This window comes from Haemaphysalis longicornis, unplaced genomic scaffold (assembly GCF_048455015.1).
Source record: "Haemaphysalis longicornis isolate Haplotype H1 unplaced genomic scaffold, Haemaphysalis longicornis Haplotype H1 scaffold_1, whole genome shotgun sequence".
NCBI classification, from domain to species: Eukaryota; Metazoa; Arthropoda; class Arachnida; order Ixodida; family Ixodidae; genus Haemaphysalis; species Haemaphysalis longicornis.
In genome coordinates, this window is record NW_027526203.1 from 3025897 (window position 1) to 3170075 (window position 144179).

General features: G+C 47.4%; 2 protein-coding genes, 2 non-coding genes and 1 pseudogene across 4 annotated transcripts; 3 read left to right on the forward strand and 2 right to left on the reverse strand.

Annotated features, from left to right (window-relative positions):
* Positions 1-10734: 10734 nt before the first annotated feature.
* Positions 10735-11811, reverse strand: LOC144171312 (G2/mitotic-specific cyclin-B3-like). Its single transcript, XM_077703488.1, has one exon. It carries the CDS (start codon positions 11809-11811, stop codon positions 10735-10737), a length of 1077 nt encoding a protein of 358 aa, XP_077559614.1.
* An 11850-nt stretch (positions 11812-23661) lies between these two features.
* LOC144136798 (DNA topoisomerase 2-alpha-like) lies at positions 23662-54326 on the forward strand (annotated as a pseudogene).
* Positions 54327-65034: 10708 nt separating this feature from the next.
* On the forward strand, positions 65035-65106 carry Trnar-ucu (transfer RNA arginine (anticodon UCU)). Its single transcript has one exon. It is a non-coding gene; the product is annotated as a tRNA-Arg (tRNA).
* A 615-nt stretch (positions 65107-65721) lies between these two features.
* Trnar-ucu (transfer RNA arginine (anticodon UCU)) lies at positions 65722-65793 on the forward strand. Its single transcript has one exon. It is a non-coding gene; the product is annotated as a tRNA-Arg (tRNA).
* Positions 65794-79881: 14088 nt separating this feature from the next.
* LOC144146119 (uncharacterized) lies at positions 79882-88771 on the reverse strand. The gene is made up of 3 exons (XM_077680772.1): positions 88727-88771; positions 82409-82640; positions 79882-79985 (listed from the first exon to the last, which is right to left on the reverse strand). Exons 1-3 carry the CDS (start codon positions 88769-88771, stop codon positions 79882-79884), a joined length of 381 nt encoding a protein of 126 aa, XP_077536898.1.
* Between the last annotated feature and the right edge of the window lie 55408 nt (positions 88772-144179).

Below are 144179 nucleotides of genomic sequence, written 5' to 3' on the forward strand. Positions count from 1 at the left end.
AGCGCTTGAGCCCATGATTGTCGGTGACCCTCGTCGTGTGAGGGGCTCATATTTCTAAGCAAAGGGGGCATCTTTAGTTCTTGTCGCTAAGAGTGTGGGTACTCCCACCTTCTGTGCTGCCCAGACAATCTGGTGAAGGATGCGGCGACCCACCGCAGTTCTGCTCATTTGGAGCTTCTGGTTAGAAAATGGCTTTCTATCAGCTCTTACACCGTGTTGTTGAGTCTCGTGCGAAGCAGCCTCTCTGTGGAAACACTCAGGGGAAGACCAATGGCCTTCTCTACTGCCTTTCTAATCATTATATAAAGCATCTTTGTGTCCTCATTGCCGAGAAGAAGACAGGAGGTTGAAGTAAGTTATTCTCGAGAGTACAAAAGCTTGAAATAATTGAAAGGTATTATTGGTGGCAACTAGCCTGATCATGTGTATGATTTTATTGGTGCTGTGTTTGAGGCGCTGCAACGATGCATCACTCTTGGCGTTGGCCTGGAGATGTAGGCTCAGCATCTTGATGCTGGGGCTTGGTGTGATGGCCTGGCCATCAAGGAGTATTTGAATGTCTTCCTTGATGTGTCGTATGGCGTGAGTGTGGACGACAAGGAGCTGTGAATTTTTACGTGAACACTGGAGGACACAGTCTTTAGCTGCCTGATCATTCGCAGTCGTTTGCTCAGGGCTCGACTATCGCGTTGCCACGAAGAAGTCGGCTCTTTTCTTTCTACATTTCTGCTTGATAAACAAACGTTGACGCTGAAGCCGGGAATTTAAAAAAACGGAACACAATGGGGAACGTAGTGGCCAAAGCCAGTACTACTGGCCATGAGCCGGAAAGCTGGACATATACGCGGGAGTTACGAGCAAGATAGGTAGTTTTACTGCCGTCTAATCGTAGTTTTTATCTATTTACGTGGTCAGTGCTTCATCTAGTCAGTTCTACTATATTTGACCAGACGGTATGCCGTCTTTGCCTTTTCCTAATTAATCATTAGCGTCCACAATGAACGTGCGTAGTTTTTCGCTAGGCGTGGTTTTTGTTATTTGGTATTGTTCATACAAGGCAATACTCACACTCCAGATGAATATGGCGCTTGCTGCAGCACCAGTAGCTGGAGGCCGCCCGTTTCACTTTGGGTGCAGGCCTGCGTTAGCTTCGTAATTGACTTGGCTTGTAAGGTTTAATTAAGCCTAAAAACACATAAACGCAGCAAACATGCTGCTATAAGTGATGTGCACAGGTGGGAAATGAGAGCATGTTGTATAAGGGCGAAAGCGAAATAATGCTAATTTCATTCCTTCCCTCCCAACCCCCACCATCTTTCAGCCCCACTACAGTCAAACGCGTTCTACGCGACGGCCGCACCAAAACGCCTTGACGCATATGCGCACACTACAGACAAAAATGGGATTTTGTGCAGGATATGAACCTTCGGGCTAGCTGCAACTTGCAAGAGGCCCATAGACACGATGCATTCGGGGTGTCGATGCAGACATCCACGCGTGAAATGCAGAATGTCTCATCTCGCGCCTGCTGCAGCCGGAGCACCGCGACGAACGCCAGCTACGCCCGCAGTACCGACTCCCGAGGCGACGGAATGGAGAGCTGCACCTGCCTCGCCGTGCCGCGCTAGGGGGCCCCGAAGCACTACGCCTGCAGTAAGAACTGTTTTCGTCGTCATTTTAGAGTAGTTCCATAACAGTACTTAAAAGCTATATACACACGAGGAAAGACCTACACCGCAGTTAACGCAAGCTAACCGACGCGCAGTTCGGAATGGCGGACGAACTATCAGGGGTGTTGATATCGGCTCATGCGTTTTCTTGTATTCAGATAAATTTTACGGGCTGTTTTGACCACAAGCTAAAAATACCAGCGAAACGGCTAAAATGTGTTTTTGTTAGTATTGGCTGGCTTTGGCCATCAGAATCGCAGACGAATTGTAGACATAAGCGGCTCAAGTAGTCCTCCTGCTAAAAAAAGGAAAAAAATACGGATTAGTTTTTTACTTGTTTTTTTATTTCTTAATTAACTTATGTCAATAAACCCCTTTTAACGCACGTTATTGGCTCACTTTACGTTTTTAATCATCACTAAAATGTTACGAGCCAAGTAAGTTACGGAGCTAATGCAAATCTTTATGCACTCTTCCCGTACTTCCCACGAAGGCACGTGGTTGCAGCTCCAATTTTCTTTCTAGATATTTTTGTAGAAAAATTTTTTGTATTAGCCGGTGAGTAAGCATAACATAAATATTGATGCGGCTGGCATCAGTGTGGCGAACCCTGCGAAATGGAACATTATGGTTTTGCGAAACGTGCTTAGGGTTGATTTGATTTGATTTGATTGATTGATTGATTGATTGATTGATTGATTGATTGATTGATTGATTGATTGATTGATTGATTGATTGATTGATTGATTGATTGATTGATTGATTGATTGATTGATTGATTGATTGCAGTACTTAACGCGACGACGCAACTCAGGTGATTAGGCGCGCCGTAGTGGGGGGCTCCGTATTCATTTTGACCACTTGACTGTTAATCAGGTGCGGGTGCACGCCCAAATTCATGCAGACGAGCGTCGTATTTAGATGTCGTTCTCAAACTGACAGGTTAGTGTTCGAGGCTTTTGTGATTAAAAGGGAGGGCGAGAACTGCGTCAGAGCCCCATCTTTGGCACTTTCAACAAGAGAAATCCACTTTTTGGTGAGAAAAGGGGTGTCCCTTGATCATGCGCAATCGCCGACTGGTGTGCACACGTGTCTTTAAAGATCATGTCCTGCAGTGTGACCAGGCGTTGTTTGTGCTTCAATGTAAAAGTGATAAGAGCGAGTGCAAACATTGCGCCATTTCATTTCCGCGGAATAATGTGCCTGTTTGTTTGTTTTTTTTTCGAATCATGTACATATATGCTTGTTTTCCTGTTCTCTTTTGCATAAACCAAGTTGAATTCTAGCGTGTGTTGCATCTTATCTTTCTTCGTCCGGTGTTAAATTTCACAAGAAGTACGAGTTCATTATTCATTACAAAAAAAAGCAGTGTTGTACGGAACGGCGTTCCAAGGAATGGCGTTCCTGGAACTTATTTCTTTTTGGAGGAACGGATTGATTGATTGTAGGGTTTAACGCGCCGACGCAACGCAGGCAATGAGGTGCGCCGTAGTGGACAGCTCCGGGTTAATTTTGACCACCTGGTGATCATTAACGTGCGCCGAAATCTCGTACAGACGGGTGTTTTTTTTATTTTTGCCTCCATCAGAAAAGCAGCCGCCCCGGCAGGGAATCGAACCCGCGACCTCGTGCTCAGCAGCGCAACGCCTTAGCACCTGAGCCACCGCGGAGGGTGGAGGAACGGAGAAACGCCACCGTTCCATTTAGGGTCGGCGGAACTGTAACTCGTAAGGTTTATGAAGGAACGACAGGAACGGCGTTACTTCTGCAAATGTTACATCGCAAGGATTTGGCTGTTTTAGATGCAAAGCATCTCTTGCTCGGGGCTATGTCCGGCGTCCGTCCATTGTCCGCACCTGTGCCCCTACACTATAAAACAAAGAAATCGTTAGCGGCGCCCGGTTTCGATCCCACTACTCTTTCGCCGCAACGGGGTACGCGGCGCTCTTCCCACTGCGCTACAAAACCGAGACTGGAACAAGTGCTACGAACGCGCCTTATATCCTTGACTCATTGTCAAGAAACTACTGATACAACGAAGGCACGCGAAGCTGAACGTCAATAGAAACGACGAACTGAAAACTTTAGAGGAGGATGTTAGCGTCTCTTGCTCGGGGGGACGTCGCGCGTCCGTGCCCCGTCCGCAGCGCCTCTGATGATGATTGTGGCAGGATGCCCTTAGAGACTGGCCAACCAAAGAACCCATCACGAGACAGCTTCGCGTTCAACCACCGTCGTCATCTTCCCGTAGGGGAACCCCTGAAGACGAAAAAGGAGAAGAAGACCAAGCTGCGAACAGGAGGACATGTACGTTGCTCTCGCCCCGTCCGCAGCGCTTCTGATGATGATTTTGGCAGGATGCCCCTAGGGTTTGGCCAACCAAAGAATCCATCACGAGATAGCTTCGCGTTCAACCACCGTCGTCATCTTCCCGTAGGGGAACCGCCGAAGAAGAAGGCAAAGCTGCGAAGACGACAACGTGTACGTTGCTCTGAGCCAGTGCACCAACGTCAACAACCTTTACCTCACCAACGCTGACGGAGACTACCGATTCTAGCACAGAGACGACAACATCGACAAGAACATGATAGACGAGTTTCGGCGCCTCGAGCACCACCGCCTACTCACCGTAACACAACAGTACTTGCGTGCCTTTGCCACCGGTGTGGACCCGGACGTAGAATTCCCTCTGGCGCTACTAAACACCAGATCACTCAACATAATGGCAACACGCCAGCTGCGCGATAAGCGCGCATGCGCGTTTCCCCTCTAATCTCCTCCTCTCCACTCCATCTGCTATATATAATAAACCCGGTCCGCGCGGCGCTTCCTCAGTTGCTGCTTCGGTAGAGACACGCGCACCGTCCGACGAGCTGAATGGACGCCAACAATTCTGCTTTGCATCAACACATAGTTCCCTTCGGGCAGATGGTGTAATTTTTTTTTTTTGACGCCATGGATCGAGTACAAAAATCTACTAGCCGCTACTGTGTTTCTCTTCCTACAAGCTGGCCAATTTGCCCGCTCCCTTCAGGGGAACGTGCTTCCTCGAAAGTCAAACGCAGAAGAATAACCTCGCAGCAGGCCTCAGCTTGTGCCTTGATTTCATGCTAGTTGCGCTTACTGTAATGCGGAGGCCGTCCACGCAGGCCGTCTTTGGCGGGTGAATAGCACAGTTGCGAGAAGGTGTACGACGGTGATAAGCGACTCGCGGAGTGCGATCGTGAACTTTGCGACGGACAACGTGTCCCCGTGCGCGGCGAGGGTGTGCGGGGCCCTAGAGCGGTGCCGGTGACGGAGAAATGGTTTCCGGCACACATGGGCCCGGTGAGCACGGGCGAGAACCGCAACGAGGAGGCGGACCGGGCGGCGCGCGCGCTCACCAGCCGCGGCGCGATCCCGATCCCCCGACCTGCGGAGGACGACGACGAGGTGGTGCCGATCGCCTCGTACAAGGACGTGTTGGACTGGTACCGGGAGGGCAGGCGGACGTACCCGCCGCCCCACCGTAAGCTCACGAGACAGGAGGCGGTGACGCTGCGGCAGCTACAGACGCGAGCGGTGTGGACACCGGTGGTGGCGAAACATGTGTGCCCGGAGGTGTACGCGAGTGACGTGTGTGCGGTGTGTGGCGAAGACCGAGCCACCATGGCGCATATGCTGTGGAACTGCAAGGTGGAGGACGGTGTTACAGACGCGTTGCCGCCGCGCCTAGCGAGTGCGGTGGCGAGTGTGGACTACGACGCACAGCGCGAGGCCGTCCAGCAAGCGCTGGAGGCCCTCGAGCGCCAGCGGCCGAGAGCACTGTCTCCTCGGAGGCTGGGTGCGAGTAGGTAGCGAGCGCCGGGTAGCCGTCCAGCGTGACGTTTAGGCCGTGTCGTTTTGCCGCACAATAAAGATGTTGTTTCTCTCTCTCTCTCTTTCACGTTTCATCGCTTGTCTGGAGAGGCCAGGATGCGGGTCTGGTCGAAGGAATTGTTGCCTGCCAGGGAAGGGTTGTCTAAGTTCGAGCGGCGTTGCACGTTTCTTGTGAAACCACCGTATCTGTATTTTGTGAGGGGTAACTACCGAATTAGTGCGCGAGAGGCGCGGGTGCGTTGCTTTCGGGGGAGTTGCGCTGGCTAGGAGGTCATTTGAAGGGTCACCGGCTATCATTAGGGCTGGGCGCACCGCATTGCCTCGGGAAGCTGTACTGCTCGAAGTTACAGAGTATACCCGCAGTTCATCACGGCACGGTCTGCCGCTGATCTGGCAGGAATGTGTCGACGGGAGTGCCAGGTCCGTTTGTATTGCACGCGTCGTGTTTACAAAAGACGGAAATTTTGTCGTTGTCGAACATAATTTCGTCGCGTGCTATATAAACAAAACTTGAGAGAGGCCGCCCGAACGTGGACGGCCAGCGTTCAAGCGTTCAGAGTTGCTTTAGTGCGTCGGTTTCAACCTGTGCCTTGGTTTTTTATATGGGAGATGTTTCTTACGCACGTGATTAGGTTGCACGTTATTTCCTGTGCTTTTCTCTTATGCGTATTTCTAACCACAGCAACTGATTCGTGCGTCGCGTCGACATATTTTGGTATCTTTGGTGGTTTACTTTATCTACTACCCTGATTGTGTTCGGTATACTTTGTAATTCTTGCGCGTATATTTCATGTGTGACTACTCTGTTGACTTTTATTTTTTTCTTGTTATCGTCTTCCGACTTACGCTTGTACTGCGAACCTCGTAACGATTACTTGTTCTGCTGTATTTTGTTACTCGCAAATTTGTGCAGTATGATCCGCAAAGCTTCACTTTTGTAACCCCCTTACTAGATTCCCTGCAAAGGATGTATAAGGTATTTTAAATAAACTGTAATGTTGAATAACTATCCATTAAATGCCTATATACTGCTCCCTTAGACACAGTTTTTATCCAAGAAATTTAATTATGCGCCTGCATGTGAGTAAATTTTCGTCGGCGTGTTAAACCCCATAATCAATCAACTTTCTATTTGCACATCTGAAGCGCAGTAACCGTACTGCGCATTTGTAAGACCGAAGTGGAAAGTGCCATTTGTGTTGCACCCATAATAGACGACTACCAAAATTGCAGTTAAACATGTCTGGAGTATGTCTGGTGCTCCATGAAAAAATTCGTCTAGCAGCGTTTCTTTGGATTCTTTTGAAGCGTAAGGTACACTGGCTGAGGTTGAGGAGTTTCGCGTGGACCTTGAAGGGCCGTGCTGCGCAAGCGCGAGGAGCATTAGATTGTATTGTTTTGGATTCCGATTTGGATTGGATTGGATTAAATTGTATGTTATTGGATTGGAAATCCAGTCCAATTGGAGTACGGTTGGGTAGAGAATTGGGTCTGCACATTCGCCGGTCTCCGCATTCCAAAGGAGTGACGTGATACCCGCGGCAGACGCACTGGCGCCAGCGCGTGCCCAGCTGTGCGCTTCCGTTGCGCAGTAGCCCTGTCTGACGCTGCGCCGGAACCGCTTCATAGCCGTTTCGCGTGGCTCCTGGACAGCCGTGCTGCGCATGCGCGAGGAGCAGTGACTGGACTGGACTGGACTGGACCGGACCGGACCGGACCAGACCGGACCGGACTGGACTGGACTGGACTGGACTGGACTGGATTGGATTGGATTGGATTGGATTGGATTGGATTGAATTGGATTGGATTGGAGTGGACTGGACTGGTCTGGACTGGACTGGAAATCCTTTTAGCCGCACTTAGCATGATAATCACCTAATCCAAGACAACCAGGAAACCTAAGAATAACCAGCTGAACCTTAGCTCACGCTACGTATATGCTGACATAGCCGAGCAAAGTCACTGCTACTTTTTTATCTCCAGATAATCTGCTTCCGGCAGTGTTCCTATTCGTATAATATACGTAGTTCGGTGTTAGTTTTAAATTCCTCACTTTATATCGCATCAGGGTTATCCGACACCTAATGTTAATTTAAAAATGAAGTGTAACGTTAATGTAACGACACGTTCCAATGTTAGAATTGGAACTGGAACGCGTTCTTTTCGGGATAAAGGAACTGGTAACGGGAACTCGTTTCAAAATTGGGAAGGAACGAGGAACGAGCTTTCGTTCCTGTTTTAGAGGAACGTGTACAACACTGCAAACGGGACACCAAACCCTTCAGCGCTACAGAGAAAAAGAAATGCATCGCTGGCAACAGCTGGGGCATTGCTCTACCAATGCGTTATACAGCTAAACCTGGATGTAACGAACCTCTATGTAACGAATTCCTGGATTTAACAAAGTTTTTCGATTCCCTCTTGCCACCACCACTGAAGCCCATGTGTTTGCAACCTCTACGTAACGAAAGATTGAGGCGGTTAGTCTTGACGTAACGAAGTCAGAATGTTGAGTGGGGAAAAGAGAATCAAGTTCTCAAAAAGGCACCCTTGCCGTAAAAGTTTATTTCTTGAAACGCATTCAGGCGCCGAAAAGTGTCAAAAGGCAAAAGGAATACTTACGTTACGTTTGCTAATACGGGGGTAAGCTACCTTGCTTTTCTGGAGCGCCGTGTCATGCCGTGTTTTTCAAGCGCCTACGTGCGAGAGCAGCTGGCACAACTCATGCAGTTTTTCCCTGTGAAATTGCCCCATGAACGGTGTGTGGCGTCTAGCATTTTCGCTTCATTTCTGCTGCATTTCCGCAAGCCTTAACTCGAAACCTGCATGTAACGAAAACCTGCAGGTAACGAAAACCTGCAGGTAACGAAAAATTGCGAATTTTTGTCAACTTCGTTACATCCAGGTTTGTCTGTATACAGCTAAACCTGGATGTAACTAAACTCTATGTAACGAATTCCTGTATTTAACAAAGTTTTTCAATTTCCGATTGCCAGCCCTATTGAAACCCATGTTTTTGCGACCTGTATGTATCGATGCGGTGCGATGGCTAACCTTGATGTAACGAATTGACTACGGTGATGAGCCATTGTTTTTTGCACATTTCTGAAAAATCGGCGGGATGAATGCGAAATATAACGAATTTTGCTCGCACCGCTAACTACTATGAGTTTTCACGTGAGAGGGCAGTGTCGGTTAGGCTGTCAGCGTGTTGTCGCGCATGTCCACTATCTGTGGTGTTGGTTCGTCGGCGATTATTTCTGCTGACAGAAAACAAAAACTTTCGTCTTTCCAAGACAAGCTCGCTGTTTTAAATGCTGTCTCCGTGGGCTAGAAGGGCGTCGCCACCCGGTAGTGCACATGTATTCCAGCTAGCATTCTCTCAACAATTTCCAGTTCGGAAAAGAGCATAACGTTCGCGAAAAGGCGTTCTTCCAGCATACGGTTGGTCCTTGAAACGAGTTATGCACCCAAAAGGGGCAAAAGCAAAAGGGATACTTCAGTTACTTTTGTAAAAATGTGGGTGAGTAACCTTGCTTCTTTGGAGTGCCGTGTAATGACTAAGCTCACTGGAAAGCAGCCGGCGGAAATCGCGCAGATTTTCACAGGGAAATAAATCCTTGAAAGGTGAGTTCACCGTCACTGATGTCTAGCAGTCTCTTTCCGTTTTTGCCTCATTTATGCAACTTAATTTAGTATCTGCAGTTAAAAATACCAAGCAATTGCCGAGCGTGCGGACGTGAGTGAGGGCCTCGCGGTCACCACCCGGCAGTTAAAAAAACCAACAAAATGCTGAGCGCTCGTGTGTGCGTGTCTCGCGACGACCACCAAGCGTCCCCTGCGCACGTTCGTCAAGCCAAGCATACGCACTTAGGGAAATTGGCCAAGATTTCTGGGACCGCTCGGAAGTTAAAAAAAACGTGAAAATGCCACGCGCTCGTGTGTGCGTGCCTCGCGGCGACCGTCCAGCGTCCCCGAGGCACGTTTTTCAAGCCCCGCACACCCACTTAGGAAGATTGGCAGAGATCGACAAAGAAAAAAAAAGAACTCGAGCGTTCGCCGTAATCGTGGCGACACATGCTCGGAACGAGAAAGACGCTTCACAGCGTACGCCCCTCAAAGGTGATGGCCAGTATTTATCACTTCAAAAAAAAAATGTAACCAGCAAACTTATAGCGACAATGATGGAGTAGAGGTCGTTGCGGAAGCGCAGAAAAAGCAGATCGGCTGCAATCGTGGACTTAAACCGTCGTGATGGTCGTGAAGGTTGCGTACAGTTTCGCTACCTTCAAATCTTACGCGTTAGTTCGAGCTTCCGTCATTTTTTCTTTGGTGTGAAACGTCTTCCGTGACTAGAATTGAGCTCGGTCGGTTGTTTCAAAGTGAACAAAGTTCCATTTCGTCTTCGTGGCCCCTTAAAGTTAAACTGTTTAAGAAAGGTTGCGCATCCCCTGCGGCAATTTAGGGAAAATTTGTCCTCGGAGTATACCCCTGGCTCTCCGGCGGTCCGTAGAGTCATTCGACACCCTGCATCTGGCTCGTGCATCGGAAGCAAATAATAGGACGCTGAGTATGGGGCTCGCTCGACTCCTGCGGCTACTGTTTACGAATAAACTACGTTTCAACTTTCATGTGAAAATTACAGGTCCTCCTCCCCCTATAAGCATGCCAAGTGTATAGTTATCTGGTTTAGGCTGATTGCTTATGTCCTGTTACATTTGATGGGAGAACAGCGCGCTGAGGGTGGATGAGGTAACTGCCTGGGGAAGTGTTTGTGGAAAGTGAGTCGGAGAGACGGAAGAAATTTATTATGTTGGAAGAAAACTGACTTCGTTTATTTGAGTGCGAAAGGGGCGATGCAGTGGCGGCAAGAGGATGGGCTGAGGAAGATGTCTGCACCCACAGGCGTCCGTCCCACACACGGAGAGTTGGAAGAGCTGAAGTAGAGTTGGTGTCACACCCTATGTTGGTGAGATCCATTGTGAGAAGGTGTGTCGGGATAGACACTTCTGGCGTACTGTATAAGTTCTGAACCAATGGAGACGGCGAGGATGGGGGGTACACAAGAAAGGTCCACAAAAATCACGAAACGCACATCCGGTCACACCAACACGAAAGCTGCAAATGTCTGCGAGCACAAGCCGCATGCCGAGAGTGATTTTAGGGGAAGGTGTGACGTTGTGGTGTCAGCCCAGAAGCAATCACTTCAACTGCTTTCGTCCGCAAGCAGTGGGAGCAGCGCTACGCCGTAGAGCGATTCGTCCGAGTACTTCTCCCTCGTCGCCATCAGGCTACTCTCCCGCTGTTTCATCAGGAAGCTGTTTATTCTCTGCTGCAGTTCCCGGAGCTCCTCCTCCTCGTAGCCGCTGCGCTGCTCCAGCGTCGCATCCCAGGACAGCCCCTTCATACACAGGGCCTGCAGGAGGGCTGCGGCGGCCACCTTGGACTCCCTCTGGTCCACCAAGCTGTAGTCCAGCAGAGAGATCTCCAGAATGTAGCGGGCGAGCGTCAGTGTCTTCAGGCGCACCTGGCCGCCCCGAGCGTACCAATTGAGGTAATGGTACGACAGAGGCGCGCCGACCTCTCCTTTTAGCGTCTGTAACACTTTGATCTCCATGGCGACCACCTCTTTGGGGTTGTACGCCTCCTCGCAAATAGACCGGAAGTCCGCGAGAGAAGGCGCTGTGTCGTCGTCATACTTGGCGGCGATGGAGATCGCTGCAGCGCCCAGCAGCGGCAAGGTGGCCCTTGGGCAGTGTTCCACGGATAGGTACCGGTCCATGATTTTCACCGCCAGGTAAAGCGCCTCGGGGAAGAGGTAAAACTTTCCCTGGACTTTAACTATCCAGTTCACCATCTGCGCCCGTAACTCGGCGGACAGCTCCCGTTGGCGCTCTAGATACTTCTCCACAAGGAACCCTTTCTCGCGCTCCTTGCAAAACACAAAGTCGCCTTCCTCGTAGTCAGTTCTGTGGGATGGAGAGGGCTTGAATGACGAAGTTTCAAACTGTTCGATGAGGGCATCGATGTGAGCGAGCAGGGAATCAAGGCTAAGCGCCTGCCCATCTCGGATGTCCTGATGAGGTGGTACCACGAGGCTCGTCGTGCTTGCCAGGGCCTGAGATGGTATGTCATTCTCACGTGCTCCCTTTTCGTATCCTTCAGTCACATTAACGACGGCCAAACCCGCCACATCGTCGTTCTTGGTCATGATCGGACCGGAGACTCGCTTCGGGGATACTGCTCGCTCTATCTCCTCGGCCTGCTTCTTGCGCGCCGCCATGGCGTCAAGATGGTGTAGAGGCGAAGTAACTGAAACATTTAGGGTGAAATACGGGAAAAAATGCACCAATACTTTTCTCAAGCAGTTTGAATTGAAGTCAGAAAACTATACAATGATATCTAGAAGAACGCCAGAACCACTACCTCACAGATATTTTTACTTAACCTTATTAACCGGGGCAATACAGCCTTGAAGCCCTTCCCATACCACCAATGCACAAAGGGTAAAAAAGAAACACATTGAACATGAAGGGTTCAATTTCAAAATTGAAAAGCTATGCAAAACACTCGAGATTTTACCAACCGTTCCTAAATAGCCATGGTGTTTTGTCGACATGTGTCAATATACGCCGTCTACCATAAAAAAAATTAAATATTTCAAAAATCGGGACTAGCGGTATTAAATGGTTTGTGTATAGTACATAATTTTTTTTCTTTTGTTTCTGTCTTTTTTAGTACGTGACGCTCAAATGCCCCAATATGTCTTACTGTTCTGGAGAAAGCCAGTTAGCACACGTGATTTTCTCGTTTTTCTTGTGTAAATGGGCTTTTTTGAATGTATTTAGTTTTGCAAACAGTGTGTGCACAGTTGTAGTACCTTTGCCCTTGTAAAGAGAAGCGGTGTGGGACTACGCAACATTGCTCTAAAGTGTCTTTTGTCTGCGATTTCCTTATGCAGGAAACCATAAGACAAATTCAAATTCAGTAAAAAAGCGGGACTATGCGTACCCTTGCTTTGGCTACTTCGTTGAACCCCCCAATGCGTCGCATCGCACCAGGGTTCCCTCGCGGGAAGATGGGCGTAATTTTCTAAATAGTTTTTTGTGCGTCCGCTGTCGTTCAAAGTGTATCTAGCCGTAAATGCAAATAAAAGTTCCGAACTAAAAATGTTTTTTACCACCAACTTTGTTAGTTTACCATATAAACTCAAATGCAGTGATATGCAGCTTTTAAATGCAGAGCATTTCAGTAACTCACGATGTCACCCGCGTTGGCGTCCGTAGTCCGCGTCCGCATCGCTCCCCCTACACTATATAAAATAATAATACTTGCCGGCGCCAGGTTTCGATCCTACGACTCTGCGGGCGGAACGCAAGGTGCACGGTACTCTACCAACTGAGCCAAAAAGCCGACACAGAACGGAAGGTTACGAACGTGCCTTATATCCTTGACTCATTCAACCGTCGGCCAGAGGTGCGCCCTCTCCCCCGCGTCCTCCTCGCCTTTTCTCCGCTCGCAACGCCCTCTCTCGCCGCGTTCGGTTCGGGCGCACAACAGGTGGGGACGTGCGCAACACCCTCTCTCGCCGCATTAGGTTCGCGCGCAAGAACAGGTGGGGCGCTCGCATCGCGCTCTCTCGCCGCGGTCGGTTCGCGCTTAAACCACACATGTCGTTCGCGCGCGCTGCGGTCGCTAACATCTGTGGCGTGATCACGCGTTCAGTATCACGCGTTCGCGTGGTGGCGATTTCGGCGCTATTGGCGGTGAGCGCGAACACAGGCGGCGCTGCGAAGCGCGCCTCCGTGACGTCAGCTTAGGGATTCTCGCATTTGTCGTCTGCTTCACTCAGGATCGCTCTCCCTGCTGTTTCTTTGCGCTCGGTCAACGTCTGATGCTTGTCCGCACCAGAATTGGCGTGTGGGTAACTTTTTATCATAATAATAGGCTTAAAATGGCATACACTATAGCTCATGGTGTCAAAGTATAGTTTTGGATACCGCTACGGGAGAAACATTGCCGGCGCCACCCCATTCCTTGCGAAGCCGGTCCTGTGCGGAGCGCGAAGAGCTAGGCGTCAGCTTCTCATGTAAGCATTCGAACAAAAGGAACAGTCAGCTACTAATAACCGACAACAGCGAAAATGGAAGACCAAAACAAATTCTAGGCCTTCAGGGCTGTCGGCTTTGGCAGAAGGCATCACGATTCCCGGTAATCATATGTCAGGTAAAACAGTTTTTGCAACCTTGCCGAACGCTCGAACGCGTTTTGTCACATCACTTTACGTTGTCAAGGCATGAAAGTTTGCCGACATGCACTAAAGACTGCAAAAACTGCAGGTTGAGTTCCAAATAACCCACTGTGTATATACGCGCGTGCTGATTCTATACCAGGCATCTAACCAGTATGGAGGTTTATTGAGCAAAACGAGTAACGTCTTCGTTAAATTTATAGTAACACATATATGTTTGTTAAGACCTGGAGGGACATTTCGGAACATTTTACACAGCCATATCTTCCCGATATTCGGATATGCGTTATAGGAAAACTGCATTCAAGAGGAGGAGGAGGAGTAAGGGGAGGAGGAGAAAACTTTATTTAACAATTAAATCGATCTGGTTAGTGGGCTGAGTCCTCAGTCCAGGACAACAGAGTAAAAGTAATTTTCTTCAAATCATATAACGCCATCCCGAGTAGAATAGGATTTGTTCTTCGCGCCTTGAAGGGTTGAAAAGCAATAAAGAGCTACTTGGAATTCTTCTTCAGTTTCGAGTCTTGTAATATATGCAGGTATACTATTTATTACGTTAATTAGCGAGTATATCATGCCTTCAACACCGTAATCATGTCATCATTGTTCGAGTTGAGAGTCAGTTCGTTATGATAACGATATAATTACGATATAAATTCGGAGCCCAAAAGCCGCCTTCGAGTACTGTGGACCACGTTGTTGAGGGCGCGATCGCGGTGGCGTAGCACAAACCTTCTCATTGTATTTGCATGTGAATAAACAAAGCACGCTGCGGATATGCACCTTCTTGCACGCAGCCGTAATGAAAGCCAATTTGTGAAGCAGGGAATGTATGCCATACAAAATGAAGGAAATATCCACACGACCTTGTGAGGCTCCCAAACATCCCGAAACCTCCTAATAAGAAGTTGGTGACGACGCAGAAAAATAATACGTTGGGCAGAAAAAAAAAGCAAGAAATGTTAATCCGATACAAGACAACAACGAAATAAACAGAAGAAAGCCGCTTTATTTCCTGCTGTGCGATGAGCGTGTAGAGGCCGCTGTACGTAGTATTAGACTGTTGAATCTTCATAGGAGCATTTCAAAAATACTGCAGGGAAGCCTACGCATTTTGAATACTTATCGAGAAGCTCTGATCGCTGATCCTCGCGAATAAGGAAGAAAGGACGAGTTACACACGATCTTCTGACCGATACTCTGAAGAAAGTTGTTCTCTATCTCTTCGTGTGTTGCAAACTTGTGGGGGATACAGCTTCAAATTATTCAGATGCGTCAGAAGCTGGCAAAATAACTGAGTCGCTAGAAATACACTTTTTAACGCACTACAGCAACGAAGCGGGCGATTTCTAGCCCAGGCACTGTTGCCCCTCACAAGCGGAGTGTAGCAGACGACAGCGGCGCGAATCCCTAAGCCGACGTCAGAGCCAGGGGGCGCCACTCAAAGATCTCACCGCCAATAACACTCTCTCGCGAGGGGCATTGGATTGGATTCGATTGGATTGGCTTGGATTGGCTTGGATTTGGATTGGATTAGATTAAAGTGGATTGTGTTGCGTCATAGCCGCGCCACGTTGCGTCATAGCCGCGGAAGGGGGTTCACGGCACGTTTCACCATCGACTTCATCGACAATGTCTACGCTGGAAGACAACAATTACAACAACAACAACCAATACGTAATCCATACGACTTGCAGGCGCGCCCCCCCGCAGAAATGCTCTGCATTTGATCGTGCCCCTCGCGAGGGGGATGTTTTTCTGTCGTTCGTACGTTTACGAATAAACGAAGATAAAAGAGACGACCAGGACCGGAAAATAGGATCGCTGGGCCGATCCAATGGTACCAAAATGGCCATTCCCGGTGGCAGCGTTGCGGAGATACAGTGCTCCGAAAATGCCGTTTTTTTCTTTTTTTGCGCTGACGTTTTGTCACCGCGGCTGGCAAAAGTATTTCAATGTGCCCATTTGTCAAACGTTGCTTTGTTCTTTCTTGCTTATTTTGGTTCACCGACTGTGTATCCTGCGCATGTTTTCTTGTCTTCTTGTTTTCTTGTTAAAAAATAATTGCTCTTGTCATTCATTACTGTATGAAACCCCCTTATTTAATGCCGTCGAGGCCCTTAAGGTATAAATAAATAAATAAATAAATAAATAAATAAATAAATAAATAAATAAATAAATAAATAAATAAATAAATAAAACTACTATCGAAGCATGCAGTATAGGGCTAAAGACCCAAGGCATCTTCCACTTGCACGGAAAATTGTCCACAACTAACATCGGTCGAATCAACTGCTTCTCTTTCCCTCAGCAACACTGTCAAGCAGTGCCACACCTAGAGTGCCTGTTCGCTAAACTTTCCCCCGTATTTTATACTTTGCGCAATTCCGCGGTTTTCACGGAGGCTTAATACGCTGCAGCCGATCGGAGCAGCCTTAGGGGAAGGTGGACACCATGCCGCATCCAACATGAGCGAAACCATAAATGGAAGTTCGCGTTCTCGTTTTTTCAGGTGCCTGCGCAGGCGTTATAAATCTTTAGTAAACAATGCACCTAAACAAGTTTCAAGCGCGGCAGTCACTGCGAATGCATTCAGGTATTCGCTTCGCAAACTCCGCTCGCGTTTGCACCAAGCGGAAGCAAAAGAGATCGCCTTGTTGAACGTGTCGGAAGCCTGTACCTAAACCCATGTTACCACGGAGCCTTCCGTAGGAGCGCATGCTTCGCATTAACAATGCACAAGGAAAGGATAGGCAACGCGTGAGATTGCGCTGCAGAGCCACGTGGAAAGCGGAGAGCTCGCCAAGAATTAACAGCCGCGCTGGTCACGCGCGGCGCCTCATACACGAGCCAGCCAAGAATTCTCAACATTATCATTCCGGTCTACAGCCAGCATGCTAGCTACAAACTATAACCAGTAACCAGCGCCAATTTATTCGCAAAACTCGAAGAATTACTGAGCGGCGTTCAATTGGGCATTATTGCTTTCAAATTCTCATACGAAGTGCCGAGGGTGCGCTCGGATTTCTCTTCTTTTGCAGCGTTTCTGAGTGACAGTTAAATTTTGAGCAGCCTTCTGAGAACTACTAAACTTTCAGCAATACTCTTTTTGCTAAGAAGGTGCGCGAATTGCGAACAACGAAATTTCTGTCTCCAAATATGCGGCCACGAATGCTTCACGGTATAGTAGAACGACAAAGCTATGCCATCCACGCAAGAAAGGCGTGACCGAGTGGCGCCATACTGTGCTGGGAGTACTAGCTCGCTTGCAGTCGTCATTTACCTGGCCAAGCTTCACCCAAATGCTCTCAGGCGTCGTGTAGCGCTTCTTTAGGACGGGACACCATGGCGCACCTACAAATATAGGAAAGAAAATGGCTGGCAGGAACGCAAAACCGCGTTTAGCTGCACGAACTTCGTGCCATGACTCATCGTTCAAGAATACCCCAATCCCGCAGCAAGAGCATCCAAAAGAGGCCGCTTACCGTGCGCATTCCGGCAACTGGGTGCACCACCTTATACGCGTAGAGGGCCGGAGACACCAGCGAAGTGGGAGATGTTCAAGCACGCCGGCGACTGCGAAATTTGACCAACGCCCCGTTTCGTGCCCGCCCGGCGGCCAACCACGGAGTCGCAATTCGACTGGGTTACGTCTGGACCCCGGTAGGATGCCTATAATAAAGCCATTAATTGAGAACCGATGTCCAACTCTGGGGATGAGCTCAGTGCTTAAAATACACGCGCCAGCGTGAGCAGAAAAACGCGCTTCACGAGGGAATCTCTTCTTCTGCGTCTACTCTGGAAGTCTGTACCGATGCCTACTAAGACCGACAAAGTGTCTTGGTTGAACGCTTATACTTTCCTATTTTTTCACTTCAGGTTTTTGGGTGTACTTGCAGTCGTCGTCAGGGAACGATATGGAGAATGATCATCCATTAAACTAGAAATATGCCATGACGGGGGAAAACTTCCTTCACTTCTTTGAAACGGAAAATAGAAACAAAGGCGAAAAAGTGAGCTAAAAAAGTGGGCAATCGTATTGAGCTTAGGCGATGTGCACGTGTGGATGCTGATGTTTAAACGACATTCTTTTGGCAACATCCCCAACACATTACACACAGGACGAGTGAATTTCCGCTCCTACTCCTATACGGCGCATCCCTGCTCTGAATCGGCCCTGTGCAATAAAATACTAAGCCGAGGACAGCGATTGTTCACGTTCTGCAGCACGGTGTATTGATAAACACGTAAACCTTGGTGGAAATTTGAGCTCCCGCTTCTCACCGGCCCCTTGTATCTGATTAGAACTGGCGGAGAGATTGGCTTCCATCCTGCAGAAGATTGCGTGACACCAACTCTTGTAAAGAATTTCTGCTCTTCAGGCTGTTCATGGGATGGATTCCTCGTCTTCGCCTGCCTGGCGCATTTAGGTGGCAAGCTAAGGTCAGGCATCACGCGGGTGGTAGCGATAGTGCTTCTTGTTAGAATTGATGTTGGACTGGTTAAGAAAGTTGGCCCATCCACCGCGACATTTATGGGACATTTGTTCTCCACAAGGGCACTCTGGTCCTGCCGCTGTAGGTGGGCCCACTTGTTACCCATGCATCAGCCTCCTGAACTGAGACCGAGAATGTGAAGCTGAGAATGGGGAGCATTTGTCTGCTGCAGTTACTGGACATTGATAAACTACGTTTAACGTAAAACTTGAAGGTTCCGGTCTCTGCCAGCGTGCTAAGTGGAAATTTATCGATTGCTAGTTTACCGTTACAATTTACGGGACAATAGTTCGCTGAAGGAGCACAGCTGGTGCATGAGGAAGGGGCTCTGCTCCGGCAGTGCCCATGTAAAAGGAGCCGGAAAGACAGAAGAAATTCATTATACTGAAGGAAGACTGACACCTGCCAATTTGGGTGTGAAAGGGGCGATGCAGTGGGGACAAGGGAACCGTTTCAGGAAGATGCCTGTACCCATACACGTGCGTCCCTCACACGGACAGAGGTAAATTTAAGAGGGCTAAAGGAGAGTTCGTGTCACATCCTGCATTGATGAGGTCCATTGCGGAGAGGTGTAGGTGTGTTGGGATAGGCACTTCTGGCGGACTGTAGGAAGTTCTGGACATTACCAGAGCAAATAGTTGGCAGGGAAGTTGCGGATACGGGTGAAGTCCACCAGGCCCTCAGCCGGCTTAGAGTACTTTTCCCGCCCTTCTTTTTTTCGTATCGTTGGTACCAACACCAGCACTTTCGAACGCTGTGACCGCCTAATGAATGCTTTATTAAGTAGAATTTCAAGTCACTCTTTCACTTCAGTAAAAAAAATTGGCGCAGCTTGAACTAGCGTGGCCAGGCTTGAGAAACAGCAGAGCTGCGAGTCGACCTAAGTTTCTGCCCTCACTGACAGCGGATCCCAGGATGGAGGGGGCACCCGTACCCCAGAAGTGCAAAGCTGCTTTGAACGGCAATGTAAAACAAAGACCATTAAAGTATATAACAGTGTACGAGAGCTCCGTAAAACTCTCCCGTCCAACGAACTTCTGCTAGAAATCCTGGGCATAGTGGACACTTATCCATGTCGTGTGCGCGTCTCATGGCGCCAACGGAACAGCCACCCCGCAATGCAAGCTGCAGATGCCGGAACACACCCCGTGCGTGTGCAATATCCAGCTCCTCTTGCACCTTCGTCAAACGGTGTTCGCATTGCCAGTGAAAAAGAACGTCTACGCCGCACCGCGCGTGCTCTCATGCCCCCGCGCGGTACGGATCTCCCTGGCGAGTTGTCTCGCAAAGATGAGGTCCTGCTCAGACGTCTTCGCCTGGGAGTCGCCCTCACGCCAGCTGTGACGAGGTCCTGACCACCTCAATTTCATGCCCCATTCAACTCCACCTGCCCTTTTGCCCCGCTCCAGTTGACCAGGGTGTGGAGTTGCCCTGCTCTGTGAAGCTTACGCGCTGTGCACATCGCCACCTGCGGCCCGCATCCCGGACGTCCGCCACATTTCATGGCGTGGATACAAGGACCACATCATGGCCCCCTGCTCCGATTCATTTGGGAATCCGGAGTGTATATGTACATTTAATTTCCCCTTATGCTGAATAGCAAACTTCCGCAATAAAAAAATCGTCGTTATCTTTTTCGTCGTCGTCGTCTGACGGTACAGCCGCGTATAGCAAACCCTCTTGTAGTGTGCCCTCGCATCGGTAGACCTCGACTTCTTCGCAAGCCGTTTGGGTGGCGGACTCCAAGTTTGGATTGTGAATGGATGGCGTAATACATTCGTCGTAGTCGTATTCGGCGCGGCGGAGCCGTGACACGCCGGTCGCTACACTCTAAGCTGGGTAACCCCTAATAGAGATGCACATTTTCAAATTTTTGCAACCTCTAATTTATAAGGTACAAAAGTAACCTATATCTTAGTAACCTTTATATACGTATACACGTAAGGGTTGCTTAGTTTATAGGTTACTTTGCAGCTTTCAGCATGTATACCTTTATATAAGTGACATCTACCGCCGTCGAAGGCCACACACCTGGAAGGCGTCATGTTGGGTGCCACGAGCGCCTTAGTGGAAGTGGAAGACGATATGTGCGACCATGCTCTCCATTGCACCGTCTATAAACTCAGAAAGCCTAAGGTGTCTTTTGTTCGTCCCTTGAATAAACTGCCGGTCACACGGCTGTGGCTAAAAAAAGTTTCTTTTATAATTCTTAAAATTGCGGTGTCAGAAAGCTTGAAAATGTGCTCTTAATATGCATGCATTGCATTACCTGGTCGATAATTGTTACCCAGGTTGCCACTCAAAAATCTTCGCGAGTATCCGCAACGTTTAAGTCTTACGAACAGGCATAACTAAATTTGATGTTTGCATCAGATTTGTGCCGTGCAAGAAACGAGTATTAAACATGCATGATAGTTCTTTTAGTAAATTGTGGGCATGAATTTGAGCTTTAGTTAAACAACATTAAGCTTTAGTCAAACCAAGCTTTAGTGGAAACATGCACTTGATAGCATGCATCAAAAGGACGCCAAAATTGTGATAACATAGCCTTAAGCCAAAACTCTTGTGTGACAACTTAGGTCAGGATTATCGAAAAAGAGTTGCAGTACAGGCACACATGTTTGCACATTTAACAAAAGCACATTTCCAGAAGTTTGGCATAAGTGGCTTTGAACATTCCCATTGATTATTATGAAACACCTGTCGGTTATTTATTAAAAAGCAAAGCTGCGAACCACCCCAAAGTTATTATCGTACCTTAATGAGTATTAGACATTTCCTATATTGCTTTAGATTTTGAAGTAAAATTCGGTTTATTCATTTATCCTCATTAAATCTATTTAACAAATGTTTCATGAACAGCCTAACAACTATGGCCAAATATACAAACGGATGTATGCAAAGTGTTTCAAATTGCTTGGATATTGCCACTGAATAATTTAAGACGAATTCGAATTTGAGCTATATTTATGACATGGTTCTCAAATGTGCAGTTTCCCAGTACAGCGTTATTGTCATGGTTCCACACAAAAGAAAACGCAGAATGTGGGAAAGTAGAAAGAACATTTATTACAAAATCCCTGTTTTATACAAAGCAGTCTTTATGGCTTTCACTACATGCTTCGTGTCACTCAGTCTGTAATATTGTCACGTGGCCAAAGACAACGCAGTTGTCTTCAAGGAAAACAAGTTTATTGGAGCGAACTTCTGCTCCCCTAACAACTCAAAAGAATACAGAGGCGGCGAAGCAGCGGTCAACAAATTGACTTGCGCAGGCGAGTGTCGTCGAAAGGAATGCCGCGACGTCTGCTCTGCAGGCTTTTATCTTTCGGCGTGAGTGTTTCTGGAACCGTCGATTTACATCCAGAACATTGTAGATCAGAGAAGATTATTCTGGGCTAGTGACGTTACGACGAAAGTCTGCTTATCTGAATGAGATAGCCCTTGCGGCATAAAAATAAAGAATGAAAGACGCGCTTCGCTTGGGACACAGATAACAGAGACAAACAAACCCATACAAAATAAACAAACCCATACGTGGTTCGCGGCAATAATACACTCGGAATTCATTCGTGTTTACGAATCCATCTTTACACATCCCTCTTAGGTTCCTCTTTGCAATTCCACTTGAGTTGAGATTCCCACGCCAAGTTCTCTTTTTTATGCAGCCCTAACAAGTTTTTAGGCCGATTGCAATCCGTCTTTTGGACAAACTTGCAATGGGATATAACAATTGCTGCTGTGGGAATGCTCACTTATTCCCGCATTCCTCCAAAGCGGTCCCACTCTCGCGACGGGTGTCGCGGCGTGCATGAGCGGCGGGAGGCGAGACACGGCTGTTTCGCTTTCCCGTGCGCCGCGTAGCCGTCGGGGGTGCGCTGCTGTCCGTCGGGGGAGTGGAGGAAGGGGGGGGGGGGAGGAGGTCGACTTCTGTTTTTCCGCCAAAAAACCGAGGGGACGCTCTCTCGCGTTCGGACCACCGAAGGAGGCAGAAGTAGGCCACCCCTGCTCCGTCGACCAGTGTCCCTTTGTTCTTTGTTGGAGCACCCCCAGCCCGGGTAAGCCTGACCGGCCTTTCTATTTTTTATGTACGTGGAATCAGAGCTAGCCACTGTGTTTTTAGAAGCGAAGCTCCTCTTGCTCGGGCCCTGTCCCGTCCCTCGTTGCTGCTGTATACGGCACGGCCATAATGATGATTGTGGCAGGATCCCCCTAGGGATTGGCCAACCAAAGATTGGCCGAAGAGGACAAAACGTTCAACGCGTTCATTGCTACCCAACAAGGAGAAGAGGAAGAAGAAGAGGTTGTCGTTCGTCGCCTGCGAGCTCAAGACACGTACCGGGGGTACACGATACAAGACGCTCTGCAGAAGGCGACGGCCAAGGTGGCTAAAATGTCACGCACCGGATTCGCCAACTTACCCATGGAGATTCTCATCGTCCAAAACAACCCCTACATAAGCACCACAAACATCGACGTCGTCGACGGGCTTGTCAACGGAGCGGTGGAAAGCTTGACGTGTCGAGTCTTTATATGATGTGCGGGCGAATGTTTCACGGTTTTACCCATAAGGATTCTTGCTTCGCCCCTCTCATCATCATTCACTTCGTGGAGACGGCGGAATGTTTTTGTACGTTTTAGTGATTCATTAAATGTGTTTGGTAGAGTCTGGATCTCCGTTTTCGCCCGAACCCACCGTGGCCGCTATCGAGCGCGCCGCGGGTTGGGATCGCTATCTTTCTCGCGCGGGAGCCGCTAGGCGAAGCCCGCATGCCTGGCTGAGCAAGTAAGGCGACCCCATATCTTGGAGCCCGAAAGTGGGGAGCAATCGGCCGACCTGGACTCTGATTGTTAGAGCGTACGAACCCGGGCGCGAGAACAAAGGCCAATAGCGAGCGAGCCTGACCTCCAGGCCACGCGAGTGTTTACGGAGTTATCGGCTCAGCGTCGTTTTCTGGACGGCGCCAATTGGTCGGGCATTTCCGCGGTTTACACCGGCAACGGGTATTACAGAATTTTCCCGCCCGGTACGGAAGACGCTGCCGCGAACGTTTTGGCGGGAAATGGGTTGAGCCCGGAGGCAAGCCAGCGCCGGTTCTCAACGCCGCCCCTGACTCTACCGTTCCGGTTGGCGTTAGTCGGCCAACGACAGAGGCACTCCTGCAGGACGCGATGCGCCTGGTTGAGAATATGGCGTCCGTAGTGATGAATCCTCCACAGCCCAGCACAGGCGGAGAAGCCACGCTTAAAGGTGGTGGATATCCCCAAGTACAGTGGCTACCATGACAGTGCCAGCGCGAACGATTACCTGGACCGTTTGTAACACTACCAGCAGGCGACGAGGCTGACGGAGGCCGAAATTCTCAGCCGCATAGTCCCCGTTTCCATGACGGACCAGGCGGCTCGATGGTTCAAGCTGGTGGGAGAGCGTGAGCGCACAATGGAGGGCTTCCGAGCGAAATTCCGCGACGAGTTTCTCCCCGCTAACGACGAGTGGCGGCTGCGCCGGGAGTTTGAGCCGCGTACCCAGCATCCAATTGAACCCCTGCTGGAGTACGTGAGAGCGATGGAAGATCTCTATCGCCTTGCTGACCCCCGAGCGACAAACGCAGAGAAGGTCGATCGCGTGACGCGACAGGCGCACCCGACATTTATGGCCTACTTCGAGGAGGGAGGTTCAAGGATCTTGAAAAGCTCGCCGCCGGGGCGAAGCGCATTCAGTACGACATTCTCGCCGGCGTGCGTAGAAAGTTTTGTCTGTCTGTCTGTCTGTCTGTCTGTCTGTCTGTCTGTCTGTCTGTCTGTCTGTCTGTCTGTCTGTCTGTCTGCAAATCGATTCAGCCAACCGGCCAAAATTTGAAGGGACAGACAACCGATTTTTGTCTGTATCCCAAATGAAAGGGCATCACTTAAAGCACCTTAACGAGGAGCGGTTTTGCTGACACTGCCATAAAACGTTTTAAACCTAAATTTTTAGATCTACGACCCGTATGTGTCCTGCCAAAAACAATGCTGGCAATCATGACATACAGTAGCGAGGCAAAATTCTTTTGTCTGTATGCGAAATGAAAAGCGATATTTACAAACTTGTCCCGAGCTAAAATGTGTGAATCGCGGGCTTTCTTATTCGTTTGTGTGTTTTTTACTTCACCAGTCTATGATGACGACGATGATGATGATGATGATGATGTAGTGACTTGACCCTTTGTAGCGGGTGGACACCAGCTGGGACACCCCTCCGGTGTTTCAGCCGGTATTACAAAAAAGAAACGCACACACACACACACACACACACACACACGCACACACACACACACAGGGGTACATAAAAACACAAAAAAGTTAACGAAAAGTTTTTCACGGTGAGCGCGGGGTGCTCGCACACGCACACATCAGTTAGCGAGGGGAGCACAGAAACAGAAGAAAGTCATCGACGAAAGATGTTAGTCTATTTTAGAGTTCCTGTATATCGCGTAGCGCAAGAGTTGCCCGTCTGATTGCCACATGCCGCGAGTTCCAGTTCGACAGGGAAGCCCGCTTTCAGTGCTGCGCACAAGACCCCGTATTCAGTCAGTTCTGCTCAACTGAGCATCGGTGGTTGCGGAAGCGGCGGCCGCGGCAGCCGCTCAGCTGATAAGCCGCCGACCAGCCGACTATCGTGCTCCAGTTTTTGTCCGCGCAGCTCGTCACCACTCTTCCTCGCCGCTGCAGCGGGCGCGGCGGCCTGGCGGCAGCTCCTACATGCGAGACGGGTGGCTTTCCCGCACCACTTGGAACTCAAGATGGTGAATGGACGCGCAACTCTGCTCCCCTAGGGGAGCTATATACTGGAACTCTAATCTATTTTGCATGAAGGCGCCATCTGTTGGGATGGACGATAGGTAGAATTTGGCTTCACGCCTGCTTCACGTTCTGGAGGTCGGAAGATCGATGTTGGAAAATGTGATCTGGTTGAGAAGACGAAGACATCGAAGCCACCTCACAGGCAGCGAGGCTCGTGACACCATCTTCTTCCTCTACCGAATTACCCCCTCATTAAACCGCTGTCCTCTAACATACGTCTGCTTCCTGGTCTTCAACAATTTGGTGCCGTGACCAGGATCGAAGGATTACACCGTTGAAGACCCCTACCGATGAAGCAGGCCCATAGAAGAGGACGCGGCTACCAAGAACGACGCATCGCCCCAGCTCCTGCTAGAGCGGCACCTCCGCGTACCGCGTGTCATCATGGACCTGCTCAAACGAAAACGTGCTGCTCTACGCGCCACAACTACACGGATCATCAACGACATGAAGGCCACAATGGAGAGTACCCCGCTACCGATGGGTGAGCTGGCGGAACAGCTAAATATGCTGAAATTGAAAGAGACTTCTTTAAACGATATGGACAAAGAAATCTAGGGTCGCGTCCCCGGTAAGGAATTAGACGACGAGTTGACAGCCGTAGAACACTACCGTGATTCCATCGCACGCATGATTTTCCGCGCTGAAGGGCTTCTTGTAGACGCGTGCCTTTTCACGGCGGGTAATACAATACAGGCTGCCAGCTCACCTCCACAACGAGTTCAAGTTCGATTGCCCAAACTTGAGATACAACCTTTTCACGGAGAATTTGCTCAGTGGCCTGCATTTTGGGACCAGTTTGAATCTACGATCCATAAAAACCCATCACTAGCCAACGTTGACAAACTCAAGTATCTGCACAGTTATCTGAAGGGGAATGCGCAAGGCGTCATCAGGGGATTACCAACAACTAACGACAGCTACCCCATAGCCATCGAACTGCTGCAGCAACGATTTGGAGACAAGACCCTGATAATCAACGACCACATGAGAAAACTTCTAAACCTGCCAAAAGTAGCCTCCTGCGACGACTTGAGTGGCCTTCAGACGCTCCATGAACGTGTGCAGAGCCACGTCAGGTCGCTAAAGCATCTCGATGTTCACATTGATTCCTACGGAGTGATGTTAAAGGCTGCGCTATTGCAGAGTTTACCGTATGAGCTCGTGCTCAACTTTAACAAGTTAACGTTGACGGAAACATCAGCACGAGAACCGAGATGTGAAAGGCCCGATGAAGTATCGACGTTACTTGACCTGTTGAACCTAGAAGTAAGGAGTCGGGAGATTACTTCCGTTATGACTGGATCTGCAATCGACACACCACGGATGCAAGTGAAGGACAACACTCAAGGGTCTGCTTCAACATTAACCGTTAGGTTGTCCCACAACTGTTGCCTTTTCTGTGAATCGCACGACCACATCACAGAGAACTGCCAGGCTCAACTTACACTAGACGAAAAGAAAGCCAAATTGAAACAACACGGATGTTGCTTTCGCTGCGCTAGGCGTTTTCACCGCGCCAAGGAGTGCAGGAGTACGAGAAGGCTTTCATGTAAAAATTGCAATGGACGCCATATCACTTCCTTGTGTGACCCAGCGTGGAAACGCCGACCGCCGGAAAGATTGCCGGCGTCCAGCTCGTCAACGGAATCAAAGACCTCCGACAGAATTGTTCTGCTTCAGACAGCACAGGTCTGGATTACGGGCACTTCACGCAAACATCTGGTGAGACTCTTATTCGACGGAGGTAGCCAACGTAGTTTTATAACCGAAAGGCTGTCGAGGAAGCTACGATCCAATGTACTTGCAGAGGAGGAGATGACGATGTCCGGTTTTATAAATTCGTCCTTTCAACGCAGGCGATACAAAAGAGTACAACTCACCCTCTACAGCCAGTACGACTGTCGCGAATTTGAAATCGAGGCACCTGACGTACCTGAGATAAGCAAGGACCTGCCTCGGTTAACGGAACAGACGATTCTTCAGGAACTCGATGCCAAAGCGATGCCATTCGCCGACTTCTCCTTTGAAGCTCAGCTCGAACCAGGCATTAGCCTACTTATCGGAGCGGACTTTTACTGGAAACTTGTGACTGGGGACATTCGGCGCCTTAGTGAAAATCTCACCGCCGTGAAAACAGTCTTCGGGTGGACGGTGCACGGAGGTGCCACATCCATCTCTCCGATCGTCGACTTCAAAGAAATGAGAAGCATTCACGTGGCAACTAAAGCGCCTGCAAATGAGCAGAAGAAAGCAATTTCGGACCTTGACCACCTAGGAGTTACGGCCGAGCGAGAACTTTTCGAAGAAAGTACAGAGAACTTCAAAGCTTTCAAGCATGACGAAGATATTGACAACTCAGGCGGGGAAAGCGCCTCTACATCAGAAAACGCAAACCTTTGTTGCGGTAGTGCTGAAATCGACTTTTGCAGATCAAACATCCCTCTCGCACGATTTACCGCTTGGAAGAAGACGTTAACTGATTGCTGCAAGAAACCGAAGCCTAAACGCGATAGTTATCTCAAGACAAAAGCATCACGAATATGTGAAGGGAATTGGATCCCATGGACGCACGAAATGCATGGTTGTTTTCTAAACAACTCCGGAAGCTTAAACTTCATAGCTGCGCAGGTTCCCTGGTGGGGAGGCTCTTGGAAAAGATTGATTCGTCCAATGAAAGTGTGAATGGACACGTTCGCTAATGCGTGGTGCTTGCATTTACCGCAGACTTTGAGACGGACAATTCATTCAGCGACTTCAGCGCCTTAATGCTACAGACGTAATTGCACAGCCTACTGCCATTTTTAGAACTTAGCCATGTGAATCCAACCAGATCCATAATATTTGGCCGGCCGGAGCCTGTTGGAAAATGTGATCTGGTTGAGAAGACGAAGACATCGAAGCCACCTCACAGGCAGTGAGGCTCGTGACACCATCTTCTTCCTCTACCGAATTACCCCCTCATTAAACCGCTGTCCTCTAACATACGTCTGCTTCCTGGTCTTCAACAATCGATTCTCCCCGGGCGTGTCCTTTTTTTTCTTTAAGCTGCCGTTGGCGTATTTGAAAACTGAAATCTAATATTTTGGCAGAACAAACGCCCCTGAGTTAGACAGAATCGCCAAAGCTCCTTCACTGGGTCTGTTTACTTAACGCTGCCGTTGATTCTGGGCATGGAGGCTCAGGTAGCCACACTGAGAGCAACCCAGCGGCGGCGGTATAGTGCCTAGAATATACTGGCCCTATAGCGGCGGCCGGCGTGTCTTAAAAATTTTCAAAATAATATTTTAAATTACATATACAATTTGAACTTATACAATACTTTTGTTAAAAGGTTTTCAATAAGTGAATAAACGTTTCAGCAGTTACAGTAGCTGCCAGGTTTGCAGGTCCCGTGACCGGGACACATTGTAGTGTCAAGTGTCGACACTACGAACCGCCACCCTTCCAGTTTCAGAAAGTTTGCTGCCAAATTAAAATTATTTCTGACAATTTCTTTATAAATTGCTTGTGATTACCGGGCTTTGGGTCCCAGGTTGTGCACGCAAGCCTGACATGTATGGGCAATTCTGCCTTTTACGGCCCTGTACGCCTGGTTCCACCCACCATGAGTACAAATAAGTATTATTATTATTATTATTACTATTATTATTATTATTATTATTATTATTACATTACAAATTATTACATTGGGATTACATTGGCTTGTATAGCTTTTTTTCTTCGTTTGATTGGTCGGAAATTCAAGAACTTCCTGATTGCAATGCACAGGTCGAACGGTTCACCGAAATTGTCAAAAGCGGTATGGACCAATTTATTCCTAAGTATAAACCAAACCACTCCAAGCACCCACATTGGTTTTCGAAAGAACTTCGTACGACTCTTAAATTAAAAGACCGCTGCCACAGAAAGTATAAGAAAACCGGGAGTGACGAATGGAAACAGAACGTCTGCTCTTACCGTAAATTATGTAAAAACCTTTATGAGCGGGACCAGCGCTCCTATCTCGATTCTGTAGAGAGTAGTGCGAATTCTCAGCCTGAAACATTTTGGAGATACATCCGGTCCCGTAAAAACAACTCACATGATCTTATCAATCTTGTAGATTCCTCTGGGGAAGAAGTTCATAATGTCGCCAACCACTTTGCTCAGCACTTCAGTGCCACATGCGGCCAGCGTGACGTCTCTGAAATGAACATATTGTTAAATCGCGTACAAGGCTCCAGCTTAGTGCTTTTGGACGAGCAGTTGGTTTTGGAGAGCCTAAAGCGCATGAAACCGTCATTGTCGTGTGGAGCTGACGGAATACCTCCAGCTATTCTCAAAACATACGGCAGCATTTTTGTACCTGTTTTGACGGTGATATTTAACCAGTGTCTAAAAACAAACGTGTTCCCTCTCGCGTGGAAAATTTCTCGAGTCCGTCCTATTTTCAAGTCAGGCTCCAAATCGGATGCAACAAACTACAGAGCAGTTTCTCTCCTTTGTGCTTGTTCCAAGCTGTTTGAGACAGCGCTGTACAAATTACTGTCAAGTTCTGTACAGAATTTTCTTGTAAGTAACCAGCACGGCTTTATATCAGGAAGGTCGACAACAACTAATCTCTCCTGCTTTATGGAGCAGGCCTCGGCAGCCATTTCTGAGAGGGGCCAGCTCGACGTTGTCTACTGTGATCTGAGCAAAGCATTTGACGTTGTCTGCCACACGCTGTTACTTAAAAAGCTTTTACAGGTAGGAATTGATACACCACTCGTGGCATTGTTGGGTAGTTATCTAGATAACCGGTTCAGTTTCGTTAGCGTTAACGGGCAGACGTCTGCTCTGTACAGATCAACAAGCGGTGTGCCTCAAGGCTCCGTGTTGGGGCCTCTCTTGTTCTCCATTTTTGTTAATGATGTGTCAGCCGCAATTAAGATGTCTTCTTTCCTTCTTTACGCTGACGACATTAAAATATTCAGACGGATTGAGTCCATTAATGACTGCATTGCCCTGGAGCAAGATATATCCTCATTTTCCAAGTGGTGCTCAGACAATAGATTAAATCTTAACTCTACAAAAACAAAGGTCATGTCTTATAGCAGGAAAACGAACCGCACTTTATTTTGCTACAGTATTAACGGCGGTTACTTGTCTAGAGTTGAAGAGATCATAGACCTCGGCGTGCTTTTCGACAGTGCCTTAACTTTCTCACCTCATGTCACTCAACTTACTAGGCGGGCGCTACGCTCTCTTGGGGCTGTATGCAGGTTTTCTCGAGAATTCCGGTTTCCTTCTTCATTCCTAAAACTATTCAGAACGCTTTGTATTCCGCAACTAGAATATGCTTTTGTCGTTTGGAATGGAACCTGTAGTTCCAACTGTCAACGTATAGAGCGTGTACAAACCAAATTTTCATCAATATTTAGGCATCGTTTTCCTTCGGAGCCTATCCCTATAACTGTTTCTCTAAGTTCCCGGCGGACCCACTCAGACCTTCTTTTCATGTACAGATTGCTTCATGGTATTATTTTATGCCCAGCACTACTTGAATCAATCAGTTTTCGCGTTCCACAAAAAGCTACAAGGCTCGCCCACCCTTTTAAAGAAGCTGGAGCTCTCAGCACACGTTCTCCTCTTCAAAGGATGCAGCATCTGCATAATGTTCACTCCGAGAAGCTCGATATCTTTCAGCGTCCTCTTCGGGAGTTTTTGGCCGGGTTGTCAGCTCTGACACACTAGGTTCATCTTGGCAGTGCTCTTTTTCTTCACTTATCGTCCTGACGTGTGCATTGACTTCACCGAGCTTGTTCTTGTTCCTGGTTATTCATGTATTGTGCTGATACTGCGACTGTAATTATCGTAGAATTTTTCTTTTTCTGCCGTTTTTATCATTAAAAGTTGCCATATTCACTTCATGCGTCCATTTGAAACTGAAAATGTACGCTTCCAGAATCTTGTAAAAACTCTCTTCTTTTCACTCACCCTTCCGTATAGTTACTCTTATTGTAAGATGTCTTCTTGCAATTGACCAGACATTACAGTTTCTATTGATGGTGTAATGTTGCCTAAAATTACACTATGGCATTTTTATTCTTCTGTGAAGTTGTAGTTTCTTCTTATTTTTTGCTCACTCACTGTTCTTTTACCAGCTGTTGATGCATTTCATTGCTGTCTTATACCTTTTCTGTGCGCCAGCACGACTTGATTGTATAAAGTCGGTTGGATTGCACTATTTTATTTCTAATCTTCTTTGCCGTTTTTTGTAGGTCTTTCTTTCTTTTCTTTTTTTTGCTCACTGAGTGTTTATTAGCAAATTGTTGATGTACTACAGTGCTGCATTTTCCCCTCTGAGTGCTCCAGCACGAAGGCCTCCGCTGTTCCTGGGCACTATAATAAACCTTGATTGATTGATTGATTGATTGATTGATTGATTGATTGATTGATTGATTGATTGATTGATTGATTATTATTATTATTATTTTCACTACTTCAATTTGTGTGTATCTTGTCGATTGTTTGTTTCTTGCAATATGTTTCTTGTATTTTGTTTATATGTAACTATCCGTGCGCCAGCACTCAGGCCTCTGGCTGTTCCTGGGCACGTAAATAAACATGATTGATTGATTGATTGATTATTATTATTATTATTATTATTATTATTATTATTATTATTATCCCTTCAAGCCCTTCCGTGGTGAATTGCATGAAAAAATGATTCATGCAGAGCAGCAACGACTTGATGATGATGGCAGGTAATAGTAGCTTTGATTGCTTTTATCAGAACGTCCGTGGACTTCGCACAAAGTCAGCTGAATTCTTCTCAAGTGTCGTTTCTTCTTGCTGGCCTATAATTATTCTAACAGAAACTTGGTTGTGCCCGGACATAAGTTCCAATACCTTGTTCCCTCCGCATTACCAAGTTTTCCGGCATGACCGTGGCCCGTTGCACGATAAACAACGGGGCGGTGGTGTGCTTATTGCCCTACATGACTCCATCAAGTGTAAACGCCGCCTTGACCTTGAATTAGAGAGTGAGTGTATTTGCTTAGAGGTGTTTTGTGATCGGGGTGAACGGCTCTTAGTGTGTACATACTACATTTCCCCCGAGACACATGCCAGTGAGTTCAGAAATATCCTTAACACAATCGAAACTACAGTAATATCTCACAGTGATCACCATTTCCTTGTCACTGGGGACTTTAACGCACCGGGGATTTCTTGGGAGACTCAGCGGGTCAGTCAGGCGTCTCATCCAATATCTCCGAAGTGTGACTTTCTATTTGATTTTATTTCCTTTACTTCCTTGCAGCAGTGCAACCTCATTAGGAATTCATGTGGGAACGTCTTAGATTTGTGTCTGACCAGCTTGGAAGCTGTCGACGTCTCGCGCAGTCATACTAACCTTGTAAAACCGGACAAGTTTCATCCGTCATTACATATTTCATTGCATAACGTATCTCTCCTCCATTACAGTCCCCCTGTTTGCACACCAGGAAGCAGTAGTTACGACTTTGCTCGTGGTGACTACATTGGTTTATTTCACTTTCTTAGTAACACTGATTGGTCACCAATAGCTAACCTCAACGACGTTGATGAACAGACCGATTTTTTTACTGAAGTTGTTCACGATGGCTTGAGGAGCTTTGTTCCCCGAAAATTTGAAAAGAAAGGCAATTTTCCGCGTTGGTTTTCTGCTGAACTTAAACGAGCTTTGGGGAGGAAAAATCGAGCGCACAAGCAAGCTAAGAAAACGGGGCAGGAAAGGTGGCAGAATGGGTTTCGTCAACTCAGATCTCTTTGTAAATGTCTGGTTAGGCGCGATAGGTAGAATTACATATTGCCGCGGTTGAGGCTGATGCAACACGCAATGCAAAAGCTTTCTGGGGCCACGTCCGTTCTCGAACATGTAAAAATTCACCTGGGAACATTAACCTCATCGATGAACGAGGAGAGAGCATATCGGACGTTCCCAATGCCTTTGCGCGACAATTCCGTTCCACTTATGGCAACAACAGTGCAGCTTGCCCCCCTCCACAATCTCTAGGTTACTGTAAAAACTCAGAAGTGCTGGTTTCGGAAAGTCTCGTTTTGAAAGCTCTGAAACAATTGAAATCGTCATTTTCATGCGGCCCTGACGGCATTCCTTCTGCCGTACTTAAAGCGTTTGGTGATATCCTAGTTCCAGTATTGACGTGTATATTTCAAACTTCTCTCAAGTCTGGCAAGTTCCCCGCTCGATGGAAGAATGCAAGGGTTGTTCCTGTATTTAAGGCAGGTTCTAAATTGGACCCCACGAACTACCGACCGATATCTATTCTATGTGCTGCTTCTAAACTGTTTGAGTCAATACTGCATAAACTACTCACATTCAGTATAAATACCACATTAATACCTGAACAGCATGGTTTTTTCGCGGGCCGATCGACCACTACCAATCTCGTCAACTTCATGCTGCATGCTTCGGAAGCTGTGCAAGGGAGAGGTCAACTTGATGTAGTCTACTTTGATTTAAGCAAGGCTTTTGATGTCGTCTGCCACGAGCTCTTAGCCAAAAAACTATCTAAGCTTGATATACAACCATCCCTGATATCTCTTATATGCAATTATCTATGTGATAGGTCATGTTTCGTGCATGTAAATGGACAGTCTTCTCTTTCCTATGAGGTCACCAGTGGTGTCCCTCAGGGCTCAGTTCTCGGGCCACTTCTCTTCTCAATTTTTATAAATGACGTCGCGACAATATTTAATGATTGTAATTTTCTTTTATATGCCGATGATGTAAAAATATTTAAATCTGTTTCCAACTCTGCCTGCTGTTCCGCTCTCCAGAGAGCAATCTCGTCCTTCTCGCATTGGTGCTCATGCAACAAACTCCTCATTAATACATCTAAAACTAAGGCAATGACATACACAAGAAAGACTGACAACATCTTGTTTCCCTATAACATCAACGGTGAATTACTCCCACGTGTGGTAGAGGTTAATGACCTAGGCGTCACTTTCGACAGTAAACTGAGCTTCTCTCCACATATTCAGGTAATTACTCGTAGAGCTCTTCGATCGCTTGGCGTTGTCTGTCGCGTGTCCAAGGAGTTCAAGGAGCTGATTTCTCTTCTCAAGCTCTACACAACTATATGTCGTCCTCAGCTTGAATATGCATCTGTTGTCTGGAACAGCACGAGCAAAACAAACCGTAAGCTTGTAGAAAGGGTCCAAAATAAGTTCATATCTATCTTCAACCATCGCTTTGGCGATAGTAGTAATTATAACCCTGGATCGCCCTCTTCATTGACGCTATCATGCTTAACTTCCAGGCGGAACAAGGCTGATATTCTCTTCCTCTTTAAAATTATGCACGGCATAGTGTCTTGTGGTGAGCTGCTACAGCATGTTCGTCTTTATGTGCCGCAAAAGTGGACCAGGAAACATGATACCTTTTGCAACCCCAATTGTCTGCGTGTCTTGTGCCCTGGGTTCCGACTGCAATGCACGTACAATCGGTACTCAGATTACCTTGATATATTTAATGATTGCCCTACTCTGTTTCGCAAACATGTCTGTGAGTTTGTATTGGCGTAACTGCCAACTTTTCTTATTCTGCATTTGTCTTTTATCCTTGAGTTCATGCACTTAAATGACTTTCATTCCGTAACTTCAACATAAGCTATCCTTTCGTTTTTTTTTTTGTTTTTTTTGTATTTTGTATTTTATTTTGTATTTGAAAGATGTGTACATTATGTTTCGTGTGTTTCTGTTTCCGTGCGCCAGCACAAAGGCCCCCCCGGCTGTTCCTGGGCACGCAAATAAATGATTGATTGATTGATTGATTGATTGATTGATTGATTATTATTATTATTATTATTATTATTATTATTATTATTATTATTATTATTATTATTATTATTATTCTAGAGAGTTTAAAGGTCCGCTTCCTTTCTTAAAGTTGTATTCGGCTCTCTGCTTACCTCTTCTTGAATACGGGTCTGTTGTCTGGAATGGAACTTGCAAGTCCAATAGTGACCGTATCGAAAGGGTTCAAAATAAGTTCCTTTCTATCTTTAAGCACCGCTTCCGTCATGTGCAAGACGACGCAAACGGCATCATGTCTCTTCTGAAAAGCATTCCTTCCCTTCGGTGTCGACGAATGCGAGCTGATATTATCTTTCTCTATAAACTTCTTCATGGTAATATTTTGTGTGACGATTTGGTTACACTTATCAATGTCAATTTGCCAAATAAACTTTTCAGAAAATTTCCAGCTTTCAGACCAGTTGCTTTAAATAGCCGACGCTCGTCCATCTGCCGAATACAATGTGCATATAATGAATATTCCGTTCGGCTTGATATATTCCAGAGCTCCTTTACTTTGTTCTCTAATGAGTTGAAAACTGTTGTAGCTTAAGTCCTTTATGTCATTCCAAATTTATGTACCCTATGTATTATGTGCAAACTGTTCTTGCTTGCTTTTCACTTTTTCTTGTTTTGTGTTGCTTGAATATTTGTACGTTTTAGTGTCAGTGTTGATAATGCTGAAGCTTTTCCCCCTTTTTTTTTTTTGAACTTCCTAATATGTTGTTAGAAAAACCTTGGTTATATACGTATACTCTATGTCATGTTGATTCAATATTTGCTTGTATAGTTCCTATTTTTCACATCTACTGAACGTTTCGCTGGCCGAGTGGCATGGCTTGCAACACTAAGCCTGCCTTTTCTTTTTTGACTTTCTGTTCTTTTTTTTCCTTTTTTGCTTTCTAAGATTTCTGTAACTATTTTTACTTTATTGTTTATGTCATACATATAGTTTTTGTGTGTTGTCTTGTCTTAATTGTAGTGTTTTTTTTTTTGTATGGTGTACCAGTACCAAGACCCTAGGGTTGTTCCTGGGCACCGAAAATAAAGGTTGATTGATTGATTGATTGATTGATTGATTGATTGATTGATTGATTGATTGATTGATTGATTGATTGATTGATTGATTGATTGATTGATTGATTGATTGATTGATTGATTGATTGATTGATTGATTATTATTATATAGAACGCTGGCTTTCATATGAGCTAGAAAACATACACGCGACAAAAATAGGTTGTCCGTCCCTTTAATCTTCGTTCGATTGGCTGAATCGTGTTACAGACAGACAGACAGACAGACCCCCCCACCCGTCTACCCAAAAAAACATGTCGCATGGTGTCTAAAGTCGTCCCATCAACACTTGTACGCGTTGTAAAATGGAGTGCTTAGCGAGCGCAGCCCCGGGTGGGCGGCAAAATCGGGTGAAATGGGAATTACGGCAACAAAATTTGGATACCGGTGTACAACAAAAGCAGCGACAAGCAGCCATTGCCGCTGTTACAGCGAGTGAACTTTGCCACTGAGACGAGCAGAAAGCAAAGCTTAGTTTGCACAGCGTCCGAGGGGCGTTTGAAAAACACCGTGTTGCAAGCTTCGAAAACTGGAGCAAGAAAACTGGAGCAAGCCTAAAGTTCGCTAGGAGCTTGTCTGAGATGCTCACGCCGATAGACCAATAAATTTCCCGTTATATTTTTCACTTATCTCACCTTTTTTTACAATTTGCTTTCAGAAATTTTGGTGCAGTGGTTTCGCTCTTGTTTTCGTAACAATCAGTCTAATGAAACAGCGATAGTATAGGTTATGTTCATGTGTTTTGCCCTTAAATGTGCTCAATGTTTCCTTTTCGGTAAATGTTGCCATGTATGAAGGGAAAGTAGTTGGGAAAGTTATCATTTCCCATACTGAGAGAGGGAAGCAGGCCTAAGGTAGCGCAGTGTTTATTCTGGCAACAAGGGGAAAAAAGCAGGCAATAGAACCAACGACGATGATTACGATTGCGTGATGACAGACAGCGGTGCGTAGATGACGGCGCTGATGATAGAACTTCTGGCTAGTGAAAGCGGTGGAGAGAACGGCCACTTAAGAATGCAGTCTCAAGACAGGGCTCACACTACATACTTGTTCTTCATAGAGTTGTGCAGCAGCACTTTTTTGCAGCCCGTAGACTCCCGTAAACTGAAATTCACTTCAACAAAGCGGCGTCAAATGGACGCAAAACCTATCATCATCATCATCACCATCAACAGCCTACTCAGGCCCACTGCCATGGAGTAAGAAAGATGTTATGAGGGAGCATGACGTGTGGCGGCCCAGCTTCGGCGAGCCAACCTCCTCTGAAGCCGCTTTCTCCTCTCCTCGGGCTCCTCCCCCACAAGGCATCATGGAAGATCCACCACTTTCAGGCCCGAGGTAGCATTTCGTGGCTCCGGCTGGCTGCCGGTGGAGGTCGAGGCGAGCGCCGTCGCCGAAGGCGCCGTACAAGATTGTTCGCCAGCGCTGCGCTCCAAGCCTCGTATCGTGGAAGTGCTGCTGCTGTCACTGTTCAAAGCAAAGCGTGACTTCGGTCGCATTCTCACGAAGCAACCTCACGAGCTGCAAGCCGAATTTCACTTCTGGCGTTGGATCGCTCGAATGCGCCGCCGTAAACATTTACAAGCACGGAGCGGCTTACGGCTGCGCGGGGTTTGCCAGGTGTGCTGGGACGATTGTGTTTGGAATTCTGCTGACAGTTATCGCACTACCTTCCCTTTACATTATAGCGCTGTAACGAGTATACATCGTATTCGCTGAGAGGTGGTGAGACTAGATTTTGATTCACTCGCGCGCGCATTTGCATAAGTACTCCTTTTCGGTGCTCTGGCGTGGTGGCACGTTTGTGTCTCCTTTAGTGCATTGGAAAACAAAAGGTGCAGAACCCTTATGTTGGGTGTGACCATTTTCCTCCTCACGTCGCAAGCACTACGCCGGCTGTTTGTCCGAGGACCGCTCGATCGGTGCGATACGTACATGGGAAAAAAACGAATGCTAGATTACGCCTGCGAGGGACCTGGGTGAATTGTGGACTGACTGCGCCTTGGCAATAACCGGTTGATTCCCTAGAATGGGCTTGAGCGGCAAAGTTGAAAAGATTATCACCACTTCTCCACGGCGGCGGCACACAACTCTCCGAATGCGGCGTGAATTTCGACGGGTCCTAAAGCTCAATAAGCAAAGCTGTTTTCTGCCTCTCCCGTCCGACCACTTTGCCCGCACGAACAGCCCGCTGCGCGTTTCGGGCTGATCGAGCCCGAAACCCGAATACGCGGACGGTCCGGCAACCAAACGGATAGACGCACGCACGCAGCGTCGGCGAAGGGCCCCATGAGGCGCAAAGAACTACCGCTTGCCTGTCACGTGTTAGTGGAATTCCCATCAGTTTTTCCTTTTTTATTTTTTATCACTAGGGTTCACGATTGTCACGTGACGCTCCCTTCTAAACTTTTTTTCCTCGATGCCCACTGCAAGGCGAAGGCCTCCCCCATTGACTTCCAACCTTTCCTGTCCTGCGCCGCTCAAGTCCGGTGTTGGCCACCGAATTTCCGTATTTCAGCCCTCCATTGTGTTATTGGCCTTGCCCTTCTTTTAGACCCGTCTCTTGGTATACACTTTCTTACCCTAATTGTCCACCGGTGTTCGGTTCGTCGCATTACATGGCCAGCCCAAGTCCATTTTTTTTCTTTACTTGAACTATATCATCTACTCGAGCTTGTTCCCTGATCCAGGAAGCTCGTTTCCTTTCCCTCAGTGTTACTCCTATTATCCGTTCCATGTTTCGTTGGGCCGATATAAGTTTGCTTTCCAGTATTTTGGTAAGGCGTCAAGTTTCAGCTCCGTATGTCATCACTGGAAGTATGCATTGGCTGTATATTTTTCTTTTGAGTGACACAGGTAGCTTACTTTTCATTGTTTTGGAGAGCTTGCCGAGTGCTCCCCAGCCCATACCTATTCCGCGCGGGATTTCTTTCTCGGAGTTTGGGTCAAGGCTTCATAAATTAGCTTCGCATGTAAAAAAATCTTGTCCATCCTGCTTTTTATACGTACGCGTGTGGCCATTATGTTGGAATTGAGGTGTTTTGTGAAAACCCAGCTGTATTGCTGTGCTGTGGAAGCAGGTTCCACATACAAGGTATCAAAGTAAAGTTACCGAAATAGTGATAGCCTAGCTGTCCGTCTTGCCTTCATGCGTTATCTTGACGAGCTCCCCGCTCAGCTGGTGCAGCTGACAAGAACCTTTCTCTATCGCAGGTGTACCTAAACGGCAAGCGGCTGCCAGTGAAGGGTTTGAAAGAGTACGTGCAGCTGTTCCTGAAGTACCAAGAGTACGAGCTGGGCAACCCGTTGACTGTCACCCACGAGGTGGTGAGCAGTCGTTGGGAGGTGGCCGTCACACTCAGCGCCACTGCGGAGTTCAGGCAGATGAGTTTCGTCAACGGCATCGCCATGACCAAAGGAGGCAGCCACGTCGACTACGTTGCCGAGCAGATAGTCAAGAAGGTATTTGTCCCAAAAGCTTCCCGTTACACTAATCTTGCATTTTACTAATACTTCACCGTTCGACAGTAGACGTACTCCTGGTTTAGCATCGTTGTGAGCCTATTTCCCAAGCGTTCCTTCTACATTCCCCTTTTGTATACTCGGGGCTAGTGCGCAGCAATAGTAGCAATACTCCATTTTGTGGTGGCGTATATGTTCGAGGGGTTTCCATTTGTCGCCTAATGCAACCCACTTCGTAAAACCTACGTGGACTGCGTTTGGGCCGCGAACGGATCCTTTTGTGAGAATGCTGCATGGAGGAGCATATCTCGTATATGAGAAAGGCGGAAGCTGGGAAAACTGAGCCACGGAATAAAGCTATTTACTTACTAAGGTGTTAAGCTGTTGAGTCAAGGTAACGAAAGAGTTTCGTGGTACGGGCAGCTGTTTTCCTGGTGCAAGAGAAATACAAAGCACGCGTATGCACGTTCGCATGCTCGTTGAGGGACACCGGGTGGACAGAAGCAGCCCTCCGCCACTGCGCAACTGACAGCCCAGGAGTAGGTCCAGTATGAAAACCCCCTCCAAAAAAACGCGAACAACAAAATACCGGTTTATAAAAGTCAGGGCAAAAATAGCTAACTTCTCGAGACAGACGAAAGGCTGCAGCCGTGTCACTTGAAGATTCTGAAATCTACTACCCATGATCAACTTGAGGAGGATAGAAAAAAATTGGCTAGTCACCACTCGGAGTGAACCCCGTTCTTCGAGTTTCAAGCGACTGGAACTATAATAAAAAGCGACTAGGGTAACTTAACGTCGCGGCGGAAAGAAGCGGCGTTCACAAAAGTAAAAAGGCTTATACAAAAGGACGTGCAAAGGACAACGCGGGAATTATCTTTTTAGCTGGTCATTATGTAAAAATAAATGAGCGCCAGCATACGGAGGAGAAAAAAGGCGATAGTTGGTAGCGAAAGTTTCCTTGCCAAGAATGACGTTAAACTTGTTGCTTAAGCAGTATCTTTACAACAAAGAAATGATACACGGAAATATTGAATTAGTCCACTTGTCGGCGGCTGGAGGCTGTAGCTGCATTCAAGCATTCTCTTATTCATCTATGAAGCTGACGTCTACATCGTTCGTTATTTTGAAATATTTAAAGCAGAAGTGGGCTCTAATCTCACTAGCGTCGACCCTACTTTTGATATAACCTCAATCAAAATTGTTTTATCGACTTCGTCCAAACTTTAACTTCACCATTCAAGTTGAGGTTACACGGGTGTAGGCTAACCGCAAACATTGAGTCAACGGCTTTTCTTCAACTTAGCGTCGTTCTAAGCCTCTGCTCCAACAACAACATGCCTCGACCTCAAAAAACACACGCCAGTTTGCTTTGAGAATCTCAGGTCTATTCCAGCCCTTGTTCAAATCAAAGGACTAATTGTCTGTATGCATGCAGAACGGACACTAACAATTAAGCGGGAAGGTGCCCCAAGGACAACTAGCAATAACTCAGGCTAAGTGTGTTACATAAGAAAATGTGGCTAAATTTTCTTTGTGTCGTGCTAACCATTCCGAAAGTTTGACACTTTGAACAATATCTGCCGCAGCGATAAGTAGCAACTCTGACACAATATACAGAAGCGGGATTAGATTATTCAATACTTATCTGTGTGGTTATTACGCTGGGCCTTTTGTAGGGCCCCTGGAGCACTTCAACTTTCTTGAACATCAAAAACGCTTTAAATATGGTAAATAAATGCGTCTAGCACTCAGGGTAGATGGTTACTATTGTGCCCGATCTAAATGTTACTGTCACACGCTTATCAGAAAACTTTGGAACTCACTAACACAATTTTTCTCTTCCTTAATGTTGTTCAAAGGCCGGGCATTCTTTCTGCACTTATCTTACGTTAGAGAAGCAATATCCCTCCATTATACAGCATATCTTCACTTGCGTCTGTGTAAGCTTTCAATACTAGCTTTAAAAAATTGCGAAAAACACAGCGCAAACTAAAAAAAGTACCCCTTCGGCGAGCAAATCGCTCAGTCCTGTTATAAGTACAGCTTCCGCGGTGCTTTTGGTTCGTAAGAAAACAGTGAAAGCGTCTATCACCGCGGCGGTGCTCCTTTAATAATTCAGGGTGTATACAGTTGTTCATTTGGCCGCTGCGGCGGTTTCAAAGAGAAAAAGAACGCCGTTTGGTAGAATGGTTATAGGGACTCGTCTAGGTACCTTAAGTGCTATAAACAAGTTCACAGACATTCGAAACTAAAAGAAAGTTGAAGGGGGGGGGGGTTAAAAATTGGCTCCAATCCACGCTGTGAAAGTGGTTGGAAAGCAAAGCTTTAAACGACACCCACAATTGCCCACGCGGCGTCCCTTGAATTCACACACGTGGCTCTACAAAGAGTGAAACCAGTGATTCTGCCACCCGTTACCTGGCTGGGCTCGAGCGGCGGACGCCGCCGCTGTAGCCCTGTGCGCAAAAAGCAAACGCAGAGGAGCGTGTTTCAAAGGGTGAGTCAGCGGAACCTAGCCATCCTGATGGGCTAGCTCGGGACTACACCACCGCGCATCACAAGCGCACACACCGAAACGATTCCGTATGTGAGCCTAGTGATCCCCATTTATGCCGACTAAATCTAGTAAGTTTGTGAATGGAGAGAAAGCTGAGGGAACCTTTATAATGGCTATTTATCAGAACCAATTGCTCCTTTAGCCTTTAGCCTTTAGCCAAGGACATGTCCTCACCATTCAGTGGGTACCAGGCCATTGCGGGCTAGCTGATAACGACTGGGCTGACCAGGAGGCAAAGAAGGTTTCTGCAAATGCAGATGTTGTACGTCTGCCCTTCGCAAGGACGGGCACGACCGCCCTTCTGTCTACCATTCTCCGCCACGCCTCGGCGAGTCACTGGTCCCACCCTGACAATCGTCATAGAAGACTACACCGCCTGGACCCCGACTGCAAGTTTCGGTTACCTCCTGGTATTCAGCGAAACTACGCCACGCTGTTTCACCGACTACGGCTTGGCGTAGCCTTTACCCGTCGCTACAAGCACCTCATTGGCTTTACGAGTGACCCCGACTGTGAGACATGCCATGTACCAGAGACAATCTCGCAAGTTCTCTGCCACTGTCCACGCTATGCGCATCCTCGAGAACAATTAGCGAGAACATTGGCCCGTTTGGACTGCCGTGTGGTGTCGGAGGAAGTGCTGCTGGGACCTTGGCCAGACGCGAAGCGTTCCCACAAAGCATTTAAAGGAGCCATGAAGAGAAAACACAAGTTTGGTTCATTCGAAAGATTGCCTCGTTAGAACCACAACGACACCACTTATAACGCAAACTTCGCTCAAATAAGCTACATAATTAGGAAAAAAGGAAATGATCATGCGACCCACCAGCTCATTTTCCGCAACAGAACCTATGATGTCACTCGAGAATGCTCTGCGATTCGCGGATGCCGGCAAAAGCAAACGCATGTTAGGCTGGGCTTACAGTTTTCATAGCGAGCTAAACGCCCGTGAAACCTACTGCACATTCTTTTTATGACAAAGAACGGTGGAGTAAATGGTTGAAGTTCCGAACGAACACGCAAGCGTGTGCGCCAATGCATACGAAACTACCGCCGGCCGAGCTCGACATCTCGCCGTCGCGCAGACGAATTTTCGGGTTCGAGGCTCTTAGAAGCCAACGAACCGTTCCAGCACGTACAGCCGCGACCTTGATTGGTATCTTAATCCCTTGACAGGAGGTTGGCCGTCATATCGCCAACCAGCAAAGGTAAAAATAGAAACGAAGGGAGTAAGGAACAGCAAGAAGCGACGAGATAGTGCCAGTCGTCGCGTAAGTTTCGAATGGTGTTGGCTTGCTGCTGTCGTTACGAGCTCGTTTCCAGTTTACAACCACTGAAAACTTCAGTTTGTTCGAGTACTTTACAATGAAATTTCGTTGCTGCGTTTTGAAATGCCCATGTAGTACGGGCAAATCGTCGAGGGAGTGCGACATCCCCGCCGGTGAGGAGATCTCCTTTCATGTGCTGCCCAACGACGAACCTCGGCGAAGCAAGTGGCTACGTTTTGTGAACTTTGCAAACGGAGGAGAAAGAGAGCTAAAGGAAGTACGAGTGTGCTCGCTTCATTTCCGAGGAAGTGATTACGGCAGGGACCCTTACGTTAGCTCACTCCTAGGACATGCTGGCGCTCGCCGCCGACTTCGTCACATCGCCGTCAAAGCGCTCTGACCTTGGGGGAAAAAAATGCCGTAAACAACGCGCATTGACGCCCGTATCTTTCTGGTCGAAGCAGAGAGCTCGCGCGAACGGCTTTCCATACACGACACCGGCCAACTGGCATAAGCGATACTGCTACTGAAATTGAACTATTATTAACCGTAATAAAAATACGGCACATACGTACCAGTCTGTATACATCCGTCGCGACGGGGATGACGAGGCAGCGGTGCCGACGGCAGGGCGTTCGTCTGTTGTGGCTATCGCGGAATGGTCGCTTTCCCGTCCACCGCGTATCCCACAACTCTTGCCGCTCGTGCACTTAGAAGCATTGAGCGTTCAAGTGGTGTGAGGTTGTTAAATGCAAGCCCGAGCTCCTCGGCGAGAGTTTTGTTCTCCGGATCAGGCGATTCCATGATTAGGGCTGCGGATGCACTAGGTTTTACTAGTATTTTTAAAATGGCCGCCGTCTCGGTCGACTCCCGCGTGTGGGTGCTATATGGAGTCAACATACTAAGTATCTGTTTCATGGACCGGCTCGTATGACGCCATTGTTCACGTGACGAAATGTGCAATTTTAGCGGGAGATTTAAAATTTTGGCTTAAATTGCCTTATTTCTCAGTGAATAAAGCATCATTAGCTTTATTCTTTTCACTAGGCTACTTGCGGGTGTAGCAGATTGTCCCACAGTAATTAGTAGGCGTCACACGACTTCCAGACTTCGGCGCTGCCCTCTGTTTTCTTGGAAAAAGAGGAGGAGCAAAGGGCACGGGGGACCTAATAAAGCTCAAGTTTAAGTTTGAAATCCCCTTGTGAAGTTAAGGAGCTCTATTTTTTGCCTTGGTGCCCGCCCTAACATACTTTTTTGAGTATGTTTTACTTAACCGAAGAGGAAACCTGATATGTTCTTTCTGTTTTGTATTTCTGTATATGTTACATTTCACTTCATGAAACTGGGTGAACAAGTAATACATATGCTCAAAATGTAGATTAGGCCCGAGGAATGTTTTTCTGAACTATACGTCAAACTGAGAGGCACGAATCACGGCACACAGTTTATCACTTCGGCCTTGTATGATCTTGTGTCAACCGAGGCTGGAAAATTCCAGCTTCAGTCGGCTATAACGGTAGCTATCTAATTAATTCAACAGGATCCCTGCTGCTCTTCGTCTGAATTTATCGCTCGTATTGGTTTGACGTCCTTAGGTCCTCGACGCCGTGAAGAAGAAAAACAAGGCAGGCGGGAAGATACAGAGCAAGCAAGTCAAGGACTACTTGTGGATCTTCGTGAACTGCCTGATCGAAAATCCAACCTTTGATTCCCAAACCAAGGAGAACATGACGCTGCCGGCGAAGAAGTTCGGCTCCAAGTGCGAACTCAGCGACAAGTTCTGCTCCCAGGTTTGTGGCTGTATACAGGGGAGCACCGCCGCCAATGATAAGCGATAAAAGTTCCAAGCGGGATAAGGGAATGCGAGGGAGTGAAACACTCCATAAATGAGGCCCTGCATTTTAGTAGGGATGGGGCAGATAGGGCCAGGTCACAATTCCCACAATAGAAAGAATTCCAGTCTTAGGGTCCTATTCACAAAAGGCGCAGTTTAGTCAGTGAGTGGCACCAAAAGCGCTCAGTTCACAGTGTAGACATTGATCGTGGATAGCTATGGTCAGTCCGGGAGAGCAAGTTCGTAAAGACAGTTTTCGATGGCGTACTTGGTGATTACTTCTCGAGTAGCGGGATCGTCACGGACATGACTAATATACTCCAGTTCAGTCACGGGTGCGGGACCTACACTTAAAAGCTTATGACGGTTGCGGGCGAATACGGGACAAAGCCATATTAAGTAGAAGATATTCGGTATGTCATCCTGACTGCAGTGTGCGTGTGTAGGGGAGGATCATCGGCGCAATTCGGATCCTGCTGGAGCTGCCCACTTGCGTATAACGTAGGGGGTATAAGCTGCATTGGCATATACTTAACTGGTCAATACTTCCTCCATGCGGGAGAAGGGTTTGAGAGGGCAACGATTCCAACCGGAGTTTTATTTTGTAAGCGCTTGCTGTCTTCCTGTTTCAGGTGACGAAGCTGGAGTTTCCAATCTGCTTGGAGAGGTAGGACGGTCGCGGTGGGCACCGCGGGAGGTGATTTTAGCCTCTCCCTGGCAGCGTCATGACCCATGCGGTTGCCTTGTGCGCCTGTAGTATGTTCCAGAGTCCAAAAAGTGGAAATTTTAAAGTTTTCGGTTGTATGTCTCGTATAGTGGTCAGGATATTGGTTGCCGTATACAGTGTTCAGTGAAAATGGGCGATTCAACTCTTGGACGGCAAAGTAGGAATCCGTGATGATGCGAAATTTGTTCGTGGGGAGGCGGACGGGAAGATCATAATTTTTTTGGGCGGCTCCCAGAATAACTGAAAGTTCTACCTCTTGTACGAGGCCATATGTGCTAGAAATAAGCCGAGATCCATTCAATTCCGGCCGGTCTAAAGATGACCAGGCCGCCGCAATTCCATTCAAAGAAGCGTCAGGGTAGATGTCAGCTCCGTCCCCTGCTATCTGCGAGAATGTCAACGTAGTGTTTGCGTTCCGTTCGTTTCCCGCACCTGATCGGGGGCCGATGTGGAATTCCGATGCAGGGGCGCTCCCACGGAGGGATGGCTGGCGGCGAATGGGAGCTGTCAGTCACCATTACGTAGTCCCATTTCTGGAGTGTTTTTTCTTGTGGCGAATGGTCCTGATGGTATTGGAAGCGCCGCTTCATCTCTTTCATGAGGTTAGGGATAGGGGGAAGGGAAACTGCTTCGTGGAGAGTATCTACCCTTGTGAAGCACGGGAGGCCACTGATCGCGTGGAGAATGTGCCGATTCATCTTGTGGAGAGAATTACGTGTGACTGCCGTTGCTCATAAACCGGAAGCTGTAAGTGAAGCACCCATGTGCCACTGCACGGGCGAGCATTGTAAAGGCTGTTTGGTGCGAGACATCCGGGTAATTAGGTATATGGTGGCACTCCAGGTTTTCCTGGGCCGTAATATCCCTGTTGGGACACAACATCGCATGATGGTAACACCCAGCAGTCGAATCAATTGTGAGAATCAAGGCGCGTATCCCTCATCTGACGGGAGGAAATTTGTTCCTTATTTGTGCCACGTTCCATGTAAAGAGCTGTACCTTGGGTGACGCCAGTCTTGCCCTGAAACACTATTGCACTGAATCTGGCATCGACAGTCCATTCGTTCCGTACCAGTTGACTGTATGCAGATAACGAAGTACAATATCCAGCTACAAGAGTTTGCCTAGTTGCACATATTAAAGTGAAAATAGCGTGCTCCCGAATAGCGGAGTCGATTATTTATGCGTTTGAGATGTGCGGTGGTAAGCAAACTCTCCCACTTTACAGGTGGTTCCGCAAATAATTCCGTAGCCCTTGAGTACAGCGTGGCTCATAGCCCAGGCGCGGCTTCGGCCGTAAAAACCCCATTTAGAACTTTCGAAAATAAATTAATATCGCTTACTGTTACAACAATGGTAGGTAATAAGGACATAATTTTGAATTGTAAGTTACAGAAGTTTTCCGACAATCCTGTAAGGTGGTAATCTTCTACCCGTTAAGCACCGTATAGCAGGCGATTTATTGATGGCTCTTGCTGCACGCATTCCTTTAAATTGTCCAATAGCAACTTTCAAATTCTGTGAATTTAAGAATGTGCACAAAGTTAACCGCCAGCGCTCCGCGTCTTTCGAAAACACTCCCGAGCTCGACCCAGAAAAGCGGTACATGAAACGGTGGTATAGTATATCTGCAAGGCGTGACCGCCAGTGACTGCCAGTTCGTGGCAGTAAAAGGCTTCGCTGAATTTCCTGTTGCCACCCCGTGATGAGGATCTAAACTCTGTTGTCTTTTCTCTCTACTCCATCCTATCCTTTTATGGGAACGCGGCCCACTATTGCTCCCCGCCTGGGCCTCCCCTTCTCGGCAGGTCGGAGCCACTTTTGCATCTTGGCGTTTCAATTGCACATGCATGGGGCTTTCCTTTTGCCAACGGTGGTCAGCGAAATTATTACCTCCATAGTTGTGATTTCCTTTTCTCGGTAGATCTTTAGCGCATCTGGGAGAGCCGAGCTCTACTGCCAACCATTCGGGAAGTGCTGTTCAGTCTCCGCGCTGCAACATTGCTGGATGTAGGGGGCGGCGTACGGCTGCCACCTTGACCCAGTCTGGTTGCCTTTGCGCAGATGCTCAAGAGCGGCGTGGTGGAATCCGTCATGTCGTGGGTGACCTTCAAGGCCGAGAAGCAGCTGGGGCAGAAGTGCTCCGCCAAGAAGCACTCCAAGCTGCGAGGGATCCCTAAGCTGGAGGACGCGAACGACGCGGGCACGCGCGATTCCGTCGACTGCACGCTCATACTCACCGAGGGGGACTCGGCCATAAGTCTGGCGGTCTCTGGCCTCTCGGTGGTGGGCCGCGACAAGTTCCGTGTCTTCCCGCTCAAGGCCAAGATCCTGAACGTTCGTGAGGCAACGCACAAGCAGATCCTCGAGAACGCCTAAATCAACAACGTCATCAAGTTAATGTGGCTCCAGGTGAGAACCAAACTTTTCTTCTTGGTTTTATCGAATTGCTCGGCCATTTCCCAGTTCTCCCTCGACAGCAATGGCTGGTGTTACAGAACACCGTAATATGACTTTCTTGGCTATGCCATATCGCACACTGCGATTTGCAACCACAAGAACGTGAAACGAAGATTTTCCTTTTCGCACTTGCTTGAACTCAGGTTAGTGACGTGTGTAGCTGAGGTGTTTATTGTCTCTGCTGAGGTTCAGATCAATTGACACCCAATTTATCCAATAGAACTGATTTGTCTTCTTTCCGTTTCAGACAAAAAGTTGATGGTAGACTGTCTTTTTCTAATGTCAGTATGGGGTTAATTTAAGTCTAGTACGAAGCTACACACTGGGCCAATGTTCGAATGAGCAAAATTTGTGTTGACAGAAATAAGAGATGATGCGGGGTTAGAGGGTAGGGGTGAGAACGGACAACAAATTCGCCTAGACGCCACGAAAGCGGTTCACCGGAACAATGAAACTGGATAGATTTTAAGCGCGAGAAAATGTGTGCTTTGTAGGGCTCTTCAGGGCACGGAAATTCATGCAGGCCGTTATCCAGGCAAGGGCTGATTGAGCTGATATTTTTTTAGCGCTTGCTGATGCCGCTTGTCGGTGTTTAAGAAACATCTTGGGCAGGTAGAGTTCAGTTCGATCTGTAGTGTGCGCGCTAAACGCGTTTTATTGCATGAAGCGCTGAATGACGTCACCATTGGGCGTTAAAATCAGAGTCGAAGTAATCACAACCAGCGTCAACATCAAAGAACGATTCGTATGCTTGTTCGAGACTAGCAGACGATGAACAAAAAATTCAGGGTCATTCATTTCCAGTCATTTTCCGCTAGTAATGATGGTCACAATTGCTTTGTTGTCGCTGTGATGATTAAAACTTAGCGATAACAAAGCCATTGTGACCATCGATCGTTACTAGCGGAAAATGACTGACAATGAATGGCCCTAAATATTTTTGTTGTTCGTCGTCTGCTAGTCTCGAACAAGCATACGAATCGTTCTTTGTTGTTTACGCTGGTTGTCACTACTTTGACTCCGGTGATGAGATAAACTCATCGGTATACTCGCAAATGCAGACACATAATTCCGTACTGTAAATAGATGCGCGTACGCCGCTGGGTGGCCTATTGGGGAAAATCGGTGTGGCATCGCGAGCCTCTAACAAGAAATGCGTAAACCACTCTTTTCGGCGCCGACACATCCACGTTGGAATCGAACTGCGACCAAGGCGGTAGTGTCATATCAGCTAACGGACGGTCTGAGGACACCTAAGCAACTTCTTAACGGTTCTGAATGGGAGATACCTAATGTCCAATTGTACACCAGCCGCGCTTTCTTTCTGCAGCGCATTCTCGTAAGGCTTCGTTCTTTTGCCGCTTGACACGATCTGCTTCGCGGTCAGCTTCCGCCTCGCACTTTCCAATAGTTTCGATCTGTCTTCTACGCGTTGCGTCTCTGCTCGTTCCCTTTCGCTACTGCCAAGTTAATACGCGTGCAATAGAACGATCCGGACTCCTAGGTAGCTTTGATGCGGGGACAACGAAAATTGTATGGAAATATAGCCTAATACAGCTCCACTCTAAAAAAAGACATTGTGCTGCTGCCTCCGCAGCAGCAGGTGCTAAGAAACTGCACCATTATCATCATGTAGCTCTGTGTTCGATTCCTTTAAAGAGCTCGGTCGGATGTCTCAAGGCTTCGCTTCTCCGGCGACGTTGCCCTTACGAGTTGGGAGTTCCGCAACCGCATTAACGCTGATACCCACAAGGCATGATGCCCGATTTTTTTTTCAGTTGTTTGTTTTACGGCTACACTATTTTTAGTAGACCCTCTCTCCCTCCCCCCCCCCTCCCCCACCGCCGAGTACATTTTCTTTGCTTACATCAATTTGATTTAAGCGACAAATTCTATGATGTATATAATGGTACATTTTAGTACCGCTGCGTGCCTAACAGTCGGAAGTCGCTGTTTATGTGTTCCGGTACCTTTCAGTCCTAATCTAAAATTCGCAGCTGCGCTTGCAAACGAGTATCGAAGTGGTGTTGGGGCCGTGAATTCAAATACCGGACAGTCGGATGCATTCGCATACAGGTTAATCTTTGAATGGCGGTCGTTGAATAATTTCTGTCCGATAGCCATCCGCTGCCCCAGTGATGAAAAAATTGACTGTTGGGCCGACCTTTAATTCGGCGAGGCTTTGCTGTGTACAGCGTTTGCCAATCGGTGACTGCTATCACGCGTGCCATATTTCACTTGCACAGCGCAGTGAATATATACAAGGCTAAATAGAAGACTGAAATGGATTTGGAGATGCATTGTGAACTTCAACCCATGTAGTTATTGGACTATTCACCGCCAATCTAGAGTACTAATTTATTTTTCAAGCGGCAGAAAAGAAAAAAAAAACGCCAGGCGCAGCTTTAGAAGGCCGCACCAACGTAATACTGTTGGCAGCAGGTTTTTAGCTGCGTACACATTCTAAATTTCGACTTTGTCCCATTTGTCGGTTAATACTGGTTTTTCGTTTGTTAGCACGGCCAGTGCAGATTGAACACGCCAGCAATTTGTTAAATTTAGCTCTGTGGTCTTGCCAGCGAGTCGCATAACCGACGTCGGCAATGCTGCGGGTAAGAGGGCGCGAGGAAAACTGCACTTCTAAAGTAGCTTGTCTGGATGAAAATACGTGTAAGTGGACCGAAAAACCAAAGAAACTGCCTACGTATTATAGACTTCAACCTGGTAGGGCTTACAAACGGTGATCCCAACTCCTTCCAGTGTTCCTTTAATGTGAACGTTTTCAAGGGAATGGAAAATGCAGTAAGTTCAGTTCTTTTTCACAGTACAAAAAGTACGACAGCGTGGATGACCTGAAAAGTCGGCGTTACGGGCGGCTTATGATCATGACCGACCAGGACCAGGACGGCTCGCACATCAAGGGCCTGCTGGTGAACTTCATCCACCACAACTGGTCCTCTTTTCTCAGGCTTCCCTTCCTCGAGGAGTTCATCACGCCCATTGTGAAGGCCAGCCGAGGAAACAGCGAGCTCTCCTTCTACTCCCTGCCGGTGTTCGAAGAGTGGAAGGCCGACACCGAGAACTGGCAGAGCTGGAAGGTCAAGAACTACAAGGGTCTTGGCACCAGCACGGCCAAGGAGGCCAAGGAATACTTCACGGACATGCTTCGCCACCGCATCCTGTGCCGGTACCAAGACATCGACGACGACCACGCCATTCAGCTTGCCTTCAGCAAGAAGATGATCGAGCAACGGAAGGACTGGCTCAGGCGCGGCATGGAAGAGCGCAAACAGCGCCGCGAAATGGGACTCCCAGAGCTTTACCTATACGGGAAAGACACGCGGAACGTCACGTTCGAGGACTTCGTCAACAACGAGCTCATTCTGTTCAGCAATATGGACAATGAGCGCTCCATACCGTCTCTCGTAGACGGTCTGAAGCCGAGCCCACGCAAGGTCCTTTTCACCTGCTTCAAACGCAATGACAAGCGTGAAATCAAGGTCGCCCAGCTCGCCGGTTCTGTGGCCGAGCACTCGGCCTACCACCACGGCGAGGTTTCGCTCATGTCCACCATCATCAACTTGGCGCAGAACTTCGTCGGCAGCAATACCATCAACCTGCTGCAACCTATTGGCCAGTTCGGCACACGTCTCCAGGGCGGCAAGGACGCTGCCAGCCCTCGATACATTTTCACCATGCTGTCCCCGCTTGCACGGCTCGTCATGCGCGCATCCGACGATCCCTTGCTCGAGTACCTGTTCGACGACAACCAGCAGATCGAGCCCGAGTACTACGTCCCAGTGCTGCCCATGGTACTCGTGAACGGGGCCGAAGGGATCAGAACCGGCTGGAGCACCAAAAGTCAAAACTACAACCTGCCTGAGATCATTGCAAATCTCCCGCGCCGCTGAAGCCCTGGTTTAAGAACTTCTGTGGCTCAATCGATCAGGTGAGTCAAGGGTGTCCCAGCCATTGAATAGTTTGTACGTTGGTTACTTTGGGGCCCCTCAGGAGCTTGTGGCAAAGAGGCGTGGCAGGTGGGCGTTCCTTCAGCACGAAAGTCCTTCTTATACGCAATAATGTTTGCAAAGTACATTACACATATTTCGCGTTCAAATCAATGGTTAAATGCATCGGTGTTGCTATTGCAATAATACTTCATGGCTGCTCATTTATCTTTACCCCCTTTCCAACTTTTTATGGCGGCGGTTCTGAGGGAACAAAATGATCATCGCAACGCCGCTGGCTGAGACCAACAATCGGTCTACGAGTCAAGCCTCAATTGTCTCCGTACGGATGAGCACATAGACGATTGGGGCACGTTTTTTGTTGAACGAAGAGAAAACATAATCGGCAAACCTCTAAACCGTTAAACTGGTGATGCGATGAACCTCAGCGATTCATCATCAGCGGCGAAGTTTCCCTTGTGAACTCCACGACTATTGAAATCACCGAACTTCCCATTCGTTGTTGGACTCAGTCGTACAAAGAAGCAGTTCTGGAGACGATGCTGCATGGTACTGAGGTTCCTCCACTCATCGCGGATTACAAAGAGTACCACACGGACACCACTGTCCGATTTGTGGTCAGTATGTCCGAGGGAAATCTCTCCAAGGCGCTCAGCGACGGACTTCACAAGGTGTTCAAGCTGCAGACCTCGCTCACTACATCGTCTATGGTCCTTTTCGATGCAGACGGAGTCCTTAAAACGTATCGAACACCCGAAGACATTATGCGCGACTTCTTCACGACACGTCTGCAAAGGTAAGCATGAACCTTTTTGTCTTAAATGCTGGCACGTTGACACTCAGTGCGAAAGTTTCGTTCTTATTTCGCGGTAGGTTTGTTATTTCACATCAGGTACAAATATGCAATATTAGAAAGGAAACATGCTCTGCAGTTTGTTGTTAAGTCGCAGTTGCTTTAGCCCTGCATATTCACTGCAGACAAATTGCTCCTCGACCCGCGTCTACACTTGTCCCAGCATTCTGCCAACTGCTGAGCATAGTGTCGCGGGTTTGACTCCCGGTCATAATATACCACTTCGTTTTAAATTCGGGAATTTCAGGCTTACCGCTACAGCTTCCCGCTCTACCGCTACAGCTTAATTATCAACAGCTTACCGCTCTATTGTACAAAGGTCACTACGGGGCTTTGTAACACGAAATTGACATCAAAATTGCGAAAAATGGGCTGCAACCGTCGCCGTGTCTGACGGGATTATTTTTGCGCACAGTGGCATGCTTCGTTATAAAGCTTAGTATATATGGACATACGTACAAATGGTCTTATCTCTTGTTAACCGACTAACAATTCTCATGTTCCGAATTTTCAGTGATGTAACCTCTTGCCACATCAGCAGTGCTGCTTCGTACAGCTGCTTTATAACAAAACCCATGCGTTCTCTACCCATAACATATCTTCGTTTATGTCCTTAGGTACGTGAAGCGGAAAGCTTACAAGGTCGGTCTCCTGACGGCCGAAGCAAAGCGGCTAGAAAACCAGGCGCGCTTCATCCTGGAGAAGATTGACAACGTGACCAAGATCGAGAACCGGCGCCCCAATGAGATGATGGAGACCCTCCGATCACGAGGCTACGATCCAGACCCCCTGGTCATCTGGAAGCAGCAGCAACAACAGCCTAACTCACCGGACTCGCAGACAGGGTCGCAGGACGAGGGGGACGGGGACACGCCCCATGACGCCGACAAGGACGGCGGCAGCGTGCACTACAATTACCTTCTTGGCATGCCTCTGTGGAGCCTCACTCGTGCGCGCAAGGAGGACCTCTTGGCCAAAAGAGACAGTAAAAGACAGGAGCTTGAGATTTTGCAACAGAAAACTCCCCAGGACCCGTGGAAAGAGGACCTGGACGTATTTTAGGCTAAGCTGGACGTGGTTGAGCAGGCGGAGCGCGACGAAGAGAGTTCGAGCAAGTCAAAAGCGGGGAAAATTGGCAAGGCCGGTCGTGCGAAGGTACCTACCTCAATCTGACGCTGTTTCCTTTTGCCGCCCATGACGGTAACTGCACGAAATATGAGGTTAAAAAGACATAAAGGTGCATCAAACAACCAGGCAGTCCTATTTTTTCTGGTTTACACAATGAGTGAATGAGCCCTGCATGCTGTAGACCTGATGTTTAAAAAGCGGCTTCAAACAACCTTTACTGTTCTCTGTAAAATATTTTTTTTCTTTGCTGGTGTATTTACTGTTCCCTTTTTAATCTTTACTCTGTGTTGTCTGCAACATTCTTCTTGTGTGGCGTCGTTTTGCGCTGGTTATTTTAATTACATACCCACTCACCCAATTTTTGCTTTTATCAAGAACCTAAACAGACTAATGTTCTTGCGTACGTCACAAGGCCCACTTATGTCATGTGTCTAATACGCCAGTAAGCTTCAATACGTGATCAGATATTAACGATATATATAGCCGTCACTGGTCGTTTAACGTTATCGATACAGGGGTGTCAGTGTTTCAGTTTAAACGGTGACAGCTGCATGCAGCCATGTTTAACAAGCTATACAGTGCGGATTGTCTGCTTTGAACAGAGACCTGAAACGTAACGCGGGCGCCACCAATTGAAATCTTTATTTATTAGTGTCATACAATAGCAATAGCACAATACGCATAGGTCGAGAATGTATCCTCTCGCCAAAAGGGGGGGGGGGTGTATCTGTTATGACACGAATGAATATCCGGTGAAACACATTACCTCCCGTGTTGAGGGACACCCGCTTTATCACCAAGCGCATCTGTAATAACTGATAGGCTATCATCTTAAGTATATGGTAGGCAATCATGGTTGGAGATCCTCCGGGTAGACGAGCGATTAGCGCAATGCCCATCGATGTCATTGAGGTCGTTTGTGCGACGTAGGATCCAGTCTCCTCCCCATGATCTCTGCTCTCGCTTGTACTACTCGATTCATCTATTGACTGGTGTTGCCTCCTGCCTTCGTTTTGAGAAATTGTTCCTGTCTGGCGCCCCCGTTTCGTCCATGGAACTTTCGTTGAAGTGAACCAATGATTCTGCGGTGTATGCTTCTTTAAACGACTGTAGAGCGTCATCGTGTTCGCGGTCAACCGTGCTCATCGTCAAGCGTGGTTCGCGAGTAAGGGTTTCCAGCTTCTCATTGGTTTCATTCAGTCTGTCGGCGCTATGCTGGAGCCTGGCTAAGAAAACAGCGGCCTCGACGTCTGTGTATCTCTCAAGAGTGGGAGTTAATTCAGCGATAAGCTTCTGATTAAGATTAAAAAGGCTCTTCTGAGCAATGCGCAGCCGATACCTCTGCCTCGACATCTCCCGGTTTCGTGGTGAGCAATGCGGGCGAGTTGATTTCCGCTCCATGGCTCACTTCGTCATGTCGCTTGACGTCCCGGGTTTTCGGCATCATGTGGAAGAATCTCCAGGGAGGGGCAAGGGAGGACACCGTTGTCGATGAAACGCCAACATATTTACACTGTGAAAAGGTCTTTATCAAAAGTTTCAATAGTAGTACGGTCTCTATTTCCGTTTGTCCGTATCTCTTGAATGCACCGTGCGGTTAACACGCTGACATTTGTTTTTAGTACTGACCTCTATTACATCAATCCTTCCTATAACATGTCATGGGAGCACGAATTTTCAAAGTGTTTCAATATTTCCTTTGTTTTTTAAAGTTAAACAACTCATGGCAGGGGTGGAGATGAGTGAGTTAAGCCTTCAAATTGAACGAAGTTGTATTTTCAAAGTTGTATTGTATTCAAATTGAACGAAGGGGCCCTGAAGACAAAATACAAGTTTGTTTTATTCGAATGATTTCGTGTTCTATAGTGCCCCCAGCGCTTGTCCGGAAGCAAATGATGCTTTTTTCACTGCGAAATTAGTCAATTTAAACTAAAATTTTGAATATGGTGCCAAAACGTGCGTTTGAACGACGTTTGCAATGCCACGGCCGCTGGATGAAAGGCGCACTGACGTGCGGCCTGACGCGTGGCGCCAAAGCGGCGTGAGTGCGCCTAGAGCCAAATTCTGCCACCACGGCACCACCGTTCCGGGACTGGTTGCGGCGAGCGAGGCCCGCGGGACGCCGGCTTTCGGGACGCTTATTTCGAAGTGTGGGCTTATCACTGGCGTTCCACGCCCTATATACCAGCACTAATGTTACGCCTGTTAAAAGACAAAGACTATTAGCGGCGGCCGAGCTCCTTTTCGTCAAGATGGAAGTTAAATTCCGTTCGCAGCAGCAGCATTACGCGCTGATAGTGTGCCTTCTGCCTCGCATTGCTGTGTTGTGTCTCACATCACTCGGCATTCTCTTTGTGACCTCATGCCCGGCAGAGATTTACGTTTTGTGTGCAGGCTGCGACTGCAGAGAATATTTTAAAATTCCGGATGAACAGAAATATTGTTTTTGTGACGGCGCTTGTTATTTATGAGTGCCAACACTTGTCATTGTTTAAGACATAACCGAACTTTTATGTAGGTTTTTACTCGTGCGCTAAACGAAACACCATAATTCGTATTATTTCACGGCACGCATGACTCGATTACACGTTGTTTAGTTATGAAGATCATAGCTATGTCGGCCCATCTTTTTTCATTTCGACAATGTATATGTACAGTTAAATCAAAAGCGATTGCAGTTTCTACCTGATATTTAATCTTGTTTTCTATAGCCTCAAAAAAAAAAAAAACTAAGGAGAGCAGTTGTGATGTCCGGGTCGACAAAAAATTTAAAAAAAAAATATTTGGTGAGCTTCGAGCTTCGGCAAGCTAAATTTTTGCCCGCACACAAAATAAAAAAACGGCATTGTACAGAAATGCTAAAAGTTGCCCAAAAATGCGTAAGCATTCAGACGTGTGCACCGCTTTTTCATTTCACCTTTTTTTTATTTTCTTTGTTATTTAAAACCAACAATCTGCATCCAGAATATCATAATTATAAATGTTCCAACAGCGTGAATTACGCATTTTTTGTGCAGATACAAGGCATTACACTTCTTGCATTACGGAGAGATTATGCTTCGGTAATCAAAAAGAAAGCTGACGTAATAATAAAGTATGTGAAAATTTCTATACACTACGAGAATTAATTCGAATTGAAGCGCAGTATGTTCGCAGAGCAAAGCTACCGCAACGTCGTTAGAGCGCCCTAATTTCAGCACACACTGGTGGCGCTCCAGGAGCCTGGCCGTTCGCTTCAGGGATGAATGCATATGGGTTCAAATCGGCGATTAAATAACGCAGGAAATGTACCTAGCACTAGTTCTCATCGCAAAGTTTCAAAAATGCGTAACAGCTAGGAGAGTGGACCGTACGCACTGTCTCTTGAACACCGAACGGTGTAGTTATTTTTCTTGATATACAACCTCTGTAACCAAGTTTTCAGTAGAGTGTTCAAAGAATTGTCGTGCCTGCGAAAATGAAACAACCCAATTTCTTCTCTATGCGCGGCAAGACATGAGCCAGTATAAGAGTATCGAAGTCCTTTGGTGCGTAATATTCAGCCCGCCCAACATGTTTTTGCAATAACAGTGTCTTTAAGGCAAGCTTTAATCCGTCGCCGGCAAATATTCGTCGCTCTCCCGTTTGTTGACAACGCGTTTCCCGTGAAATGGTGACATTTTCGAAATTGCGGATGAATGAAGTCCCACCTAATACCTGCCGCTTGAACTGTAACTAATCAACTTGCGGCTTTAAACTGTGCAACCCAGTTTACGTGCTGTGTGTGAGACGTTTTCAGGCAATTGACCCGCCACGGTGGCTCAGTGGCTAAGGCGTTGCGCTGCTGAGCACGAGGTCGCGGGTTCGATTCCCGGCTAAGGCGCCCGCTTTTCTGATGGAGGCGAAAAGCAAAAACGCCCGTGTGTACGAGATTTCGGCGCACGTTAAAGATCCCCAGGTGGTCAAAATTAATCCGGAGCCCTCCACTACGGCGCGTCTCATCGCCTGCGTTGCGTCGGCGCGTTAAACCCTACAATCAATCAATCGTTTTAAGGCTAACCGGTGGTATTATCTTTTTGTTGAATATTATCTTTTTTAACAATGTTATCGAATATGGAGCATCTTTTTAGATTGGTTAGATTGAAAGTGTATTGCCTATATCTCACTCAAGAATGATTTTAACTTCTGGCTGCTTCAGTCACGGCCGGGCGGCTGAATCGAGGGACAGACTGAAAGATATACATACATACGGACAGACAGTTTTCGCGGTTGAGTAGCCCGGGAGGGACAACCATATCTTTAAAACCCGTGCGCTGCCTGTGTCTGAGTCGGCGCAAGCGCTCGCCTACGGGGACCGCCCCATCCGTCCAGAAACGAGTCCCCGAACGCTAGCGCCACGAGGGAGTCGAGCGGCGGCAAACGTAAACACCGCCACTAACGCCCTCGCCCGTTGAATTTCGGGTGATGCGGTAGGCCGCACCTTGCGTGCGCTCTCATCCAGCGGCCGTGGCAATGCCATCATCAGAACTGCTAAACTTCGGATAGAGCGGAGACTTGCTTACTGTTAGTCAACCTAGATGGCGCCACCAGACCGCGGCAAGGCGTTTTCTGCCTTTGGTTTGTTTGTGACCGTATTTAAACCTGGCTTGTTTTTGTTCATGGAGGAAATAATCGTTTCGTGAAACATGGTGCTCGCTCGACAAATATGGTCACGTAAGACACCATCACTTGCGTTAATCGGCCAGTGTTGTCTGAGACAACCCCAAAGCCCCGCAGTGCTGTGCATCTAAACGAAGCATAGTGCGCACAGTACCAACAGCACTACGCATCGGCACTTCTATGTTTACGTGTGCTTTCGTAACTTCCACTGTTTGTCCCACCATTCTTACTTATATAAAAAGAATGTGCCCTAAATTGAAGCGCTAATAACTCATTCGGCAAGCTTATAAGTTGTCACTAATTTGCTTTTGCTTTTTCCGGCCTCCGCCAATCGCAGAGCTGGCTGGTATGACATCATAGGTTCTGTTGCGGGAAATGAGCTAGTGGGTCGCATGGCCATTCGATTTTTTCTAATTATACAGCTTATTTGAGTGAAGTTTACGTTAAAAGTTGTCAGCATGATTCTAACGAGGCAATATTTGGAATGAACCAAACTTGCATTTTGTCTTCATGGCCCCTTTAAGCGCAGAGCAAATCCGTGTGCCTCAGTCACGACACGTCATTCTGTTGGATCCGCCGGACACCACAATGGTGCGGAAGCGGTGGCGTGCTAGTCTTCAACATAACGCGCAGTGGCATAAGCTGCCGGTTCCCGAGGGGTAGCCTGAGCAATAAAACTCCAGTGGATACGACGACCGCTAAGGCTAAAAATTGCTACAGTACGCGCGATCCACCTCCAATTACTTGGGACTACTATTATATACGTTTTTGATTACAAGAATGGCCTTGCTGTAGCGAACATCTAGATGCTGTAAATACCCCGTGGAATAGGGCAACTATAAGACGTTAAAAAAGTGCACGTTTCATCTTCGTCTTACCACGTTGCTCCCAGGGGACATCCAAGAGGACTGAAACTGAACCGTCAGTGACTGGCGGGCGTATAAAACCAAAGATCGAGTGGGAACCAAAGCCCACAAAAGGTACCAGACGAAGACCGGCAAAGAAGGCTACGCCCGATGCAGACAATCGGGACGCTAAGGCGGAGCTCGATCCAGACGATGGAGAAACAGCTCAGGCCCCACCAAAAAAGAGGGTTGCAGCCGCAACGAAGGCATCGACAAGGACGAAACCTTCCAAACGAAGGGATAGCAGCAGCTCCGGGAGTGACAGCTCTCCTGTAATCGTGGACTCTAGTGATGATGAGGTGGTGCGTACTGCTTTATGTTTCTTGGAAATATGTCCGGGTATACATGTCCGTTCGAGGGAGAACAGCCACCGTCTGTTTATCACAATGAGCGGACCCTTTTGAGGCTGTTTTCTGTGAGGGCTTACAAAGCAAGTATTGATCGTGCCAAAGTTAGTGAAAGAAACTGCTTTTGGAAGCTGAATTAGGTGCCAACTTCAGATCAGTCAGGTGGTTTAAATTCATGCATAACCCCTACCTAATAAAGCAGGTGTTGTTCAGTGCGAAAAACAGCAACTAGCACAAAAAAAAGGGGGAGATAAGTGAACTCCTCAAGAGCCGACTGATGGGCGACCATACTTACACGACTGCTTGTACTTTATTCATTTCTTTTTGGGCACGCGGCAGCTAATCGTGCCTTGCACGTGCCAGGCTACGCAGCATGCTATAAAATTTCAGCATTGGCTGTGTAGAGCTTGACAGGCAAAACACAATCGGGTGGAATAGGGTGTACACTGTGAACAGCCACACAGTATGTGGAAACGCCGTCTGGTAAGGAGCTAATGCGCTTTGTTTGTAACTCAGGGGGCTGAACCACATCCCACTCAGGGTATGTCCTAACGTTCGTATCTTGTTCTTTACGTTTATTTTTTAAGTGCTTAAACATTTCCCTGTGGACTCGTATAGGAAACCTGTCTGGCCATCCATCACCATTGATGTGCCGCAATTTCACCGCAAGCGAGCACGCTTTTTTAAAGGCTCTAGGGCCTTCATACTTTGATTCCAACCTCCTTATTGCTCCCGAAAAACTTCTTCCCTGCCATCCAATTGGGCATGGCAGTTCAGCTGTCTTTAAAGATAGTCGATGTATAGTGCCCCGGAGGGATACGTAGAGGCTTTTGTATGTATTTCATGATGCTTTATAGAGAGCAAGAAGTTTATTTAGCACAAAAAAAGTTGGGGGGGGGGGGGCGTCTTAAGATCAGGAAGCCACTTCTGCTGCTGCCCCCTGGATACCCCTTCGTAAATTATCCCTGAAATAGTCTCCCTCCTTAGCAGTTCATTTGTCTAGCAGTGAACTCGGCTTTAGGGGGCTTGATATGTGGCGTTTCTGAGGGACACACGGGGCCTTGAGATGTTTAATGAAGGTCCTAGGGCATTACAACTTTGGCATATGACTGCTTATATGACGCCCGGAGAAGTATTCCTAAAAATGCGCGCGTGGGAGTAGTGAAGCCGACTTTAAAGGCTGCATAGCTGAGTGGCTTCAGCATTCGACAATCCCCATTTGGGAGTTTCCGCAAAGTTTAGGACTTCCCCAAACTGTTTGCCGGGAGGTCGTTACAGGGGTGACGTACGGCACCAAAAACTGAAAATAACAATGTGCCTTATAAACAATGTACACAAATTACACAAAATATTTTCTTATTGAACCTATGTACAGTCATCAAAAATGTTAACAAAGAACGAGTTGCCAGCGTATGCCCAGAGCGGCCGTTTGCGATAGCGTCCTAGGCTGTGCGCATGCGCTGGAGCTTCCAAGTGCAGAAAGTTAGCCTGGAGAGCAACGGCTATCATCCGCGGAAGATGCGCCGGTGGCTATCGGAGTCGGCCGGTCCGTGCATAAGCAGGCACCCGCTTCTTCGTTATTGTTAACATTTTTCACGACTGTACATAGGACACATGATACATAGTAGCAACAATACCTACATAACGGCAACGTTAGTAATAATAAACATCTTCTGTAATGAAGCGAGTTTCGTTCTGCACACGATTCGCTTCAGCTTGTTTTCAAATTGTGTAACTGTCTTTGAATAACTGTTGTTGGTAATAAACTTCGTTGTTTTGTTCTTCTGGGAAAAAATTCTAATTTATGTGCCTTAACCTGTGCTTGAGACATTACGTTATTATCTCGATGTGTGTGTAGCTTGTAGTGCTCTGGTTTGTTTCAGCTCTTAATATCGCTGTTTTTGCGTTAGAAAGCAAGAAGCGGAACCGTCTGGCTAGGCGGCGCCGTTCGTGTAAGGAAGGTAAATTAAGCACATGCAACATTTTTGTTCCGGCCTCAGTTCACGAGTAACAAGACAGAGCTGATCTCTGTTACACTCCCAATATTTTAGGTTAATCAGTTTTCGTAAGAATACCATATCACACGCATATTTTTAAGTTAGCCTTATCAGATATATGTAGGCAGTTGACGTTTTTTAACGAAGCCTAAGCTTCCTACGCAAAATCCAGTTTTTCTACCGGAAAACAAATTTTCTCTAGATGTTCTTTCAAAAATAGGTACGATTAAATCGTTTGTCTAACTACGGCAAGTGTAGTAGGACCCAGCGTTTATTTAGTGAAGGGAGACACGAAAAACTACTGTTTTTAAGCTGCTTTGATTTTAATTTTTAACGTCGCACCCGAGTTTAACTTTTTACAGAGCATTGTGAATTTTTTTATTGCTTGGTCGTTTATTTCTTTACTAAAAAACTCCTCGCACGTTTATATCATTATTACACTCCGCAATATCATTAGCATTAATAATGGCTGACTCTAGCACAGACCTTTGCAGAACTCCCGAGAATTTGTACGTACTGTGTTCTTCCCGTCAGGAATGCACGATTTCATTGTTGTATCTTGTATACTTTGGTATGCACTAACTTTTTAATTAGCTCTAAATGAGGGACTCTATCGAAGAATTTCGACACGTTAAGACAAGTACGCACTGTCAATTTGATTTTCGTTCTTGCTAAGGGATTGGGCCGGACTAGTAATGCAGAGTATTGACAGAAGCGGACCACCACCCGAGTAACAGAACAACGGCCCAGGGACGGGTTGAGATAAAACTCGGTGGCTGGATCATTTGAGAAAATTTTGGGACGAAGAATTTATTTGGACGCAGCATGACAGGTACGGTTGCACGTTTATGGCAAAGGCCTTCGTCCTGAAGTATGCGCGTAAAGAGGCTGGCGATGATGATTCTACTCAAAACACATCAATGTCCCTTAAAACGACGGGGATCATAATCTCTAGTACAATAGCGTGTCGTTTTACTTTGTACTAATTTCGAACGTGGCTTCTCACCAACGTGAGAATCTGATGATCCGCCCCTGTTATAAAGCAATCCCTCTCGTCATCCATCTCTTCGTGATGCGGGTCCCAACCATACAGCATGAACTAGTGCGGGCAAGTGTTTGCTCGGGGCGGCGGCCTTGGTGGCCAGCGTAGTACGTGATAGTTGTAGCCAGCCGAGCCGAGAGGGCAGGCACGCTTCCGGACCACGCCGGCCTGCCGGACCAGCGACAGCCGCTCGCGTCATCGCGTGCACGCGCGCAGTTCGTGCGCTCACCACACGTACTACGTTCAGCGTGACTGCAGTCTCTCCGTTGTCGCCACGCGCTGCACCCCGATATCTCATTTGGACTCCAGGTCACCAGGGCTTACCAGGGAACGAGGCTGCCAACTCGGCCGCCCGCGCACTCAACTACCGGGCACCCGGCGTAAACCCAGAGGACCCAGAGCCAGATAGTTATCCACTATTATCATTTAAAGACATCTCCGCGCGCCCAATACAGGGAGAAACATCGTCTATACCCGTCCCCCCTCAGGGGGTTAGGCAAGGCCAACGAGCGAACACTTATCCGCTCTATACAAATACGCTGCTGTGCCCTGCTGTCATGAAACACTTCGAACCTTCTTTCACTGGCCTCTGTCAGTACTGTGGGGAGGTGGCCGACACCTACCACATGGTGGGCATGTCAGAGAAACCCTTCCCTTCCCCCTAATCCCCACCCCAAAAGAGAGGACTGGGAGGCGGCCCTGCTCGGCTGCCTGGACCTACCGGCTCAACAGGCCTTGGTTCAGCGTGCTCGGACAGCGGTCAGGACCAATGAGGTCCCCGAATAGGGACTCCACCTAGTTCTGTGAAGAGGGTGCTATCCAATAGGGACGGCTCTCTCCAAGCTACCTCTCTGTAATATATCAGTGCATAAATGTTCACATCCATCCATCCGCTGGGGTCGGTTCGTTCTAGCGCACTGGCTGCGTGGTCAGCAAGCTGACGTTGTCGGAAACGTCATATCCCGTCAGCGTGAGAGCAGGCTACAAGTCCGTCAGCGTGAGAGCAGGCTGGCCGCGTTGTCGGCGGCGCGACTGGCCTTGCCGCCCTTATGGGCGCTGCCTCCTCGGTCGACGACGTCGACGACCCCCCACCGTATTTTGGGCGCCTTTGTATACGGTGTGGGGCGAGGGACGCTTCGCGGGGATGCTGGCTGGAGGCCTTTCTTCCTGTTCACTTTCAGGTTGGCTGCCTCTTTTGCAGCGAACCCGGTTGAGCATAAGCGTACAACGTCCTTTAAATATTTTAAATGCAGAGCATTTCAGTAACTCACGATGTCACCCGCGTTGGCGTCCGTAGTCCGCACCGTCGTTGTCCCTACTATATAAAAAGAAAATACTATCCTACGCCAGGTTCCGATCCCCCGACCCTGCGGACGGAACGCTATGTACATTGTGCTGTAACCACTGCGCCACAAAGCCGACACAGAATCGGACCCTATATACGCGCCTTATATCGTTGACTCATTCAAAGGTCACTAACGGTAACAAATAGTCCAACCATTCCCCTATGCCTTCTTTGGCGTTGTAGACTGCCGGCATTTCTTTCTGTATTTCCTAATGAGCCCCTCATTTCTAAACCCTATTATCATGCGAAAGCTTAGGGAGGGCCTCGGTTCTGGCAGCCTTGATGCCAAGGTAGCATAAGAGGGTTTCGCGCCAGTTGCCCGCTTATGACAGGCTGTAGACGTTCGCGTCACGCCCCAGGGGTTGAAAAGAAGGTCCCCTTCTCCCCGTGTAGTCTGAGTGGCGCTGGCTACCACCCTCAAGCGTGAGATACAGTTGTAGTAAATATAAATAACCCAGAAAGCGAAGGAGAACACAGTCGCCCAGATAGCCGAGTTGGTAAGGCATTCGAGATCTAATCGAAAGGCGTGGGTTCGGTCCCCACTCTGGGCGCGTGTTTTTCTTTCTTTCTTTATCACGTAATTAATAAAATAATAATAATCAATCAATCAATCATGTTTATTTACGTGCCCAGGAACAGCCAGAGGCCTGAGTGCTGGCGCACGGATATATTTATATGAAAACAAAATACAAGAAACATATTGCAAGAAACAAACAAGCGACAAGACACACACATATTGAAGTAGCGAAAATTACAAAAATAAAGCACAGGCGGAGCCTGGGTACAGGTAAAAATAATAATAATAATGTAACGTCACTAACGGTAACAAATAGTCCAACCAATTCCCCTATGCTTTCTTTGGCGTTGTAGACTGCCGGCATTTCTTTCTGTATTTCCTAACGAGCCCCTCATTTCTAAACCCTATTATCGTGCGAAAGCTTAGCGAGGGCCTCGGTTCTGGCAGCCTTGATGCCAAGGTAGCATAAGAGGGTTTCGCGCCAGTTGCCCGCTTATGACAGGCTGTAGACGTTCGCGTCACGCCCCGGGGGTTGAAAAGAAGGTCCCCTTCTCCCCGTGTAGTCTGAGTGGCGCTGGCTACCACCCTCGAGCGTCAGATACAGTTGTAGTAAATATAAATAACCCAGAAAGCGAAGGAGAACACAGTCGCCCAGATAGCCGAGTTGGTAAGGCATTCGAGATCTAATCGAAAGGCGTGGGTTCGGTCCCCACTCTGGGCGCGTGGTTTTCTTTGTTTCTTTGTCACGTAATTAATAAAATAATAATAATCAATCAATCAATCAATCAATCAACCTTTATTTTTGGTGCCCAGGAACAACCCTAGGGTCTTGGTACTGGTACACCATATACAAGCATTCATAAAAACAAACTAAAAAAACTAAAATCAAGACAACCAACATAGAAAACCATATATATGAAAGAAACAATAAGATAAAAATAGTTACAGAGATCCCAGAAAGCAAAACAGCAAAAAAAAAAAAAGGAAGCCTAATGTTAGAAGCCATGACACCCGGCCAGCAAAACGTTGAAGGCACGTGAAAAATTGAAAATACACAAGCAAAAACTCAATGCACATGACGGAGATAGATTATACACATAAAACAAAGGTTTTGTAACAAAATGTTAGGAAGTTTCAAAATGGAAAAACGAAGTTCAGCGTTACAAGCACTGACACCTAAACCGACAGAAATTCAAGCAACACAAAATCAGGAAAAGTGAAAAACAAACAAGCAAGATGATGATTTGCATAAAATAAATACGGAACAGAAATACGGCACATAAATGACATAAAGGCACTTAAGCTACAACAGTTTTCAATTCATTAGAGAACAAAGACAAAGAGCTCTGGAATATATCAAGACGATCGGAATATTCATTATATGCACATTGTATTCGGCAGATGGACGAGCATCGTTTACTTAAAGCATCTAATAATAATAATAATGTAACGTCACTAACGGTAACAAATAGTCCAACCATTCCCCTATGCCTTCTTTGGCGTTGTAGACTGCCGGCATTTCTTTCTGTATATATATATATATATATATATATATATATATATATATATATATATATATATATATATATATATATATATATATATATATATATATATATATATATATATATATATATATATTCATATATATATATATATATATATATATATATATATATATATATATATATATATATATATATATATATATATATATATATATATATATATATATATATATATATATATATATATATATATATATATACATATATATATATATATATATATATATATATATATATAGAGAGAGAGAGAGAGAGAGAGAGAGAGAGAGAGACTTTATTGAAGGAGGCCTCTAAGCGACATGGGTGCCGGGCGGCCGGAGCCTAGCGGCTACCTTTGTAGCCCGACCTAAGGCGATCGTGTGTCTGTCCGGTCGGAACAGCTAAGCGCTGCCTACAAGAGCGCCGAGGAAGTGACTTGGGGTAGGGGATCGTATAGACAGGCCCACGTGTGTCGGTGTATCATGGCCTTGCCTCCGCATAGTGGGCAAAAAGGAGATGGATATATTGAGAAATGTATGGGATGAAGGAAAGCCCTTCTGGGGAGGTATTCAGTTGCGCGAGCCTCCACAGTCGCACTTCTGTAGGAAGACACTGAGGGGTTGGCCGGGAGTTATTTGAGGCGAGAGTGGCGATAATTTGCTGTAATTTCATCTTAGCTCAATAGGCTATATCCGCCTGATTTGGCTCTGCGAGAGGCCACAGAGGTGGGGCACGCTCGGGAGGTGAGGGCTCGGGCTGTCGTGTGTGCCGCCTCGTTACCCCCAAGACCAGTGTGGGCAGGAGTCTAAATCAGTTCAATTTGGTAGTAGGTCCTTTTGCAGGAGAAGCTTTACGAGCTGGGGTAAGGTTTCACCCGCAGCATAATTTCTAAGGGCCGTTTTCGAATGAAATATGATTGAAGGTGGTATAGTAGTTTTTCGCAGCTGTTTCACTTTTGTACGAGGGCGGCACCCAAGCATATATGTCAGTTGCTCCCGTGTGAAATTCTGTCTCAACTCTCGGCAGATTCGTTGACACGAGCAAGCAAAAACTGGCACTGTGGGCGATATTGAAGCCTGCAGAGTGATTTGTGCTGCCCTTTCTTCAACAGAAAGGCGCGCTGTCCTTCATCGTGTAAAGTTTTTGATCAAACATCGTACCCGGAGCCAGATGAACCTTCGCAGCTCATCTTATCCTTCGGCCTCGGGAAGCTGGCTAAAACACGTTTTCGCCGAGTCAGGTAGGACTCGGCTGCCTTTGAAGATGTGGCCAAAACCGCGAAACGTCACTTTTCAGGCTTCAGCGTTATCCCCGACGTCTGAATTGCCCCGAGTACCGACTCTAGCCTTTCAAAGCGCTCGTCGAAGCTTCGGGCGAATGCGAAAACCTCGTCGAGGCGGACGAGACAGGTGTGCCACTTTAAACCTGCTAGCACACTGTGCGTAGGGTTTTCTTTGGTGCCGAGAACAGCCCAAACAGGGTCACCTTCAACTCGTAGTCTCCCACTGTGCCTCCAGCGTTATAAACGCAACCTCCTCGCGGTCTCTTCCATTTTCCAACGCGCGATTTTCACGTCAATCTAAGAAATGTACTTCCACCACGCAGAGGTGGCCGAAAGCATCGTCGATTCAGGGCAGCGGGTACATGTCATTTTTGGTTTTTCTGTTACGTCGTCGTCAGCCAGCACGGAACCTTAATGTACCGTCTCTTTTTCTTCACAGGCACAACTTGTGCAACCCAGGGGCTTTTCGAGTGTTGTATAAAGTCGTCGCCGATTATGTCTTTAACTTGATTGCCGATAGCCTCACGCTCGTGGGAAGGCACGCGGAAAGGCAACTGTTGGGTGGGTCAGTGTCCATGCATCTTCGGGGATAATTCAGTGCTTCGCAAGGGGCGTCTGGCGTAACTTTGAAGTCGACAATACACCGTTGCTGTTAGGGTGTAGCAAAGTCCTCAATTTATTTTTTATTCAATCATCATTTTATCATCTTTTCATTTTAAGCATTTTATCGTCTCTAAATAAAGCTCAAAGTTATTACCGCTTGAACACCGGGAGTATCAGGGAAGTTCAGTTAGTGTTGACTGACAGTTGCTCGGAGAAAAGGACGGCCGTGGAGGCTCTACAGCTGTACACCCAGTTATAAATTCACCTGTGCTTGTGGTCAATACGTCAGTGGGCTCTGCAAAAAGGACACACACTCCATTCGTGTACGTTTCCCGCAAGAAAAAAAAAACGCATTGAAATTAGGCGGGAAGTTTGAACGTTCTGTGGGTGCCCTACATTTCGTTATTTGGCGGTACGTATACACCATTTTCCTGGCTAGAGGTGGGCGCCGCCATTTGCTTTTTCTGACCAGACGCTAGCGCCGTCTATGAAGCGACCGCCGAAACCTCCGCGCTGGGCTGTTAAGTGCGCCGTTCTTTGCGTGCGTCTGCTCGGTATCCCTGCATTACCGAGTGAACCGTAGTGGTTTGGCGTTAAGTTAGCGGGTGCAGTGCTTGTGTGTGTGTGTTCTGTTTTGTTTTCATCATCTGCAGACGAATTTTAGGTCCTAATTTGCTGCCAAAGCGGGAAATTCCTACCCCGGCTGTTGCGAGCAGCAGTAGCAGTGTGGTGGTGGTGCCGGTGGTGCTTCGCAGTTCCGCGATGCAAACGCACCGGTATGGCACCGACTGACATAGAAATCGATATCGGGGAGTAAATACGTGTTTTCAATGCCACCGTGCTTGTTATGTTCACCGATTAGTCATGTTTACGGAAGCGAGGATGTCGAATGCGGAGCGCGCACAGCATATGTGGGTCACGGTGATCCGTGCTCGCGATGAACTTTCGACGAGGCGATGGCTACGCTGTTGACATTGCAATGCAATATAATCTTCCTTTACTAGACTTATGACGGTTACTGACAAAACGAAATTACCTGGGCGGAAAGATAACACGACCGCACAACCAGTCAAATTACTATACGAAGGTTGAGCAAAAGGGTTGACGTTCGGGCGAGTTAATATTGGTTGATCATGATCGTGATCATGATTGACCTAACTCTGCGCAGCGCATGTGGCCTGTCGCTCGGAGCCCACCTTTGTGAAACCGCTGCTTGCACCACAAATTCTTTACGCGACCAGCAGTAACTGTTTTGTAATTGTAATACTTTAGATTCCGTGGCAACGCAAAAGGATTAGAAGCTTTTCCTTTGACCGCGTTGTGAACAGGTTGAGCTATTTTCCAAATGTAGCGTTCACGCGTATCTCGAGCTGCGTTTCCACATTTGGCTGCCTGCTGATCCTGCTATCGACCAGCAGTGTGCGATGGAGAAAGTTATCCTTTCATATCGTTTGGCAGTGTAATGCGTTGGCCTGAAAAAAAAAAAAAAAGTAAACAAAACGCCGTGATTTTAAAGGTTAGATTAGATGAAAAGGGGATTGTTTAATGCCAATCGGCTGTAATTACCAAACAATATATGGTATTTTAAATTGACTACAAGGAACCAGAAGTTATTGTAGTGTTGTATTGTATCGGCGCTCGTGAAAGATCCCCAAGTGGTCAAAATTAATCCGCAGCCCTCCACTACGGCGCGCCTCATCACCCATGAAGCGTCGGGGCGTTAAACACCATAATGAATGAATCAATCAATCAATCAATCAACAAACCAATCAATGCTGTATTGTAAAGGATAAAGTTGCTTCTAACATTTCAGGGGGTTCCGTTCCCTGTCGCAGCTTTGCGTGTGATAAATGGATTTTGCTCCGTCTGCTTGCCGTCCAAGTGCACCCAACAAACCCTGGAGTTGGTCGTTGATACAAAGTCGTTGCGATTTATCAACGGAATCCACCGATATCTCAACTCGGTGTGCGTTGGGAAGCGATGCCGCAAAAACACGCCGCAACCGCACTGCATTTTCTCCAGGGAGTGTCGCGCACATGCGTGCTGTCAGCGACTGTTTCTCGCTTTCTCTGGTTGTTCAATAACCCACCACCGCGCAGTGCTGACCAAGCGACGTTTGCGCCTTGAACGGCATCGCAGCATTGGCTAAAACAGTTAACAGTTCCGCAAAAACTAAACACACGGTGCGAAATACTCCTGAACTACGCAGCGGAGCACACCGCGCCGAGCTATGTTAGCAGCCTAGCGCGCTCGGGCAACGCTGGTCGGCCGCCGAGAGAACTGGTTTGAGAGTATTTTCCTCCTTTCCCGGCTGCTTATGGAAAATGGTGTATAGACTGCACTCGCTCCATCTTCAGCGTGCACGTGCTGTTCGGTGCCACTAGTTCTGGATTGGGATTATAAACCGCTCGGGAATGCTCAGCTCGGCAAGGCGGGCTAGAAGCAAAACGAGAACTGCGAGGAGACGTAAAAAAGAAAGGAACACAAATCACGGGGATATTTCAAACGAAACAAGAATAACGGGCAGACAGGCTATTATACGGGGCAGCCTTCGAAACAAGCGCTTACATACGGCGTACACAAAGGCATACGATACACACGCAGCGTACGCACAACACTATATAGATGGGCCCGATAGTTAGCGATATAGAAGGAACCGAAATAGATGCACTGAATACCGCCCGCCTCCACGTATAAAACAATCGAATCGCGCGTTCATTTACTGCTTTTCCTAAGCGCCAAGGGAGGCATTGTTTGCTTCGCAGTTTTCGGGGCGGCCGTTGGGGGATGCGCTGCCGGAGAAAAGATGGCAATCTCGCTTCACGCGCTCGGGAACTCGTACGCACATGCACTGGGCAACTGAGCGCGCAGTACGTGTATCCGGCTCGCCGGTCCCCCCCCCCCCCCCCCCCCCCCCGAGGCAACAGCAGGCCTCAGGGCCCGCCACACCGGCCTCGTTTCTGTCGCCAAAAGCTCACGCACGAGAGATATTTCTCGATCTATGCAAGGTTAGGCACATTCGTTGGATGTTCCATTTGTGGACGACGCATTCATGATGCCCCTCTGCAACGCCTTTACAACGGAGTGTTTGATGAAATCTGCTGCCTTAGTCGACGCTGCGAAGGACTTTAACGATAGCATTCGCGAGCTGTAGCGCAGATTATGTTTCTGGATGTGAACGAAGAAAGACGCATTCGTCCGATGTGGGATTCTATAGTGGCACCACGGCCGCACAACCTTATCTCACTGTGCACGATATCATCACGCACTCTCCCTGCCTACTTAGGTGAACACGCTCAACAGATGTTTCGCAGTCTTAGCATTTGTTTCTCTTATTCGCGTGCCTATCGCTGTTCCAGCGTTCGATTGAACCGCGCAGCGCGTGCAGCTATCCTATAGAGGCAGCTCTAACGAATACTGGGAGGAGGGAAGATGAATGAAAACAGGCACTCAAATGCAGAAATCGCGCTCCGTATAAGGACGAGAACGCAGATGCAGCGGTGATCTTCGCCGGCAAGCTTTTGGCACGACAGCAAGACAAGAATGCGAAGTAAAAGAAGAAATCGAATTCCGCTCGAGCCAACGTGATTTGCCCCCCGAAGGGGTGTGAGACGCTGGCGGGCGGGATACTGCGTTTAATAACGGAAAAGTTCTTTTATTTATCGAGCGGGATATACGCTGGCTGTCCTTTTCAATTTCCAACGAACGACTGCGCCCTTCGCTCTTCGGGCCGCGCGAGTGATCGGGCTCCGCCGTGAAAGGGAGCGTCGGCGCCTGTTACATCCTGCCTCCGCGATCGGGTCAAGAGATTTTTCGCCCAGTGGGCGGAATGAACGCGCCCCCGGCGAGGACATTAATGCAATTGTCGCCTTATCGCGGCCGCCTGTCTCCCATGAAGCACCTCTGGACGCTCAGATTGTCGCTCATTTCCCGAGCGCTGGGTCGGAGGATAAACTGCGGTGGATGCGCGGCCGCGTCTTTCTCGGTTTCTCCCTCCTTGGCATCTTGATTTCGCCCTCTCCCGCTGAGACAGCTGCCGAACGGCGCGGCAGTAGAGCAGCTGCGGGAAGAACGTTTATCTCGTGCCCAGCACAGCGGTCAACGGCCGCCCCAAGTGGCGTAAACTTTCATGGTCACCCTGTTTACTGCGACTTGCTTCGTCCAGGGTGTGTGCACGCGCGCTGTGTACATGTGAAGCGGGATGAGATGTTGCTTGGACCGATAAACCGTTGCCTCGGAAGCCGCGGAGTACTATACGATGTGTGAGGAAGAGCTAAGGAGGAATTCATCCGTGCTCGGTAAAACCGAGGGGTTTCTTTTTAAGGGCAGAGCACCTCGGGGGCTCGTCTTGTCGTCGTAGCTCGCTGTATCGCTCGATGTCAAGCAACTGCCGGAATCACGCGGCGCAGCGAGATGACGGACCCAAGCAGAGCCCGGCATACCCATCGTAGAGCGTCCCGCAGAGGCTTCGAAAACCAAGCGGTTTACATAGTGGTAACCGTTCGGAACTCGTGAACCGGTGGCGCTTGTCATACATCTAAGCGTTGTTTAGCCGAAAGAAAACTGCAGGCACGTTTGAGGCAAAATATACGTAATTAACCCGCAGCGCCCGCATTCATTTAGTTAGGAACGCTCGTTGGGTTGGTTTTTACAATAGTAAGCAAAAAAAAACAAAAAAAACGTGGCAGTGCAACGCCGTCACGTGCGGGAGGAAAAGCAAGCACAAAAAATTCAGAGCCCTTCCACCCCGTGAAGAGGGATGGCCAGCAAAGCTGCGGTGCCGAGCCGCAATGTGAGGTTTGACTGGGTCGTAGTCCAAGGGGTGCACGAAGCAAAACACGTTTGTTTGTAATTTGCGATTGAGCATTGTTCCTGGTTATAAACTGAAAGTCCACTCCTGTCCAGTCACTGCCCCTCGCGCATGCTCGCACGGCTCTTCACGAGCTACGTGAAACGGCTATCAAGCGGCTCCGACGCAGCGTCAAACTTATAGCTATCGCAATTGAGGTGCACACCTGGGACCGCCGGCGCCAGTGCGTCTGACGCGGCTATGACGCAACACAATCCAACACAATCCACTTATATCCAATCCAATCCAAATCCACTCCAAGCCAAGCCAATCGCACCGAATCAAGGGCCCTGGGCCCTATTCTCGACTGCACAAATTGCCGGCATTTCGCCCATGTTTTTTTGCGTAAGCACGACGTAAGCAATCAGTGACGTGCTGTACCTATAGCTATGACGACATGCAGTGTAATTTGACGAGTCACTCATAACGATCGCTACCAAGGTATCAAATATTGTGCAAGAAAGATATAAAAACACTTGGCATGTACTATAAAAATTAAGACGGTAGCTGTGGCTGACAAGAAAAACACATTTCTGGAGGTCAGACTTGGCGCCAACACCACAAGGCGATCGAGTAACGTTGATCCAAAAGCGAGCGAAAGGCGGATGTCGAGCTAAAGAACATCACACAATTTTTTTACCGTATCTATTTATTTCTTTCAATCGCTTTTATTAACATAGCTGGGCTCTCTGCTTCAATGCAAGCTTTGTTGCGTTATCACCTTCCCTGCCGCCACCGCCGCCACGCCATCGTCTGCTGCTATGTTACAAGTTTATGGCGTGATCACAGAAAAAGACGGCCGCGACTATCGCTTCTATGACACATAAGAGCAGCGAAGCGCTACGCCTGATAACCGCGGAGCACACCGATGTCACCGATTCACTCATTCGTCAAGCTCGACTGCAATCAGCGCTGTAATGAACTAAATAGTCACTTTTCATTGTTATTTTTCTCTTGAGTTCGATCATGTGACCCAACAGCTTACTAGGACAAGTATGGACAAATGCCATGCATTGGGTTCTCTTTGTCATGGAGAGGCTTGTACTGCCCTCTTATGTTGCGGTTACGCCAAACAACTAATTTTTATTTCATTGCCAACCATAAAAGCAAAATACTGCATGTTATTTGTATGTCGCATGATCGCTGACTTGGAAGCAGTTGAAACTATAATTTGTTTCGGTAGGAAACATGCTTTAAACAGCGCGCATGCGAAACTGCGCCTGCTGCAAATTGCCGCACATTTCGCGGGGCCGTAAGCGGGGGCAATATTGTGCCCTATTTTGCTTGTATTTTGCGACAAAAACAACCGCCATTTTCATGCTGTTACGTAGCATTACGTCACTTTTACGCAGGCTGAAGTTGCCAATGCATGACGTAATCGTTCCCGCCAACTGTTTAAATTACGTCACGCCTTCTCAGCCAATCACAGAGGGGGTGTGTATTACAAGCAGTATTGTTGTTGAATAGCAAAGACAGGCTTACGTTGTCATGTCCGCCGCATTTTGTCTGGTTTTTCATTGCCGGCCAAGAATTATGCGCCTTTAGTAACGAGAAATAAGGCAAACTTTAGAACTGGTGTCCGTTGACGACATGAAACGTCAAAATGACGACACCACACACAACCGCTTTGTCAGCCGGAAGCACGTGACCAAAATTGAAAGCCAATCAGAAAAGACTTCCGGAAAATTGCCTAAATTGCCGGCAATTCAGGCAATTTTCCGGAAGTCTTTTCTGATTGGCTTTCAATTTTGGTCACGTGCTTCCGGTTGACAAAGCGGTTGTGTGTGCTGTCGTCATTTTGACGTTTCATGTCGTCTACGGACACAAGTTTGCCTTATTTCGCGTTACTAAAGGCGCATAATTCTCGGCCGGCAATGAAAAACCAGACTAAATGCAGCGGACATGACAACGTAAGCCTGTATTTGCTATTCAACAACAATACTGCTTGTAATACACACCCCCTTTGTGATTGGCTGAGAAGGCGTGACGTAATTTAAACAGTTGGCGGGAACGATTACGTCATGCATTGGCAACTTCAGCCTGCGTAAAAGTGACGTAATGCTACGCAACAGCTTGAAAATGGTGGCTGTTTTTGTCGCAAAATACAAGCGAAATAGAGCACAATATTGCCCCGGCTTACGGCGCCGCGAAATGTGCGGCAATTTGCAGCAGGCGCAGTTTCGCATGCGCGCTGTTTAAAGCATGTTTCCTACCGAAACAATTTATAGTTTCAACTGCTTCCAAGTCAGCGATCATGGTACATACAAACAACATGCAGTATTTTGCTTTTATGTTGGGCAATGAAATAAAAATTATTTGTTTGGCGTAACCGCAACATAAGAGGGCAGTACAAGCCTCTCCGTGACAAAGAGAACCCAATGCATGGCAGTTGTCCATACTTGTCCTAGTAAGCTGTTGGGTCACATGATCGAACTCAAGAGAAAAATAACCAATAAACCCAACTTGTCTAATAAACCCAACTTGTATTTTGTCTTCATGGCTCCTTTAAGCGCGTAATGCGATAACGTTAGCAAGCCCCGTAGACATCCCACGAAAGCTCTCCGAAAGGTGGGAGCTTTCCGCTGCTCTCGCACGCCATCCGCTGGGGCAGCGCCTGGTCCCGGGATGTTTCAATGGGCACCGAAAAGTAGCGGTAAGGGATTTTTAGCTCGCGCGGATTTTTCGTTCAAGGTCAACACTGCCGACGACGCCAACTTTTCTGCTGATATCGCGTCATTTGCAACTTTGCACGTGTTTGGTGGTATATATAGCAGATATTTTACCCCTAAACGTTGGCATACACTGCAATGGAGTTCACCACGACAATCCGTGGAAAACCGAAGCCCTGCTTGGATGGCCACGCCTTACGTCAAGAAAGTTCAGCGCAAGTTTTAAATGCAGAGCATTTCAGTAACTCACGATGTCACCCGCGTTGGCGTCCGTAGTCCGCACCGCACCCCTCCCTACTATATAAAAATAAAATACCATCCGGCGCCCGGTTTCGATCCCTCGACCCTGCGGGCAGAACGCAATGTACATGGTGCGCTTCCCACTACACCACAAAGCCGACACGGAATCGGACACTACCAACGCGCCTTATATCGTTGACTCATTCAAATTACTGCTGACGAGCGCTTTCTCGTCAGCAGTTGCCACAAGTGCAACAACATTAACGTAACGCAAACTACTTAACGTCGTGCGCCCCCGTAAATGCTCTGCATTTGATCGTGCCCCTCGCGAGGGGGATGTTTATATAGGAACTCCTACTTCTAGCTAAGACCTTACTTCTAGCGGACTCCTGGCGCCCTCTTTCTGCCATTGTAGAGACTATGAGGCGGTCTTCGAAGGGCGCCAAATTTGAATTCTACAAAATCGATTTCTTCTTGCATGCGGTCGACAAAGTTTGATTGATTGATTGATTGATTGATTGATTGATTGATTGATTGATTGATTGATTGATTGATTGATTGATTGATTGATTGTAAGGTTTAACGTGTCGACGCAACGCAGGCGATGAGGCGCGCCGTAGTGGAGGGCTCTTTCTCTCGCGCTCCGCGCTAGGGGGGGGGGAGCCCTGTAGCGCCATCATCATCTTCACCAGCGTCACGATCATCATCAGCAGATCGGCCAGCTCGCGGCTAGTACAGATTCGCCACACCTCGGGAACGGCACCCTCGTTCTACGCGCCTCATCATGTTCATGGCATAGCCAACGCAACCGAAATATACGTGGGCTCGGCCGCACCGCCTCATCGGCCGCCTACAAGCTCAAGGTTTTTCTAGAAGTGCGGGCGTTACGGACCCTGCAGGGGATGCGTCTTAACTCTGTGTGCCGTGAACCTAGGCTGTTTTTTTTTTTTTCAATTATCTCAAAACGTGTTCAGGCGTGTTCAGAAGGTTGGCCTGCAGGCATTTTGGGCAAGTGGCGACGATTTCTCGATCTCTGTAAGGCAACTCTGCGCGCTTGCGTTCCTGCCACAAAGAATCCGCCGAGTAATGTACGGAGTATTTGTATTTGCTCTTTTTTTTTTCAGGCGTTCGGCGGCATAAAGAATGAGTTCCCCACAGCGCCGTCGCTGCTACTTTCGTGGTTTGAGAAGAATTACATCGTAAGAGGAAAGCACGTCAACTGCCGGGCGGCGTTGTGTTTCGGACGCCGCCACGATTCCTCCACAGTTGTGCTCTGCCTAGGGCAGCCACGGGGAAACAAGGCCGTGAAGAGCTGCAGTCGATTCTTCAAAGTTGTGGGCTAGTCACACCCCGGTTTCAGCCGTTGCCTCAGCTGCCTTCAGCAAGAACATCCAGCGACTGAAGGCAAAATAGAATCCTTGCTACGAAGCCAGAAGCCGCCAAACCAAAAAAGAGCAATCGCTGCACGAGAAGACAGCATCATGCGCATTTGCCTGAATCGCCGACAGATGCCAGTCAAAGGTTTCCTAAGGGTAGCTCGTAACCTGAAAGAGTGACTGAACGATTGAATGCTTGAGTGGGTTATCTGTCCAGTTTTCTCCCGTCCTGCGTCATTTTTTACACCGCTCATTTCGTTTTAAAAACAATTTATTGTATGCTCCTGTGTAATCTTTGTTAGTTTGCTGCGCCAAATACCCATACAAAAATTTTGTATGGTCGGCTATAGAAAATCCTTTTTACGGTCGGCTTTAGCTATTTGGCCCGATTATCTTTAGCCATTTCTACGGCTGTCTTTAGAATTTTTTATCGAAATTTCTACGGGTGTCTTTAGCCTTCTCTATGGTCCTATGAACAGTCACCCACCGAATTCTTTAGCTTTTTCTATGGTTTGCTAAAGACATTTTTATGGTATGTTGTATATCCTTCTTTAGACAATGTGCTATAGCCCCTTCAAATAGGTCCTGCATACGGTTTCTTTAGACGTCTAAAGGTTTTTCTATGGCTTTCTATTGACATCTTTTTCACCTATGCCAGAATTTTCTTTAACCAGGAAGCTATAGCAAGCCATAGCATTTTCTAAAGAAGCCTGTAGACTACTGCCGACTTCTCTATGGCTTATCCTATCTACACCTTTAGCCTGAATGCTATAGCCCCACCTATTGGTATCTGTGTCACTTATGCCACGATTTTCTTTAGCTAGGAAGCTATAGCCAACCATAGCATTTTCTAAAGAAGCCTGTAGACTACTGCTGACTTCTCTATGGCTTATCCTATCGACACGTTTAGCCTAAATGCTATAGCCCCACCTATTGGTACCTGTATCACTTACGCCACGATTTTCTTTAGCCGCGAAGCTATAGCCAACCATAGCATTTTCTAAAGAAGCCTGTAGACTACTGATGTCTTCTCTATGGCTTGTCCTATAGACACCTTTAGCCTGAATGCTATAGCCCCACCTATTGGTATCTGTATCACTTATGCCACGATTTTCTTTAGCTAGGAAGCTATAGCCAACCATAGCATTTTCTAAAGAAGCCTGTAGACTACTGCTGACTTCTCTATGGCTTATCCTATCGACACGTTTAGCCTAAATGCTATAGCCCCACCTATTGGTACCCGTATCACTTATGCCACGATTTTCTTTAGCTAGGAAGCTTTAGCCAACCATAGCATTTTCTAAAGAAGCCTGTAGACTACTGCTGATCTCTCTATGGTTTATCCTATGGACAACTTTAGCCTAAATGCTGTAGCTCCACGTATAGGTTTTAATTTCCAAGTGCTTTAGCTGCCTACAGTGTTTTGCACAGTTTTGTAAAGACACCTTCGCGACCACTCTTACGCCGCCTTTCAGCAGCCTTAGTCTTTTGTATGGTTTTCAAAATACAACCTCATGATTTCTCCTGCGGTGCTCTTAAGCAGCACGTAAGCCACAGCTGCCTAAAACATTTCTTCTGGTTTCCTATGTCCCCTCTGAACTTAGGGACAGCTAGAGACTTCTCAAAAGCTTATCCCACCACAACTGTTTTCTTTAGAGTAAAATGTGTGTCCAGCTTTCGTTGCTTTTTTTTTCTGCCCAAATGGTGACATAACAAAATATCAGTTCACTAGAGGCAGTTCTTTCGGGATATTTTTTTTGGTTGTTACTGATATTTCATTGTCTCCTGCCCAGCTGCCTAGGCTAAACTGTGTAGTATGCTTTTTGCCATGCCTTGCTTCTCGGCTGTTTTAACTAACCATAGGCCTAACATCTGATTAACACACCTACCCTGAAAATGCGTGGCCTTCATGCAATAGCCATGCACAGCTCCATATGCACAAGTGATCTGTAACTGCCATCACATCTCCAAAGGCTTCTCAAAGCATGGTATTCCTTAAAAAGTGCACCTAACGCATATTTCACCATTGAGAACTCTGCTGCATTGCACTACAGGGTATAACTAAGGAGTAGCCTACTGTTCCTTTAGAAAAGGAGTACAGTTGACCATTCCAAGCAAGACAGATCTTAAACAAAAGCAAGAGCTAGTTTATTGATGCTCAATTTAGCAAGGTTTTTCTTTTTTCACTTTACTTGTCCATGGGAGGAGCCGCCTTCTTGTTCAAGATTGATGACAGGGACACTTTACTTGTCCATGGGAGGAGCCGCCTTCTCCTTGTTCAACATGGATGACAGGGACGCCCGCACTGGTCCCTCTTTCAGCAAGCCAAACTTCTTGCATGTGTACTCTGAAAAATAAAACAAGACCAATCCCTAATATTTGCCTGTCCATCATGGGCAGAGCTAAGTTAAAACTAAAAAATATTTCTCCGAGTTAAGATCCCGTAATTTGTTTTGGGGTCTAAGAAATGTAGGCACATTTGTGCAATAAACCTGGAAGTCCCTGATAAGGAGAGGTGAATCACTTTTGAAACCAATCATTCTAACTTTTACAGCTTTTATTTAATTGCTTCAAATGGCTAATCGTGGTAAAGGAGGTGCACGAGGCAACTGACCGGTACAAATTACAACAGGCCAAGCCTACGCAGAACTGTTCATGCCAGCCTTTTTAAATTAGTGCTCCATTAGGTGCCTCTGATCTGTTGCCATGAAAAATTTTCCTTGAGACCAGATCAACTCAAATGCAACATCTGATCATGATCGTTCAGAGCAATCTGCTTGCGTAGCATGGCCACGTGGCAGCAGAGAACAATAGACCAAAAAATTGGCAGCATTTCTGCTTCCTTGAAAGATGAGTCTCCACCACCGTAACAATTCTCTTTTTTATGCCCTACTACTAATCATGCTCTTTCCCTTCCCTCTTGCTCCTCTTCCGAAAACGGAGGGGTTTTACTCAATTCAAGTAAGTTGTTACCCATTCACACCGCTCGCTTGCCATTTGTGGAGAGTGCCTGCCTATTGCTGTATCTAGTTTTTTTCTGCTTGGAGTAGCTCAACCAAGTTTTTGTTTTAATGTTTGTTTTTGTCTCACCTCTCCGACACTAGTTTTAATGCATCGTTTGTTTATTTGCAGTCATCAAAACCAATTCAATTTGTACTCAACTCTGGTCTTGTAGCAGGATTACACGCTGATGTTTGGGCTCAAATATGCCCGAGGTTTCCTTTGCACCAAGTACTTCGGCATGTGTAGGTTTATTTGAAATGGTTTTTCCTCTACATACAATGTCTTTTTCAAGCACTGATTTTTTTTTCAACTGTTTTTAGCCGGGCAGCAGAATTTTTGACACACAGACAGGCAGACAGACCAAAATTTTTGCATTCCGATAGTCCAAGAAAGACTCATCTTTAAAACTAAGATACCAAAATCTCACTGCAATGAGTCGTTTTGTCTAAGTAGGGTAGAGAGAGCAGCACACACTCCCGTCTGTTGCCGCAGTACATGCGTGTTAGGTAAATAAATGTCACCACCTAGTGCCAAAGCTACATGCAATCCACTTTGCTGCTTCAAGACAGAAAAAAAAGGCAGCGTATTGAGCATGGCAGGACGCAAAAGCGCACAGAGACGTCTGGACCCCAGAAGTGCATCGGATGGTGTGGTGATGTGCTTTGCTACCCACTAGCGCACCCCGGTTAATTTTGATGCCAGGTGTCCTTGCAGCAACTTCTTACTAATGTTCTTACACACCAACCTAAATTTGTTTAAACAAACAAAAGTGCAAATTTTTAAAACAAAAAATTCACTGCCATCCTCAATAGCATTGTGGAAGCTTTACACGAGCCACTTTCAAGCGAAAATGAATGCTCCAAATACAGTTTCAACTAATTAATATCTACTGACACCCCGCTTCCTCGCAATTTCGGATTCATGTGGGTACCATGAACAATGCACTGATAGGATCTTATATATCTTGAATCAATTTGGTTGTTTAATTTGCAATTTGTAACTGTTATTTGATTTTCCTTTTTCTTGTTATTGGCCGCTATTACGCAACTATGCCCACTCTAAAATAAAATGTGCATTACTGCTGCCTCACATGGCATCCAAATGCACTTCTCACATTCAGGCTTGTACGTACAAGTTAGCATATAGCTTGTTTTCAAGGCATGGCAGAGCCTAGGCACCACGCACCAAAAGGTAGAACTTCACCTATGTGCACTAACTGGAATCACAGCTAACAAAAACAAGGTACACAAAAACAAAGTACACGTGCCCACATGAGAACCACACAAAGCAAGCTCACAGCCGAGCAAGCAGGCACATGCTCACTTGAGTCTCTTCAGATTGACTTGCCCGAGATACACCAAAGAAAACGAACGCAAACCAAAGACGCAAAAATGAATGACTGGATGAGGCCATAAAGAGTGCAGTATTAGTGGAGGGAGGAAACCAGTACTGGTTTTTCCTACTCCACTGAGAATTTCCAGTTTCATGCAAGCTGTTGTATCCATCAGCACATGTGTTCCCATGCAAACTTTAAAAGCTTTCATGACCAGTGGGGCAGGAGTGCGCTGGTCAGCCGTAAAAAGCAGGTCGAATGGTTGGGCCCCTACTGCACCAATTCCAAAAGTTTTTTAATGGAAAGACATTATACAAGCTTCTCAAGGCCTTGATAATTACAGTGAAGATGGAAACCAATTGTAGCTCCTGACTTAAGTACACCAAGTAGATGCACTTCTTTACTAACCCAATGTGAAAACAGTATATACTCACTGACGACGGCGTTGACCCTGGTTGGGTCCAGCTGCGGTTTGGCCGCCTTTTCTCTATGGGCATTGGACTGTTTGCCTGTTATAGAGGTGCCGGCCAGCTCTCCTGGCTCGAAGAGTTGCCGAAGCAGTTCCCGTGCATACATAGTCGGGCTCTTCGAATGGCTGATCTCCAACATCTTCAGGAGCGAGTTCCGGACAAAAAAGCCCCCAATGTCCGTGTCGCCTTCAGGTTCCTGCAAATAAAATAAATTTAGTTATGTCACAAATAATATTTGGCTTAAAATTACATATTCCTGACATGAAACTTATTTAAAAATTTGATAATACTTCGTGAGGATTACACTTATGCATACCTGCCAGGTTTGCCGGGATGGCATTAGGGAGATCTGACCGGGGGGGGGTAGTAGCAACAACAGAATGGGTAATTTTACACACATTTTTGTGTTTACTTACAACATAGCAGGAAATGAACCATTTCTTTAAACTACCAACAGGCTATATACAATGTTCACCCATGTGACATTTCGCCAAAACAACGTCGCCAAGGGTTGTGTCAGACATGGATGCCCGGACCTGGGGGCGATTTTAAAGCAAAGCTTTCTACCTCTACCCCCGAAGGGTTCTTTCGCGACCGTTGGTGTCACCAGAAAACTCCAGCGAACAAATAAAAGAATTCACTGGCACCGCCGGGAATCGAACCTGGAACTAATAGACTCACAAAGCGAGAGCCCATTGTCTTACCGATTCAGCTACGAGCCCACGCGAACACGCGGTGACAAATGGTGTACTCACCAAACACATCTACGGGTTTACCCCCTGCCTTCTCGCTGAATACCACGTGAAAGCGTCACACGACCACTCACGCCCGTCTAGCGGCTCATGTACTAAGAGTTACAAAAATTAAAGGAAGCTCACACCAATGCCTGGTATCTCACTTCTAGTACGCCAATGTGCTAAGCAGGTGCTAAACCAGTGTTTAGCACCTGCTGACAATGTGCTAAACTGACAATGTGCTAAACCAGTGTTCACGTAAAAAATCACAGCTCCTTGTCCTCCGCCCTCACGCCAAATCAAGGAATACATTAAATACTCCTTGATGACCAGGCCATCACTCCAAACCCCAGCATCGAGATCCTGGTCCTACATTTCCAGGCCAACACCAAGAGTGACGCATCCTTGCAGCGCCTCAAAAACAGCATTAATCTAATCATACACATGATCAGGCGAGTTGCCACCAAGAAGCGAGGCCTAAAAGAATCCGGTACTTTTCGATTAATTGAAGCTTTTGTCCTCTCGAGAGTTACTTACGACAAACCCCTATCTTCTCGTCGAGGAAATCACAGAGATGCTTTATATAATGATTAGAAAGGCGGTTGAGCGGGCCATTGGTCTTCTCATGAGTGCGTCCACACTGAGGCTTCTTAGCACGGGCTCCACAACACGGTGGAAGAGCTGATAGAAGGCCATCTTTCTAACCAGACGGTCCGACTCAGAACTGCGGTGGGTAACCGCATGCTTCACCATATTGGCTGGGCAGCCCAGAATGTCACTCCGCTTGACGTACTCCCAGACTCTTGGCGACTAAAACTAAAGATGCTCCCCTTGCTTAGAAATATGAACCCCTCACACGACGAGGGTCAACGAAAAGCACGGGCTCAAGCGCTAAACACCACCCGCGGTGGGGCTCATGCAGTTATCTACGCAGACTTCTCCTAACATCGAGGGCAGCAACACGCCATCATCGTGGCTACCTCCAGAACCAACCTCCTTGCGTGTACCTCGCTTACGACCCAACAAATGACGCAGCAGAAGAGGCAGCCATCACCTTGGCTCTCACTCAACCAGGGGTTCGGAGGGTAGTCACCGATTCCCAGCAAGCCTACTGGAATTACCAGTCGGGTTGGGTGTCTTGACCTGCACTGTGCGTGCTAAAAAAACACTCCCGAAACCGTTCCATTTAGCTCATCTGGACACCACCTCACGCTTCAATGTAGGGCAACAAATACGCCCACCCAACAAGCCTGCGCTTTTACCTCACGTGCTATGGAGGTGCACGAGGACAGTCACCCGCTTGTCACGTCCAGAGAGATAATCCTGCATTATCGCATTCTGAGACAGACCGTACCTTCGCCTTACCCTGACCTTTCCAGAGAACAACAAACTACCCTACGGCTCATACAATCCGGGCTCCTTCCCACAGCCTACGCGTCTTCACATAATGCATCCGAATCGCTACGACGCTGAATGTAAATTTTTCTCAGAAGTAGGAATAATCCGCCCCGTAATCGGGGTGTGCGACTTTAGTCCTGAGCACCATCTTCTCTTTCCGTCAACTACCCAACAAGAGCAATGTGAGATGCTGCTGTCCAGGCCCTCTCTACCTACCCAGCTTCAGCGGGGGGACAGAACAGAGGCCCTCGCGGACTGCATATGGGCCCCACAGAAGAAGGAATCACTTCCCAAGGCTGCACTCTGGGCCGTTCCGAAATCTTAACAAAAGTATTTCTTCCTCCTCCTTCTCAGCCACAAGTCTCGTCGCCTCCGTCCACGGCGCAGAGACGGAGAAGTCAGATCGTCTAACACCGGGTTGGAGCTTACTTTGATTTTATAAAAGAAAGTTTCCACTCTTGCTACACCAATACAACTCAACCAAACACCGTTCATGCATCATGCATTGATTTAACCTTACCAAGAATATCTCTCTGAAGTAATAAATGGTGTGGTTAAGTGGATTTCACTTCTCTCTGGTTTTACTATTTGTAGAGCGATGTGAGTGATTTTAAGTGACGTCGCATGAGTAATCGTTATGCGTGCCGTTTACAGCTTTGCTTTCCAACCACATTCACGGGGTGGATTGGCGCGAGATTTTTTTTCTTTACCGTATTTACTCGCATAATCCTCGCACTTTTTTTCGGAAAAGTCAATGCAAAGTTAGGGGTGCGAGAATTATGCAGAAAAAAAAAATCCGGTGCACAGTGTTGCCAATTTGCCTTATGCCAATCCCACTAAATGTAGCGGTCGTTTTTTGTATAAGTAAGCTCAGTGTTGCCAACAGCAGCTATTTCTTTTTATTTTACTATTTACAACGTAAACAGTCTCCCGTCGATCAGCGATCATGAAATTGCCGCCTTTGCTTTCTGGAGCGCGCCCTATCTCGTCGTCGTATGTGCGTGCCCTACTCCAGTAACGCACGTTGAAGTCGGTGACGCCGAAGTGCCTGCCTGCGGCACGGTTGCCGTGTTCGATCGCGTACTCTTTCGCTTTCAATTTGAAAGCGGCAGTGTAGCTGGCGTTCCTCCCCATGGCGAAGTGGCACCAAGCACAAAACAATTAGATCAAAAAGTTCTCAAAACGGCAGCGAGCTATCCACCACTGACGCGAGTGACTCACTGACTGCTGCCGCTCAACGGCGGGACCACGACGGCGACACGACGACACGACAGCGGGCTGCGCGAACACCGCGAACCGGCTCAAGGACAGTGTGAGTAGCGTGTTGGGCGCCTGTTAGGGAGTAGCCATGCAGGTTGTTAGGGCGCCTGGATGGCCTTGGATACACAGCGCTCTCCGCCGAACGGAGAGGCGGCGGGGGAGGGCGCGCGTTGGAGAGCGCGTGCACCATGCGGGTTTCGCGAGCAGGCAACTTTCGCCCCTGCAAAGTTAGGGGTGCGAGGATTATGCGAGGAACCAAAAAATTCAAGTTTTGGTGGCTCACATTAGGGGTGCGAGGATTACGCGAGTAAATACGGTACTACGCCGAACTGCCTTTCGCATTCAATGTTGCTGTGTGGTATTGACAGGATTCCAAGCATTACTGCTGAGATATGGCCAAACTTCAGGGGTCCGTCTGCACATTTGATGTGGGAAATGGTGTTCCACTGGACATCAGCTTGCTCCTCTTAACCTCCAGAAAGCCACACAGACAAAATCATCTCAAACTATTTGTACCACATCCAGAAGTTATTTCAAGGGCTAAAGTTCACTCATGAGGTACAATTGAATGGAATCATAGATGTGAGGTGTGCACCTGCGGTGAAAGCCATGAGCACGTATGCTAAGCGTTTCAACCTAGGTATGAACAGAGAATTTAAAATTACAATTTGGTGTGCTGAAAGCTGGTCAAGCACAGTATAGTGATAATTGTCTGTGTGGCTTCCTCGTCAAGTCGTGTCTCTCAGGGCCCACGTGGCCCGCCTGTCATCTTTTGGGTTCCCTCAGGAACTGGTGGGGTCTGTCGCTGAAAGCCTTACCAAGGCAGTTAAGACCGGTAGCGGTACCGCAAGTACACCAGCTGATGCAGGCGTGCCCAGCTGTCAGCGAGAAGAACGGGCAAGATTGCTCAAAAAAACATGCCACCAGGTTCATCCCGAGCAAAGGAGTCATCGTTAAGAGCATTCCTTTGTGGCAAATGCTACGAGATCAGACGGGACAGCGCATAAATGACTAAGGGAGCTTCCAGCAGCAGTGGCGTCACTTTGCAGTGGGAGCCCACTTGGCAAGCGATGTGTACACGCCGCAGCATTTGATGCCACTCGTGTTTGAGAAGGCATGCATGACCAAGCTAACATAGATCTGTAAGGCTTTTCACAGGAAGGCAGGCATTTGTGTGAGCGTGCCATCTATTAGCCTCGTCCTGATAATGCTACCACCATGCGTTACATGTCGTGAATGTCCTGTGTGCATCTTTCCTCGTCCATGCCTCATTTCTGCTGGTGATATGTATTCAACTCCAGAAACTGGCCAACATAGCCGCCTAGAGCCAAATCTGTAAGGCATCCGACATGTCATCACAATGCAGGGGTTCAGTCCCCACTCTGGATGAGCGTTTTTCTCCACTTTCTTTCCTGACATAGTTTTAAAATTTGCTAACTCCACTAACCTTAATGCAAAAAAGAAAGTCAACCTGTTCCCCCGTATTGTAGATGGCCTTGCTTGCATATGCTTACAACAGAAGTGACAGAACTTGATGCTATGCAGCAAACCAAAAGCAATCAAATAGTGAATTTCACTCTTCAATCTGGAGGGGCAGCTAAATTCCATCAAAACTAACAGAATTCAGTACAGAGCAAGTAAATCCAAATGAACCAGCAGCAGGCGACTGATTACAGCCAAACATGGACCACCTGCAGTGGGATGAGCTGCTTTGGAAAGACCAGTACAGCAAATAACCTGCCGCCAAAAAATACACCTCTAGATTGCCAAGTGGAACTTCCCATGAAAAGCGTATAACTGGCAGCTGTTTTTCACAATGCCCGTAACCCTTGTATGGTACACGAGTATGCTGGTAAGGAGCACATGGGACCACCACCTGGGGTTCAAGATGCATAAATAGCTCCTATAAATGTTGGAAATTTGATTTGAAATATTAAACACATGCTCCCTGAGAACAAAAAAATTATTAAAATTTAGCTTAATGCTTTTTCCTTATTTCCCCTTCATTAGGCAGTGCTAACCCCAACTGCAAGCATTCAAACACTTCCCACTCATCAAACCCACTCGCACAACAAATTCCGTTTGCAGCCATAACGTTTTGTTGCTGTAGCTCTAAAACTGACAACACAACTACACCCCATTCATCCAGCTCAGTAGCATGTGGAGCATCAGCATCATGACATGCAAGTTTGGAAACAAGCATTGGCTCTCAAAATTTACAGCAAAACAGGTATTTTGAGAAAAATAAACAGCGAAAATTTAACGAAGACATGAGGCAAAGAAAGGAGAACACAACTTGCATCTCTGGTAGATTTATGCCGAGGCTTTTTTTTTCATATTAGAATGTACCAACTGGACCAGCAAGCTATACTACTAGAGGTGTTTTGCTTTCCATGTTAGTTCATTGGCCATCAGATGGCTATCATGAGGAAAATTTATGTAATGTGCCTAAATTTAAAGTAGAAACACCATAGTTATGCAAGCCATAGACTGAACCATATGTAATCTATATTGGTCATACCCAGATACACTAAATGACCTGTACAAATCTGCATGCATCCCCTATTATATAACATGACTGCTAGTCTAAGAACATTAAATAGCTTTAAAAAAGTTTTGGCTGTAGTTTTATTTTCTTGGCCACACCTTCAAGACAGATGGACCTATGTGAAGTGTTTACTTTGATGAATTTTAGTTGTCAAGGCAGCTTTCTGACGGCTTTCTTAATAGCATAGCTTAAAATTCAGAGGGTTTCAAGAGCGGTAGTTACACTTTGGCTAAAAGGGGCACCATAGTTTTCTGAAAAGGCAACATGTGCTCAGAACTAATCCTCATCACATGGGGATTTTTAAAACTCGGTAACGTGAGTACGTTGGTTTGAAGTACATACCTTTGCCTGGCTGTTGGTAGTGGAGGCAACGGACCTTGCCTCCATTTCCGCACACACCACTCGCAGGTCTCTTACGGCACTTGCGAGGTCTAGAAAACAAGATCAATAAATTACCTTTCAAGCTATAACATGGGTTCTTATAAAAAAACATGTACAGTCATTAAAAAAATTAAAAGCAAAAACAAAAATAGGAACTAGAATGCACTAATGGGACATAGTGGTTCTTCAGGATTAAATAGTTGTGACCGATTGATTGTGGTGTTCAATGTGCTGAAGCTACATTTGGCCTATGAGGAATGCTGCAGTAGAGGGCTCCAGAACAATTTTGACCTCTAGGGCAGTGGTTCTCAAATGGGGGCACTTCAGGGGTCTGCAAAGCCTCCCTCATAACTCCCCCCCCCCCTTCTTTTCTTGATTTTGCCAGCACTTGATTGCAATGAAAAAAGGTTTCGCCACATTACATGCACATTTAGTTGCTTCACGTAGCACATATTTTAACATCTGCTTTGTGCACAACACGCCAGCTATGAGAAGAAAAAACAGACGCAGAGAAGGCAGCTAACAGGTGTTTAAAAAGGCTTTTAGATTCAACAGCAAATTGTTTAACACTATGATGAGCATCATCATTAATGCCACGCAGACAAGGCGGGTGGATAAGTGTGTAGGTGACGCAAGCAGCAAATGCAAATAGTTATTATAACACCGATCAACTTATGTTCTGTCTTGGGGTCACCCATCACTTTCGCAAGGCCAAAAGGGGTCCCTGGGGCAGTCATGGCTGAGAACCAATTCTCTAGGGGATCTTTAACAAAGTCTAAGTATAGACACACAAGCATTTTCACTTTTTGCCTCCATCAGAAAAGCAGCCACTACAGCAGGAATTGAACTCGTGTCCTTGAGCTCAAATGGTTGTGCCATCAGAGTTTATTTCAAATGTTATCACCCTACATTATAGTAATTGAGTCATGCATTAACTGGATCTTCACAGAAAGAAATGAAACAATTGTGCACTTGTGTTCATACAGCAAATTCGACGAGACCATGAAAATTTGTTCATATTATCAGAAGTTCGTCTTAAGCTGATGTTTTGTACTGTGCATGCCACAAGCAATCAGAAGGGCTACTCACTTTAACCATGAAATTCGTTATAACGAAGTTTGTCTTAATGGGAGTTGACAGACATAATTTCAGTATTATATACCATTTTCGAATGACTATGCTCAATGTAATGCTGTTTGCCAACTTCACTTTTTTCAGAATCGCTGCTGTTAAAAAGAACAGCAGCGATTCTAAAGAAAGTCAAAAAGCGTTCTCCACCATTTCTGCTTTTACTATAACAAAAGGTGGTTTAGCGTATTTATCAGAGCACCAATATGGGCTAGTTGGTCACAGCAATTGTTAAACATAATTACTGCACACACAACAGAATGGGCCTGGAGGAGCCCGCAGGTGAAGAGCTCGGCAACAACTAATCTTTTCCTGCAGATGAAATAGCACCACTAGCGTCACTAAATAAGCTACGCTTAAGAGTACCGCCACTTCGTGCATAAGGAAGCATCTGGGGGCCATTTTGTTTCTGGCTTGCACTGTTGCCATCTCTCCCAACGAAACCGCCGCTGGTTGTGATGGGCAGGGTGTGACTAGCCGCTCTGGCGTCCGCGCAGCAGAGAGAGAGAGAGAGAGGCGCCCAGAAACAAAATGGCTGCGCCCATATGTAAACAAATATCAACCAATGAAAATCCTAGCAGCACACAACAATGACAGAAAAGAGTTCGATACTCTAAAAGCCTTTATTTAGTGAAGCTAAGCACCACCACCCGCCGCGGTGGCTCAGTGGCTAAAGCGTTTCGCTGCCGAGCACGAGGTCGCGGCGGCCACTTTTCTGAAGGAGGCGAAAAGCAAAAACGCCCGTGTGTACGAGATTTTGGCGCACGTTAAAGACCCCCAGGTGGTCAAAATTAATTTGGAGCCCTCCACTACGGCGCGCCTCATCGCCTGCGTTGCGTCGGTGCATTAAACCCTACAATCAATCAATTTACTTGAAAAAAAAAAAATACAGCCTGTGAACAATCCATGCCAACGCATGCGCCAACAAGCACACGTTTTGATCAAACCGCCAGCGACCTACTTAACTTTTTTTCCCTTTACCTTAAGCTCAGCCTTGTAGGAAGGCGATCTCTCTATCACTGAGGAAGATAGTAGGCACCCTGATGCATTTTCCTTCCTACCGTTGGCCGATGTAGAACGGTTTTAAGTGTTTTGGTACGGCAAGATTGTTGACGTCACGGGATATCTCCTGTCATGGCGGCCGCTCGGCATTCGTTTTTTCGAAACCAAAACTACACGAATAAATGACGCCATAAATGAATGTTTACACTGTGCTAGACCGTCTAAGGTGGCGTTCTATGATTAGTGGGCTCGTAGGCACCATTAGCAGCGAAAAAAACATAACACGAAAATTTTGTGTCGGTACTCCTTTAAGGCTCAACCTCATAGGTGCATTAGCTTCTCTGATACATCCTGTTTTTGACAAAATGAGCATTGAATCATCTACACAATGTTTGATGAAGTGCGTGTCTACCTTGAAAAATAATCTTATGAGAGTAATTGCTGGTGGGGCTTCATTAACAATGCAGGCAGTTTGCAGATGCTTACTAGTCGTGCAATTTGGATGGGAATGATGGTTTATGATGGTTTGCTGAGAAAGACCATTTCAGCATGTAGGTCAAATGAAACTGAAGGTAACGTTAATAAGTTCACACTTCATGCATCATACACTTAGATGCCGAATTCTGCTCGATCTCTGGAAATTCTCGCATGAAAAGGGAAACTCAAGAAATATTGGAGCCAACAGAGTTATCCACTAATTGCAAAAAAATGTCCCCTTTTGTTTCAGGCCCAACCTCTTTTTCCTGGGGCTCAAGTGACGCATGAGGAGAGCCTGCTGCTCATCATGGCACATTCACTGCGTCACCACAGTTCCAAAGAAGCAACAGAGGACCTGTTGAGATTGCTGCAACACCACCTACCGAAAGGCAACAACCTTCCTGCTACAAAATACCTTTTTGAAAAGTACTTCAAGCACCGGGAGCAGCCATTGGAAAGCCACTTTTACTGTCCTACAACTCAGCAATACATTGGTGTGCAGCTGAAAGGGGACGAACTTACCTGTAGATGTGGTAAGACACATTCTGCAAAAACATTGCTGCAAAAAGGCTCGTACTTTCTCTGTTTAGATTGGGTGCAAGAGCTGACAAACTTGCTGGAAAAAAAAGGCCCTTTGCCTGAAAAGCCAGGGTTACAGTTTGATGTTTGTGACATCACTGAGAGCCCAGCTTACAATCAGCTACCACTGGGCCCAGATGATGTCACACTGACATGGAACACTGATGGAGTGCCGATTTTTCACTCATCAGAGTACAGTGTGTGGCCACTGGAAATCGCAGTAAATGAGTTGCCTCTTAAAGAGAGGATAAACAATGTCCTTCTCGCAGGCTTATGGTTTGGCCCCAAAAAGCCAGACATGCAGTGCTTTTTGGTGCCATTTGTTCAAAAAATGAACGAGCTCAGCACCGTTGGCTTTTCTTGGACAGATGACAATGGCATTACTCACGTCACTAAAGCGTACCCTGGCCCATGCACAGTTGACTCAGTTGCTAGGTGCATGCTGCACAACCAAACTCAATTTAATGGGGAGCATGGGTGTTGCTGGTGCTTTCACCCAGGCCGCGTGGTTAAAAAAGGGAAGGGCCATGCCCGGGTGTATGAAGTGAGAAAAGTGACAAAGAGGACCGATGGTGACTTTGAAAAAGATGCTAAGTCAGCATCGCATGGTGTACTCGGGACCACAGTGTTGTCACTGATGCTATTTTTTAGCATCACCAACAACACTGTGGTGGATTACATGCACGCAGTTTGTTTAGGTGTGGTACGGAGAACCACAAACCTTTGGCTCACACGTGCACGTCCAGGCTTTTCTTTGAAGAAAAAAGTTGCTCAGATAAACATGCGCCTGAAAAAAATGTCCCCACCGTATGAGTTTTCTCGTCTGCCGCGCTCAGTTTGCCAGCGGAAGTTTTGGAAAGCAACCGAGTGGAGGGCATGGCTGTTGTATTATTCCCCTTTTGTTTTAAATGGCCTCTTGCCTCTCCGCTACTATAAGAACTGCTGCAGGCTTAGCAGTATAATGCACTCACTGCTGGCTGACGAAGTTGCGATGGATAGGCTTGCCATCGTTGAAGCAGAGATAGCCTTGTTTTTGAAGGAGTACCAAAAGTTGTATGGCCGGGCACAGATGACCTTTAATGTACATTTGCTGTCTCATTTATGTGATAGCGTGCGGCAGTGGGGTCCGCTGTGGGGCTTCTCAACATTCCCTTTCGAAAACATGAATGGAATCATAAAAAGGAGTTTTAACGGGACTCAGTACGTGCCACAGCAGATCTGTCGCAAGCTGCTCCTAGTGCAGTTTTTGCCAACATTAGCAAATGCCAGTAATTGCTTTGTTGGCAAAGCAAAGATGCTTGAACACTTTGAAAGCCTCACAAGGGGTTACAGAATAATCTTTAATGTCCAAAAACATGGTAGTGTCATTACTGTTGGTACTGGGTCACGAGCGCTTACTTCAATCGAGGCAAGCTTTGTGGAAAGCATGGGCATTCCCACATGTGCAGTGGTGAAATACAAGAAAGTGATTGTGGATGGAACGAAGTTTATTGCACATGCCCTGAACAAAAGCACTCGCATAAACTCAGTTGTATATTTCAAGGACGGCACTTTTGGTTTAATTGAATGTGTCCTTGCCATGTGCCATCACCATGCCTCCTGCTGTAGCTGTGGAAAGGATGTTTATTTCTTTGTGCAGAAAACAAAGCCAAAAGTAGTAAAGTTTACCTCTACTTTTGCACACATGCACATTCTTGATACAGAGCCTGATTACAAGGTTGTTCATGTTACATCAGTGAGCAAGAAATGTGTTGCGTTCATCGTCAATGGTAAGCTCTATGCATCCCCTCTTTCAAAAAACATTGACTATTGAGTCTGCCATGCTGCACCATGTAGGTCAAAAACACCAAGAGGCCTTCCAGGTGATTCCTCACAAAATTTGTACATTGAATGTTTTGTTAAAAAATCACATTTTTAGTGTTTTACGGCATGAACCTGGACTCGTGACACTCATGAAACACGCCATATCATATTTAGGACATGAGCATCTGAACTTTATTAATGGTTTAGCAGTGCACCTTAGTAGAGGGCTGCGGATTAATTTATTAGACCACTTGATTATCTTTAACTTGCCCTGAAAGCTTGACACAGGCATTTTCATTCTTTGCCTTCATCAGAAAAATCACTGCTGCGGCAAGGATCTGCTGTGGCACAAATCTGTTGACATACTGAGCCCGGTGTCCTCGCGCTGAGCAGCACAATGCCTTAGCCACTGCAGTGGGTTGAATATTGTTGAAAATGATGCTTTGCTAATGGTTTGCTCACGTTTTGTTGCCTATATGCCTATCTTATTCTATGTTATTTTCCTTCTAGTGTTAGGCTGTGCCTGGCTCTTTTGTTTGATAGGAAAGAGTATAACCTGTTCCTCACTCATTTAACCTGTTCCCTTTTGATCGGCAATGTTGGAAATGTGGTTGGATGTTGCTGGATCAATGCATGGATCGGCTAGCTGGCCTGGTTTTATCAACGATGTACTCAATCTACTTGGGTGCTTTTGAAAATGAATTCGCTTTGAAATGCTGACCAAATGCCACAGCATTCAGTTGGCCAACTCCCAACTTACAGCGTCAATTTGTTTCAGTGCTTCTTTTTTAACGGGCTTTTCTGTGTCCATTTTTGTCTTCCTAGAAAAACATTTTCGTGTTCTTTATGTACTTTATTTATGTTGTCTTAAAGGGACACTGAAGTGATCCTGTCAACCTTCTTGCATTGCATTTCTTGCTTACATTTTGCTTATGTTGCATAGACTGGCTCAAATAAACACACTTTCAATAGTTTTTTCGGTAGATAAGGCATTATGTAGCCCATAAAGCCTAAAACAAGGAAAAATATTCAACATTTGCGGCGGCAGCAAAAACTAGTGCAGATGACGCACATTCCTCCTGCGATGTGATTGGATAATGTCTAGGATGGAGTTCAAACTAGTTTCGGTTTCAGTTCCATGCAACAACATGTTTGGCATCTGACACTATCTTTCGTCGGCCATTCTTGGTATCTCAGGAATTATCATACCACGCTTTTGCCATTTTGTCGGCTGCAGAATGGGTCAGATCATCACCGCCTGTATAAACACTGCCTAACACGTCACCCAGTTTCCAATGGGAGCAGTAGGGACACTTAGTTCAGGCACTCAGGCACGTCACTGCTTGCGAGTCGCGAATGCTGCACCCACTTCTACGACGTATGTCTGTCAGCTTGCCTGTTGGGTTTCAAGAGCTGTTTTGCTTGCTGAGGTGTTAGCCATGACGGGGCGCTAGTTCTGGGGCGCACTGGGGACCTTGTCATGGCTCAGTTTCAACTGAGCGACTGAATAATGACGACCCGCAGGTGGCTGACTGGCTCTGTCGGAGGGCTGGCAAGCTGTGAAGTCAAGCCAAGTCTGCTGGAGTGACTGTCACACGAAACGTAATAGGGCACGGAAATAGGAAATTGACAAGGAGGATACGGAGAGGAGGACAGCACTTTCAAATTGATTGAGTCATGTAAATGCACCCAGCGTGGTCGAAACAATGCCTGGGGACTGCAGATTTCAGTTTGCGCAATCCCAAAATGACTACAAATCACGCCAGTGTCCCTTTAACTGCATATATCTATATGCTATGTTCTAGTTAGTGTATTTTTCCGTATAGAAGATTGACTTGTTACTTTTGATTGTGTTTTGACATGCTCACTTGAATAAAGGTGAAAAACAATGCCAGTTTAAGGCTACCACATACTTTTGTCCTTGGTTGACTTGCTACACAAACATTGGGTGCTGTATAAATATACAAACGGTGGTGGGTGGTTAGTTATTGTGTAAATTAGTCCATTTGCTAATTTGTTTGTAGTTGACTGAGAAGGTTCTCAAAGTAGGGGAACGTTAGATACTTTGATTGTATGTAGTATTACAGATATATCATTTCAGCTTATTCCCGCAATGGTGTAATTGTTTGCAACACCACTTCAGGTTTATCACAGCAAACTTCCTGCCCGTTTCTATACTTGGAGGGTCATCGGCTTGGGTTTCACCCAAGGAGCATTTTTTTCTTTTCTGTTGTTCTTTCATTAAAATATGGACTTCACAAAAAATTGGTGAACTCCTTTTATGCATCCCTGGGGCCTTCTTATTATCAACTGCTGGCTTTTGTTTTGCATATTCATGTGCGTATATGTGCGCTTGTAATCATTAAGACAGTGAAACTGCGTATGATTAATGATCAAGCAATCATTTTCTTTCATTACAATTTGTGCCGTAAAAATTTGTCCTTTATAATTTTAAACCATACAGCGACCTAGCTAGGCATATTTCAACCATGCTAGGCAGTTTCTTATAAAACAAAGCAACAAGAATGCTGGTCTTGGAGATCTGTTATGCAGCTAAATGAGCATTACATTGAACAAGGTATGAGACCATCTCACAACAAATCTAGCTTAGAGCACACTATACTTTAAAACTTACTGGTTTCACAAAAGGCGCTGCTAAAGCTATATTTCTTTCAAATGGCACTTCGTGAGTGTAGATGTAGCTCGCATTCATCGAATACATGGTGTAAGAGCTAAATATTAAATATTTGTAACCAGATATGTTATGTCAAAGGAATGGCTGTTTATTTTGTTTTTGCAATTGTATCAGTGATTCAATTTCGTGCAATGTGTTGAATTTCAAATACATAATGCTGCAGCATTTTTAGAAGAATTTTCAGAAGCTTAGTATTTATTTTAGGAGTCCAGCTCGTGTATCGCAATACTACAGTGAATCTAAGCCTCTTGTTGGTGAGAAAAAAATTGTGTCATTCTTAGCTTACAACTCCAAGCTAAGAATTGGAGGCAACGGCATAGTTTCTTTGCAATCAGGCATAGAGCATAGAGGCCAGTGCTCGTTAAAAACAAAAACAAAAAAGCTTGTTTGAACTGTATGATGGATAATAAAGTGCCTGTGAACAATGCGACCCCCCCCCCTTCTCCAACATGTTCCTGGTAAAGATTAGGTTTCAGCTGCTCTTGAAAAGGTTTGATGTCATTCAAAGTCCATGTGTGAAGTGCCACTGGCAACTAATTTTAGTTCATTCCAAAACTGCCATGGGTATACCGAGTAAAGTAAAGACTTCCAAAAAACAGCGCGAATACAGTGAGCGACAAAGGGAGCAGAATCGTCTTGCTGAGCAGTTACGTATGCAAAACCTAGCAGCTTTCAACCAAAATGCTGGGCGCATGCATCAGGCTTTTGACAGAGCCCAGCAGTTCTCATCCAAGACGCTGGGCATATGCGTTAGGCTGCAGCATGTGCAGTGGTTTACAGCAGCTTCACTGGCCAAATTCACTTTCGCAGGGCGGGACGAAAGGCATTTTTTGTGTTACAGAATACTTTTTGATGTATCTTTCTAAAAACAATTCTCTCCTCCTTTGTCACTGGAGAAAGAAATGAGCATGTTGTCAGTGTCTGCAGGGGCAGGCAAACCTTATAAGTTTTTATATAGCCTGCTAATATAGAGAAATGACCTGGATTCTGTTGCTGCAGACATGGTACGCATTGGCCATCTAGAAAAGTTTTTTGTAGCTGTGAGTTGAAAGGTTCAAGGACACTTGTCGATAACCGGGAAATGGTCAAGAGTATATGCCCAAAGCCGTACATCACTCCTTAGCCAGTTAAAGAACTTTTATTGCTGTTGTACATATTTAGGGCCAAATATGTTTCATGACAGCTAAAGTTAACATGCCTAAATGATAACAGGTTATAGACTAAGAGCCCATAGACGGCTTTATAACCGGTTTAAAGAGCTTTTATGGCTGTGTTTCTAGACCTTTTGGGCCAGACAATTCACTATAGCTGGCTAAAGGAAGTAAAACGTGCAGGACTATATAGATTTAGGTCTTTAAGTGGCTTTATAGCCAGCTTAAAAACCTTCTATGGCCATGGTTCTATAGCTTTTGGGCCGAACACTTCGCTATAGCTAGCTAAAGAAAGCGAAACATACAGGAGTCTATAGATTCACAGCCATAGATGGCTCTATAGCCAGCTTAAATAGCTTTTATGGCTGTGTTTCTATAGCTTTCGGGACGAACACTCTTCTATAGCTGGCTAAAGACAGCTAAACATACAGGTGTCTATAGGATCACAGCCATAGATGGCTCTATAGCCAGCTGAAATAGCTTTTATGGCTATGTTTCTATAGCTTTAGGGACAAACACTTCTCTATAGCTGGCTAAAGAGAGCTGATTGATCTGGGGTCTATAGATTCCCAGCCATATACTGTTCTATAGACAGCTAAAGGAGCTTTTGTGGCTGCTGGTCTATAGAACTGAGGACATACACGTTTCTTTAGCCGGCTAAAGCAACCTGAATAGCTGAGATTCTATAGCTTAAACACAATAGCATGTTCTACAGCCGTCTAAAGAGTATTCTGTGGTCTAGATTCTTTAGCCTGCAGTACATCAAAAATTCAATAGGTGGCTATAGCCTGTTTTATGTAATCTTATGGGCGGCCATAGAGATCCATAGGCAGTGATAGCAGACCATAAATTTTTCCATAGGCACCCATAGACCATTTTTGTATGGGTAGTTTTGGCAGGACACGACGTGTACTGGTTATCATTGAGGACTCATTACCAAAATGCTCTGAACTGGGTAAGGGTGACGAGGGATGAAGTCATCATATGGTCTGAAAGCAGCCGCAAGATGGCCGAAAAAGTGTCAAACGTTTTCATGCACCGCTGGCAGTGCGTGCTTTCCGATGAAACGGTTTGATGATTGATTGTAGGGTTTAACGCACCGACGCAACGCGGGAGATGAGGCGCGCCGTAGTGGAGGGCTCCGGATTAATTTTGACCACGTGGGTATCTTTGACGTGCGCCGATATCGCGTACACACGGGCGTTTTTGCTTTTCGCCTCACCAGAAAAGCAACCGCCGCGGCCGGGAATCGAACCCGCGACCTCGTGCACAGCAGCGCAAAGCCTTAGCCCCTGAGCCACCACGGCGGGTTCGATGAAGGGGGCATGCCTTCGATAAAATGGCGTTCGACAAAACGGCGTTCGTTGAAGTGTCCCGGTCCCGGCGTGAACATATGCAATATATAGGGTCGCGAAATCTTTGCGGTTCGCTTTGGGAGCCTACTGTCTTCTTAACTAGCTCTGGCGAGCCTACAAAGTGGGCCACCCTACCCACCATCTCAATGTGTGAAAACAACCCCCCCCCCCCCTTTCGCCCCCCAGAGGCCTCTCAGTATTCTCACCTGGGCTAGATGCCAATTTTTCCCGACCAAACGAAAACCACGAACATACACATCGTTCGCTTCACATGTCGATTACTGCGAACTTGCCTAGTAAGATATAAACTAAGTTTTGTTTTATTTTACAGAATCAATCCTTGCGAAGTTCGAAGATGGCAGCGCGGAGAAAAATGTGGCTGACGATTACGATACTCCCTAATGCGAAATTTGTGCGCCGGACAAACTGCAGTCTTCTGAGTGACGGCGCATACCTTCTGCTTTTCACGAAGTGATTGCCTCATCAGCGAACGCACGAAGGCGCGTGATATACTCTGGCGTTGCCTCGTAGCGCGTCGCCGCGGGGCACTGTGACGCCCCCGATAAGAGGATAGCGTTACGCTACCAACTAGGTAGGTCCACACGGAGCAGAGGGTCAAAGAAGCAACACAGGTTGGGCTAAAGAAACAATTTAATTTACGATGAAGTTGGGCTGGTGCCAACGCGCTCACCCGGCGAGATTATGCGATTCGTATACGAGCGGGTCAGGAAGGCGGCTGGCGCGGGACCTCGGAGACTCTCGCTCTGTGCCGGGATGCACGGGGTGCGCAATTGCTCTGTTGGCCCCGGAAGCTCGGGACTCGTTCTAGGGCACGATGATGTTCACGCACGCTGCAGGGCTGTGGGGGCGAACTCAAAGTGCTGCTGCGGGCTCGCTGGTCGGCGTGGATGGTTACAAGGGTAGTCTCGATTTCGGCCGGGATTCGGGAGCGCTTTGGATGTCTCCTACGGCGTCTCCGACGACTGCGGGTGACGAGAGCGCGATCGAGGGGCGTGCGGGCCTTCTTTGCCCTCCGCCGGTGCGTGGAGGGAAGGCAGAGCTGGGTGCGGGTTCGGGGAACTGGCGGCTGGCCGGTCGTTGCGCGCTCAGCGTGCATAGGCGACGCCTCCACCGGGCACCGTGGCCAGTTAAACAAAACAACCCTGAAAATTACAATGAAAGCCGCAAAACCCCACGTTCGATAAAACATATGCACTATTTTTCCCTCCCCCCAAAATAAATTTCTGGCTACGCCGCTGGGCACACAAGAACATGAAACTCGTAATCAAGTGTACATATCATTTGTAGGTACACATGTAAGTTTCTCAGTGCGTCCGGAATGACTTTCAAGTGGGTTTCATACATTGTCAAAAGGTGGTGTTCAGTTGCGAATGCCACAGGCTATATGTGGGATGTACCTTATGCGTCATCTCGTCCCGAATACACACTTAATAACATCATGTCTAGTGTAACGCTCAAACTGCATTGAAGCGTTAATACATTAAACTCATGCACTGCAGAGTTTTCATTACTACGTTTTATTGAAAATGTGCGTGATTACGAGGTGTCCATTGCGGAAAACCCTTGTTCTGCATGATTGAAGCGTGTAGGGGGGGGGGGTCGCAAAACGCATCAAATTGTTCACGCGTGCCTCACTAGTCATGCAAAAACGAGTCGCCTCGCCGATCGTGAGAGCGGTCGTAGTCAGGGGCGCTGAGGCTGTCTTAGTTATTCCTTTTGTGTCGGCTTTTTTTTGTATTTTGGCTTAGGTTCAGGGGCGCGGGACTCTTTTTGTTGTAGATGCTTCTTACGGAAGCACGCTCCCCCGACTGTCTTCGCGTTGAAAGAGTGTGGTAAGCAAATGGAATTTTTTGTAGCTAAAAATTTGTTACTGGAATGTTTGTACCTACAGACGTGTTCGGCGTACCGTGGAGTCGCTCCGGCCGGCTTTGCACGTCAAATAAGTTGGGGCACCTCCTTGGTGCACGTGAGTTGGGATATCATGGTGACTAAATTTATACTCTTCGCTTCCCACTAGCCCAATCCACACTAGCCATGTGTCACGACCAGTTATAAGCTTTATTTAACAAAGAGTTGTTAAACTCTTTCGCTACCGCCGGAAAATTGACTAATTTTAGGGGTCCAAGAAAACATTTTTTTCCTGCTAAAAAATTGGTTAGGCACTAATTGCAGGAACACAAAATGCAGATTATTTAACGGCCGTTCCAATAACACCAGTTTTTTAAAGGTTTTTATATATCATAGTTGTAAAAAAAAATATTAAAATCAAAATTTTTGTCACGTTGTCGAAAAAAAATGATAAAAAAGGACTTGTGTTTATCAAACCACCGGTAGTAGAAAAAAATTAGAATATACATTTTGCAGGGAAACATTTCAAAAACACGCCATAGGAAAAATGTCGACTTGCGGGGAACAGTTTGTCAGATATAAAAAAAAAAAATGTTAGCATGCACGGTGCTCGTGTCCTGCGGTGAAGCCCAACCTCTAATTCAAAATGTGCAATTTCGGGTGGTTTTCTGGAATAAACCTGGCAGTTTGTCATTATCAGAGGTACCAATTTGCCCCCATATAACGTTTAAACATCATGTCAATGGCTGACTTTTCATTTAGAGTGAGCACAATATTTGGGACTAGCACGCGATGCGGAAAAAACATGCATGAAGTTGAAACGGAACGCCGTGGCTGATGCTTGTTGTCGTTCACGGTCAGTTATCTCTCAAAACATTAAGCTGAGCTTTATTATCATCCTCTTACTCCCAATTGTAGCCTTGCTCGCAAAAATGAGGTACGATGAGCTAGAATCGTGCCCTGCGATCTTTGGCCGAGTAGCAAAAGATCAGCACAACGAGCCTTCTCTATTGCAGCGCCACCTAACATTTTTTAAATGAAACAGTACAAAAACTTATCGGAGACTCCGTCCGAATAGACAGTTCAACTAAGCAGCAACATTAGACACCCGGATATACCCACGCATGGAAACGAAACTGGAAGTCGAACAGCTGGCAGTGTAAGGCCGGTTTGAAGCGCTGTCCTCGGCGGAACAAATATCTGGCGACTGGGTGTGATCTTTTGACTTTCATCTGCAGTTCTTATCGCAAAAATCGGGTTAGGGTGGGGGAAATCATTAGCGCCGTGCTTTGTTCGAGGATCAGTCGCGGACGCTCCCGGCGCCACGGTAGGTAGCCTTGAAGTTGGGTAACTGCGTAGTAGAGCTAAATATGAATTTCGCGATGCAGAAACGAAACCGAAACTGTTGTAAACTGTTTACGAATGGTCCTGGGGTAAGTAGAACTACCACAGTACTTAGAAAAACGTGCGCAAAGGCAATAAAACTGCCTAAAATCATAAAGTAGTTTTGCAACCATGGCACTGCTTGACATTTTCAGCCGATTTCTGGTATTATTACTGTCAGAGCGCGAACCTGATGATTGAAAATCGTTTGCTAGTTCCCCATTCATGCCCTGATAGCAAAAAACAAGCGCTGGTGCAGAGTAATTACGAGTTTCATGCATTCTTTGTTGGTAGCAGTGACGCACGATGACCACGCCCCTTTTCCACACCCAGGTGATTCAAAAGCGTGTCAAAAATCCCGTTTCCGTAGCAAAAATGAAAACAAAACTGATTTTAAAGGATATTTTCTGATCTAACTCCGAACACCTTTACTTGTTCGAGAAACGCCTGGAACGCTATGAAAAGGCGCTCCCAAAAGTATCGATCAAATTGATCGATTTTGATAGGCGTGGTAGCGAAAGAGTTAAGCTTTTAGTTTTGCCGTATACTGTTAGCACAAAAAAAAATACCAAGAAAAAAGAAAGGCGCCTCGTGAGGAGAGCCCGGCGTCATCCGGGCTTGCGCATGGGCTTGCGCCACGTGAGGAACTCGCAAAAGAAATCCCAAGAAAAATACCAAGCACACGTGAGCGCGCGCCTCGTGAGGAGCGCCCGGCGTCGGCCAGCTCGACCTTCGAGAAAACTCTGCCCAGCGTTCGTGGCGCGCGTTCTGTTCTCCTCGCCAGTTCACGTACGTTCACGCCTGAAGTGGGGAGCACAGACGCCGAGTTCGCGCTACAGACGCCGAGTTCGCGAAGCCGCTGGCCGCGGGTTCTCGCGCGCGCTAACGCGGTGCACTTCGGGAGAGATATGAAAGGCTGCTGACAAAACCATCCGGGCCTGCCAGTCATGGAGAACTTTCAGCGGCAAGTTCGGAAACCCATGTGAGGTGCAACAGCCGGGTCGCCGACGAAGGGTGAGAGACCGCCAGCTCTGCACTCTTAGTCGCGTCCCGGATGGCGTCCTAGTTGTATGCGGTGGGCAGTCTCAATACCGTGATATAAGAGGCCCTGACAGGTTTCTTTTCCGTGACAAAACCTCAGGTGGTTGCATCACGCTTATATGCTGCACCAACGGCCAGTGTCACGGCTATAAACTAGCAGACAGCCTGACGCCAGAAATAAAATAAAAAAGGGGGGCAATCGTGAAGCTCCGAGCGATATGTGTGGCTTGCGGCGCATGCGCGTATTCCTCCTCACACAATCGCCCACGAGCTACTTTTGCGGTGGCCGACGACGCGCGCCCGACGACGCGGCGAAAGCCGAAAAACCTTCAAAAATGTCTCGCGCGCACATGCGCAGTAGGAGTGGAAAAAAGTTCGCGCGCGGCGAGTTGTCGTACGGTGATTTGTCTCTATCGCGCACGTGCGAGGAATTTGACCGCGGAGCAAGTTGGGGTCCCGCGCTTTGACTCCTGCTCTGTGTAGTTCATACTTAGTTCCGAGCGTTTCCTTGACCACGTTCGCTTCCGCTGACATCGAATGTGTGCTTCGAGGTTCGTGCAACAGTGGAAACAACTGCAAATGCGATGGGAATATTAGGGCCACCGGTCACGCAAGCCGAACAGCGACGACATTTCAAGCCGGCTCGTGTGTGTATTGCGGCCATAGCCCGGTTGAACACGAAAGGATAGATCCCTGGGCTTCTTGTTTTTTTTTCTGAGGGGTGGGGGGGCGCAGACTGTAAAAAATAGGTGTTTGCAGACAATTAGTAAAGGCCATGAAATTATGCCTTTTTCGTCGTCGTAAGAAGCCCGCGCCAAAACCGTTCTCCGATACCCGGGGCTGTACGGTAAATTTGAAGGGCTTTATAGAGATGATTTGGTTTCCCTGTGCGACGGCCGTTTTGGGATCCAGGCGAAAAATGAAAACGCTTGCACATGTGATGCACTTCCATTGCCGTAAAGAGTACCGTGGTGTCGTAAAGAAATTGCATTTTTCCATGCGTTTCATTGTCCAGGTCAAGGAACATAAAACCCAGTTTGAATTTTGTATTTTTCAATATTCCATGGCCACTGCTTGCCATTTTCGGTAGGCGTAGCAAAAAGTTATGTAACGTTTTTTTATAACTAGGTTTTCGCGTCATCGTTTCGGCTCGTGACTTTTCTGGCGCGTTGAGTAGTCTGGCTTCTGCGGCGATTTGTAAAGTTCATTACGGTGCGTTTAAGTGGTAAAGTTTTCACATGAAGCAACATGTATGAGTAACACCAGCACCGATCTTGTTGTGTTCGCCACAGCTGTCGTCTGTCTGGAGTGTCAACTCGCGGTTTGCAGAAACATGATAGCATTGGCATCGCACACGCGGCGCGTCGCCGGCGTGGAGGTCGCTCGAAGTTGTGGCTTCTAATGTTGTTACAGATGAGCTGGCTGTTGCTCGGTGCGCGCAGTTTACCTATGCTGTATCAAAAGATATTGCTAGCAATTTTCTTCCATCTTTAATAAAATGTTTTGCGCCATACTATTGGTGGCAATTGTTTCATAAAAATAAACTAGGGCACATTACCCTCCGTATGTAACAGCGAACAGACTTTCTTCTCGACGTGCAATTGACGTGTCTCCGTCATATAAAATTATGGCAACGTTTTCTCGCACGCCTTTGCACTGAAAAAGCGCTCGGCCTTCCTATGTATATGAAGAAAACATCCTTTTGGAGTGCGTTTGAATCTACAAGCAGTAAGAAAGAAATAATTGCCTAAACTACAGCGATGCACTTACCTGATTTATATTTTCGCATATCTGCTAACGCGTTGGTAATACTTCTGCTGCGCCCCTTCAGGCTATACTGTTTTACCACCGATAAATAACGCCACCCTTTTGTACCTGGTCACTTATTCACCTGCCGTTTCTTCACGCAGTGCCAACACAACAAATTGCTACCCGTGACTCAACGTTTTTGAGATGTTTACAACGCTGTTTCGATTCCAGTGGTGCGAAATTCCAGAAGCAGCAGCTCCCGGCCCAAAGATTGCTTGGGGCGATTCTACAAAGGCCATCTACATCATCGGAAGTGGTGTACCTGGACCATAATTGAAGCCCAGAGAATGTACTTTTTATTTGTTTGGTATTATATTGCATGAAGGACATGAGATACCCGTCAGCTTTAGGCCAAACGTTGGGCGTTATACAGTCAGTAGCCAGCAAAAAAGACGAGTTGCCTCCCTGTTTTGTAAACAGCAAGCTGCTGAAAATTCTATAAATAAAAACAAAAATTTTATCTTGACAGGCCGTTATTTGCTCTTGCACAAAAATATTTTCATTTGTGTGTTCCATAAGGGCAATCTGCTAATATTTGTATTTGTTATTTCAGTATAAGCCGTTTGTGTTCATATTTGTATTTTGGATATCAAATAAAAAGAAAACATCGCTACTTCGACATGGTGTCATTTTGTAATTTTCATCTCACACTTGTGCATGCTCATGAATTCGAGAATGACAAAATACTTAACATTTACCTACCCAACTCAGTTCTTTGTTCGTGTCCCAAGCTTGTATGAATATAAACTATCAGTTCAAGATCCGGATAGGTTTTAGGTATACAGATACTTGCTTTGCAGCTTTGCTTGTAACATGGCATTATAAATAAAGGGAGTTTTTTTTCGTGGTATGCGCATTGAGGCCTGATAAATCAGGTTGCAATATACTGAGATTATGAAGGTAAAACCTCATTTCATAAAAACAGGTCATGAAGATGTTCCAGAAGGGCACAAATTAAAAATGATTTAGGGAAATTGCAGCCATTGCAACCCATTTATTTGTGGCATTGTTTTATACGGCTTAAACTTTCGATGCTCTAGGGTGCGTTCATCCCCAAGTGCTATGGTTTTGGTGAACTGCCTTGAAAGTATTGAAAATGCTGAACCGCGACCTTGCGCTTCGGCGTACAATAATATAACTCGTTAATAACGGAAGCGCGAATGAAACGAGGCCACTTAAAAAAATTGCACGAATTCCGAGAATTGTCTGCTAATGCGCCGCATTTTTATGCCGCTTCTCTTGAGTGTAAGTCTGTTAGAGCCAATTTTATTGGTTTTTCAAAGCCCGGTCCGTCCAATTATCTCCATTTACCCTATCAATCACTTACTTGCGCCAAATCTGCATTTTTTGTAAATGAAGGGCGTAACAAGGCTCAGCATTTCCGTATTTTTTACTGTCCTTGTTCTTTAGTTTTTCGTAATTCTGTTCGACCAATTATCTCCATCTACGCTATGATAACGATTAAAAGCGTAATTTCAGCTAAATCTGCATTATTGTGGAAATGCAAATCGTTTTACAGGTCGCCATTTTTCGTCATTGTTTTATATTTTTCCTAATTTTTAGTTTCTCAAAATTTTGTTTGACCAATGATCTTCATTTACGATATTATAATGAATAAAGGTGAAACTTCCGCGAAACCAGCATTTGTCTGGAAATGCAGGACGTTACAAGTTACACGGCCGGGCGCTTATCTGGCCTGCGCGAGAAAACGCTAAGATATTTGTTGTGTGCTCACGATCCATAAAAGAAAACGCAGTATCTGGCCTCCCAACGGCTCTTTACCTGGGCGTCGACGCAGCAATTCTGCAGGCGTCGCGACACAATGTTAGGTAGAGTGGGTGATTTAATATTGCTTCATTAAATTACCACATGCGTATTTTACTACCGCACCCCTATTACAAAAACAAAGGTCAAAGCATGTAACCGCACCATCAGAAGAGCTACGACGAGCAGAAAAAATTTAGTACACCTGTTCATGCTTGGTATAATTGCCACTCGTGACGAGACAGCTCTTATTTGCAGTACAACAGTGCGCCTTACGTGTTAGTTATTTGCAAGCATTGTCATATGGGACACTTTCCACCAATGGCCAAGAATACTTTCGGTAACCAGGCAGAACACCTGTTATCAATTCCGTTTGCATCGATTGAATAAATCCCCGCACGGCGCATCATACTGTTGGAACGGGCACACAGCATGACAAAAGGTTTCCGCTCGTACCAGTGTACTTAAATTCCCGCAAACCATATAGTATTATGCCTCTTTGGTAGAGCGATTCAAAAACGGTGGTCTAAAGAAAGCCACCCGCCGCCGAATGTGTTATTTAAGACTCATGCTTGACGCGCAACAGCATGCAGAATACATATAAGCCCACGCTTGCACTACCCAGCAGCCGGTGGGTCGTGGCGCAGTGGTTATGATGTCTGCCTCTTGATCGCCCCTTGATGTGTTGTTGTAGACCCAGGTTCGATTCCCCGTAGGGTTACGTGAATGTGGTTATGAATACTTTGTGTGTCTTGTATAACGTAGCGTATGTTAGAGCATTCACCACGGGGTGCTGGCGTTGGCCTGTCAATGCGGACGAAAAAAAAAAACGGATAGAACCGATCCTGGCTGAGTGCATTGATTGTTTTTCTTTTTTTTGATGAAAAGCAGCAAGGCTGCTTATTTGAGGGGCCGTATGATTTGGGGGCCGCTCGTAAGCGGGAATATATTAGCCTAACGGGCTAATAGAAAAATTACGGCTACGGTAGAAAAATTACGGCTAGCGGCCCGCCGAACACATGGCCCGGGATTTAGGTGGCCCTCTAGTTAGGCGGCCCTCAATATGGCCGCTTAAACGCTGGGCCGCGTGTTCGGTGGGCCGCGTGTTTTGCGGGCCGCTTGTGCTCGAGGCCGCCTGAACTGCCGCTTTATAAGCGGCTTTAAATTGACGCGGCGGCCCGCCTGCATGCGGATCGTATAACCAGGAAATGACTAAGAGTGTGCTATTTCTCCAGCCTTACTTCACTAGTACAAGCTGCGCCAATTTCTTTTCAGCTCAGCTGTAAATTTCTTGGTTCCACATACTGTTTACTGGGACATATAAGCGTAGAGCGGACATTTTTTGACACCCAAGAGCCAGTGTTTTGTGTTTCCTGCTTGAAGGGCTCGCGGAGTGACGTCTAAGAACGCACACGTCTCCGGATGCCCCTTTATGCGTGCACAGGTGGTGGTGGGTGGAGGGGGGGGGGGTGCACCTGCAGTCAGGCTTCAAGCGCTCACCGATGACATGCCGGTTGTGCTGATGCGAGATTTCAACGTAGGGACTAGGGATCTCACTGCCAGATGCGACCTGGCTGGGATCCTCCATGGTCGAGTGTTTTGGGTTGGTGCGTTACACAGCAGTAAGATGGCAACGACGCGGGAGGCAAACAGAGCCTTGTCTGCCCGTTATAATGCAACTCTACTCATTCAAAGTGTCATCTAGCTAATTAGCCAGAAAGTGGGCTCAGTTGCAAATTACAAACAAGCGTGTTTTGTTTCGTGCAGTCCTTTGACTGCGCCCAGCTGCGGTGGTCATACTTCTTCACAGAGTGGAAGGGCACTGACTTATCAAAAGATAGTTAGAAATTGCAGCTAAGAGTGATATTCCACCTCCATAGCTTTCCAGATTATGAAGGGGTTAAAAAAAACCTTGAGCTTGTAGGCGGCCGATGAGGCGGTGCGGCCGAGCCCACGTTTATTTCGGTTGCGTTGGCTATGCCATGAACATGATGAGGCGCGCAGAACGAGGGTGCCGTTCCCGAGGTGTGGCGAATCTGTACTAGCCGCGAGCTGGCCGATCTGCTGATGATGATCGTGACGCTGGTGAAGATGATGATGGCGCTACAGGGCTCCCCCCCCCTAGCGCGGAGCGCGAGAGAAAGAGCCCTCCACTACGGCGCGCCTCATCGCCTGCGTTGCGTCGACACGTTAAACCTTACAATCAATCAATCAATCAATCAATCAATCAATCAATCAATCAATCAATCAATCAATCAATCAATCAATCAATCAAACTTTGTCGACCGCATGCAAGAAGAAATCGATTTTGTAGAATTCAAATTTGGCGCCCTTCGAAGACCGCCTCATAGTCTCTACAATGGCAGAAAGAGGGCGCCAGGAGTCCGCTAGAAGTAAGGTCTTAGCTAGAAGTAGGAGTTCCTATATAAACATCCCCCTCGCGAGGGGCACGATCAAATGCAGAGCATTTACGGGGGCGCACGACGTTAAGTAGTTTGCGTTACGTTAATGTTGTTGCACTTGTGGCAACTGCTGACGAGAAAGCGCTCGTCAGCAGTAATTTGAATGAGTCAACGATATAAGGCGCGTTGGTAGTGTCCGATTCCGTGTCGGCTTTGTGGTGTAGTGGGAAGCGCACCATGTACTTTGCGTTCTGCCCGCAGGGTCGAGGGATCGAAACCGGGCGCCGGATGGTATTTTATTTTTATATAGTAGGGAGGGGTGCGGTGCGGACTACGGACGCCAACGCGGGTGACATCGTGAGTTACTGAAATGCTCTGCATTTAAAACTTGCGCTGAACTTTCTTGACGTAAGGCGTGGCCATCTAAGCAGGGCTTCGGTTTTCCACGGATTGTCGTGGTGAACTCCATTGCAGTGTATGCCAACGTTTAGGGGTAAAATATCTGCTATATATACCACCAAACACGTGCAAAGTTGCAAATGACGCGATATCAGCAGAAAAGTTGGCGTCGTCGGCAGTGTTGACCTTGAACGAAAAATCCGCGCGAGCTAAAAATCCCTTACCGCTACTTTTCGGTGCCCATTGAAACATCCCGGGACCAGGCGCTGCCCCAGCGGATGGCGTGCGAGAGCAGCGGAAAGCTCCCACCTTTCGGAGAGCTTTCGTGGGATGTCTACGGGGCTTTTATTTTTATATAGTAGGGAGGGGTGCGGTGCGGACTACGGACGCCAACGCGGGTGACATCGTGAGTTACTGAAATGCTCTGCATTTAAAATTCGAGTATTGCAGAGTATTGCCTTACAACTCGCTTAAAAGTGAGTTGTAATGCAGATTTGCCAGAGCTACCTAGGTGCCGTTTGCCTGCTAAGATAAAACAGCAGCTCTACGATCCATTTATTACAGTGAGTAACTCGTCAGTGGATTACAAAAACGATTTTAAAACAATAGTGATTTTGTCTATCGCACTCTATCTATCCCGACCAGGCCGTTGTTCCAGCTTTTCTTGAATGTACATGGTACTTAACTGAGTGCACCCTGTCATATATGCGGGTCTAGGAGAACTCGTCACAAGTGAGCTCGTCACAGCCAACTCATCTTAGGTGAACTCGTCAAATAGGGCAAGTCGTCATAGGCAATCTCGCACTAGGGAAACTCGTAACCTGGGGCAACTGAGCACTTGCACATCTCGTCGCCATTTCCGTTTTTCGTCAGTTTTGTTCAAATGAAAAGAATACAGGAATTCATTTAATTCTTGACTTGAGTGTAAACATTCTTACACCCTTTTTTACCTTACCCCGATGGCCTTGGAGGAACATGCCAGACCAGACAGCGCATTTTGTTGGCTTTTTGTGTGCTTCGTTCAGGTAGTCGCATGAGGACAGTATGTATATTAGATTTCGTGAGCTTTTTTCCGTTTTTTTTAATTTCACACTATTACTTCTAGGTAATCAGGTGACGGAGCTGTATTGCGTAGACCTTGGTGATTTGGTTCTGTACTTTTGGTTTTTAATATTTTGATCTTTTTGTTTTCTGTCTTCTCAGCAACGATGATTGTCAGGTTTTGCCAAGAGTAGCTCAACTGTGGAACTTTCGTTTCCTTATTCTTGTTACAGTGCTGTATATGTACACCGATCCCACAGATTCCACCATGTTTTGGTCGTGCGCGTGCCCTCCGAAACATGAAAACCTCACTTCGTCTAGCTCCACCAACTAGTGGTTCAACAACAAAAGCACAGAAATTGAAGATAGGACAAAAAAGACGATCCTTGACTACCCCCCCCCCTCCAAAAAAACAGTGGGACGATGTCTTTAGAAGGAGAAGAAAAATAAAAGGGAAAGCAGAACTTGAGTTAAAACCAAAAACCAAATTTCAACCACTACCTGCAAACAAACGAACAGAGAGACAACCCACGAACTACGAATAGGGCAAGCTGGGACCAGTTATGAGGGTTGAAACCACTAGCCCCCCTACCCCCCCCCCCCCTTTCCCCTCGCGCTTTTCCTCGACATCCGCCAAAAATGGGACTGCGAGACGAAATCTACAAGAACGAGAAAGTCTGTGCTACCAGTTTCCCTAGTACGGGATCACCTAGAACCAGATGGGCGCTTTGACCAGTTCACCCAGGAACAGTTTTCATAGTACGAGTGGGCTGCGACGAGTGGGCCTGTTCCCCATATATACGAGCCCGCGGCTGCTGCAGGGCTACGTCTCCGACTTGAGGCGTGGTAAAAGGGTAAAGGTATACACTCTGAGGGCTGAGTGTTGTACCAACGACTTCGCTATTGCCCACGAGGAACGAGCGGCAGCTGCACAGCCTTGCCATGACACTTGCCGTCGCCCATGGCTGCGCTGAAATTTAACCACTCGTGCCACCGCGTGCTAGCCGGAGGCGAGAGCTCCCGGGCATACAATCGGCGACGTCGACACGGCGTCGCAGATGCATGCGTGCAATCGTGATCTTACTTTGGATTTCTTAGGAGGTTTGTGTAGCCATGCCAAACACGCCAGATATACGCCAGATAAATGCGTCAGGAAGGCCCGAGGTGGGATTCGAGTACAATGTTACAATCCGTATGCCCACAGGGCGCTTCTATTCCAGTGCCCCCACGTCCGACAGATTCGATGGTGAGCGCGCGATGTCCGCAAAACACACGAACGTCCCGGTGTGTTTTCTGGCGGAAGCCACGTGCACGCCGCGTTCCTTTCCAGAGAGAGAGAGAGAAACAACTTTATTTTTTTTCCAGAAAGCCAGAAGGGGAAGGAGTGGGAGTTCCCTGCCCTTCTTTTCAGTCGTCGGCCAGGAGTCCTTGACCCCTGGCGGCTTCTTCAGCTTCTTGGATCAGTAGTTGCGGTAGTAGTTCTTCGGAGCTGAGCAGCGCCGTCTCCCATTGCTCCTCATTAAAGATGTTTATTCTTTGTGTGTGTTTTTGCTTTTCTCTGCATGCCCATATTATGTGTTTGAGGTCTGCCCGTTGGCCGCATGCTTTGCAAAGGTCGCTGACTGTCCCGGGGTAGTAGTAGCTATACAGAAGTGGGTTAGGGAAAGTTCCTGTCTGTATTTGTCGCCAAGCGATGGCCTGGGATCTATTCAGATTGCTGTGTGCCTCTGGGTACTTTTTCCTGCTGCATCTATAGTGGTACAGGATTTCTCTGTATGTTGTGAGTGGGTCTCTGTCATCCGCTGTTTCATCTGGCAGTGTGTCCGCAAGGGGTTGGGGGGCTCGGTAGACTAGATCTCGAGCAGCCTCATGTGCGACTTCATTGCCAGGCATTCCGGAGTGCGCTGGAGTCCATATTAGTGTGGTTTTGGCTTCGGGGTCTCGTTTTATGTCTTTAATAATACTGTATGCTGTTGTCGAGATGTAGCCTCGTGAGAAGTTTAGGATTGCTGTCTTCGAATCGCTAATTATTCTTTTTGCCTTTCCGGTAGCCATGGCGAGGGCTATTGCCGCCTCCTCTCCGATCTGCGGGTATTTGGTCATAACCGTGCAGGCTGTCACAATAGATCCCGTATTGTCCACGACTACACATAGCATAGATTTTCTTTTAGGTCCTTGTTGTAAGGCCGTATCTGTGTATAGGGTACCTTCTAGTTCACCATATTTCTTGTGGAGCGCCTTCGCTCTCTCCTGTCTTCTTTCTTGGTTGTAATTTGGGTGCATGTTCCTTGGGATGCTGGCTATGATGAACGTTTCTCTGATTCTTGTGTCCATTTCTTGTTTGGGTCCCTCCTGCTGTGTTCTGGTTCTGATGTTTAGTTTGTCTAGGATGTATCTGCCTGTTTTGCTCCTTGAGAGTCTCTCGTGCTGTGCTAGTTGTTGGGCTTCGATTATCTCATCCAGCGTGTTGTGTAGTCCAAGGGCCTCCAGCTTCTCATTTGAGGTGCTGATCGGTATTCCTATTGCCCTTTTGTACGCTCTTTTAATCAGGCTGTTTAGCTTGGTCTTTTCTTCTGTTTTCAATTTCCGGAAGGGAGTCGTGTACGCAATTCTTGATATTATGTATGCTTGTATGAGTCTTATTATATTGCTTTCTTTGAGGCCGTGGTGTCGATTAGTTACCCTGGATATGAGCCTGATGGTCTGGTTTACGTTTCTCTCCAGGACGTTGACCGCTTCGGTGTTTGAGCCGTTTTCTTGTATTCTGAGGCCTAATATTTTGATAGCGTTCACCGTCGGAATGGGTCTGTTTTGTAGGGTGAGCGTGATCATCTCATGTTCCCTTGGCGTTTCTTTGGTCGATTTTCGGTACTTCTTAACCAGTAGCTCCGATTTCTCGGGGGAGCATTCCAGGCCTCTCGACGATAAGAACTCCACAACCTTGTTTATAGCTTCTTGTAATGTGCTCTGTATGTTGCCATCGCTGCCTCCTGCCACCCATAATGTGAGGTCATCTGCATAGATGGTGGGGTTGAGGTTCTCAATTTTATTAAGTTCCTCAGGGAGGCCTATCATCGCCATGTTGAAAAGAAAAGGTGATAACACCGAGCCTTGCGGTGTTCCTCTATTAATCATGTCAAATTCCTTCGATTTGATTTCTCCAATCTTTATCTTGGCAGTTCTGTTCTTGAGAAAATTTTCTACGTAGTTGAAGGCCTTTTCTCCGAGTCCGACTTTGTCGATGGAATTTAGTATCGCATCGTGGCTGACCCTGTCGAATGCTTTGGTGATGTCTAGTCCTAAAAGGGCTCTCGTGTCCAAGATAGCTGCTCCTTCTCCGTCTATGATTGCTTGTTTTATTTGTAGGAGTATGTCCTGCGTCGATAGGTTTGCTCTAAAGCCAATCATCGTGTCTGGGTAGAGGCCGTTTGACTCCATGTGTTTGTTGAGTCTGTTTAGGATTATATGCTCGAGGAGCTTTCCCAGACATGATGTCAGTGAGATTGGCCTAAGATTGTTAAAATGTAACTTTTTTCCAGGTTTTGGAATCATTACTATGTTGGCTGTCTTCCATGTTTCAGGGAGTTGGCCCTTGTTCCAAACTTGATTGAAGAATTTGGTGAGTGCTTCTATGGAGGCGTCATCCATGTTTCTTATGATCTTATTTGTGATGCCGTCTGGACCCGGCGCCGACTTCGGCTTGAGTTCCTGGATAGCCGCCCTGACCTCACTCTCCGAAATCGGTCTGTCGAGTGTGGGGTTCGGGGCACCTTGGTATTTTCCGTTGTGGCTCTTCAGTTGATGCGTTCCTCCAAAATATTTCTCTCGGATGTCTTTGATTAGGTCATCTTCTGTGCCTTCGTACAGGTGAATAATCTTCTTTAGGTTTACTCCTTGGGCCGTTTTGCTGCCTTCTGGATTAATTAGGTGCCTGAAGATGTTCCAGGTTTTCGCTAAGCTTATCTGCGAGTCCATTCTGTTGCACATGTCGTGCCAATTTTGTCTGGACAGTTTGTTTGTATGTTCTTCTATTTGCTTGTTTATCATTGCTATTTTCTTTCTGAGGGTTCTGTTGTGTTTTTGAGAGCCCAGTCTTTTGTGTAGGCTGTTCTTTGCCTCCCACATGTGTAAGAGTCGGGAGTCTGCTTGCTGCAGGTCGGCTTCTTGTGGTATTGTTTTCGTGGCTGTCCCAGCATCCTCTTGTAGTTGATTGATCCATTCATGGATACCCTTTATTTCAGCGCAGTGTTCTCCTTCTGCCTCTTTTCTTGCATATCTAATCTCTCTGAACTTATCCCATTCCGTTATGCGGATTTCTTTGCCTTTACGCTTTTGAGGAGGTCCTGTTTCTAGTGTACTTTGTACTATGTAGTGGTCGCTTCCGAGATTTTCGTGTAGGTTAGCCCAGACGAATTTCTCTCTCAAGTTTTTGGTGAACGTTAGGTCGGGTGTCGTGTCTTTGCTGACGCTGTTGCCCGTTCTTGTCGGAAAGCTCGAGTCGGTTTGGAGAGTGAGGCCGAGGTTTTGGGCTTCCATCCATAAGGTACGGCCTCTTTTGGTTTCTCTGTCGTATCCCCATTCCGCGTGGTGAGCATTGAAATCGCCTACTATTACCAAAGGATATTTGTCCGCAATCTTCGTGACCCTCTTCAGTAGGTTAGTGAACCCATTCTTTTCTTTTGGACTACTGTAGAGGTTAAGTACGAAGAGGCTGCTTTGTTTTCCCTTTCTTCCAGGTATAACTTCGATGAATGCGTGCTCTATAGTTTCTATTCCGGTGTCGTGTTGGAGGGTTGGGATATTTCTTCTAACCAGCGTCGTGACCGTTTCCTTCCGGTGCTTCTTGATCCCGTTCAGTGGCCCAAAACCTTTGTAAAAGGTCATCTTCGCTATCCCTCCGGTTTCCTGTAGGCATATTATGTCCGGTCTATTTTCCACTTCTTTGTTGTTTGCTCCACGTTACCTCTCTTGTTTTTGTACCCCCTGCAGTTCCATTGCCAGATGATGTACTTGTTGTTCTTACCAGCCATGGCGTTAGTTCACTTTCTGGTTTCTCATCGATTCTATCATTGACAGTCTAGCGTACGGTTTCGTAGTCTTTACGGGCCCTATTAGACCTCCCATACCTTCTTGGGTTCTAGCGTTTTCTAGTGCACTTAGCCGTGCGTGGAGATTGTTGACGTGTTTAGCTATTGACGCGTCGAGTCTATCGTAGAGCTGTGCGCATTGCGCTTCTATTTTGCTATCTAGTTCTTGGCTGCATTGTTTGAACTTCTCGGCCAAGTATATTTCGGTGTCGTACAGTGACTGCGGCTGACTATTTTTCATCTCATCTTCGTGCGGTACGGCCCTTCTTTTTGCTGGGGGAGATTTATTATCGATGCCACTTGGGGTTGCTGTTTCTTTTTCATTTTGGGATACATCCATTTTTGTTTCTTCGTTACTGTGCGAGTCTTTTGCCTTCAGTTTGGCAATTTCTTCTTTAAGTTGTCTGTTTTCTTCAACTACAATTTGTAGCATCTTTCGGATTTTGGCTATCTCTGACTGGCTATTTTCTTCGGCTGTGGGGTGTAGTTTCTGTACCTGTGTGCCCCCCTGGGAGACGGCGGTTGCCCAGCTCACCGTGTTGGTCGAGTGCGTCTCCTGTCGGCCGTCCCTCGTCGCCGCGTTGGTCCCGTTCCTTGATTGGGACTTGGACCTGGACCTGGACCTGGACCTGGACCTCGCCTTGGAGTCGCCCCTCTTTCTCGAAGCCGACCTGGAGTTCCTCATGTGGGAGGGAGTGGAGTCTCTGCTCGTCCTACCCCTCTTCTGGTGCTGATTTCCGCCACTGCCCGCCGGCGGGAGTGCAGGGAAGAGCGACGTCTGTGTCTTTCCGGGTTTCAGGATTCCGCCGGCACCTTCTCCAGGCGTTCCTTGGTCCTTGTCGCGATCTTGCCTTTCTAGGGCTCTTTTCTTCTTCTCCCAGCTTCTCTTCTTGAGTATGAAGGGTGTCTGGTAGCGTCTGCTGCATTTCTTGTCCCCTGTTTGGTGATCGCCGCCGCAGAGTGCGCATTTCGGCACGCAAGTGTGATCCGATGGGGGATTCTTCGTTCCGCAGCCAGTGCATATCTTGTTTTCTGGGGCCGGGCAGACATCGGCCCTGTGTCCCAGTCTTCCGCATGTATTGCAAATTTTGTGTCTTTTCCTGTGGAGGTAGCACCTGTACTCGGTACCTCTATAGTACACAAAGTAAGGAGCTTTTTCTCCCTCGAAGACGATTACCACGGAGTTTGTCTTTCCCATTCGACGTGCTTGTAGAATGGTGGGGTTCCGCTTGTTAACTAGGCTGCGTGAGATCATTTCTTAGCTTTCTTCACTTGTGATGTTGTGGATGACTCCTTTTGTGCACTCCTCTGGAGGAGTTGCATAAGCCACAATCTGGTGTTCGTGCTCCTTTATCTTCAGAGTGGTGATGTTGTTGTAGGCTTTTGCCCGTTCGATGCTCGATGAACTTATAACTATTATATTCTTGTCATTATTGGTGCGCACCGTGTCTTCTTCGGCTTCTGTTGGGTCGATGTTTGCAGCGGCCATTATGCAGTCTCTCAGGAGAACTTGGCTTGTTCTGGCTACATCTAGCCCATGCCTTGGTCGTAATATTATCTTTATGTCTTCCTTCGGCAAATCGGGTTGTCGTGGCTTTCTTGCTGGCTTTCGTTGCCTTAGCTTCTCACGTAGGCCGACACCGGCCCGGGCGCCATCCTCTGTTCGGCTTCTCTCTGCTGTTAGGCTTAGCGCTTTCAGCGCTTTCTGGTTCTTCTGCCTGTGGCTGTCGAGCCACCCCGCTTGTGCGCAGAATTCTTCTGGTGAAATATCCTCACCTTCTACGGCGACCTCCATGTTAGATTGCGGCCGTTACTTCATTTGATTGTCACTGCTTCACCATTGAGGCGGTGCCGTTTCGCTCCGAGTTCGCCGCCCGCGGTCGGGGAGGCCGATGTCCACGTTAGGCCTAGCTGGACCGGCGTGGCTTCGAAGTGGAAGAAGGCAGTAGAAACTCGACCAATGGTCCGATTTTCTTGAGAGAGGTGTCCACACGTCCGCGAAGACTTCGTGGAACCAACGATGTAGCTCGCTGATCCGGGCGTCGAAAAATTCAGCACCAGAAAGAGTTAATTGCACAGCCCATTCAGAGAGCACCCGATCGCCTCGGCCCCCTAGTGGCAGAACCGCGTTCCTTTCCAGCACCTGCTCGATCAGAAGGGCGTCCGCGTGGTTCCCAGAAATAAGTTTTTGAGACGACAGTTTTTCCTTGGCTACATAAACGCGAAAATTGTGGTCTGCCTCTCTATCCCTGGAATCATCGAGAAATGTTAGTGGTTAGCGGGTCCACAACTGCGTTATTTACCTTGGGGGGGATGGAGGTTAAGTGGCTGGTGAGAGTAAAGGGAGTGTAGAGGGGGGGGGCGGATAAGATGAGGGAAAGTGGGATATAGAGAGGCAGAAGAGATAGGCCGACATTTTATTGTGCTGTGGGCGGGAGGATGTTGTCAGGGCCTCTCCCTCGAGGGAGGCATCCTAGTCCAAGGTGTCTTGGTGCTGGATGGCCGTCCGGGCCCCCTCCATCAGTCGTCGCTGGTCCGAGTTCTCGGAGCTCGTCAGCTAGCTGCGCCGCCCACTGCTCATACATAGGGTTGGGATTGGTGGTAAGAGAAGGGGTGCGTTGGCGCGCTTATTCAAGGTGGTATAGTGAATTAGTTTGCAGTTTGTAGAATTGGTAAATATGAATTAGTTTGTAGGTGCCGGAAAGTGGTTGCTCATGTCATAGCGTGTTGCGAATGAGGGGGTGGAAAGCGGGGGTGGTCGTTTTCTAATGTGCAAGTATTCTGGTATACATCTGAGGAGTGGCGGACGTCTCACGGCCCTACGCGACCTGACTGCTGCATTCCGTGGCCGCGTAGCTTGGATTGGTATGTTACACAGACCATAGAGTTCAGTTATTATAGTATGAAACTCTATGACACAGCTAGTAAGATGCCTACGACGCGAGAGGTCAACGGACGGCATCATGTTTGTCCGCTAGGATAAAACTCCCGTCCAAGTTTCATTCCGCTAATAGCTAGGGAGTATGCTCAATCGCAAATTACAAGCAAACGTGATTTGCTTCGTGCGCTCCTTGCCCTGCGCGCAGCTTCACTGGTGATCGTTCTTCACAGAGTAACAGAGTAGAAGGGTCCTAAATTTGTTAAGTCATCTTTTCTGCCGCGACAGCTCTTCATTATGTTTCTGTTTACCTCGGTAGGCGTAAGGGCACTGAAGTAAAAAATGAATTGTATGCGAACTAACGATTTATGATTATGATTGTAGGGTTTAACGCGCCGACGCAATGCAGGCGATGAGGTGCGCCGTAGTGGAGGGCTCCGGATTGATTTTTCGGAAACTGACGATTTCCCTTTTACGCACTCTCAACGTTTTCCCTGCGAAAAGATGCAACAATGGTGCCACCTATTGAAGTCTATGCATTTCACACTCGTCCTAAGTTTACCACGTGAACGCTGTAGCCTGTAAACGTATGTAAAGTCATGGACACATAAGAAGCGACAGCGAAAATATGAATCAGAGCACACAAATAGCGCGATTTCTTTCGGTACAAGTCAAATTGACGCGTGGCTTAATTACAGTAGCAATGGTGCAAAATGTGGCTTTTCATATAAAATGAACTCCCGCTAAGACAAACATGTTAAGGCGAATTCTCGCTTATGTCGAACAACGTGGGAAAGTTTGTTTGACTTTCCATAGACCCAATGCAAAAAAAAAATCCACTTAAGACGAACAACCTTGCACGTACTCTTCCGTTAAGACGAACAACTTTCGGGGTGAACACGACTGCTGGCGATTCTTGGTATCGAACATGGTAGTCTTGGCGGGGTGCGGCGGGGCATTCACACTACCACAGGGAAAGAAAAGTTAAAGAAAACCACAGCGCGAAGCGAATTCACGCCACGGAGGAGTGTAGGGAGCGAGAAAAAAGACGCAGATTAAGCCAACGTTACTACAATAAATTAGTAACGTTGGATGAAGCTAACACTTCTCCCACTCCTCAACCCGTCGAGCTAGCTGGATGGCCCGTTACAGCGCCAACGCACCCCTTCTCTTACCACCAATCCCAACCCTATGTATGAGCAGTGGGCGGCGCAGCTGACGAGCTCCGAGAACTCGGACCAGCGACGACTGATTGAGGGGGCCCGGACGGCCATCCAGCACCAAGACACCTTGGACTAGGATGCCTCCCACGAGGGAGAGGCCCTGACAACATCCTCCCGCCCACAAAAAAAAAAGAAAAAAGCAAGGGCAAGTTTTGTGGCCGTTCTCCCCAGGAAGAGAGGGGCACAAAACTAGGAGGATAAAAAAAGCAAAAAAAAAAGCTAAAAACACTTCCTCTTCGCGAACGTAGCAGCTATCCTGACCAATGCCGTTTCTCAGCAGGAGCATGCGAGGTCATATCGGTTCGCGTCGCGATACCCACCGCGTCACCGCCGAGGAAGCATGAATGCCTGTGGTTGCAGACTGTTAGTGCCAAATCAGGTATTGCCATGCATGCGGTGGGCTGAATCGCATCCTATGTATCTATGTGCGCTTGTACTCTCTGTCTGTCCATCGCGAGGCCCTTGGTGGATGTATTTTCAAGTTTAGACGTGCTTACTTGTGGCGTTCTCGCACGCTCACTTTTTATTCGGTGGCTTTGCTGGGCTGCGCGTATCCGCTTCGCAGTTGCCGCCGTACCCAAATTTACACTCCCTACCCTCTATCCTCATTAAATCTTTCTCTTAGTTTTTCCCACTATCCACTCCTTTTACATCCCCCTCCCCTCCCCCTCGGGCCTGATAAGGTGTCGGCACCCCACGCCAGACAGTTTCGGGCCCTTTTCCCTACCTCTCCCCCCCCCCCTTCCCTTCAAAAACCTCATCGCATCGCATCGCTGGGCTGAGGATTGGGCGGGGGGCACCTACAGTTGCCCACTACGATTGCGGCTTATTGTCATCGTTCGCCTTTCCGTCCTTTCTCTGTTTCAGGAAATTCTGAATTAAAAGTCAACCCGCCGTGGTGGCTCAGTGGCTAAGGCCTTGTGCTGCTGAGCACGAGGACGCGGGTTCAATTCCCGGCCGCGGTGGCTGCCTTTCAGATGGAGGCGAAAAGCGAAAAACGCCCGTGTGTCGAGATTTCGGCGCACGTTAAAGATCCCCAGATTGCCGAAATTAATCCGGAGCCCTCCACTACGGCGCTCCTCATCGCCTGCGCTGCGTCGGTGCGTTACACCGTAAAATCAATCAATCAATAAATCAACCAATCAATCAATCAATCAATCAATCAATCAATCAATCAATCAATCAATCAATCAAAGTTCAAATTCAAATTTTAGGGTTTAATGCGCCGAAGCTACACCTATGAGGCGAGCCGTAGTTGAGGGCTGCGGATTAATTTCGGCAATATGGGGATCTTTAACGTGCGCCGAAATCTCGACACACGGGTGTTTTTCGCTTTTCGCCTCCATCTGAAAGGCAGCACCGTATTCGCCCCAAGATCTAACAGAGTCGGCCCCCGGCGGCAGAAGGACGAACCGCTCTAACTGTGGATGCGCTCCCGTGTCGGCTGCTCGTTCACGTTGCGCACGATGGAAGACACGCTCTAAAAACGATAGAAAGACGAATATGTGCAATTGTCGGCAGTAAGCAATGGCATACTAGTTACCTCTGATTGTGGACTTCATCTAGGAACGCAAAGGTCAGCGGTTGTCGCGGGATAACGCGCTATAGTTCAGTTCCCCAAAATATCGCCACCATGGTCTTCGCTTTAGTGTGAAACGTAATAATCACATTGTCTCGACAGTTTGCACTTTTCTTGCCGATGAGTGCAGTCGCCTGCCGTATTCGGAACGTCATAGAGGGCTTTGTTGAAGGGCGCGGTGGTAGTTCAAGACAAAGGTTAACTCAACGAAACGGGAAAGAGACGGCGATACCCGTGCATACGCGTAAATTTGCCACACCATTGTGAAATTGATTTTTTCCCTTTAAAAAAATAGCAACAAACAAAGGAAATTACTCCGCACAGGACCCGGGAGTTATCACCCATACATTACCCGGGGCGTATTTTACACTCGGTATATAAAGAGCCTATGTAAAGGAACTCTCCATGCTCCTTTCAAAAATACACAGCCTAAACAATCGTTGCTGATACTATGCGTCATCGCTGCTAATTTTTACGTATATTTAATGCACCTTTTCGTGGATAAGTTTCCGAGAATTTCAGGCAATTTTTCGGTGGAATTAAGCTGTTGCGAGTTTCCGTCTGACCTGTTGTGTTTCATGTCTCATTTTCGTGTATCCCATTTTGAAACACGAATCACCTTGCTGCAAAACGTATTGTGCTGCTCAGCATAACCGAACGTTTACAACATTGGTGTCTAAATTTAAAGAAGAAGAAAGATCACGTACTTGAACATTACCCGTACAGCTGGACAAATCACGAATGTTTTCTACAGCATCGTTGTTGCACGCGTGCGGACGGGACGGGTCCCGCGACTCGCTGGATTTTTAAAGACGATAGTCCTTCTTGCGCTACTTAAACACAGAAATTTTGGTCTGTCTGTCTGTCTGTCACTCGATTCAGCCACCCGGCCAAAGTAAAACAGAAGCTGCGCAATAGTCGTATATACTTACAGCCAAATTTAAACGCCTAAGTCCGGTGTCAATGTTCATACTTGTCAACATTGCTGAACAAGAACAAGACATTACGCAATTATAAGGCACAAAATCAATACATAAGTGATGTTTGCAGTGTTCCTTTATTAAAAATTCATGGATGTCTGGTTTTTGCGATAGTAAATGAAATACTACAGCAACTGCAGAAAACCGTCGCCTGCTGTTGCCGGTGCTACTGTAGCTCCTGGCGGCCTTTAAGAAATCAAACGACAACAGCAACGAAAGGTTCTACTAGATAGGTTCCACGTTCCGCTTTGAACGCTCGTAGAGTAGGGAACGTGGTTCTATAAACGTTATAGTTGGGTGCCTTGATTCATGCGCGTTTCCGTAGTACTGCAGCGCTGGCATCGAGGTACCCGACTTGGGGCAGTGGAACGCGGTAAATAGCAGATACGCGGCCATTTTCCCCCTACACTGCCGGGCCTAAGAATCAATTTGAAAGAAAAAGAGTCGACCCATGAGTCCTAGACAACCTCGTGCCAAAACAGGGCTGATACTGATGTTTATTGCTTGATGATGTTGTTTTCACCGTTGCGGAACACGACGCTGAGGAGACTACTTGTCACCAATATTTGGACTTTCGAGATACATGCGTTCTCTTGGCGCTGTGACTTAAACGACGGCAGGAACTCAAAGAAAAATACACATGACGTTTGTCCGTGCCTTTTCTTACCAACCTCAGAAACTGAACGCCAATACAAACGCGAAGTCCAGTGGGCATCACAGAGCAGTTATCGGGAACCCGTTATGTTATTTTGTAACGAGAAAAGTAGGGTAGATCGTTTTACTATAACTGTAACTGGCAAGTTCATTTGCTCTCTCCATGGTTTTATGATTGGCTGTTGTTTAACTGTCTTTGTAAGCGACATTTTGCAAGATTGCAAACAGATCTCGCTGTCCAGGTACCTGTTAGATTTTAAGAGGAACACAAATGGTCAACAGCGCTTGCAGCCATAATCTAAAATTTCTGCGCACTGTAAGGTAAGCGTCCAAGAAGCTTTGTTTAGAACACAGTAACCATGCTAGTCACGTTGAAAAAAATCTAGCTAAGCGAGATTTTGACTGTACTGAGCACGTTAACAATTTAATTCGCAACCTCACTTGTGACGACAGCCTTAAATAACTGACACAAGAGCGTTATCAGCCAAATCTTCCTTCAATTTGACGTAACTAAAACTGCGCGTGAAAGATCCATTTGAATGTTTGCATTATATCTCTGCGCTGGTTAAAATTCAGAAAATATATATTGCCTACCGAATAAAAAAAAAGTAGGGGTGTACGAATATTCGAAAATTTCGAATATTACTCGAATATTAAATATGTTATATTCGTATTCGCTTCGAAAACTATGTATTCGAAACATTCCGAATATTCGAAAGGGTTAGAATAGTCGGCTGTTATCGAATATTTGAATTGATTAGTTTAGGGGGTGCGGGGCGGCTTTAAACTTCGGAATAATGACCAAGACACCGTTTTTTTTTTAAAGCCACACTTTTGGCTTCTATGTTTTTTATCCTGTGCGTTTGCAAAGTTTTTCCGCCGAAAACCGTCGCAAAGTGGCATAAAAATACTTTTGCCAGCCGCGGTGACAAAACGTCAGCGCAAAAAAAGAAAAAAACGGCATTTTCGGAGCACTGTATCTCCGCAACGCTGCCACCGGGAATGGCCATTTTGGTACCATTGGATCGGCCCAGCGATCCTCTTTCCCGGTCCTGGTCGTCTCTTTTATCTTCGTTTATTCGTAAACGTAGGAACGACAGAAAAACATCCCCCTCGCGAGGGGCACGATCAAATGCAGAGCATTTCTGCGGGGGGGCGCGCCTGCAAGTCGTATGGATTGCGTATTGGTTGTTGTTGTAATTGTTGTCTTCCAGCGTAGACATTGTCGATGAAGTCGATGGTGAAACGTGCCGTGAACCCCCTGCCGCGGCTATGACGCAACGTGGAGCGGCTATGACGCAACGTGGCGCGGCTATGACGCAACACAATCCAACACAATCCACTTTAATCCAATCCAATCCAAATCCAAGCCAAGCCAAGCCAATCCAATCGAATCCAATCCAATGCCCCTCGCGAGAGAGTGTTATAACGCCGAAATCGCCACCACGCGAACGCGTGATGCTGACGTCACGATCACGCAACAGATGTTAGCGACCGCAGCGCGCGCGAACGACATATGTGGTTTAAGCGCGAACCGACCGCGGCGAGAGAGCGCGATGCGAGCGCCCCACCTGTTCTTGCGCGCGAACCTAACGTGGCGAGAGAGGGTGTTGCGCACGTCCCCACCTGTTGTGCGCCCGAACCGAACGCGGCGAGAGAGGGCGTTGCGAGCGGAGAGAAGGCGAGGAGGACGCGGGGGAGAGGGCGCACCTCTGGCCGACGGTTGAATGAGTCAAGGATATAAGGCACGTTCGTAACCACGCGTTCTGTGTCGGCTTTTTGGCTCAGTTGGTAGAGTACCGTGCACCTTGCGTTCCGCCCGCAGAGTCGTAGGATCGAAACCTGGCGCCGGCAAGTAATATTATTTTATATAGTGTAGGGGGAGCGATGCGGACGCGGACTACGGACGCCAACGCGGGTGACATCGTGAGTTACTGAAATGCTCTGCATTTAAAAAGAAAGACGCACAACCGAAGCCAGAAATAGATGCCGAAACGCGGTTGGCCTTCCGGTCGGCGCGCGTTGCAGCCCTCGGATTGGGCGTCGCTGCGGCAATGCAATGTGGCGGCCGCATGAACTGTGTAGTGCGCGCTTCTGAGTTCATTTGCGCTGCTTCGATCGGCCAAGTTTCTGTTCACTCATTTTATCTGCTGTGGTATTCAACCAGGACGTTTTCGCGATGGGAATGTCTGAGATCACGAGCCTGATTACGGGAAGTTGCGTGGCTCGAAAGGCGGAGGTGACCGAACGCTTCGTGGTGCGCGTGGTTTACCGCGGAGTGTGAAACGCGGCGTCCGCGCTTGTGATAGCGGCTCGCGAAGAGAACTTTTTGTCTGATTTGCGATGCTTACACGATTAGTTGTTGCTAAGCTTGGCAGTAGGCTCACTATACTTGGGAAAGAAACGGCCGATGCGTCAAAAGTTGTGACGCGCACGGCGTAGCCGCAGTGCATTGGAGCATCGACTGTCTGCGCAACCGGGTACGATTGAACGCCGGTAGTTGTAATTAATGCCTGCTACGTTAGATTTAATCGTAAGAGCGACGTGATGGGCCATGCAGGGATAAATAAAGTATGACATGTTGCGGTATACGAGCACCACGATGTTGGCGAGCCATATCGCTGTCTTGCACAACGTTTCCCGCGCACTTCGAGTAATCATGCAAACAGGTCTGAGTTCGGAATAAAAACGTCTTGACGGCGTTAAAAGTGTACTTTACTGTCGTAAAATTTAACAAATTGATTTTTGTAGGGAAATTATTATTACCATAGTCTGGTGCATCTTGGCTGTACTGCGAAGAATATTGGATGCCCTGAATTTCAAGAGTACTAAAAAGTATGTATGTATTGAAGTTGGACTTATTCAGAATACTATACCAATGTTCAAAGCAGCTCATTTTTTCCTTGTTGCACGTAAACTTTTGGCAATGAACACCTGCACGTAAGCTGCTGCTCCAAGCAAGGTTATAAAGCATAAAAGAAGTCAAAACTCCGTGTTCAAATTTAAGTAAAATAAAAAGAGTGCTCAACTTGTTATGATTGTCACAACACAGGGGAGGAAAGTTGGCCAGCACAATACAAGCAACCAGCTAACCTACTTTGCATTGAAAGTCATCTACTCCCCCCCGCCCTCCCCCCATTTGGTCCGCAAAGTGCTGCGCCATGGGCTATGTACTCTTCACAGAGGAGCTAAAAATGATGTTTTATGGGAAGAAAAAGGCTGCGAAAGGCCCTCCAATTTCAAGGCAAGGCATTCCAGAAGCCCCGTGTTCAAAAGGACACGAGAGGCTTTGGCGACTTCTGATGAATAAAATCTATGTTGTAACTTCGCAAGCCGTTTTCTCAAAAGTTTTTTTTTTTTTTTTTTTGCCACCTACGTCGCTTGTTCCAGTGACTTCTTCGTGAGCGCTAGGTCTATCTTGATTCCGTTCTTTGCGTTACATTCATTGATGAACAGTTCAGGTCGTGACAGTCTTGGTTTTTCAGGTGTGCTTTTTGTGATTTTTTTATTCAAATAGTTCATGGTCTATATGCCTGTTGTACATTGACCTCTAAAAAAATTTAAAACTGAAAAACGTTGTGTTCTAATAAAAAAAATGTAAGACTGTCACGACCGCGTTCGTTCATTTGGGAATGCAAAGCACTTCGAACAAGTTTTCTGTCATGTTTTATAAACACACTCGGACGGGCTAGTTGGTCTGACATATTGGAAATAAAATTGCGCTAAAAGGCTGCAGGACGAACAGAAAAAGACGCGCTGCGCTGTGTGGTGTGTCTTCTGTTCGTCCTGTGCTTTTAGCGTAATTTTATTTCCATTATGTTTTATAGGCCGCTCAAGCTCGGTACAAGGTGAACAGAAAGAAAATTTTATAAATAGAAAAATTCCCAAAATATTACTTTGATATTTTATGGTATTATCAAAGAAGCCTTCCCAGTTGCTGTGTTAATTTTCATCAAAATGCACAAAGAAATAAAAAAGTTGATAGCAAAATCCACGTCCCCCCTTAATTATTCGGTGTTCGATTCGTTATTCGAAGCTAGGTATTCGTATTCGATTCGTATTCGAAAAATTTGATATTCGCACACCCCTAAAAATATGAATATCGCAAGCTTTTATAAAACACGCGGGAGCCTTGAAGTGCTGTTACGATTTTCAGGGCAATCCCGCAAATGCATTTGAGATGTTTTTTTTTTTTTTCGAAATTAGCTAAGGTGAATATGAGAAGCAAGCGGAAGTGAGTTACCGGATCTAAATGCAACGCTATCAAAGCTATCACATTACATATTTTACATGTCAGCTAAGGGAAGTTTATGGTCACAAGCAATTAAAAATTATGAGGTTAATTTCAGCAATATTGGCGTGATAAGTTTGGATTTGACTCAGGATTTGACTCAGTTAGTACAGGACCGGGATAATTGAAGATTAATGGGAGAGGCCTTTGCCTTTCAGTGGGCGTAGATAGGCTGGTGGTGACGATGATGATGAATTGAAAAACTCAAGTGGATGAGGTATTCGTATGAAAACTTTATTTAAACTGACTTTCAAGAATGGCGCGATTGAGTTTTGGCGGAAAAGGCATTAAGCATATGCAACAGGACTTCAAGAACGGCAGAACTATACATGGAGAGCAGGTGAGTCATCTCGGCACCATTAGCAGCTCTTTTCGAATTCTTCCCTAGGATAATTTTCTTCGGCACGCCTGAAGGCACTCACAAAGTAAGCAAGCTCTTCATTGCCTTGCCATGAATTTCCTAAACGCTTCACAAGAAGGCTGCTCATATACTCGTCTTCACCTTAATGAAGTGGTTCGTACTCTCAGAGTTGGGGGGAGGGGGGATTTGCCAGGGTTTGTTAGTGGTGTGTATTTAGTTAAGTGCTAAAATGGTAAATATGGTAGTAAAAAACCCCATAGTTATCCGTAGGGGCGGAAGAGACGAGATGAATTCATTGTTTCACAACATCAAGATCCCAAGTTTATGCGGAACATTTTTCGGGTATTGGTGCTAATTGTATGCATCAGTTTCATTTCGTTCATATCTACTTCCGTTCATTTCGTCGTTGACATCCAGGAACAAATCTTTCGCCGATCTCTTATAATTGCCGTCTGAATTCATAAGCCAGCTCCTCAAAGCAAAAAAAAAAAAATTCTGACAACACCCACGGAACAGTCTGAACAGTCAAGCCGAGTGTAAACTCCCATTGGGCAAATTGATTTGGCTCATTTTGGTCCGTGAAGAAGCAGGATCTGGCTCATTTTCGATACGAACTGCCATCTGCGTAAACGTTTGCAGGCCATTATTTCACCTATTTTCTTGCAACCCCTTTTTTAGGGGATAGTTGCTGAGTTTTTCTTGTCAGTGCAATTTTATCTGAATTAGTTTCAGTTTCTGGATCTGGCTCATTTTGAAAAAAAAAAAAAAAAAACGCTTCATTTATGAGTCATGTTACCAATGAAAGCGAGTGACACTGCTTTCGTGAACCGGATTCCCTAATACCTGGCGGTACAGGGTGCTGGGCGTGTGTGGGGCAAACATTGCGAAGGAAGTGATATTCAGTGGGGTAGGTGGCATGGAGGGGTGTACTGTGGGGATAAACATTCGTCTCTAGTCTTCTGAGAGGGATGGCTTCTATTCTGGGTAATCGAGGATGAGGTGACGGGAATTTTCCTCGTCAATGTCGGTAGTGGGCCAGGATGTCGGCGCAGTTGAGAGGAAATCGGTAGAAATGGGAACGATGGGCCCATGCCGCACTAAAGGGAGGTAAGTATTTCACCGAAAGACGTAGGTGCTAGTTGTCCAGACAGTCACACTCTAAACATTTGCAGCGTCCGCATACTACCCGAACACGCCTGATGATACGAGCACGAGCATTCCAGCCACACATTCGAGCCACTGTAAGGAAAAAAAAAAAGATTCGGCTTTGCTAACGACATAGTTTAGAAACAAAGACAGAAATAAAATATTCGAGCAAAGAGGCCTGCACGATCGTGTCCCGAAAAACAAATGTCAGCGCCGTCCAGGCAAAACCAAAACATGCAAAAAAAAAAGAGAGAGACCGAGACAAAAGAACCAAAAGGCGAAACTCAGCGCCCTCGCTGCGACCGCTCTCACGATCGGCGAAGCCATTCGGCTGTGTGTGAGGAGCGGCGCGCGTGAAAATTTAGGCGCGTGTTTCACGATCCGCACGCTTGCTGTCTCGTATCACTTCGATAGAGGAATTTGCGCAATACGCACTGGGACCTCAACGCTTCGATTGCTCGTGGCCACGCACACCGACAACAAAACGTAAACACACAAAAATGTCCCCGGAACTTGCGCAATCCATTAGGTGAAACACGGTCACAGCTGAGGTGTGACGTCGGAGCCGTTAGGCTGTCATTGCGGAGCAGATGGATTGAACGCATGGTAAAGGTACTAGCGCGCGCCACAGAGTCCAAGTGTGGCGGAGGCCGGGCGCACGATTTCAGCCCGCATCGTCGGGGTCGCGTGACTGGTGAACTGCTTCCAGACGAGAGTTGCCTCCATTCGGACCCCGAGTAGCTAGGCCAAACTGTTTTATCCATGGCGAGAAGAGAAACACGATGCTACGAGATTGTCATGCTGTCGCACTATTCGCACTTTCCAGCGAATATAGGTGGCGCGACGGGGTATCCAAAATGGAGGACGGGACGATGATCGGGACATCGTGTAAGCGCGCGCATATTGGGGAAAAAGCCGATACGGGCCCATTAGTGTCTCTTCTTTTCCCTTGCCGATGAGACACGAAGGTGCTTCGTCGAAGGCGAAGCAGTTTACAACGCCAGTCACACAGTGTTTTGCGGCATCAGGGAGGGCACGGATGACATGCTCAGCATCGAGGGATTGTGCCTGCAACCGAATGGCGTCACCAGCCAACCGTGCTGCGTGAACGTTTGTTGGCACTTCAGTTTCTATAAAAAACTGTTCAAGCACACTTTACGAATATTAGATGCGACTGCATCTCATTCACTCGCCTTGTCCCTCCATACGGCGTTGTGCGCACCTCCCCCTACACTATAAAAAAAAATAATAGTTAGCGGCGCCTGGTTTCGATCCCACGACCCTGGGGGCGGAACGCGAGGTACATGGTGCTCTTCCCACTGCGCCACAAAACCGATACAGAATCAAATGCTACGAACGCGCCTTTTATCCTTGACTCATTCAAACTACGTCAAGATGCTACTGATACAACGCATGATGGGGCAATGATTAACACTTGGAATAAAAGAAAAGAAGCTCCCACTTACAGCAACAATGATGGAGTAAAGGTCGTTGCGACAGCGAAGCCCCAAGCATACCACTTAGAGAGATTGACCAAGATTGGCCAATAAAACAATAATAATCATAAAACATAATAATCATACGCGTTCCCGACACGTTTCACGCGATTTCAGAATCAATCCAACGGAAACACCAAGTGAACCCCACGATGCGTCGCATCTACACAGGGTTCCCCTCGCGGGGAGGTGGGCGCATTTTTATTAGGCGCCAAGCTGAGCACGGTAGACGCAACCGAGCACAGCGTTTTGTTATAGGCCTCCTGCGCTGCCCAGGGGGCGCTGCGCAAGCGGCTTCCGGGCAGTACTTCCGGGTAGTACAAAGCTGCGCGGGTCCCATAGGATCCCGTGTTGACAGAAGCAAAATGAGCTCGACGCTCCCGATTATTTTGCGACGTGGTCACCAGCTCATTCCCGACGCGTCCGATCTATTTCAGCGATCAACTTGGCATTAGGGGAAAACGCTTTGCAGCGCTAAACACGTTTACAGCGCCGACGAAAGTGCCGGGACCGTGACGGCGTCTGCTACTCGCAGGTTCACCGATCGATGATCGTACGAATTGAAATTTGAAGTGAAATTTCTTGTTTAAACTAATACTCTAGGTGAAAAAGGTTTCTCAAAAACAGCCGACCAAAAAATAAGAGTGACGCAATCGGCGATGATCGCGCTTTAAAAAGCCAGCGAGTCCGGCGGACCGCAGGCTCGCCTGCTGCGGTGCGCCGCTCTTTTGCGTACCTGCACACTATGCGTGCACTTTCATTAAACAGTGCTCGTTTGCGTCGCCGTTACGAATACATGGTGCAGCGTTAGCTTGCCGTTTTGTTGCGTGTCTCAGTGACAAAATGCCGCGACCGTCAGAAGCGCGAAATCTGTTTTGCGATTCCGAAATTAGTGGCCGTAAAACAAAGTGGTCGGGCGAACTGCCGCTCGCTTTCCTTGTTTGCTCTCACTTTACTTAATTACGCTCTTGCAGCATACATTCCCAGTTCGCACTTATTAACCTAGAATGATGGTCAGCAACGGCCGAGTTTCATGCAGCCGACACGGCGGAGGGCTGGACGGCAAATCGGGTGGGAGGAGGAGGGGGGCTTTGAATGCAAAGAGGAAAAATTCAGCGAATTTCTAATAATATTTGACAATAATCTGGCGAAGTGTGAAGATGGGGGGGGGGGCAATTCAACTGGAGGACGCCAATTCTCTGTTCTTGTCTCGCTGTCTAACTCCATTTGAAGTCAAAACTGGCGTGTCGGCTTTCAGATTCGACGACCCCTGCACTAGAAAACCAACACAGTAAGTGATGATCGTGTGTAAATATTCGGGGCCCCGCGCCGTGTATGCGGCTGTGTTATGTGATGTTATAGAAGTACACATCTCTGCAGGCAGCGGGCGTGTGATTAGGTGCATGTTTTGCGTCCTTTAATAGCGCTTAATTTGTTTATTTGGCGCTATTGCCCCACCTACTCGCTAGTATACATGTACCCTGCCGTTCGTAAATCGTGCGGCGTAACACGTTACGCAAGAATCATTTAGTTTGTGAAAATACGAAACAAGATTTTCACTCGTTTCAAAGGCGGTGCCAGGCCAGCAGTGTCAGCTGAGTCGGCTGCGCAATTCTTGCGTTCGCTTGAATGCTCCCGCTGAAGCAACTTTTTGAAGTTACCACAGGATATAGGATGAGCAGCGTTCCGTGTTTATGCTACTCGTGAACTTTCCTTTGTCGACCGCACACAAGAAGAAAAAACTGTAACTGTCGTCAAACAGTTAAACCACCCGACCTGGCGATACTGTCCCACATCGCGCCCACCGCGAAGCTCGCTCAAAAGAAAGCCGACAAATCGGCTTCTTTAAGCGGATATTATTTTGTTTAGCCTCTGCAACTACTTTAAGGGCTATTCCATACAGTATGCAGTCATTTAAACACGCCACAAAGGGCCACAACCGACTTTCACTCTGGCTTGTAATTGAAAACACATGGAGGACGGCGAGGGTCGTCTGCTTTTGTACTACCCAGAGGCGTCGGCCGCTAGGGGCGCTGCATGGCGCCAAAACTCCAGCGCAGGAGGCCTATTGCCACTTGCGCAATTGTGTCGAGTTACAGTTACAAGTGCGAATAACCCGAGTAAATTATAATTTTGTGAGCTGTTTTTACAAGGAAATATCCGACGGCGTTTATGCAGGTTACAGGTAATAATAAAAATACCGAAACTAAATATCAAACGCTGGCGCCTCTATTGCAGGGCCTGTTACATCAGCTGTGCTGTACTTTCAGCGCGCTGTCGGAAACGACGATGCCACAGTAACAAGTTTATTTTTTATTACACATACCTACATCGCCCATTTCTTTGGGGGGTTTGAGAATTTTTAAAAAAGCAGCAAGTTCAAAACACTAGTAATCACACATGCTAAAAAGAGAACGAAGCACAAACAACTCAACAAAGCACAAAATGCAACTGGAATTCAGCATTTATTAACAGAAACCAGCTCGTTAAAGAGCAATGACGTTCTCCTGTTGGTTCTTGGCTTCACCTTCCCCTCGTGTGTGCGCATAGGAATGTTATGTCGCGGCACGGTGCCTTTCTTCAACCGCGTTTTCAGTGGCTGCAGACCAACTATTAATAAACGATACACTCAACTTGCACGAAAAACACACCATCAATAACGAGATAGCGAACTAAACTTAGGGATATTGCTCAAGAAGAAGTCAGCTTGCGTGAATACTGCAAACCCCATTGTGTTGCTGACACATTTTCCAATGCGCAGCATAGTTATCCAAACCTTTCGGGCTTTTTTATCGCTGGGAAAGGTATGAACGCTGGGTTTTCCCGGCACTAAGCGATTTTACACTGCGGTACACAGCACATTCCATTGGTTTTTGGTTTTGCGTTCTCAATCCCCACGTTTACGAACGCTCCGGGTGCCTTCGCCCGGGACGCCGATCATCTACAAACAGCTTCGGAAAAAAGGCGCGCGGCGGCGCCACCGTTGCTGTAAAGTGCGAATAGTGCGCCACTATGGCAACTCATACCGGCAGAATATCGTTCTCGAGGCCTTTCCGCAATCGCACTGGCACTGCTTGTCGAGAAATGAGCATTTACCCGCAAATCAAACGATCAAACATGCGTCAAACGTGTTACGCACGACGAGGGCCTTCCAAACCGTAGTCAAGTGCAAATACACAAAACAACTCCCACAGTGCGGGGAGGTGACGACTGAGAAATCGCGAGTAGCCGCGGTGGGCCAGTGCGCATGCGCAGTATGATGTTTCGTCCGCCCCGCAGCATTTGTCAACGCGGCGCCGACTCGTTCTGACACACAGCGTCCTGTCGCTTAAGGGCTGCGCCGCAGTACACCTGCTTTTCCGGCTGTCTTTCTTCCCGCGACGCCTCCGCTTCACTTGCCGGCTTGGAGAGACAGAGACAGCGGCGCAGGTAGCGACAATTTTTTTTCCCCGCTCCAATTTTCTCGGGGATCGGCTGTCGGCGGCTTCTCACAGTGCCGCTTCCGTGCAAGAGCACGTAGAGTCGTGAACATCGGTCCCGCCGTACCTCAGACATAAGCGACAGAACACAAGTATTAAAGGGACACTGAAGTGAATTTGTCAAGCTCCCGTTTTTGCTTGCACTGCGTAGACTGGCTCAAATTAGCACACTTTTCATCGTTTATCCGGTTGATAAATCGGTAATTACTTTACAAAGCGCGAAAAAAGAAAAACTACCATGCGCGGTTTGCGGCGGCCGCACCAACTAAGGCTGTGACGTTGGGAGGAGGGGCGCCGTGATTGGAAGATGCCCAAGGTTAGCAATCACACAAGTTTCGGTTTCGGTTCTGTAAAACATAACCAATGGCTTTGTTGGATGGGCATTCTCAATATCTCAGTAACCATCGTACCGCGCTTCTGCCATGTTGTCGGCTGTAAAATGCACAAGATAAGCCTCCCAGGACGGCTTGTAGTCGTAGCATTCACTAGCCGAGACCTACGCAGTGCATGAACGCCCTCCGCGTACCCGCAGACGCCCAAATGTCATGCGCTTTTCCCCCATATTTGGAGCTTGCCTCCCTCATGCCTGTATCGTAAAAAGCGTGTTCTCACCAGGCCAAGGGTCTGTTCATTCTGGCCTGTGCCCACTGCCTGCAAGCAGTCGGTGCTTATGGCAACAGCACGCCAACGAGAACTCGCTAGCGCGCCAGTGCCAGCCTGCGCGCGTTTTGTGAACTAGTTCGTGTAGCCATGAACGTTGCGGCCCCAAAAAAGGTGAACTCAATATAGAAAACATCGGCGGAAAACAAAAAAGTTAACTTACAAAAAACAAAAGCACGTACCCGTGGGGATTCGAACTCGTCACTCGCAAAACATTTGCGGTGCATTCCTAGCGCCCCAGACTGCTAGGCCACGAAGCGGAACGCGAACGTCTTGCTAATATAGGGTATATGTTGTACAACCGGTTTACACTTTTATTTAGTTTTGGCATTTCAAGCCGCTTAGGTGACTATTTGTTGTACTGCGATCGTGCAGTAAGCGTCGCCCAAGTTTCCACAGTAGCTCACGTCTAGCAATTGCATTTCGTAGACGGAAAAGCGTTCGCAGATGCGTAGTCGTGCTGCTGACCGCTGTGCTTGTTCGCCCAGCGCAAAAAAGTGCTTCCCGCGCCCTAGTTTTACGCTGTACGGTAAAAATATCAGTTGATTTTATTTGCTTAGTACCTATATTGACTTCGCTGACTCTTCTCCCGCCTTCAAGAGGCCTTATATATTTTCCTACTGGCGTACCAGTCAGCGAAGCGTCGCATGTGCAGCGCTTGTGTGAAGCGACCTTGACTTGGAGCTAGATACAGTGTACAAACAAACCAAGTAAAGAAAGGCACATTCTTCCATTCACAAACGTGTTCTGGCTTCGTTTCAACTAAGCGAACGAATTGCGACCAAGCAATTTTTTTTAACCTCCTTGATTGCGACGACCCGCCGGCGGCCGGCGGAAGAAACGCTGGGCCGACTGACTCTGTCGGCCGGGGAGCCGTGCAGTAGCGCAGCCGTGGCACAGCCAATTGCCAGCTCATCCCCTCCTGACGTCACACGAAAACGCCACAGAAAATGGGCGAGCGTAAAGAGAGGAGGACAGCGTTTCGAATTAGTTTTCCTACTAAATAAAATCGCGTAAACGCGCCTAGAGTGGTCGAAACATGGCCTGGGGACTCCGGACTACAATTTGCGCGAGTAATCCCGCAATGTTTACATATCACTTCAGTGTCCCTTTAGGTGACACGCATATTCCTCTCAAGGGGCCTGTTTCATAACGCTTATACAGGAAAGAAAGCTCTTTTTATTTCATTAGTGATACCCGTATCGGAAGACATCCTTCTTTAAGCGCTTCCCTATAGTTAATGCGGAGAGCGGGGTGGTTGGAGGGATAGGGGGGAAGAATGGAAAGAGCGTTACCATGGCCCTCCACCTCCTTGGGAATATATATATATGCAGGCTGAGAAGCGCCATCAGTAAATCAGGGTGCAGGTTGAAGCGGACTGCTTGTTCTTTTTCTTTGGAAAGACGGGAAAAATTCAGCGCTTCTATTCACTCCCAAATTTATTAGTTTGATATTATAAGATTTATAAATTGGCACGGGCGGTGCCTGGCCAGGCAAGCACTTGTCCATTCGCACGTATGTTCATTTCTCACTCACATCATTGTCATCGTCATCACCATCATCATACCGAAGAGCCGGGAGCAATCCTCGTTCTAAAGTATAGCTTTGGAGGTAAAGGATCAGTCAGTGTTTTTAAGCACCACTCAATCGAACATCTGTTCACTCGCGCCTTTAGCATCTTGCCACTTTATATAGTAGACTCCCGTTGCGACAAACTCGGTTAAGACAAAACCGATGCTTAAGGCGAACAACACTTTTGCTCTCTTGTAACTCCCACAATGCAAGAAACCTCCGCTTATTGCGAATCCCTGATAATACGAACACATTTTCATGGTCGCTCCGAGTTCTTCTTTACAGGAGTCTACTGTATACGTAGCGGATATGGAGCCAAGACCACGACCCTTGACTCGACGTTGAATTAAAACAAAAATATTTTCAATATATGTACTCGTATACGGGGGTCCAGAGTCCTTCGAAGGAAATTAGGCAGCGCACGCCGCTGCCCGCGCTCATACACACCGGTCCGTTTTTCAAGAAGGCGGAGACACGTAGTCTCTTCGCACACCTAAGCCCACTCTTCTCACATCGTACATGGACATCCTAGCCCAATGCCACCACGAACAACGATAGATCCCGCCGCCACAACATCCCCTTCTATCCAGAACCGGGGCGACCGCCTTTCGCCGGCTTCAGACAAACTACTGTCCCTACGGCACTCTCCTCCATGCCATGTACCCCATCCTCTACTACGCTACCTGTAATTTCTGTTCCCAACCTGTACCACATGGTATGGGACTGTCAGGAAACCCCATCCCTTGCCTCCAATCCTCACCCAACCAACGTACGAGAAGTCGATCGATCGATCGCTCGATCGATTGGTTTATTGATTGATTGATTGTAGGATTTTAACGCGCCGACGCAGGGGAGGCGATGAGGAGCGCCGTATAGTGGAGGGCTCCGGATTAATTTAATTAATTAATCTGGAGGGCTCCGGACCTGGGGATCTTTAACGTGCGCCGAAATCTCGTACACACGGGCGTTTTTGCTTTTCGCCTCCATCAGAAAAGCGGCCGCCGCGGCCGGGAATCGAACCCGCGACCTCGTGCTCAGCAGTGCAACGCCTTAGCCACTGAGCCACCGCGACGGGTAAAAACTTGAATTAGTTTGGGTTCCGGCCCACTCCTCAGTTGAGGGCAACGAATATGCTCATCAACACACCCGAGCGCTCAACTTCCGGGTCACCAAGGAGGAGGGAAGGGGATGGCAACCCATCACCAGCTACACAGATATAATCAAGTATTACAGGGGCGGCAGGAGGACGTTCCCACGCCCCCACCACGCCTTGACTAGGGCAGAACAAGCGATATATAGGCAAATCCAGGCAGGCTCCTCTGGATCCCCACCCCTGTCTCCAAAATAGAGTGTACCCAGAAATATACAAGAACAGATGCCCTCCCTGCAATGCAGTAGGCACCCTCCAGCACGTCATAGGAGAGTGCAATTCCTTCGAATTTCTTCACCTATACCCACAAGTAATCTCCCTATTATCCTCACCCTTGACGAGCGATGGGAGATCTTGCTATCCGGCCCCACCATGGAAGACCAGCTCCGAACAGGGGCCAGGCCAGTGGCGGTCCCAAGGGGCGGGGGGGGGGGGGGGGGGGGCGAAGGGAGCAAAGGGGCGATCGCCCCCCCCCCCCCCCCCCCCCATTCACACCCCGCCCTCCTGAAGCGGTGCTTAGCTTTTTCCTTTTTTGTTTTTTAAGCATCCCGTTTGTGCGAGGTCGCAAACGTGTTGCGACCGTCAGAAATGCGGGCTGGAGCCAGCCGCTGTACCGCCTAAGGGGGGCCAAAAACCGCTGTGCCGCTAAGTGATTGTGCGTAAGCGGGTTACTCCGCATACGTGCGCACGCCGGCATGGTTATCACCTCCTCCGAAAAGCTGGGGCAAAGCGGGGAGCAGTTCTTTATCCTCCCAAGCTCCCCCTCCCCCCCCCCCCCCCCACACAAAAAAAAAAAAAAATCGCCCCATCCCTTCCCCCAAAATTCGCCCCCTCCAAAACCAATCTCTGGGACCGCAACTGGGCCAGGCGGCCCTGCAACCATATGGAACCGTGGAGGGAGCCACCGCATCGGGCGCTTAGCGCGCTCTATTTGACAATAAAAAGTTGTTTCCTGATTCTCCCTGGTGGGAGTGTTCCAACTTCTTTGAATAGTTCTTGTCCGTTACAATACGGCCGAAGGTTTCTTCGAATAACGATACCTCAACTAATTTCTCTAAGCAGTATCAATTATGAGTACGTGAAGCAAATCTGATATGTCTGTAACTGGTATAAACTTGCCTAAGTCTACTTCGCCACACATCTGCACACCTGTGCTAGGAGGCGACGGCTCCCGCGCCTACAATCGACGACGTCGACAACGTCGCAGATGCATGACTGTAATCGCGATCTTACTTTGAATTTCTCAGGGGGTTAGTGTAGCCATCCCAGATACGCCAGGTATACGCCAGATAAATGCGTCAGGTATGCCCGAGGTGGGATTCAAGCACAATGTTACAATCCGTATGACCACTGGGCGCTTCCATTTCAGTGCTTCCACGTACGACAGATTCGATGGTGAGCGCCGGCCGTCTGCAGAACACACATACGTCCCGGTGTTTTCTGGCGCAAGCCGCGTGCAAGCCACGTTCCTTGCCGACACCTGCTCGATAAGAAGGGCGCCCGCCCGATTCCCAGAAGAAAACTTTCGAATGAATGAATGAATTTGAATTTTATTGGCGCAGAAGCCAAATTTGGCTATAATGCGCCAGACACAAGGTAATATATTTTGAACACACTACGGTAGAAGGCTCATGTAAAAATCATGTAAAGTGGTAAAATCAGAGTTTCTGTTAAAGCTTGAGTGCAGTCAAAAATTTAAAAACCGCTCATGTAAAAATGACGTAACATGGTAAAATGAAAGTTTGTCTAAAAGCTTGATGGCACTCAAAAATTTGAAAATCTTTTCATCACCTAGCAGTTAATCACCTAGCAGTAAAACAGGGTGCAATGGAATGTGAAATGTATAAAAGTGGGAAAAAAATTCACGACGCTTGTTTTCGTAACTAGGACACTCGATAAGTATGTGTATTACTGTAAGGCGCTTTCCACATTGCTCACATTTTGGAGGGTCTTCTCCCAGCAATAGGAAGTTGTGGGTCAAGCGCGTGTGTCCAATTCTTAGGCGACATAACACCACCTCTACAAATCTTTCTTTATGTCTGCAGCTCTGCCACTCTCTCAGGTGCGGCTTCACAAGGTGGAGCTTGTTTTCATTGAGTTCTGTTCATTCAGACTGCCACTTTTTCGTTATTGATAATTTTAGTCTCCGTCTGTAGTCCTGGTAGGGTCATAGGTCGGCAAAACAGAAAGAACTCACTCAAACTTAATCACAATTTTTTTCATTCACGCTGTACTCAATCAAACTCAGACTCAAAAAGCTCGTCTGTTCACAAAATCACTCGTACTCACTCATCAAATACGCATTTGTAATCATACTCACTTGTACTCAAACTCATTTGTCCTCACGAGTATTCGTACTCAATCTTCTGTACTCATGAGTACTACTCATTCTGCACTCATGAGTACTACTCATTCTGCACTCATGAGTACTCAATCTGTACTCATGAGTACTCAATTTGTATTACTCACGAATAATCAACTTATCTGCACTGTTAGCTAGGTCGTATCTCGAATGGAAGAATAAATAGAAATAAATAAAATGTTTAATTGATTAGAAAAACACAGGTTACATATATATCAGGACAGAGGAAGAAAACGTCTGACGCGGTGCCCTGTCGTAGGGCGACTTACTGCGCGAAGGCACGTACATGTGACTCGAAACGGAACGTAAGCACTCGCGTTGCGTCTGGCGTCTCCTCTTGTTCTCGGGAATAAAAGAACGAAGTCTGGGCCGGGTCGGGCTCAGGGGAGCTCGGGGGCTTGTCGGTGCGGCCGTGGTCGTAAACTGCGGTTTTCTGCGTGTCTTCGCGTGGCAGCTTTTGCCGTCCGTTTTCGTTTCCGGGCGCGCTGATACTCTCCTAATCGTGCTCCGTATCCAGATCACTGTCCGCTTATTCACAGATGCTCGATACTGGCGTTTGTTTTTTGTTGTTCCGGATATTAGAAACTTCGTTAAGAGGGTGTTCGTCTCGTTGAGTTTCGGTGAATTTCAAATCTGCTTGATTTTATTGTGTGTGTGCTGTAGGATTCAATTCGTCAGACCTGATCTTGACTTCCGTCGGCGATTGTGTTCGTGTGTTCGTATAGCTCGTCGCGTGCATGTGGGGGCGTAGTCGTCCGGTTTGTCCGGTGGCGAGCTGCGCTGTGTATACGGATGGCATAGTTCGGCGCGTTGAAGACGTTGCTTGAATTGACGTGTGTGTCGCGTATGGTGCGGGAGCCGTTTGGCTTTTCGTTTAGTGTGCGGTAGCGTGGCGTTTTCGTAGGGTGGCATGGCTGATCGGTCAAAGTCGTTGCGGCTCCGTGCTCGCAGTCGCCGTGGTTGTTTCGGAAGTGAAACCGTTGTGGTGGGGAAGCGGGCATAGTTCGTGCCGTCCGTTCGGTCCCACATTCCTTGGCGTCACAAGCGTGACTTCATCGTTAGGGCATTCGATACCTTCGTCTGGATCGGGTTCATTCGTTGCCGTTCTTGCCGTGACCGTGTCGTCGCTCAAGCCCTCGTCTTTTGCCCGTTGTTTCGAGAATGCTATAATCGCTATCTCTCCCATACAAACAGGCTCCGTTCGTCCTGAGTCCGCTTGCTCGTGGTTGCGTCCTCTTATAGGAAATGGTGTTGGTCGTGTGAGTCTCGGTCGGAGCGCGGGTGCCGGGGATCTTGTTCGTTCTGGCTCGGACATGCCGCATGCGCTGGCCGTGTCGTTGCTCGTTGACGGACCTACGTCCACGAGTGTTATGTCGTTCGTCCACTGGACATCGGGCTGGAGCAGCGGGTGTCGGAGAGCTCGTACGTTCCGGTAGGGTTGAACCGCGTGCGCTGGGTCTTCTGTTGCTTGTGGCCAGGTGATTTCTGCGGTTGTAACATTCGCTGGCCAAGTCCGGATAGCAGCAGTGGGAGCGAAGGATGTGGGGAATAGCAGTTTTCTCCGTGTGTGCTGGCTTGGGGGCGTTCCGGGCGCTGTGCATTTTGTTCGCCGTGGTCAGCTCCACTGGTTCAAGTTGGATGTCGTTCGTCGCCTCTGGCGCGTTTCGTGCGCTGTGCGTCTCGTTTTATCTAGGAAACTCCCCTGTAATTGGTGTGCGGTCGTTCGCCACGTATGGTGCATTTCGGCCGCCGTGCGTCTTGCTCGCTTGACGTGGCCATATCCACCAATCCGGATGTGATGTCTTTGGTTGCGTGGACCGGCGCCGGGACAGGACGTGCGAAAAATGTACGTACTGGCTCCGTTGCGTTGCGTGCTCTCAGCGTTCCGTTTATGTACGTCTGTACCGGAAGAGCGGGTGCCAGGAACGTGGTGCCTTCTGGCTCATGCACGCTGCGTACGTTGCGCGTCTCGTTGCTCGTTGCTGGAATGACCTGCGCGTGGGCGATGTAGCTCGTGGGCGATGTAGCAGAGCAACGTGTGTTCGTGATCTCGTCAGAAATGCACTGACCTTCGATGCGTTTCCGTAATTGTGGCGATTACCTGGGAGAGGTCCGGTGTGCACGCAATCACAATTTTGCATGCGTCGTCTCGTTCGTGTGCGTGCCGTCGTGCATTCTGCCTGTGTCCGGATCTCGTGCAGTCCAGGCACCGTTGGAAACGTCCCGCCGACTCCCGCCAGTTGTCTCTGAAAACTTTCTCGTTCATCACGCAGCCTCCTGCTCTCAAACAGCGCCACTTGCAGGGTCCTCTGCATTTTGGTGTCGGAGGCAGCCTGAAGTAGCGTTGGCACATTCGTTCGTTTGGAGAGATGGCGACGTTCTCCATCGTCCTCTAAAAGACACAAGACGATGTCGTCCTTACGGCCAGAGCAAGGTACCCTCGTAATCGTAGTGCGCTCACCAACTGCTGTTTCTTCGCAGAGCATAGCACGTAGCGTTCCGTTGAAGTCAGCGGTGTGTCGACCACCGCTGACATGGAGATTGGTGTAAACACACATGCATCATCTGCAAAATATAAGCGTCAAATACAGCCTAGAACAAATTTAAAATCAATTTTAAAGTGTGCGAAATGCAACCGAGCAGCCAGCGGAGGACCTCCCGCAATCGACAATCCCTCGTTATTTTGTAAATAAACAACATCAATACACGTCACGAGTTTGTGTTGGCCGCTTTCGCACTGCCGGCGTTTCTCGCCGGCTCGCCGCTCCAATCGGAGGTCGGAGCTTCTGCTCTCGGGGAACGAATTAGCCAATCGTTGGCGGCAGAGGCGCGGTGATTTCGCCGGCTCATCGGGCAGCTGGCCGCGATCTAAGTTCTACAGCGATTCCATTCACTCCATTTTTATTGCTTTTTATTAGACTGGACGCAAAAACACGCCGGGGACACTTAAAGCGCACTGAGCGAGCCGCACTGTCGCTGCGCGGGCGGATAAATGAATGTGAACATTTATTAACTGATATATTATAGAGAGGTAGCTTGGAGGCGGCGGCCACGGCTGCGAAGTGGTGCAGGCCGGTGCAGGTAGCTCGAGCGATAACTTGTTACTGCTGCACTAAATGGGACCCAAGTCCCAAACATGGCAGCACATATGAGAAAGGAGTTAATGATTCGATGGCGGGTTGCATTAACAACCGTCGTCTGCATCGCCAACGACAGCGGCAATCGAATATCCGCCGCAGTGCTAAGCCGAACGCATCTGTAGGTGGACCTGTAGGCAGACTGGCCGGCTGCTCCCAGCGCTATCTTCCCATCCAATGTCTCGAGCGTCACGCGTGGTTCCTAGCCGCGGCAGCAATTTGCACTCGCAGCGCCTGCGTCACGTCCATGGTCACTTTTTAATTAAGCGGGTCACGAGGTCAGTGCGTGGGGGAATTCGCAGAAACTGCCGGCGACGCGGATTCGACAGTGCTACGGAAGTTCTGCTCTGTGATATCTGTCCGACCATCACTCGGTCAGCTTTGTTCACACAAAATCTCGCGTTTCGTGGCGGCCGCTGAACCCGAAACTATGACTGGCCGCATTGAAAACGCCTCTAATAAACAACCGCCGCACGCTGTGAGCAAATTAGGTTTCTACACGTGATAAGTAGGTCATTATATAGCTGCTCATCACAACAAAAAAACCGAGATGCAAAATTTCTGTGTCAGTGCCCTTTTAAGGTAGCACTCGTATCACTTATTTTCGGTCAAACGCCACAACAGCCCGCCACAAGCATCACACACTCATCAGCAATGATTACCGCACAAAGCATATCTTCTGTAAGAAAATACAACAGCAGCCCAACAACCTCTTGCAAGCATATTTTGAGTTATCCGCGCAGCTGCAAGCCCAGGATGTTGACCTTCAGCACAGCTTCCGGGCAGCGCGACAGCACAGAGATCGCAAACTGAGAAATAATTAGCCGCTTCCAGTTTGTCGAATCGAGAGACAGCTTCTCTTTCTTCATAATAAACGCACAACGTGAGGCACAACGAAGCAAGATAGAGGTATTGCGAAATGGGTCGACAAAGGGCGGCAGTATCTATCTTCACAAAGACAACAGATCACGTCGAGGTTACGCCTATTTCGTTCGTCCCATCCACTGCGTCGAAAGATGCGGTTCCAGCAGAACGCCAGCTGCGGCCGCTGGTGTTTCCCAGTCGTCTTTCAAGCGCCACCCCATATGTGTAAAACCCCAATTATTTAATTATATGTGACTCCGCAATTTAATATCAGTAACAACTAAGCTTGCAACCCGTCATGCGCGGGTTGCAAGGTGCTGAAATGGAATGTGTGTATCAGCTCCGCTATGGTTTTACGTTCATTACTTGATTGGCTTTCTTATCGGGTCCGTGTTGCTGTCACGCTTTTGTTTATTACGAAAGAGGAACGGGCGACTGCAATGCCTCGCGCTACGCAGCGCGAAGTTTCAAGTTTCACGGCGCAACCACCACAAATTCTCCCTCCCTGATGTGTTAACCTCTTGGCTAAGGCTTGTGTGTTCCTAACGGGGCGCAGGAAAAGGCGTCAGGGTGGCGCTGGTGGCGCGCCGCTTCTTT

Excerpts from the sequence above, each read along its gene's own strand:
- LOC144171312 (XM_077703488.1), bottom strand. The coding sequence starts at position 11,811 with ATGGCGGCGCGCAAGAAGCAGGCCGAGGAGATAGAGCGAGCAGTATCC.
- LOC144146119 (XM_077680772.1), bottom strand. The coding sequence starts at position 88,771 with ATGGAGGCAAGGTCCGTTGCCTCCACTACCAACAGCCAGGCAAAG. Across the intron at positions 82,641-88,726 it reads CTACCAACAGCCAGGCAAAG|GAACCTGAAGGCGACACGGA; the intron begins GTATGTACTTCA and ends TTTTATTTGCAG. Across the intron at positions 79,986-82,408 it reads CAGGGTCAACGCCGTCGTCA|AGTACACATGCAAGAAGTTT; the intron begins GTGAGTATATAC and ends TTTATTTTTCAG.